The following is a 143,474-nucleotide window of genomic DNA, read 5'->3' on the forward strand; positions in this document are numbered from 1 at the left end:
ACAGACCATCTTTGAGCAAGGTCCACTATCTCATAAGAAGCAAGAAGACAAGACCTTTTTCACTAAAGAAAAAAATATCGAGAGGTAGGCTCATATTTCCATATTACTAATGATAATGATACCACATGGTATTAGAGCTATTTAGAAAGCATGTCCTCAGTTAAAACAGCTTGCTGGTTTTCTTCAACAAAGCTGTTTGTTAGATTCCTTCAGACTCTGCTCTAAAGGATTTAGCTGTGCCATGCCGCCTGCTGCCAAGCACTTCCACTCCCTGTCCTCTGTGGAACTGAGGGCACCAACTCTATACAGTAGCCTTTTTGTACATTGAAAGGCTTATTTTTGGAAGGCTATGCCCACGGAGCAATGCTGAGCACTGCTTGCCAAGTAAGGTGCCAGGATGCCGTGGCATAGAAGTTCCTATTTGTACCAGCTCCTGATTGTTTCATTACTCTGTAGAGTGGTCTGATCCTGATCAAAGTTTTATATGTTCTCAGCAGCAGTGTGCTTGCCTGCCTGTGCTTTCCAGTGCTCTTAGACTGTCCATTCAGATGTTAACATTGCGGGCTAAGCAACTTCTTCCTGAGCTTTCGCCAGGACTACGCTGAACCTGAACATATGACACATGACTGAGACCACCGTTGCTTCTGAGCAGTGGCCTTCTAGCTTATCAGAAAGTATCCAAAGCAACGGCTCTTTTTTTTCAGTCGTCTAAACCAATCTTGCTGCTGCAGCCCTTCTTTTGCACTAGTGTTGACATTTGTCTGAGCTGTTCCGTTATGCTAATCCAGCAGAAAATAAATTCAATAGAAAATAGTTTTCTGCCATGTAAGGAGTATCTCTGTTACCTTTCACATCTGTCACCACTGCTTTTGTTTAGCTTGTGTCTACAATCCCCTTCTCTATTCTTCTTCCTGTATGAAAATGTTATTTGCTTGCTGTAAGGTACAAGTTATATTGGTGGCTCTCCAGAAAGAATCACACAGAATTTCTTCACCTTGCTTAATGACTATAAATTGAAGTTGACTTTTTTTGTTTATGTCTGTGCATGCATACATGTTTGTTTTATTTTGATTACATATTTCTGGCTTTGTGTCCTTAAATCTCTTAGTACATTAAAATTGCATCAATTTGCACTGCCCATTGGAAATGTCACCTTTTTTTTTTTTTAACCTAAAATGTAGTTTGATACTATAAAGATATAAAAAATGCACAATTTTTATAAATTGAAAGTTCAACTATTCAAAATGAGGGCAAAAGCTATTGTATTTTGAGTTGGTGGAGTTTTTTTATACAAGCTCAGAACATAATTTAAGAACAACACCCATATTTTGCAAGTGTGGAGCAATAACATACAAATATCCCACTGAAACCTGAAGATTTAGAACTGTATTATTCAAGACTGTTATACTTCAGGGATTTTAGTACTTTCTGTCATGCATGCTGCTGAAATAAAGGCATGTTACACCTATGCAATTTCATCACCTTGTCATTTAGACTGGACCATAACATAACCTGAGATGATGCAGGCAAGGGAAATATGACATACCACTCATTTCACTACCTCACATGCTACGTGCTGAAAAATGTTGTTACTCCTGTTGAATAACCCTGTCATACTTGTTTCTATTAAGGCTTCGGAAGTTGCTGGTGATGTTGAAAATGCTGAAGAATTATGAAAATACTGTATGAGGTAAACTGTGAGAGTCTCTGTCCTCTCACAATCTGTTCCCACTGTTGCTTTTGCTCACATATGGTGTTGTAAGGCAATTAATATGAATTGAGTTTATTCATTTTGCTCATCTCAGAAGTATGAAGTTTCATGCATGTATGCCAAACTTATTGTCTCATCTACTGTAGTTCTGTTTACCCATGTTTGGAAGTTTCAGAGAGCTCATCAGAGGAAAATAGATATATTTTTTTTTCCATTGCACAAGGGAACAGGCACAATGTTAGACCAATATTATACCTGTCACAAAGAGAATATTATACCTGAGTCCCATTGTAGTATCTTTGTTAGTTTAAAGTCCCTCAGGGAGTGTCACAAATCCATATAATGTCCCTTTGTGCTAGATTTTTGTATTTCTATCTCTGATTTAGTAGACAGATGTGAAAAAGCATATGAAGCCAGATAACTCCCTAGTAACTACACAGCTGCAGATGTTGAAGACAGCAAGTTATTCTGGCTAAGGTCAGTATTAATTTATGCTCAAAACTTTCCTTCCAGACATGTCTTTTTTTGATAGTGTAATATATCTTACTGTTATTTTGGGCTGATCTCTCCCACATTGATCAAACTGCTTCCCCATCTGTGGCCTCTTCTATCATAAAGTTGTAAAGCATTCATATCCCAGTATTTGCTTTTCCTGGGCAAGAGGAATAGCATTAATTCACAGACAAAAGCAACAGTAAGTTAAGAGTCTCAAGACAGCAGAATTTCAAGGCTTTATGATATCTTACATCTATGAGAGTTTGCAAAAACAGTTTCTTCTCTATCTTTATCTTGTTATTTCTGCTCAGAAGGGCAATGCAATCCTTGGGTCTTTTCAGCAGAAAAAAAGTTCTAGTTTGCTTTTGTCACTGGCCAAATTCTGAATGTTCACGTCTTTTTTCCCCCTCCCTTTGATCTGTCTAAAACTCTTATCGAATTCCCACTCTAGTATGACTCCAGGTTTGGCAGAACCACAAATTGAACTCTGTATAATATAAACAGATAGTACAAAAGAAAATGCTGCTTTATAGTAAATTGGCATTAGCTAGTGGTCATTCACTGTAGGGTAACACAGTTTCCTAATGCTTTAAAATTTGAGGTGAGTTGGGTAACCATGCAGTATTAAAAGCTATTTTTATACTATAAACTGGCGTCATTTAGCTTGGACAACTGCCTTTCCCATAAAGGAGAACATTAGTTTTATTTTTTTTAAAGTGTATTTTAAAAGATTCTAGGTTAGCGAAGGTCATTCAGAAGTCTTAAAGCATCTTCTAGCATCCCTCTGAGTTTAGTAGGAGTGGAAGTTGAAAAAGAACAAGCAGCTGGCCTTCGACGGGAAGGCTTCAAACATAACATGGTACCTTGCAGGCATATGCCTTTTTGCTGTCAACCAGCCAACAAAGTTTCAGAGCTGCCCTAATGCGGCACTTTTAGTAGTTTGTACTAGTTTCAGCTCAGCACCATGCTAATGAAGCTGAAGGGCTTCAGGTCAGCTTGGAGCGTGAGTAGGAGCAAAGTGTCATCTGCACAAAATATGTTGTTTAGATATACTGACAAAAGATTGCCCCACATATACATGTTCTCCAATGCCAATTGACTCTATCACATTAGGACAGTATCCCAGCATGTGATCTTACTGACTCTGGGAGAAGAGCAAGGGGAATTCATATGAAAGGGAATTCATATGAAAAGGAATTCATTCAGGTTCAGAAAAGAAATGTCATCAACTATTGAAGCAGGCTAAGAATGGTACCAATACTACAGTTCTCCCTGGTATTATTTCATAGAAATGAATTATGCTTTGAGAAAAATACATTTCTTGAGTATTTACTTAGCCTTTATCTAAGTAAGAAGTGTTTGTTCAGGGCTAAACCCTAATTTCTCACTTTTAATGTGATACTGCCGGTTTAAAATCACAAAACAAGAGAAATTTAAAAGAATTTAGAAGTTCTTTCTTTTCTGTTATTACCCATCTTAATATTGTTGTATGTGTTTAAGCTGCTTCTGATGTCATATGAGCTGTGAGGTTAGATGTCTTCCTTTCTCCAGTAACTATTTTGAACTACACCTCAATAAGGCAGAGGTGGCTAAAGCAGGCAGACCTAAATCTAAAAGTATAAACCTGAGAGCACCGTACATAATTTGAAACTTGCTTCATCCAAGTGAGCTCCAAAAACCTGTATGATAGAGCCCTTTTGGCTCTGTTGTCAGGCAAGTCTTCTGCTGAGACTGGGAGGGGGTGAAAGAGAATTTGAAGCAGCATCCTATGTAAGATCTCTAACCAGCAGAGATGTTGCAGATCATGAGGATAGCAACAACAGTAGCATCTCTTCCTCCACTTTCCATTAAAAAATGATGCCTATTCAGAGAGGACTCCAGTTTGTGTGAGTTGAGGGTAGGCATCTTATTTACAGCCCTGTGTAAATGCTATGGGAGAGCAGAGGGTTTGAGGGCCTCAATATTTTCCAGCTGATTCTCCCAATACCATTCCCTGGTAAGAAAAAATCCCTTTTTTTTGTTTTGTTCCATTCAAGGGCACGCAAGAATAAGACAACAATGTGGTTGGCTTTGCTGCACTGCAAGGTCAACAGGCATTGCCAGCTCTGCTTAGTTTTTTCCAGCAAAAACTAGAAAGCTCTGCTGAAATGCAGTGGATATCAAGCATATCCTCATACTGAGACCATTTCCACACCAGAGCTGACCCAGAGCCTGCTGGTTTGAGAATATGGGCAGGTAAACATGGAAATGTTTGCATCTGTCTGTGTAACATATGTCCTAACTCTTCCCTCGCACGGTATAGAAATACCAGATTCCTCACTGAAGAATCTCAGTATTGGCCCATGATCATGACTTGTGTCACCACACACAGTACTGTGGTGGTCATGCCTGGTTTTGGAAAAAGCTATTTTATTTCTGCTACTTACCAATTTTGCCTGCAGATTTTCCCCATATGCACAAAGGTTCAGTGTTTGTATATAAGGCAGCACAAGAGGATTTTTTTCCTTGTAACCACTTGCACTGTAAATCAAAAGAAAAAGTCATAGGAAAAAGAAAAAAAACCCAACTTGCTTTTGCAAAATTCAGATCTGGGGGCAAAATACAAGTAGACCGTCATCTTTTATAATTCAGGGGGTTTGGTTATTTTGGTTTGGGTCATCATTACACAAAACCAAAATATTTACTTTTTTTTGAAATGAAAAATTTTACCACTGAGAAAGCTCTAAGTTGCCTTGAAAAAAGATAGCATAGCTTTAAAATTGAGATACTCAGCAATTCTAAGGGATCTGATCTCTGTAAAAGTCATTGGAACAATTCCCATTGATTCCCACTGAATTAGCCAGGTCTTAAGAAACACCATCTTTAGTTAGCTTCACTTTTAAATATTCCCTTGATAGAAAGCTGTCATGTGGTGTTGAGCAAATAGTAAGTAAAAGTTGCTGAAGTAAAACTGGGTTGAATGACAATTGTGCTCTTGGTCTCCTAGCCTTCTAGACCCGGGGCCTGGCCAAAGCACGCCATGGTTCGCTCTCAGCTAATGTGCCTATTTCTCTCCCGTAGTGGAAGACAAAGTGGCAGTCTGTCTCACTCTGATACGAGGCTGAAATGTACCTGGGATGCACATGCAGGAGTTTGGGAGTATTCTGAGTGCTCAAGTTAAGGTATAGTTACTGTGATCTCTGGATACAATAAACTAGCAAGTTAACCGAGCGGGTTTAGTATGGTTGTAGCCCTTTGCATTCTTTGGACTTTAAGCTAGTATTTTTGCTATTAGATATACTTTTAAGACACTCCTTAGGTCCTCCTCAGTTTTATTAGTGTGTTTCTACTGCTTATGCCAGTGCTTGTATTCTATTCTTAGAGGTGTTACTTTGTCAATATACACTGCCTCTTAAAATCACTCTTATTTATTGCCTACAGCAAACACGTAATACCTATCTCTAGTAATTTGCAGATGATCTCTCAGAAATGCTGCCAAAATTCCAGGAAGGCTTCAGGATGGTCCCCCCTTACTTGTTGCATATAGTGTTTAATAGAGAACCATTTCATAAATGCTTGCCACGTTTTTTTCAGCTGTGCACCTGCTTTGGAAAGAAATCTGAAGTGAAGCCTGATGTTGCCTTCACAAGATACAGCATGCTAACCCCAGGCACAGTATCTCACTAGGCAAGCAGAAATTCCAGTTACCGTGTTTTGTAGATGCCAGATCTTAAGCTTCAGCTCTCTAACGCTAAACTGCAATGTGCCAGGGATCTCATGCCAGAATTAAGGTTGCCTGTTCATAGTATAGACATGTCTTTCATGTTTGAAATTATGTCTAAGGAAGAACCGGAGATAAGACAGATACTGGCAAAGGGAGAGAGGAGAAGGGAATTTCTACATTTATTAGTCATGTTATTGAAGAAAGAGGAAAGATTTTATCGCATCTGTCTTGCTGAAAGCAAGGCTCTGGGTTCACAAGATCTGCTGGTAACAGTGCATAACTCAGTCTACTTTCATACATGTTAATTCCAGAAGGCTATCATCTCTTTCCTTACAAGAAAGAGGAAGAAAGTTGTGTCATTGGGGTGTTTGCTGCCTGTATGCTTCTGTATGCATGACCAATAGGTGAGAATTAAGCTGACATTTGTTCTAATCATTAATAAAATGTGAGAGGGGGGAAGAGAGCGCTAATCTAAATGAGGATGGGAGAAAAGCTATGTAACGCACACTCCGCTGGGCCAGCCCGATGAAAGGGCTCAAGTCCTGCTAGCTACCCACTGCTTGGTAAATGTGTACCTGGTGATTAAAACACTTATCACGAATGAAATAAAGACTAATGATGTGAAGAGAACTGCAGCATTCCTACTTATGGCAAGCCCTTTAATGGAAAAAAAAGTGAATTATTAATTAATGGGTTTTGTTGTTTCACTGGTAAAGAGGAGCATGGTGCCTTTAAAAGCCCTGGCCTCCTTTTCTAAATGTTGTTGCTGAGCGGGGCCCCACCCCTGCATAAGCAACACCTGCATACCTGCAGGGTACTTTCTTCTTGATAGCTTGTATACCTTGATAATATATGTTGGTGGAGTGGTCTAGATTCGTGATGTTTAGCCACTCACTTTATTAATGTAAGGACATTGATCTCACATTTGCTAGATCCCCAGTGATGTAATAACTTACAGTGCTTCTAATATCCTTTTTGTGGCATTTGTATTCTTGGTAGCCTGATGAGTTTTAAAAGGAAAAAAAAAGCACACACACCCCCCCATCCAAGAGACACACACAAATGGCAAATCCTAGCAAGGAGAATACAAAACGATTCCGGGTAGCTTGGCACCGTGAGAGCTGTATGCAACAGTCTTCTCAGCAAACTGATAGTGTTTCAGAGCGGTTTCTCAGTGTTGACTGACCGCTTATGACATATGTTAAGCTGAACTGGGGGTCTGTGCAATTGCTCTGGATACAGAAATGTGTAATGTGTCCAGGAATCCTCAAAGCACAGATCTTGCAGGGTTCAAAGAAGCCTGATGGATTTTAAGGAGGAGTGAGGCATTTGGGAGTGAGAATATTCAAGGCTTCCAGAAATCTTTCTTCACCAAGCTGTATATACGTGTATTGCTCTAAGAAGAAATAGTTAACTTGCAGAAAAAAATGCAGAGGGTGATGTTCCTTGCCTCTTGATATGCATGCTGTTGAAGTTACACAAGGGACCAGACTGCTGCTCTCAGGAGCAGTGGGTTTACAAACAGGCTTAAGGCTACTTTCAGCCATTTCTGTTTCTCACCCTTAGTGTCGAAGGGGTGTGAGCAGAGCATTACTGCTGCACTCTGATGGTTATCTGCTTCTGGTAAGATCCACCACAGTAGAGCAGGCATCCTCCAACAGGTATTTTGGGTCCTCTGGCACAGTCAACACACAGGCAGTGTATTGATAGATTAAGGTCACATTTTCCTTGTTCAGTGGAGGAATGGGGAACTCGAGGCCATTATGTTTTCAGGTTTTTACACATTTAAAATGTAAATAGAGTAAATAAGATACTCCTTTGAAAAAAATAATGAGATCCTCATTACATGGGAAGGAGGGAGAGAAAGAACAAAATGCTAGGAGTGAGACCAGGGAGGTAAATACACAGAAGAGAAAAATAATCATACAGCATAGGCACAATGTAAGCAGCAGAAAGAGGCAGAGGAGAAACAAATGTGGGGCTTACTGAGTTAGGACAGCAGGAGACAGGGAGATGGTTGGCAGAGAAAAAATAAAAGTGTGTGCATGCCCACCAGAAGGAGCTGCACAAATATAAGCTGGGGAGGAGCTGCTCTTCCCATGCTTTACAAGATCAAAGAGCAAGCGTAGTGTTTCGGTTTATGTATGTATAGCGTATAACACAATGCAATTCCAGTCCTGATTACTAAAAAGATAGTGTAGACAGAAGCAAAAATAATACAGGCCCCAGTAGGAAAGACAAGCAAGGGCTTGGCAAACCACTGGTCTGGCACTCTTTATTTTGTTCCCATTTATTCATCATAGAGCTAATTAGTGGCATATTGTGGCACTGAGGTCATTAAGACTTAGACCTCTTTGCATCTTCTCCAGCTAATTTAAAAACCAACTAGAGTGTTTTGGTACATTTCCTTTTTGTAGACAATGCCACTGTATTCAACCCCCTTTTGCCCTTTATTTTGGCATTTGTACATTGTCACTGCCATTAGTAGGGCTTCCTTTCAGTGCAGCGCAATGGCTGGAGATTTCCCAGTGTAGACACGCTGCTCTTCTTTTTTCTTGACTATAGTCCTTGCCCGGAGTAGGTGGGAGCAGTACGCAAATTCTGCCCCACACACTTCACATCAAAGGACCTCACTTGTGTGGAGATTGAGAACTGAGCTGCACTAGAGAAAACTTCAAGGATGACAGACAGCTCTGGAAAATCAAATCAGCTTTAAAGAGAAACACACAGCATTTAGCTGGCTCCGCACTGATAACAAGCATTTACAATCACTAGATCATGACAACTGCACCATGCAGGGATAATTGTCTGTTATAAATGGCACTGTAGTAAGAAGGAGACCAGTGATCTGTCTTTAACATGATTATACACCACAAATCAACGATAAGGCAGGCATTGCTTCTCTGATTCATTTTCATCAAAGATGAATGACCATACGGCAAAGAAAAACAAAAATCAAAACAAAGCAAGCAGATAATATGTGGATGCTTTTCGCCTAAAAAAATCCAATCTAGAAATTAATTCTTTTGTAGACTGATAGACTGATACAGCTGGGTAATACAATCACAGGGAGAAAGTGAGGTTTATAAATTAATTTTGTCCTTAGTGTTCACTCTGCAGCATCCTGCACCACACAGCATGCAGGAGGTGTTAGACTGTGAGGGAGGTAGGAGAGCAAAGTCCTGACCACTTGTAATTACCAGAATTGTCACAAGCACTTTCCTCGTGAGCCAGCGGTGTCATTTCTGTGTCCTGGCTAAATTTCAGTTTGATTAGTTACATTCTAATGACTTAATTTCCCAAGAAGCATAGTTGTCCTTGTCTTTTTAATTATTTGGAGATTAAAATTTGCATGTTTTTTTGGAGTGTGACAGTTACACATAAAATTCTACATATATGCTGTGTTTTGCAAGCAAAGAAGAAGATACAGGATTTGAACTAAGGAGCTTAAAATCAGCATAAGGATGAAACCACATTAGAACAGCATTTGGGGAAAGGAGTTGAGGTAAAGGTTGGTAAGTGGGAGTGTGAATGGATAGGAAATGTGAATGTAAAGGAAAAGGAATATATCTGTAAAGCAATAGATAATATAATTTGCTTTGTTTTGCTAGAAAGTTTTCATGGTGTTTGCAGTCTTAAAATAATTTTAATTTCTTGCTTTTGGTGCCCTAGTATTGAAAAGCTTTAAAATGGGATTTTGCAGAGAGAGGGCTAGAGGGTTGTACCAGGATCATAAAACCAAACAAGCTCCCTTTCTCCATTTATGTTGCCTCTGAAAATGCCATGTCCACAAGCAAAGACAAGAATGATTTATTTAATTAATCACAAGGCATGACTGTAATTTTGTTTCTCATCTGAAAAATGAGAAATATAGTGCAAGCAGTACAGTGCCCCTTCTACATGACAGACCAGGGACCTGGTTTTGGTACCTCAGACACCTGGCAATCTAGCCTAAAACTGGGACAGTGCCTTAGCAGTTTTGTCAGCTGAATCCTAAATCCAAATCCTAAACTGTTTCTTATAGTATCTGTGTTTTCCCTAGAGTGTATCACATCTGAACACTGACCAAGCTTGACCTATTTTGTTCAAGATTTGATGAGATCACAGTGCAAGCCTGTCTAACTGCAGGCCATAAATTGTTGTACTCCATCTGGTCTCTCTCTGACAAGCGTATGCTTTGCTTAACCAGGGTGATACAGTCTATCAGTGCTATCTTCTAGGTGCTGAAGGCCTGAGGCACACAAGCAGCTCCAAGCCGTAGGGTTCACATACTGCGCGACTGGACTTTGCAGAAGCTGGTCCAACTGTGCATTGGCTCCATGACCACTTTCAGATTGCAGGTGTTCAGCTAGAATAAGGCAGCATTGCTCTCTCTTGCTATTTGCAGTTTTCTGGGGGCCTTCTGTGGTGATGTCCATACTGATCATTTGATCCTTGTCTGTAAAGATGACACTTTTAAATGTCCAGATAAAATGCTTTACACTGAAAACTGCTTTATACCTAATTGTCTGAAGAGGCAAGTGGGGTCCTTAATTTTGCATTGTTGGTTTTTGGGGTTTTTTTCCTCCCTGCTTTTAAAGAGCCATTGACTGTGGTATCCAGAAAACTTCTCCTAAGTGTTGGTAAGCCATGTAGTCCTTTCCCTTCTCTCTGACATCTCCAACAACAGCAGAATCTCTGGATTTGTGTTAGCATGCTTTGGTCCTTTAAACTATATTATTAGTGGACTGAGATCATCACTTGTAATTCAGGTTGCCCAATACTTCCTACATTGAGACTATATTGATTTCATGTGTTTAGAACTTCATCAAACATTAATTGTCCTTGGTGTGTGCTTCAGGCAGAATATGTGTAGAAAATGTCAGCAAAATGGTTCAAGTATTTCTGAAAACAGGATAAAGAATAACTAATTGATTTGCCAGGGCTGAAAATACTAGAGAACTTTTTTTTTTTTTTTTTTTTTTGAGAGGCTTTAGTGCTCCTGTCCACTCAGAGAGAGAGATGAATTTTGGCAGGGAAAGGAAAGATGAATTTTGTGTCAAGAGATGAGCTATGAGCTGTAAGCCAGCTTCAGTTAAGTCTCAGTTTTGCAACTAATATTGCAAAAACAATTTTCATAATGGCTAGCTGCAGCATGAACCTGGGGAGAAAACAAAATCACTCTCCATTATTTGACCACTATTTGTTCTGTTCACTGAGTGAGCTATTTTTGGTCAAGCATGAAAATAGTGGAGTTTAAAATTGGTCTAAATGCTCTTGTCATGTGGGCAACATTTTTCAACACTTTGTGTGACTGCCAGGATGTTTGAAAACTACAAGGTAATTTCCTCCTGAAAGTGCAAATGAAAACCAATACAATACACGTACATTTATTGTCAGGGCTATCTGTTATGGAGAACTCACTAAGAATCCATTGCCTTGGGATGACTAATTAAATACTTATTTACTTACTCTACAGAGTTCAGTTTCTTCCACAAAGAAAAACTCTGGAATTGGAGAATACAGGAAAGAAAAAACCGTGGGAATGCAGGCATACCTGATGCCCAGGTGTTGTTTTCTGTAAGCCAGCTGAGCACAGTTCTGACTTTTGAAGAATCAGTTGATAATTTTTATTGGGATCCTTGCAGTTCTTTGGCCTCTGTTAGTTCATGAATAGCAGAAGGGCAAAAGTTTTTTTGCTTTTTACCATATAATGCAGTGCCCAACAGCTGCCTTTTCTAATACGCAGTGATCACACCAGCTCACTTCATTCCTGAGTCCTGTCACGCTTTCTCCTAGCCTTCTGTTATTCACCAGTGAGCTCTGCTCTTATGCTTAGTGTAGTTCTTCTAAAACCATGTTTGCAATTGTGCTCAAAATGAAAGTATTTTTCCTTGGTTACAAAAAAAGCTCAGTAAGTCTACCACAGTTTCATAACCACTTTAAACTGGCTGAAGCCAACAACACTATCAAGAAGTTAAGCTTTGCCCTTTCTCCCACCTCAGTCCTGCCCCTGCACAGGATCAGTGCAAGGATTTGGACAACCACGCAGTGAACCACATCAGGGAACCGATCCAAATTAAAAATGAGCTTGGCCCCTGAAACATTTGTTTTCCCCAGCCAGATCAGTTCCCTAGGCCAGTTCAGTTTGCAGCTGCATCGACAACTGTGCCAGCACAAAGAGGGTGGGTGACATGGGGTCAGGGATGAGCAGCCGTTGAGGAGGAGGAAGGGTGGGATTGCTTTACTGCTGACTTACGCAGCCGAGAGCGACACTGAACTCAGGCAATGTGACTTAGGCTTGCATCATTTTAGAAAAATTGAAAAGAGGTTTCTAAATTACTCAAGATAAGTACCATTTATACGAGGAATAAAAATAAGACATGGTGCCTTTTTTTTTTAAATGTTTTTAATCATTATGTAAAATGGGCTGAGTATTTTGTCACAAAATAACATCGAAACGTGGAAGTAAAGGGATGCATTCAGATGCAGTATGCGTGATTTCGTTAGTCTTCCAATGGTGTAATATACTTGTCTCCACTTCTGAGGAGAGGAGATAGAGGCCTTTATCCAGACAGTTACCATGGTTTGCCCAGCCTTCATCCATCGCCGCAATCCAGTTCTACCCCAAGGCCTCTTTAGCCCGTGGAGGCTAGTGCAACTGCACGACCGTGGCACTCCCTAGCCCTGCGTAGCAAGCTGTGACACATGGCCACTCACACGGCACCAGTCATTAGTGCGCTGGTTGTACAGCCAGTGCAACCGAGTGACCAAGTAGTAAGAGCATAGGGTTGCCAAACCACCTTTGATTTCTTTTCTCATAGAGTTATTAGCTTTAATTTTGTATCTGCCACCTGTCTGAATAATTTTTAATATATCATTCTCTGGTGGTTTTTGCAACAAGATGTAACTGGGACAAAGACTGTAAGAACTTGAAAACAGTAATTAAAATGGGAGATAAGATTAATCTTAGCGGTGTCTTCCAAGAAACCAGTAATAGAGCTAAGTTATTCCAGTTATGTAAATCTTTTTAAGCTGAGTGACTGAAGAGAAATTTAATTTTAAAAGGACCAATAATGTTTGGTTACATGAAGTCCATTATGTCTTACTGAGGTGATAGCCAGGAGAAAGTGAAACTAACATCAAAAGCGTCTACCGGGACGCAGGCAAGATCCAAAGGGAGAATTTCATTCTCTAGAACGTACAGTACTGGTGCAGTAAAGTGGTCAGGAATACCGTGCTTCATGGCAGCATGTGATCAGCTGTCAGAACAGAGTGCAACCTCCCTTCTTTACCAGCAATGTAATATTGCTGGAGCAAAGTCCTTACACCAGAGTCTATAGAGAAAACAACCAATAAAGGAGATAAGGGAGTGCCCTGCTTAGTACTTTGTTTCGGCCCAAACCTTTTGGATTCATAACTTTTAATAAGGATTTTGGCAGCTTTAGCTGGGTACATTAATCTCAGGAAAGTAATGAATTTTGGTCGGAATCCCATCATCTCAAGGGTGGAAAAGATGAACGACTACTCAATCTGATCAAAGACCTTTCTGGCATTTGCAGATAGATTTATGGCAGAAGCCTTATTTAATGTAACAGAGGGAAATACATGTAATAACCTTGTAAAATTATCAGTTCCACATTTACTTTATAGAAATCCCACTTAATCATGGTGGGCCAGTTCAAGAAGACCTTCTAAGAGTGAAATGGGTTCTTTGTTGTTTTGCATATGAGAGTGAGTCAGGAAACTAAGACAGGTCCCGAGTAGATATTCAACTCTAGAGACAAACTCATGAAGGGTTAATTCTAGAAAATGGCTGGATACACCAAAGCAGGCGCATAGAGAGCCCTCATGTCACAACTTCTGTCTTTTAGTGAACACACTCATGCATATTGCATCTAAATGCATCCCTTTACTTCCACATTCTGATGATATTTTGTGACAAAATACTCAGCCCATTTTTTATAATGATTAAAAATGTAAAAGAAAAAGGCACCATGTCTTAAAGGCCTCTCACAGCTTAGTTCCTCTTTGTGTGTAACCCGACAGCCCCTTTACCCCTACAGCCCACAGCAGAGTGCTTGGCAGCACAGGTGGGCAGTAAAGAGGGTGGACAGGAGGTCCGTGGGCCCTCTTCAGTGGGGACTGGGTGTCGAGTGAGCAGCTCTGCTGCTGCTGCTGCTGTCATTTTGCTGCCCCATTCAGTCTGCCTCTGGAGGCCACAGTGCAGTCAGCCCATGCCACTGTACCACTTCTGATTCTGGACTGAAGGATTCAACATTGCTCAAACCCAAGTGCCCTTCTCGACAGTTGACATCAGCTATGAACTCTGTGCTACTGTGGCTAGACAGGGCCTTGTATCCAGATGGGTTTTGAAAACGATACGCAGCTCTGCACAGTTATGATGACCTCCTAAAAATACTCCTTACCTTCTCCCACATGCTGTCTCCTGCCTGAGGCACCTTTCCCAAACAGATTCGTGAAGTTGCTAACCAGTCTGCATATCCTATTTTAATAATGCTGAGCTGGGAGGCTTGTTTAATACCTCACCTATTCAAAGAAGCAGCAGGCAAGCCATGAAGGATAGGGGATGATAAATTTTACCAGCTAGCCCAGGAAAGAAGGAAATAATGAAATCAAGTATCCTTAGAAAGCTATTATTCTCCTTGACAGAACTGCCTTTTCTTTCTGAAAATACTGTTGGTATTTTCCCACGCTAGGGCAACACTGTAATGGCTAAAAAGAAAATTACTCCAGTGATTTTAATGTAAATAATAAGTTCTGTGTTTGATACAATTTAATTATCCAAGAAAGTCTACTTTCTGGCAGAAACCTGGTGTACATAAAGGTGAAGCAAAGTTACTGAATTTGGAGCTAAACTGTCTCCAGAAGGCACTCCCTGTCCCTGGAACCTCTTGAATAAGCCAGATGAAACCCGGCTGAGGTTAACAAGACATATGAAATCATAATCTGCATATAAACTCTGATTTTAGAGGAAGATCGAAAGCTAATAGTAGTAGCAGCAGTAGTATTAGTAGTATTTCTTAAGTATTTGTTATATAGTAGTATAAAATATGCAGCATAATGAGTATCTTTTAGCACTCTGCCTTCTGATAAGCTGTTTCTGAGACACAGATTTTAAAGGTGATTAGGCAGGTGCTTGGTGAGATGTTAAGAAGTGTCTATGAGATTAAAGTTTCCTTTGAGAATCTTATTAGAAGTTTATCTGCCTAACTGCCCCAATGCCATTAAAATTCAGGTTCACAGGCCTTATGACTGATGCTGTCATTGGATTGTACACCTAATCTGATGAAAAGTCAGGCTGTTTACAGAAGGCATGGTTCTTCTCTTTCTTCATTGCCCCAGACTCCTGGGCCTGTTTCCCTTGTACCAGTCTGAATGATCATGTAGTTGCAGAGCAAAAAGAGACAAAAAAAAAAAGTTCTCTGTCACCTCTTGAAATAGAACAGTTATTTGGTCCAATGCAGAGGAGGAGCACTGTTGCAGGAGTAGCATCAAGCTAGATACCCAGGTGTACGTGCCCCTCTGCTCTCCTTTTTTCGTTTTCCTCCTATTATTCAGAAAAGCTAGGCAGATGCTAATGATGTTTAATTGGGGTATATTAAAAGTAGCCGATGGAGTGAGAAGTGGTGAACGTACAAGTAAGATGCTGCTGTGTACTACTCATACACAGAGTAGTGGGCTTGGACAGTTAGCTATGAGTTGAACATCCTAAAGTAGGTGGCAGACTTGAAGTTTTGACTTGGCTGTGTACCAGAACAGCCCGGCCAGGGAAGGCTCGTGGCAGATTTGATCATTGCACACTGTTTCTTCTCACCCTCTGTTCTTCTCACACAAGTGATCTGTATGAAGCCAGTTCTAACCAGCTGTCTCCAGAACAACTGTTCTGGTTATTAAACATCAGCAAAAGGCCATACTAGGCTGTTTTGTAGCCCTTTTTAGGTAAAGGAGCATATTAATGTGATCCTCCCCAAGCCTCAGTTTAAGTAGAAAATAATTTAATTCTCTCATGCCAAAGCGAACCAACCAGTCAACCCTAACAACAACAAAAGCAGTAAAAATGTGGTTCTAACAAGACACCTGACAAACTGCAGTGCTTCCCTAATTATCTTCTTGTCATATCTGTTTAGTGTGAATCATGCACTAAATAGATACTCAAGCAACGAGGATCCAGGGGATGGAGCTTGCCGCCCGTCCCAGTCCTGCCAAGTCAGCCTGCAGAGCAGAGCAGAGCAGAGCTCAGGCACATGTAAGGCCTTTTCCATGTATTTCTCTTTGTGAGACTGGATCACCAAAGCTGCCAAGCTTTTGGGGCAGATGCTACTGCTGCATCCACCACTCTTGACCCGGAACACTTGGCCCTGATTTAAGCACTACCACAGTACAAAAACCGGTAGCAGTCTCATGTTTCTTCTGTGCCTTGCTTGCAAATATCTTCATTACACTGACAAAATTTAAAGACGTTTTAGTTTGTCTTTGCCAGTTCTATCTGCAGCCCAGCACTACACTGTATCTCTGCGTGATTGCACGTAAAAAGAAAAGTTTACTTGCTAACTGTAATTGTGTACAGTACAACCACAAAATACAAGTTAAAGCTGATTCCCAAAGTTCACTCATCTTGAATCATTTAAGGTTCAAAACTTAAGCAGTAAAATACTAATTTTATTCCAGGCTTCCCCCATCAATATTATGGCATCATTCTGCGCAGGAGTTCCTCACTATGCTTCTGTTGTAGCACGCTACCTAACACCATAGTACAATTTGCCTGTTTTTGCAATTTTTGTAGTATTTACATGACAAAGAAATGGATGAAATTTAGATTATGAAGTTAGAAAGAAGTGCCGATAATCTCAAGGGACAAATGTGCTAACAAGCTAAGTGGGCTTTTTTCCCTAGTATTTTTATCCTGCTAAAGTTTGTAATTGCCTGTTGAAATGTTCCTGCAGATGTGAATTCTTGTATAAGACAGAGCATCTTAGTCATATCTTGAACTATATGACCAAACTTATTTTAGAGCCTGAAGTGCCTCTATCTCCTCTCCTCAGGTATTTTTTACTGCTGCTGTCATGCTCCTTCTGTGACCTTGGGCACGTCATTCCAGTTCTGTGTCTTCAGCCTCGTAATGCACCTGGGTGGGCAGGAGGGAAAGTCCAGGACTGCTGTTCACATGGCAAAACTCTCAGGGCCTCGACTTCTCTGGGCCTCAGTTTTGCTGGGGTTTAAAATGAGGTTAATACCATACCTAGAACTTCATATACACGTGAAAACTTACTGGCACGAGCATGGAGATGTAATTATGCCAGTATAGGTGTATCGTAATATTTTGCCATGTAGAAACATCTTGCACTTGTTACTTCATATCTCCTTCCAGGAATGATGACTGGGTAAAAGGCAAAGTATTTGTTAAAGAATCACTTTCAGTTCAATCTTACTTGCACGCTACGCTCATCTGAGTATTGTAAAGATTCCTGTAAACGTAGTAGGCAAGAGAGACTTAGCGTTCCTCGAGTGGGCTGCAAACTTTCAGCGAGGTCCACTTTCGAGCAGACACTTGCAGATTCAAATAGAGTTCAAATTCATTTCAAGAGGGCCGCAGGGGTGAGACTTCATCACTATATATCTGATTGCACAAGAAGCCTCATGCACTTCAATAGGTTTACTTGCATAAATTAGGAGTAACTGCAACAGTACGTATGGCCAGGATGAGGTCCACACGTACAGTACCTGGGGATAAAGAGTGGGCTGTTATTGGAAGGTATTATTATATTAGCAATTACTTTAATATTAAGAATAGACTAAGGGAGTGAATCACCTGTAAGCAAGAGTTGGGACGAAATCCAGTTCAGTCAGGGTGTTACAGAATTAACTTTAATGGCAAGTCTCGCAGCATTTGGAGCTTTCCTTAAAGCCCCAGCTGCCCGAGCACCTCGGCCGCGCTCCAGCGGGTAAGAAAAGCGCCTTTACACCTCCGCCAGCCCCGAGCGGACGTGGCGGAGGCTGGGCCCTTGTGGCTAAAACACCGGGACGAGGAGGGGGGGCGGGAACGAAGCTACTCAAGCGCTGCGCTCCCGCTCCCAGGGCCGCGGGGCGGCCGCTTGCCGGCGGCCGGGCGCAGCGCTCCTAGCGGGGCCCGGCGGGGGCGGTAATTTGGAGAGGATCCCTTGCCGGGCCGGTGCGTGAGTGCGCGCGTGTGTCGGTGAGCCGCGCGCTGGCAGCGGGGCGAGCGGCGGCTGGGCGGCTCCGACTGCCTGACGCCAGCCAGACCAGATCAATCCAGGCGCGGAGGCAGCGCGAGCGCGGGGCTGCCCGCCGGCGGCGCGGAGCCCCCGCCTGCCCCGGCCCCCCTCACCGCCCGGCAGCCGGTAACAACTTCGCGTCCCCTCGCCTTCTCGCCTTTCCCCGCCGGGCGGCCGTGCCTGCGCCGCCTTCCTCCCCTCCTTCTTCTTCCCCCCCCCCCTCCCCGCTCCTCCGGGTGGTCTCCGGCCCCGGGGCAGGGTGCGGGCCGGGCCGGGGGTAGCGGCTCCGCCGCGCTGCGAAGGGAGCGCGGCTCTGCTCTCCTCCTCTCTTCCCCGGCATGATGGCGTCCCTCCGGCAGCCCGGGGGAGACCCGGGGCCGCTTCCCCGCCGGCCGCTCCCGGCTCGAAGTTTGTGGGTAGGTGCCGCGTCGGGCCCGGCGGAGGGAGAGCCCTTCCCGGCAGGGAAGCCGCGTTCCTCCTCGGCGAACCCCGGGCCGGGGCTGCAGCCGCCGCCCGTCCCCATTGTGCGCCCCGCGGGGGGACGCGGCGGAGCCCCGGCCGGCCGGGGCAAGTGCCCTCCTTTGTTTTTGTGGGGGAAAAGCCTTTCGCCTTCTACCTCGGCCCGTCCGTATCCCTGCCCGTTTAATGTTGTTTCTTTTCCACCGTTCCTTTCTTTCTGCAGCCCCCCTCTCCTCTTTTTCTTTTTCTTTTTTTTTTTTTTCCTTAATGACAAATCTCTGCTTAGAGGTCAAGGAAAGTTCACTTAATTTTTTTTCTTCTCCCTATTAGAAGGTTTGGATGCATGGTATTTTCCCCTCAATGTAGTTGCTTCGTGTACTTGGGCTCTACAGCTAAATAATTTTATCCTGAATATAGATCTTTAAAGCTTATTAAAATTAACTGGTGTGGAAATATTCAGTCATGCATTCAAAAGGATCTGGGCCAAATCCTGACTGTTTTTTTTTTTTTATAAACTGAAGTCAGTGGGAGTTCTGACTGAGGAAGGGTTGCTGTGCTTGCTCTTTTGTTAATAGATCTATCTCAAGAAGATATGTGGTCTGGCCTTACAGTTTGCTTTTATGGTATCTGAATAATTAGTGCTTATCTCAAAAAAATAATCATTATTTTGGTGTATTTGAGGAAAAAAATGATGCTTACTGCATGTAAAACAGGTAACAGTTTTATCTGGGGAAGGAGAGGTATTGTTAAAACCAGGTGGGGAGGAGTAAAAGTAGATGCGTATTTCAGATATAAGCAAATGGAAAAGATCATTACGTGAAACATGTCAGTGTTTAATGGATGTCAGCATTTAAACATATGGCATCTTGAAACTAACATGCTTAGGAAAAAGCTGTATTTCAAACGCATCATAGCTGATAGTTCAAATCTCTTTTGCGCACAGAGAAAACGTTGTTTAATTTTTTTTTCCCCAAATAGTTATATGTGTTTTTAAGCAGACTCAAGACTAAAAAGTGAAGCTAACCCAGCCCACAGAGACTTCTTTTCTTTGCAGGCATGTGTCTGTAATTCTGCTAGTCTTCATGAGGCTGGCTGGCTGCACCTTGTCCTGTCAAACAATAGGAGCAAATCATGTGAGGAAAGCTGAGGTGTTAACATTGACTTAATGTTTTTTTTCTTTACTTGTCAGTAATTAGTCTGCTGAGTTATGGGAGATGAGTCTGTTAGTTGCAACTGATTAATACTTGTTTTATTTTTGCATTGAACCGAATGGCAGTGCTTTGAAGCTTTTTAGAGGTTCTCACTGGATTTTAGTGCATGTTTTGAGTGCTCACTTCTTTACTGTGACTGGAACAGCATCAGTATGAAAATGGAAGATATCTGGCTGGTTTTGAAGTTCTTGCTCTGGTCTTAGGGATGAAACCTTGCAATTTACTTCAGACTGTAGGTAGGCGCTTGAGAGAAATTTCCCTTGGTTTGGGTGATCCAGAAGACTTCTACAGCTACCAGAGAGGATCAGTTCAAGGCATGATCAGGTTACCCTAAGGGTAGGGGTTTGTCCTTGCTTTGGTTTTGACCCCGTCAACCATTGGGTATGTAATCAAATACATTTTTTCCTACTCTGTCCTGTTCAACTTGCCTTTTTGTGTACCCTTGAAGATGTGATGATCCAATACATTTGAGAAAAGTGACTGAATAAACAGATGGGGATCTTTCCGTGTCTGTGTAAATATTAACTATCAAATCAAATGTTTGAAAGCTGATGAGTTTAGTGTTTGCTTTTCCTCTGTAGTTTGAACACTAAAGAATTGAACATAAAGAAAAGCAATACAAAGGTTAATAAAAGTATTACTTGTATTTCTGAATACTGGCAAATTATTCAGATTAAATGATGAGTTTTGTTGCCTGTTATAAAGATTTAAATTTAAAAAATGATAGGGTTGTGACTTTTTTTAAATTGAAGCATGAATGTACTGCATATTATATATAGCTCTATGAAGCCCAAGTTGCATGTGTAAAATAAAAGCTCATTTGAGTAGTCTTACAAGCCTAATGGAGGCATCATCTCAGCTTTATAAATAATGTAAGTTGTGTATAATGTGGAGTCCCCAGAGACTGCAGAGAAAGCATCATTACCAGCCTTTTCAACCTGCTGGAGATCTTAAATTGATTTACAGCACTGAACTGGTGCAAAATGATACATCAGGATGACACGAGGTCAACCTGTAAAAGTCTATGATGTGAGCCCGTTAGTTCAGACATCATAATTAAACCATATTATGAGGGCAGCAAAGCAAGTGTCTGTGACATGTCCCATTGTGCTTCAGATATGGGTGGTTTAAGAATCAAATAGAGAGCACCGTGTTTATTATTTAAGTTATGCAAAGAGTAGTTGAAATTAAATCTTGTGGCCCTGTGAAGAATAAATGCTGAACCAATTTAGGCTGACTCTTAACCTCTTTCTTGCAGTCATTAGCAACTGAAATAGATGAAGGTATGTGCAGCTTGGAGGGGTGGGGGAAGTGGTTGTGAGTGAGTATCTCTGAATTTTATATATCCTTTCTCAAGCCTCAAAATCAGCTAGACTTTACCTGCAGACTGCACTATCAGATACCAAAGGGACAAATGTGCAAACAAGCTAATTGGGCTCTTTTTCCTAGTATTTTTATCCTGCTGAAGTTTGTAATTGCCTGTTGAAATGTTCCTGCAGATGTGAATTCTTGTATAAGACAGAGCATCTTAGTCATATCTTGATATATGACCAAACTTATTTTAGAGACTGTAATTTTGAATATGGGTTGGCATAGGCAACTGTGGCTTCAGATTCATGTTTCTGCTCTAAGTAGCTTAGAAAGTAGCATGCCACAGATAGTAAAACATTTATTATATACTAAACATCTTGGATCTTGGTGTTTCTGCTGATAAAATCACTATGAAGTGTTTCGGGTAAATCCCGCTAAAACTCCTTTTTCTTCTTTCTGCTAGTCAGTGTGCTGCTTGGCAATTTCAGGGTTTTGCATGTGTTAGTGGTTAAACCAACTCTTCATACCTGAATTGGTGTGAACTCTGCACTGCATCTCCAGAGCTTCTCCCAGCCAAGAAAGAAACAACTCTTAATTTTAGTCACAAATGTAACTAAAAAAATTATTTTTGAGGCATACAGAAGAAGCAGAGAAAATAAATGGTCACTAGTGGTGAGAGATCCGTTAGTCTCCAGGTTCACTTGCATCTCAACATGATGTACTTTAGCTAAGGTGCTTTCTGAGTGGCAGATAAAAGAATTAAAGCTCGCTTTTGGGTGCGATGTCTTATAAAATGTGGACATGGAGCTCTCTTCTGCTGTGTGAATGCAGATGAATAAATAAAACTACCTTATGGAGAGCCATAAAATCTGTGAAAATGAAAATCAGATTTCACAAATTGCTTTATGGTTAATGAAGTGATTCTACTAATGTTTTTATTTTGTTTTTAATTTCTGGTTTAGGTTTTGATGACAGACTTACCCAGTTTTTCTTTCAGAGTGGGGAAAAGGTCTGTTCTGCCCATAAAAAAACTTCCCGTGCTTCCCTGTAGTAGCTGCAGACTAGTATTCTTCCTCTGGCCTTTTCTTCTGTGTATAGCGGTGTCTCGAAAAAATTGAATGCATACCAGTCTTAATAAAGAAGATACGCAGTTCCTAGTTTACCTTTGAAGTTTACTGAACAGAAAATTTGAGTTTATATCATAAACACCAAATTAGCAATCGTGTCTTGAAGTGCTGGTGACTTAAAGGCTCATCTCCACAAGCATCTTGCACTTCTCTAGCTATTTTGCTCGAGCTACGATGGCGTAACTTTAGAACACCATAGGGGATTTTTATGTTAGAACAGTGTTTTTTGCTTGAGGTGGGAAAGAAGTTATTTTAAATTGATACTTTTTAATTGATAGAGTTGTATCCCTGCAGGCTGTTGTGTAACTATTTCCATTAGAATGTCGCTTTTCTTCAAGATTCAAACTAACCAGAGAAAATGTTAGATTGGGCCTTTTGTGAAGGGCTTTGCAGAGGGTGGATTCAGGGGTGAGGAGAAGGACACTTTTGGCTGCTAATGGCTGCCACAGAGATCCCTATCCTCCTCCTCAGACAAATGTTAATTTGCATTACAGAAGCTTTTCGGGTTTGTGTGTATTTGATAGGGGGGCGTCTTTGTTTTTTAACAGGATAGAGAAACCAAAGATTTCATAAAATAAACAAGCTAATTTCAAGGAATGTAAAGCAGTTTCCAGAATGAACCCAGATTGTAAGGGATCTCTCCCTGCTTTGATTTTATGCCTGCATGTGTTGGCTTTGGAAGTGTCTCATAGTCGACTAGGGACAAAGATCGAGCACGCTACTTCTAATTAGACTGTGTGAGGTCAAGTATTCAGCGCACGTAAGGCTGAACTCTGCTGAGTTGTGTAGATGACTCCATTTTTATTTCTTGTTACTTTGAGGAAGGAGGGAGGGTGTGTTTCGGGTACTGTGGCATTGGGGTTGCTGTGGTGGAAGTGTTGCACAGCTGTGTGACTGCAGTGTTGCCCCCTGATAGCAGCACTGTCTGTGACACAGCTGCTGGGTTGAGCCATCCTTAAATTACGAAGGGTTTTCTACAAGTACGAATTCCTTTACTCAGTCGTACTCTTCTTGCAGTGCTGTGGCTTAGGAGACTGTGTAAAAGCTGGGTTTAGGCCAAGAGTTGAAGCTTTTTCTTTTTCCCTCTAGACTTGCCAATGCAGGGAACCTGACCAGTACAGCTATTCTGGACACTTGCACACTTCAGGCATTCTAACCTAATTCTGTAATTGTTCTGGACTGTATGTCACTGTTATTTCAGTATGGGCTATCTACTTGAGAGAGCGATATTAGAATAGATGTCACCAGTCTTTCTCATTTTGTTCTTCCCTCACCCTTTCCCTAGTGTGCACAGGCAAAGTCTGGAGTACAAGGAGGAAAACAAATTATTTTTAAACATGTCTTTATATAAGTCATTATATTTAGGCACTGTTCAAAGCAGTATCATCCAAAGGCAACTATTATGTTGACTTGGCACATAAGCAAATCATTAATGTGGTTCACCAGTGATTTCTGAAGCATTATTTCATATTTCAGTGCTTATAAAGGGAACATTCTTCCCAACGTGGCAGCAGATGAGACTGTCTGAGTAAGTCAGTATAGACAGTCTGAATTATAGCACTTAATGGTATTCAGAAGTATTTAACTTGCAAGTTTTTGTCATTAAAATTGTTAAAATGCCAATCCACATTAAAGTGATCTATGGACTATCAATCTGATATTGGGTAACTTGGAAATAAGATACCCATTAAAAATTTTTTGCAATACTGAAGTGATTATATACAGAATCACGAGAGTTTTCACTGTCTCCTTGCTTCTGTTCCCAGCATGGGTGTAAGAATCACATCTGCCCTCCAGCTTTGACTGATGGACCTTCTTTTAGTACTTGGAACTATCGTTAGAGGGGAACCTGAAAATGTATCCTCTTAATACAGGTTTTATGCATGAGTAGAAGTTGGATTTCAGGATTTACAGCATTACAGAGTTTCTTCTACAGAGGTTGTAAGGCTGACGCATGTGTTTAAAAACTTGTCTAGGTAGATGAAAGCAAGAAAGCATGTGGCCATACAGCACTAACACTTGATGCTTATGTAGCAGGTCAAACAATTTTTTATGAATTTAGAGAATCCTTTATGTTCAGATTGCTTGGGTCATGCAGTGACCATAGTTGATGATACTTTTTTGCTTTTCTTCCTCACTTTGTTCAAGATTGGGAATCAGTATCTCATTCTTCTGTGTTTACATGAAAGACTGATTTACTGTTGATATTTTTCTTATAAATCATTTCAGACTTCTGATTTCAAGCATTTTAAGGCATTGACAATAATAGCAACATTCTGTCTGGCATAGTGTGATGAAACCAGGGCATAAGACTCTTGAAGATACCTTATTTTTAGGCTGGTATATATGTAGGGTTATGTACACTTGATAGGTATGCTGCATGTGCACATACGAATGCCGAAATTAACACTCAATGCTATTGAAAGTTAAATTGCTTGGATCAGATAAAGGTAAACTAAACCTAGATATAGCTGAGAAGAGCCAGTAAATGTATCAAGGTGTGTGTATGTAATAACTATTTATATATAAATACTTAAATGCTGCTTAAACACTTAAAAGCATAAAATAAGTTTTGGTTAAAGATGAAGTAATTAACTGGAGAATCATGTTGCAACAAATTGTGGCTTCCACTTAAATGTGTTTCTGAGGGTGATAGGAGGAGGAAACATCTGCTGTTTGGTCAGATGCTGTTAATGAGTTGCGTATTTGACTTTCTTCTACCAATATATTTCACCTTTGTATCTGTTAGGCTTCATATGAATATTGACGTGGGAGGAATTATTGCAATGTCCTTGCTGTCTTGCTTTTCTCTTACTAGTAAGGACTTTAATTTAACTGACGTGTTGAGGGTCAAAATATTTTATTTCCTGAGGCAGTGGAAAGAGGGTTCTCAAAATTTTTTCTCCAATACAAATTTGGAAGTGTGTGTGTGAGAGAGGGTGATAGGTGGTGTGGAACTGACATCTCCTGCTGTTTCACTTGATGGTTTAATTCTCTGTGGTGTACCTGTAAATTGTAAAGCTGAAGGACAGTAAATGTTGTTTGTTGTTTTTTAACTCATTGTCTTTAGTTTCTTTCTAGCCCTCCCAAGATGTTGCAAAACATAGTGTTCTGGTAGGACAGAAATGTTGGCGGAACACCTTTGCTTACTGTTGGCCAGCTGTCTTTTTTCCAAGGGTTTCTGAGCTGTGTAGTATGAAAGAAGAAAGTTACTTTCAAGTTAGGCCACTAGTACCTGCTTAGGAATGTAGATTCTGCTCACAGGTCCTGAAAAGTTACTAAAACTGGCTCGTCAATAAAACACAATTCTGTTTAATGAAAGGTCTTCCTCTTGATATCTAAATGCTCTGTTGGGAAATTTGATGTATTTTTACTACTGTTGTGGCTTCCTGACTGAAATCTGCTTTGGGGAAGGTGGTTTTGGTTTGGGTTTATTTTAACCTAGGGAGGACTTTCTCTCTTCAGGTTAGTACAAATACAAGTTGTCTGAGGATTTTTTTTTTCTGTTGACCTTACTCCATGTATATTAAGTCAGTCCGTCTTGTCTTTGCAGTTAGGCTGGGAAACAAACAGTACGTGAACATGACAAGGGTTGGTCATGGTTGCTTAAGATATCTGGTGCTATAGTGATGAGCATGGTATGGCAACCTCTGTAGATCAGAATCTTTCAGTAGCCCACGAGCAGTGAAAAAAGGTGTGTAAAGGTGGCTTCTCATCAGGGCTGTATGGGAAGCAAGGTGACAGTGATGAGGACAAACATCTTGCATTTTAACAGAATGGAGCCATACATGAAGCCAAACTTCAAGGGTACAAGCAGTGAAGGAAGGATGAGTGAGGCAACTCAGAAGACTTCTGGATGCTTTGAAAATATTCTAAAAGTTATGTAAAATTTGGAGGGGTTATTTGTCATAATGTTTTTCTCTGCCTTCTGCTCTTCCTGGTTTGTATTTGAAATTCTTAACAGTAGTACAGTGAGGTCACAGGCCATTTTAAATAGGACTTGGTGAAGTGGGCAAAATCAGGGAAACGATCTGATTGAGATTTTCATCATAATTCATAAGAGTCTAGTCTTCATAGAATTCTGGACAAATCTTCTATCCTCTGTTGAAATGTATGATTTTTTATTAATATGACAGGATCCCTTGAGTTTGACTTCTGGTAAAAATGCCGTATCACTTTAAAAAGTATTTCTCTTGTGACTTTGTCTATGCACAGCAAATAGAGCTTGGACCCTACAGCTGTCTACTAGCACTTGATGTGACTTTGGTTTTTTTGCTGAGGCAAGCAGAGTTCTATGCAGTTTTCCTGAACCAATTGTTTTTCTGATGTGGACCAATTTCTTGTTACCAAATGATTAGCAAGTGGTTGTTTTGAGAACTTCACAGAATCACAGGATGGTTGAGATTGGAAGGAACCTCTGGAGGTCACCTGGTCCGACCCCCTGCTCAAGGGCCACCTGGGTTGCCCAGGACTGTGTCCAGATGGCTTCTTTTTTTCCAGTTGTATGACAACAGCATTATTGTTTTGTCACAACAGCGATGCAAGTAGATTTGAAATTTACCTAGACCTTCTCACAGACCTCACAAGATGTACATGATGGCTTCAGGGATTGTTAAATGTATAATGTGATTACACTGGTTTAATTTCAAATGTGTAGTCCTTCAGGAGTCTCAAACACGTCTAAAGTGTGTGCTTCCCTGCACAGAGAGGGAAGAGGGAGATGAGAGAGACAGACACTCAACTCGTGGGGCTTTACTGAGGTCTCACCATGGATCTTCAGTGTTCAGGACCAGAGTTTCATCTCCCTTCACACAGTCTCTTGATCTTTCCTCGTCAGACACTTCTGCCTTTTTTATATCACTGAGATAGATAGATAAACATACATTGGTTATGTCTTTGTCCCTATTCTGCTAGTTACCTGGTGAATGCAGTGATGAACTATACTACTTTGAAAAATGTGAATTTTGACCTTACTGAATGTTTCAGAAAACCTGGCTCACATATTGGTTGCCATTTTGGCTGAGTTTCCTGTTTTGCATTTTTGCCGGCTGCTGGCTTTACAGTCTGGCTACTTAATAACAGGCCCTTTATTATCCATGCTAGCTCGTGTCAGTGTTAAGTGCTTCCACTTGGATGTAGTAGCCAAAGGAAGAGTCTTTGTCTTTATTAACTTAAAAGCCTAAGATAACATAATTATAGTTTCTGTGATATGTTGTATTAGATTTCATCTGGAAAATATTTTATAAATACTCTCTGCTTAAAACTCTGTAGTGTGTGGTATTTTTGGACAGATGGATATGAAATCAGTCTTTTCTGAAGTTTGCTGTCAAGTTACCTAGAGCAGAAGACAGTGGTAGCAGAGGCAGGTTGAAGGGCTTGCTAGAGCCTTCGGAACCAGCTAGAGCAGAGCTCATTGCTCTGGGGATGAGACAAGGTTTTGCAAATAGACTGAAGTACTCATGTCTGAGTGTGAGCTAATCTTTGTCCTGGATATCATTTAAAACTAGAGGGTGGCAGCTCCATAAGATAAACAGAGCTCTTAACAGTTTGGCTCCTCTCAACCTCTACCGCAGATTTCTTTGCGTATGCTGGCTGGGTGACTTTGGTCCTCATCCTGGTCTAAGCTGATCCAGCTGTTCTGCAGAACATTTGTTATTGTTGTTGTTTTTGCTAGGTTAGGAAGGTGAATTGGCTGCAGACTGTAAGCAGGGGAAAAATTATATCGGAGTACCAAAGCTGGGACAAGGGAGTAAAGGGAAACCTTTTCTCTTTGGGTGGGAGTGAGCTGTTAGAGCTGCCCATCTGCTTGTGGACCTGTGACCTTGCTGGCCCAAGGCAGCTGTTGGAGGTAGCCAGTTATAAACGAGTACGATAGTACTCCCAGATGAAGACTTCCTTAATATGCTTGCCAAGGAAAGGTCTAATTTACAGGGTTTTTTCCCAGATACTTGTGTTGGTGATTAGCATGGCGAGGTTAGACTGCCAACAGTTACGTCAGTCACAAAGCCCCAGTGTAGTTATATTGGCAGCAAAACGACAATGATTAACGATACAGCATATTTTATGGGGGGTGAGGGAGGATGGACGGGGAGGAACACTTAAACAAGCTTTTCTGGTCAAGTGCTGGTTTGCTGGTATAAACTGCAAGCTATATGAGAAATGTTTTTGTAGTTTAATGCAACCACATGAGCAGAGCACATCTAGTGCATGTTCTGTGTGAGATAGGACAAATGTTTTTCCTCATGGGGAACAGAATGTCCACCAAGTTTAACTTCTCAGTAGTAGAAACTTTCTTTTCCTCTTTAGAGGATTAAATAACTTGAAACAGCTAGCAGACCAGGTACTGTTAGCAGCATTATCAAGAAACTAGAGAAAAGCTAAATATTAAATCCATTAAAAACCCTTCTGTAAAAGCAGGCTGGTGTTACCAGAAACCACTGCCAGTGATGACAGTTAGGGCACCTGAAGATGATACATGCTGGAAGCCAATGCACTGCTGGTGGCTTTCCTGGGTTCCGTACCACTGTGTAAGTCACTGAAATTTTTGGCTTTCAATCCACTTTTCTCAAAAGAAATTTAGAAAGCACTTGTTTTAACGGTATATGGTAAATGTGTTTTTAAACCGCTTTTTCTTGTTACTGCTAGCTATTTAACATCTTCAAACATTGCGTTTTGTAATATTTCTTAACTTCAAGGAATTAGACTATCTATAAATTTGCAATACAAACTTTAGGTATTTTCCATATTGTCAGTGCTGGAGTGAGGTTCTAGCTGAATTCCCTTGTAGCCTTCTGCTATGCCAAAGTACTGTTCAGACCCTTGGGAACCCAACTATAATTTTTTTTTTTTTTTTCCCCTCTGCCTTGGCTGCAGGCTTCTTTGAAATGTTGTTCTCTGCAGAAAACATCACCTAACATAACTGGCATAAACACTCCAGGGCTCTTTACCATAGTTTACTGTATAACTGTTCCATTTGCCCTTGTCCCCGCTAGTTTATGAGCTATGGCTCTTGCTCATGGTCAGACCCTATGCATCTCCTGTGGTTTGTGAACTGGGAGTGCTGGTGGCAGGCTGCCTTGGCTGAAGCTTTGTATTTCTGAGTATAGGCAGGTTTCCATCACAGCTTTGCCCAGCTTCTTGCTTCCCCTGACTTGGGACAAGAGGGCTCTCAATCTTCAAGGCCAGCCGGCAGTCAGGGTCATCTGAGCCTAAAGGCTTGTTATCTTGAGAACTGAGGAGTACTGGTTTCAGCCCCAGAATTAAAGGCATCTAGATTGTCAGTTTAAAGACAAGAAGTTTGAAATTTTTGTGTGCTCTTTTTGTGCACCAGCTTTCAGCCTAAGTAGTAAGTTGTCTTGGAAAGCTGCAAGTCCTGGAAGTTCATCCTTGCAGTCTCATTTTGTGACGTATTTGAGGCTTGGAGTCCTTCTGTCCTCTGTACTAGGACAGCTATGACTCTTCAGTAGCAGGCAGCAGTGGAAAATTTGGGAAGCATTATGGCTGTTTTAGCCTGCTGCTGACCCTGCAGAGCCTGTGGTGTTTGGGAAATACTGTGTTTTGGTGTCTCAGCTGTAAGGTTGCAGTATTGCCACTTTGCAAAACCTGAATTTTGAAACTTTAAACTGGTCTTGAAAAATTATGGTGGAATGAATAATAAGGTGCCGTAGTTCCATATGCAGAATCATATAGGCTCCGTTAATAAAACAAGCTTGCAGATAAGGAAAGGGTACTGAGTAATTCTTTATGTGGCTTGATTCCTCTTCCAAAACCATAAAAAGCTTACAGATAACCAGGGGATCAGATAGATAAATTACAACTATTTTCTCGTGTTGTAAAACTTCCGTATTCCCGGTAAGCAATGTAGGAGGATATCTCCCACTTCCTTTCAAGCTACGCGGTTGCCAAGTGCTGTATGAACTATCAGTTCCTATCAGTGGGTTGAAGCCTTTGTACAAAAGCCTCCAAAGCCTTGATCTCATGAATATGAGATAACAGTTTGACATGAGATTCTGCAGATGTTCTGGCACAGGCCTGTGACTGCTGCTTTTGCCTCATCCCACAGTCTTTTGGATCTCTCTGAGTCCTCATGACCAAGGGTGCCCTCATTTTGTGCTTTTAGAAGGTGGAAGCTGTGTTTGCACCTTCTGGGTCTGGGCTCGCCATTCCCCGTCAGCAGTAGGAGGAGGCACTACCACCCGATCTCAGCCCCAGTGCCTTTGCCCTCTGGCCCCTTGCTGTAGTGGTCATCAGTTCTTGCTCAGGGCAAGCTGCCTCTGGCTCAGTGACTTGCTGCCCTCTTCCTCCATGGCGTGGAGGTGGTGTTTGGGGAATGGCATGTGCTCTCACAGAGCTGTTGTCTTGGTGCTGTCCTGCCAGCAAAGTTTTGTGTTGGTAGTCACCGCTCTGGCTTTCTTTGTCTAATACTTGCCTTTCAATTGGTAGCCTTCAAGAGTTTTGTTCTCCACTTAGCAGGAGAAGCTGAGGTTTGGCATGAGGAAGTAGCTTGCCCAAAGGAAATAGGAGCTGTGTCCGCTGAGCCCCAGCCCAGCGCTCTCTGTGACAGTACTCCTGCCAACTCGGTTTTACAGGCTTAGGTATGGCAGGGAAAAAATGGCACTGATGGCCAATTCAGTTGCAGTCAGTAGACTTCTTTGGATTAAAATGCTCCTGAGAAGGGAGCTTTTAGACTTCATTGGTGAACTGACTGTCATCTGGAAGGTTGCTGGCCTCCAACCACAGTAGCATGTGATACCTGTTTTGTTCCAAGTGTGCCTGCCAGTTCAGGGAAAAGCTAGTGCTCCTAACGCCTGATCTTCACTTGAACCGAGAATTGTTCCTTTGCTGATGTAGAGTAACTGTCTGGATAAAAACATCTGTAAAATTAAGAGACCATGTAAATGCTTTTGTAGTTGTATGTCAATAGCTTTATTCTTCCACAAGTATAGTTTTTAATATTGGTGAAATTGTACCCTGTTCTAGGATTACATTGGGGTGTAGTTGAAGGCAGTTCAAGTTTTTAGAGTAGGCAAGTTCAGACTTGTACCCCATGTGCCGGTAAAGGCCTTGATCAACCTAGGTCTGCGTTTGCTGGTGTATTTTAAACATGAACCCAAAGTTTCCTTGACCTGGTCTCAGGAGGATTCCTATAAATTTGTATTTGCCTGTAAGTTGTAATCTTCAAAGTAGTCTCATGTTCTTGTGCGTAAGCAGAAGCAGCATCTCTAAACACTGTGATCTTGGCTCCTTCCATTTGTAAGGGGTCTGGTGAGTTCAGGTGGCTTAACAAATACCAGGATACTGCTGGGGAGTATCTGCTGCAATGTGGTAGCTCAGCTGCTGCTCACTGCCCTGGGGACCAGGAGCAGACTGGGTTTTGTGTCATCTGAAGTCCAGTCACAGTTTTCAGAAGACCACTGAATTAATACCATAATTAAACAACGTTTCACTGGATAGTGGAAATCTGGCAAATCTTCGTGTTTTGTTTCTGGGCTGTATAAACTTGGCTTGGAAAGCTGTATCATCTCTAAACACTTTCTCTGTCTAGAATGGTAGTTGTGACTTGCAGGACACTTCACGAAATTTAGTGTAGATCTTTCACTCTGCCTCTTGACATTTTAAAGACATGATGAAGATACAGTGTATTAAAGGTCATTTAAAGGCAAAAAATACCTCCTTAGTTTTTGCAAATAAAACAAAAAAGAGGAATTTAGAGGAATCCTTTTTAAAAAGTGAAGCATGCTTCTCATGAAATGCATTGAAATGTCTTCAGTATTGGCAAACTGAAGAGGCTATTTTTATTTCAGGTGTATAAATGGTGGGTGGGGGACTAATCTGTGAAGAGATTTAATTATTTTAACAACGTTCCTTTTGTGGTCTAATTTTCATCTGTTTATTCTGCTTTGCTGAGGCTTGACCTAATAATGCTTTTATTAGTGAATAAGTAATTTTTCTTTCTCAGTTTTTGTTGTCTCTTGCTTTGGTGAAACATTCTGCTCCAAAGCTGGGGATATTGAGATGTAATTTAACATCTTTACTTAATCTCTGATAAATGAGGTCTGGGTCATAGTGTTCAGAAGTGGTTTAATGCAGCTGATGTAAATGTATTGGTGCGTGTTCTTGATAAAATGCATCACTTGCAGGAGCCATCAGCTGAGCATAACTGGAGTGCATTTGGTGGGGTTCCCTCCTTAAAAATACCCCCTTGTAGCACTACTCTGGCTGGGGCTGACAAACCCCTTGCTAAATCCATGCAGTCTGTGCTAGGCTTCTTCTGTGAAGACAGAACACATCTTGCATTTGATGAGCTTTACTCAAAAAATGTGATGCCTGAGTGGTGATGGGCATTTTTCTTTTTGTTTTCAAAGGTTTCCCTTTATGCTGCAAATGTATGTTTTAACTACTTTTTTTAAAAAAATCCCTGAAAGTGACATGTCAGTAAATTTTCCCCATCTCACCTGTGAAGGAAGTTCCTCCTGCCCTGTGCTGATGAATCGGAGGGAAATGCTTTTTTCAGCTGATAAAAAGAAATAAAATTCCATGCCCTTCCCAGAGGAGGAATTCAACAATTGGACAAGTGGTGTGGGACCATGTGTTGGTTTGTAAAAGGATATAGTTTGTAAAGATGTTTCCTTTGATGCCTGTGATGAATATGGATGTGTTTCCGTTGGAGAGGGTTTTGATTAAATTATGCAATTAGAGCTGACCAGACAGATCTAAATATAGGAAGAGGTTTCAGTTATCCTGCCTTTGTGTGTATTAACACACCCACACAGATGTGTGTTTGTTATTGTTGTAAACAACACCTGTTTTCTAAAGACAGTTCAAAAAGTCAGGAAAAGGAATGGCCTTTATGGAAAAAGGGAGTTATACAGGAGTTTTATGATGAAAGGGAAAAAAACCCCCCTGTTTTCCCCAGCCTTTTGACCTTTTAGTAAAGGACTTCCAACTTGCTTTAATAGCTAGACTAGTTATGGCATTTTTGTGGATGTCCCGTATGCACAAAGCTATAGCCAGTGCTCCAAACTGGTCTATAGGTTGTTCTGCATTTTTCAGGACTTGGCCTGTGTCATCTAATGATGCTGACTGAGCTCCTTGCCCACTCCTGTACTCCTGAGCGCTCCTGATGCCTGGTGGGAAAACATGAGGTTTAAATACCCCACAGCACAAGTGAAGTGGATAAGCCTACCCCAAAGATCCACAATGAAATACCCACTGTGTTGGCTGGTAATTCATTCTGTCTCTTGCTGACTGTTTGTTTGGATATTTTTTTCTTTTGAATGTTGTGTCTTAATTTGAGGATTTCTTTAAGAGGCCTTCAGCTTTGAGAGAGTGAAAAATGAAGAGTCTTCTCCTTCACAGCATTTAGAAAAAAACCCTCATGAACACCATCCTGGCAGGTTTTGTGGTTCACAGCACCATATTCATCTTACAGGTTATTTTAGTGAACTTCATAGTTTTGTAATCCCATCTGTGCCAGAGTTTTGACTGAATCATCAAATTACAGTTCCCTCCTCACTTAAAATATTAAGTTGCGGTTTTAGAGATAATCTTTGATAATGCATCCGATTCAGTCCAACTGTTTGCCGATTTGTCCACACTTGGGTGTATGTTTTGATGTGTCCTACTTGTACTAGCCCTGGTGTACCAGGCTTCTCCAGCTTCCTGACCAAGTAACTTGGCAAACTTGCTGTTAGGGGTTTTTTTGTATTTTTGGCCAGTCAAATCAGTGTAGTGAGGAGACCAGGAGGTATTAAAGGAAGACCTGGCAGTTTGCAACTTCGTGGAGTCTGACGTGTGTCTGAACGCAGGAATGAGTAAAATTCAGCAGTGCAAACAAGAAATTTGCCATTGATTCTCAACTCTGGTTAAAACTGCACAATTTGAGGATTTAGTGAACATTTAAGAGGTGGTACGTGTTGGTGTTTCTTGTAAACAGGGAGGAGCTGTGCTTTAATGAAGGTGTAGATAAGCCTCTTGCAAGATGTGGTGTTCATATTTGTTTTCAGGCATACAGTTTTTAATATGTCAAAACAGTTGCAAAGGCATTGGGAAGAGTGTTCTTAATCAGAAAAAGGGCAAATTTAATTGTTGATGCATTTCTGATAAAATTGGGGAAGCACCTTTGTTGTGTTCTTTAGCTTTTCTCACAAGTATGTATTTTCTTACAAAGACTTTTATGCCATTTTGGTTGGATTGTAACACAGGATCCAGTTTCTAACATACATGGAAACAGAGTATTTTCTCTGGAGAAGCAACAGTGAAGTTACCCTAAGTCTTTCAAATCTAGTAACTTCAATTTGAGAAGGCAAAGTACAAATCCAGAAAACCTGTAAGAATTTGCTATTGTTTTATTCTTGCAATCACGATAATTGAGACTTCCAGGGCAAGGATCAGTGCTTTTTCTGCCAGAAGCTGGGTGGGTAGGTAAGTGGAGGAAAAGCTTCAGTTCAGTAGAAACTGGCTGGACACTGTGTACTTGGTTTGAACTGTGGTGAGCATTGGGAAGGAGCTGGCAGATATTGATAGTATCAGGTTATTTCTTCATGCTGTGGAGTAACTGAGCAGTGGGGGGTTTGTTCTTTGGGTCACTGTTGCCTTCCTCCCCTCCACTGGTAAAGCATACTTTGGCCCTATTATCTCGAGTAAGTGGTGAATCTGCTCTTCGCTGTTCACGTCATACTCGGGAACTCATGGATTCGATTTGGCTTATATGATAAGGTAGAAGTTGTGCAAGTCCTTCTTCTAAAGGCAAATTACTGCCCTGTTGAGAACAGGTAGATATTTCTTACAGGAAACTGTACAGGCTGCTGTTACGGTTAGCTGGGGTGCAGTCAGCATCTGTTCTTTATGTGACAGTCTTGCTCTCCTGCTGTCTGCTGAACTGAAGGGCGTATGCAGGTATCTAAAAGGATTTTCTCTGTGGGTTGAGCAATGATATATGGGAGGCTTCCTGGGAAGGGCAGTCCCTCAGCCAAATAGCGTGAGCTGTGGTCCTAGAGGAGGTTTCTTGGGCCAGGTGCTTTGATCTGGCTCGGGATCCAAGACAGAGGCTACTTGGCAGAACAGGCTGGAAGTATCCTGTTTGCCCTTGCTGGGCATAAGGAAGGGAGTCTAATGCACTGTCAGGAAAAAGGCTACCTATTCCTGTTAAGTATGATGAAGTATTTTCAGCACCAGTGTGCTCTCTCCTTCCTCAAACACTTGATACATACATGCGTGTTTCACATATTGATACCTATATCAATATGATATGTAGCAGAAATTAACACAATTGCATTTTTAAGGTTGGTTTTGTTGTTGTTTTTAATTCTTTCTACCATGCCAAGAAGACATTTATGAGTTGGTTGGGTTTTTTTCTTGGTTCTTCTCCTTTTCAGAAATATAAAGGAAGCCAAGTCAAGTTCTATATAAACTCTCTAATGAGTCTTACAGCACTTCGAAATGAAACTTGCTTTCTATTTGCACTTTCACTGTAATGCCACTGAGGCTTCTACCAGGTTTCCATGCATTTTTTCCAAGATCTGATCTTCTACCGTAAGAAGGTACAAAGCAAGAACTCTTTGATTAAGAACAGAGTAATTCAGTAGAAGACCCTGGACTTTCTGTTTTTCAAGTCACATCGCTTGAAGAAAGAAATCGAAACTTTGCTGCTTGCTCCAAGAATAGGGAGCCAGAGGAAGTTAGTGCGCAATCTGTTGTAACACATTCTAGCATTACAGCTGCTTAGACTGCATGCTTTTTAGTAATACATGGAAATAGCTCTCGCAGGACTAAAGTGACAGCTCCCTGGCTTCTATGCCAAAATCTGATCTTTTTTCCTTTTTTTTTTTTTTAAAAGGTCTAAATATTGTACTGAGTACATGAGTTGCTGAAAAGATGTGTCTTTCAGAGAATGTAAATTACTAAATATTTTTAAGAAGCAAATTAAAATCTCTGTGCTTGTTATTTCTTTATATTGTCAATAAGTAATGGACACTGGGAGGAGGTACGTTAAATAAGATAAATGGGATTTTAAAAAGGCGGTCAGAGACTAGACAGTTTTCTCCATTTAACAATTACGTAGATTCGCTTCACTGTGGTTCCTGCCCCTTTTTATGTCTAACTGTGCTAAGCATATATTAAAAATACTTAATAGGATCCTTTTTGCCTTCATCACTGAGCCTGTAATATAAATAATGAAATTAGTAGAAGAGTTAGAGCCGCTTCTTGTTTGCCTGAAACTTGGGTTAGGAGTTGTTTCACTTCCCCTCCTGGGAGAGGATCATCTAATTGTCCTAACCCTTTCACCGCCCACCAAAAACAGTCATTTATGCAAAGTAGAACAGTTTCCTATGGGATCTCCTGTGGGAATTTGAAAACAGTCTCACTGAATATTTTAATGTCTGCTTAGTGTTGCTGACAGGGCTAGAAAAATGGAACTTCACTCTTAGGCATTTTGCCTAAATATGTTTGTTTAAATAGAAGATTGCCTAAACAGCTATATATATATAATGCTCACTTTTTTTTTTATAGGCTTCTCACAAGCTGCATGCAGGTTTCTATGTTAGTCCAAATATTACACAAAAGACAGCAGCAGTGACGGAAGACAAATAAAGCAGCATTGGGATTTAAAAGAAGTTTGTTGATTCTAACTCACCCATTAGCAGACAGAACGCATAATAAAAAGCACATGGATTTTGATGTGTAAAGAGTGGCTGAAAAGTGGGTAACAACTCAATTTCCTTTAAACTGATTCTAGGCTGCCTTTTGGAGAGCGTCCTGTTGTTTGGCCTTGGTTTCTGTTTCACCCATACCTTGTGAATAAACACACCCTTCAAGGGCTGGGGGTCACTCAGCTATTGGAAATACTAACTCCTACTTTCCCAGAAGGGCACGTGTATTTGGGGAAGACAGACATGGACCATGTCATTTGCTGACTCGTGGTTTAATCTTTATTTTGCACTTCCAGCTGATAAGACCACTTTGTGCAAAAGTAATACAGGAAATGATGCACTGCAAAAACCAAGAGTGGCAGAAAGGGAAACGGAATGTACTGGCAAGGGCTCAGCACTGCGGACGCGCTCTCTGCTTCTTGGAAACAAAAAACTCCACCTACGCTGCTTTTTTTTTTTTTTTTTTTTTTTCTGTTAGCTTAATACTGATATTGGAGCTTAGCATGAATAGTATACAGCAGCCTGTGGGTTTCCTCCCCTTTTACTTTATCTTGTCGCTTGTTCAGGGCTTGGAGTGTGCTTAGACTTTGTTCAGGCAGGAGTCCAGTACCAGCTAGGTCCTGCTGAGCTGCATTACTTCCAGACGTATCTGCAAGTACTGTACATAATGCTACTCCTCCTGCTCTGAGTGTGTTTCTTGCTGCAGTTGTTGTTACAGACATGCCAGCTGTTAAGATAATACCTTTGATTGTGATGGTGAAATACATTTTGGAGTGTATGATTGTGGGAGTGGGACGTGTGTGGTGCAGGATTTGATCAAAAAACTTCAGAAAATCTGTTCCTATGGTCTGACTACTTGGGGCTGCATCTGAATGTCGTCTTAGTCTTTGCAGAGCTTTTGTACTAGCTCATGTTAAGGTTGTCTTTTCAGGCACTTGTATAAACATACAATCTTACAGAGGGGACTCTTTTTTTTCTTTTTTTACAGCAAGTAGGTTGGCCACTTATTTTTAAAGTAGCTTGGTGGAAATGGGAAATGCATGTCTGCATTCATTATCAATGTTGAAAGAAGTTTGGATTTGAGATTTAGACTTTGTACCTTCTATTTTATTAAAACTTCAACTCAAGTCTTTTTTTTTTTTTTTTAATTCAAATGTATGTGAAGTAGAAAGATTGACTTGATTACTTTGTGATGTGCCAATGAACTTGTAACTTTTGTGTGTGGAACTTGTATCTTTTGTTTGAAAGATACAGAAAAAAGACATTTAGAATGTTGGTTGAGTTACTATATATAGAGTTGAGAATAACTCTGTTACTTACAAGCACATTTGAAGCACATGTACTGGAATTCTGGTAATAGGGTTCTTAAATTGGGACAGCATTTTAATAGAGCACTTTATCCGTACACACACTGTATACCTGGGGTACAGTCAGTGACAGCAATGGAGTTTCAGTTCATTTAACAATACAGCACATGCCCAGGTAACAAAATAAATTCTTGAATTTGCCCCAGGCGTATGCAAATCTTCCATTGCATTGACATTATTATTTCAAATACAATTCTTAACATAAAAGGAATGGGACAAAGTGCAGGTAGAGATGGTCTGTGTCTTAGTCCATAAACTACATTTATGTAAATAATGATTATGCATTCAGCCTAATAAAATTGAACCTTTGCAATTAGATAATTGGTTTAGTGACAAATTAATTTGAATCAACTGGATGGTTTTCAGCTTATTACTTCAAGTATAGTGTTACACTATGAAATCATTATGGTGCATGATAGTATGGAGGGTAAGTGTGCGGATCTTAGAATTGTAAAAGCTCTGCCAATCTTTTCCTAGTATAACTAAAATTCTGTCTGACAAGGGTGTGCTGACACTTTCTATTCTGTGTCTGTATAGGTTGCTGGTTGGTTGGGGGATTTTTTTTGTCTTTCTGATGGCAACAAAAACATTCATATCCTTTTCCCCTTCCCCTGCAACCTGTTGGTATCCAGTCCAGGATGCGTTTCCTGTCTGTCTTCATGCTCTGTTTGAAAATCAGTGGTGTAGTGCTCTTTGTCTGATTCCCCCCCCCCCCCCGCCTCCTTGCCAGTGCAGGGTCTCTCCTAATTCCCCTGGCAGAGCCTTTTGCCTCCTCCCAGCCTGGGCAAGTACAAAACTCACTGCCCACAGCAGGAGCTTCTTCATGCATGGAGCTCCTCCCCCTCTTCACCCACTGCTTCATCCCCCTTCCATATCTTTCAACTCAAGGACCACTGTGCCATCTAAAATCCTCTTATCAGGACTTGCTTCTCCTTCTCAGTCCTTCATGTGTCCCTGAGTACCTCAGGCAGGCATTGCAACGGGAAGGATCAGGATGTAATCGGTGAAGTAAGTTCATGGTATCTTTCCCTCACAGCCTGCTTATGAGCTGTGAAGGTTTTTGATGGGGTGGGGAGATGGAGTTTTCTTTCTCATGTGAGATGAGTGAGGGCAAAGATCTTTCTAGTTTCTTTTCTTCATTTTGGTTTGTTCCTCAAAGTAAGGTGGAGGTGAAGCTGAACTGTTTTGTTTCAGATCATGATGTGCACAAGGCTAGCACGGTGATTTTTGAGCTGCATCACTGGCAGTTTGGAGAGAGCTGGCTGGCACAATGCTGTTGGGGCATATTGCTTCCAGTTGCTCTCTAAAATAAATAAATAAAAAAGTGCTAACGATCTTGCACTGGTTCCTTGGGATGTTTTGTTGCTTAAGGTTGCAACGGCTGATAGGCAGAGGGGAGCGCCCTGCATACTTAATGGTGAAAGATGAAATCTGAGGGACTGTTTTAGGCTAGATTTAATGTGAACTACATTTCTAATATAGGACCCTTGCCCTTTTGTAGAGTATGCATGGGAATACAGCCATGTCTTTTTATGTTTTGGCATCTATCGAGATTCTCATGGTACTAACTGAAGCCACACTTGGGCACCGAGCAGAAGTATTGTTTGCAGCTGGCAAATGCAGTTGCTGTCCCCCTTGCTGCGTGGCACAAAAATCACTGAGGTCACACAGCAAATTGGATGAGGGAACTGAGCTGATGGGGAATTGTTGCACCACCTATCTCTGCCCCCTGCCCTCTCCTCCCACTAACCCTCCCTCCCCAACCTCTTTTGGTTTTGTTTATGCTGCGTCATTATTTTCCATTGTGATCACCTCATTTTTTCAGGGCTGTTTTGGGGAGAGGGATATACAGGGTTCAGTAGCAGGCCCTGCTGCTTAAAAGTCCTCATCAGATATGCCTTGAGTCCAGTTCTGGAGGCTGTCTAGGCTTTGTTGTTGTATTTCTGGTGCTGGCTCATTTTTTGGTCACACCATTCTTGCAGGGTGGGTGGGGGGTGTTTTTAACTGCTGTATGTTAATTTTTATTTTTTTTTCTCTCCCTCTGATAATCTCCCGCAGGTTCTCAGCTGGAAGGGTTTAGAATACTGAGAAGGTTGCGTCCATCAAGGGGGGGATGTCAGCGTTGCCTTCCTGGGACTGGAGGACTGAAAAGGAGAAAGGACCAGGATTGTTTGAGACAGGCTGCTTTTAACTGCCAACGCAATCTGCTGCATCCTGGTGGTGGTGGAAGAATAGGACAGGTTGTCCTGCTTAGTCCTGTGGTATCACCACAGTGGAGTCACCATGAATGTGACAAGTTTATTCTCCTTCACCAGCCCAGCAGTGAAGAGGCTGTTGGGATGGAAGCAGGGGGACGAAGAAGAAAAATGGGCAGAGAAGGCTGTTGATGCATTAGTGAAAAAACTGAAGAAGAAAAAAGGTGCTATGGAGGAGCTGGAAAAAGCATTAAGCTGTCCTGGTCAGCCCAGCAACTGTGTCACAATTCCTCGTTCCTTGGACGGCAGGCTTCAGGTTTCACACCGGAAAGGGCTACCACATGTAATTTACTGTAGAGTGTGGCGCTGGCCAGACCTGCAGAGCCATCACGAACTGAAACCACTGGAATGCTGTGAGTTTCCCTTTGGTTCAAAACAGAAGGAGGTTTGCATCAACCCCTACCACTACAAGCGAGTAGAGAGTCCTGGTAGGTTCTTCCTTGTTTGTACCTTTACATCTTATCTGAACAATGCAAAGTATGGCAATTAATCATGTGACTCATCAGCTTGAATAAGCAAAAGTGGCTGTTTGCACATGTCAGATTCTTCCTCTGCAATTTATCTGGATGTAAGCAGTTCTCCCTTTCACATGGCAAATGCTTCACTTGTGTAAATGTTTTATCACTATACAGGGGCATAGTCTTAGTACATGCCTCAAGCTGTTGGGCCTGGTATCACCTGGTTTTGTTGGAGACCACTATTCCTCAATTAATTTGTTTTTTACTCAATTATGCAGATCGTGAATCTGTATGAAACATTGCAAGCTAATGTAAAGGATTATTGCAGTCTGTGCATGAAAACCGTTCTGACATACTGTGGTGGTGGTATACTTATTATTTCATGTCTATCACTTTTATTTCTTCATCCCCAGAAGATAATATTGTCTTTAGAATCTCCCACATTTTTGGCCTTTTGAAAAGACTGTGATTTTAGACAGCAGAATATAATCCCCTCAACTTAAAGCTTTGATAGCAATGTTTGGTTGTACGTGAAGTTTAACTATCAGCTGTTCTGTGAGCACAGTTTGCTCACCTGTTACCCACTTACCCACTTCTTTTTTAATGTGCAACCCATTCTCTCTGTCTCCTCTTCAAAGGCCAAACCTCTTTTTGATAAATCTGTGCTTAATTTTACTTATGCAAGTTTATTACCAGGACATGCTTTCAGGGACTAGATTGAAATGTGCTTGGACACATCTACACTAGTCTCCAGCTACTTGTGAGGTTGTACAGGGACATCTGCAGAAATGCATTGCAGGCGTGGGTGGACTTTTCTGGTTTAAATTGGGGAAGTCCATCTGTGTTACGCATTTCATAAACTGTGAAGCTGTCTCTGCAGAGTGGCATGTACAGCTTAAGAATGACAGTGGAAATAAGATTGTTGCAAGATTGTTTTTCTGTGGATGGAAATTGCATTTGTCTTGGATCTGCAACACATAGCGCATATCTAGACGTTAAATATTTCCCTTTGGTGTGTTAGTATTAACTTGGAAATCATGTGAACAGCAGAGGTAATACCCATGTATGTATTTAAGCAGCAGAAGCTTGAACAAAGGAACTCTGCACTGCAAAAACAGTTCTTAAAAAAAAAAGAAAATCTAAAAGAAATGTTAAAATTCTTAACAATTCCGTGTTAAGCAGAAATGTGATAGTAAAATAGTTATGTCCTTGTACTGCTAGCTGTCTGCATATGTCTGTGCTAGTTGCTTGCATTCAGTATTCCAAAATACTGAAAATTAAGATTCCTGAAAGACGACTGTTTCCATCGGATTGAGCAACAGTTGGCCTCCTACTGTAGTGTTAAATGACATGTTCTAACTCATTTTGCTTTAATCTTGGAAACAATTACTGGGTTTGAGAACATTCTCATTTGGACCATTTATACCATATCTAAAAATAGGTATTTGTAAACGTCCTGTCACTTCAATGAGATATGCAAGCTAAAAATAGAATAAAGCTTTCAAAAGGTGTCTAACTAAAATACACATTTTTAGCTGAGTGCTGCGAAGTCATTTGAGTGGTTGAAAAGCTGGGGTCTGGGTGTTAAGTCATCTTATGAATTTTGTATCTGGGAAATGGAGCAACAAGTTATTAACTGTAAGTCTGAATTCTGCATTGCTCTTTACTTGGTTTTAGATGAGACAAAAATCTCTACATTCATGTAGCTACAGAATTTTTGCTGGGGAAGAAAAACCAACAAAGCAGTAACTTAATCAAGTTGGAGATGGCAGAGATAAAATGCTTCCCTTTTTGTTCAGAGAGTACCCTTCTTCACAGAAAACCTAGATATTCTTGGTCAATTTTCTAATAGGCAACTGGGCGGTTTTCTTGTAAACATTAGGGCTGTAGTCAGTTTGACAGAGTATTTGGTCTTTCACAAGCTCAATGTGCTGTTCTAACCACTTAAAATATTCTGGAGGTAGCTGTTGAGCAGGATCTAGTGTTCACTTCTGAGGTGCTCTGTTACATCAGGGTCTGGAGGTACAGTGTTCTATGCACTGAAGTTATGTCTTGAACTTTTAACAGGCAAAGTGCGAGAGTGGGGTTGAAGCCCACTGTGGTTTTACTGAGGTCTCTGGCTGGCTATGTAAAGGAGGAGGGGTTTATATTTAGCCAGCCACAGATCTGCCATTGTTTTGAGGGATATTACATGGGCATGAGTGCAAAATCGTGGCTTTTGGAAACAGGTGGTAGCTGAACTCCTGTTTGGCTTGGAGAGCTGTGCTTCAGGACTTACTTCTTTTTTTCCTATCCCTTCCTTGTTCTTGCTGTCCTCCAAGCATTGTCTTTATCTTCATTTCCTGACAGTCACTCCCAAATTCTGCTAACCATTTTTTCCCATTTTTGCCAGGACATTAAAACACCATTATTGCTGCATAAGTGCTTACACTTTGAGATTAATGGGCAGTGGGAATTCATGCATGAGTCACTGTTTCCAGCAGTCTATGGACTCAAGCAGATATCAAGGTTTGTGTTTCCAAGGCTATCATCGCAGCCAGGAGGCTTAGAAATATACTTTCTCTTGACAAAACAAAATCGGAAGCTCAGATTGTGTACAATGTGCATTTTGTTTGCAAGGTACATCATGAAATTTTGTCTCCGCTTGACAGCACAGTCTGTATTTAACTGCTTTGTGCAGATCCAGTTACTGGACAGCTGAAGCATGGGGTACATGTATGGAGTGACATCTATATGTTCACTCTTCAGCTGGTTGTCGTGTGATTAGTTTCAGTGTTGTATAGGTTTTGAGGTAAGGACTAGCGGTAAATCCTCAAATATGTAAAACCAGGAAATGCGCTAAGTTGGGAAGATAGTGCTATGGATGCTTCTCAGGTTTCATGGTGCCAGGGGGATGTGTGGATTTTCTACCTTGATACCTTATTCTATCCTTGCTGTTTAGCCTGAGAAGATAAGCTTGGAAAACATGAGAACTGGCATGCTGTGGTGTGTCTGCCAGCTACAAAGCTACACCTGAATCCAAACGAGGTTTTTTCTGTTAGCCAGGCTAGATAGGAACCGATTGTAAACAGTCAATTGGAGGCGGAAAACTATCAGCAGTCTCAAATCAGGATCCTCCCAGGTGTCCCTGAGCACAGGCTGTGCAGCCTGCCCTGTGCAAGGAGGGGAACGTGGCATCTGGCTGGCACGTGGGTGTGACGTGGTGGTGGTACCATATTCGTACCTAACCTGACCTAGAGGCTCTGTGCAGGCACGGGTGCCCATCTGATCCTGCAGTGAGTCAATCGAGAAAACTGAACAGACAGGAAACTACTTTTTTGGCACGGTTAGCTTGGCAAGCTCGGTGCCCTCAGCTCGCTCGCTGTGGAGTCAGATGGGGGCAAGGCAGCATGGGGGCACGGGGTGAAGGCGAGGAAGGGTGGCCTTCAGCAAGCTGCTCCCCAGGCGATAGAGACGCGATCTGTGGCAGGGTGCATAAACAACTCATGCTCGTTGTGTTGTGCCAGCACAGCTGTTTGTGTGGCCTTGTGCTGAACCAGATCACAGTCACTTTTTCCCTCCCCTGCTGTGTTATCTTCCAGGCTGATCAGAGCAGCGCCAGGGCTCACGGGGTGGCTGCAGGAACATCTGTACCAACACAGCCCTGTCGTCAACGTGTGGGAAGGAGTGGAGGTGGTGGGGAAATGAGAGGAGAGAGTAGAGGCTGTTTCGTTGCTGGGGATGGGAATAGAACCTTGTACTCAACTGCCAGGAAGAAATATCACCTCAAGCTGTGTTACAGTAGCTCACTGCTGCTGTTTCTTATGTCTGTTGTGTGCAGAATTATTTCTGGTGCAGGGTAGTTAATGGCTGTCAAATTTCTCCCTTGGCAAGCCAAAGCAAAGCTTTTAATTAAGGAGGGCAGGGTCTGAATCTGATGCCTTTTAAAAACTGGCACACTTAGCTGAACTGGTGTGTTCACTTGGCTGAATCTGCTTTTTCTCCTCAGTTTTAGAGATCTGGAAATCAGGCTCATACCTGGTTTAGGACTATCCTTAAGTATGATCAAGACTTGAGAAATAATTAGGTGTAGACCATATGTAGAGACTGTGAGGACAAAGTGAACATGATGTGGCATTTTCAGAGACAGATGAGGAACAAATGACCTCTCAGGTTTTGCTGGAGAATGTGTGAAATCACATTTGAAAGTCCCTCCTGAGATAATTCCTTCCCTTCTTTTATTCCTTTAGTTTCTGTGGAGATACAGCCTCTGTCACTTGCCTCTGTCCTCAGTAATGTCAATGGAATTAGGTGAAAGATGTCATCTGGATTTGAGGGGGAAAAAAATTCTTTTTTTAAGCCTGGATCCCATTTGGTCTAACAGCAAAACAAAAGGAATGGGATAGGGAGCAGGGAGGATGAAGAGGTGCTTAAATTGATACTGCTATTAAAAAAAAAATAAATCACACCTCTAATGTGGCTTTAGGGGAGGAGGTTCTGTTATTTTGCCTTAGTTAAAGGGAAGGAAGGTAGGTGAAGAAACTGAATACTTCATTTACTTCAAGTACTACTGAACACTAGCTCTCAGTTCCATCTGATGCAGAATTGTCTTAGTTTGATTCTACTAAATGTCCTTGCTCATCAGCCTGCTAGGTTAAAGAGGATTTGAGTTTATAATATGTTTCAAAGGAGACAAAAGGGGAATTAACTTCTCTTTTATGCTTCATGTGTAGAAGTGGTTATGTAAACGGCTACCCCCTGCTCCGCAATCAAATGTTGTGTCCTGAGAGTGAGTGTCCAGAATTTGCTGATACACTCAGGGCTCAGGCTTGGGAGAAACATACTCTTCATTGATCTGAGTGAGCTTAAACCTGCCTTGGAAAAACAGTTGTTAACTTTTCGATATTCATTTCTGGAGGTGCTTACTGATGCTCTGTTGTGCTCAAAGCATGCGGTACCAGGGGGTACTAAAACCAGTCAGTCAAGAAGCAGCCAGCCTGTCCTCTGAAATATTCTAGTTGCATGGATCAACCCATTTAGCACAGCCACTTGGAGGCAGAAAATAACTACACTGGTTCAGGTTTTTGCATTTATTAATAAAGTGCTGATAAAAAAGGCTGGATGATTTTCCTCTGTTAAACTTCTCTTCCTTGGAGAGCTGGCTGCAGCCTGTTCTACATCAAGGGCTTTATGAAGCTGATGGTGCCCATGTTGCACCCAAATCGGGATGAGCAGCAGTTGCTTTTTTTTGTGATGTGGACAAATACACTGTCAGAACAGTTGAATTTTCAATTCCGCGTAAAGATCATGATGTTCCTTTCCATTATAACAATGAATTCAAAGTACATGTCTGCTTCAGCAAGCTTGTGTTTGGCAAGAAACATTTTACATAAATGTACAGCTGCTTTTTGCCACAAGAACAGGCCAGGTCCCCAGGCTCTGAGGAGAGCAGTAGGTGTGTCATGCTGTTTTTGCTCCCGGCGTGGACTCTTGCCTATGACTTTAACCTGATTGTTTTCATATTTGTCTTTGATCTCTGCTGTTTGCTCTAAGTAAGTCTCCATGAGGCTGCACAGCTACTGCAGGCACCAGGGGTGCAGAAAGAAACTTGAAATGGTGGAAGTCCTGGATAAAGCAAGTTTAGACTCACATGATCCTGGAAGTAAATGCTCCTTGAATGCTCCCCTGTACAGTGCTGCAGCTCTGGTCCTCAGTGAAAGAAAAATAAGGCATGTTTAAAGGAGGTTTTTAATGCCATTTGAAATCACACAGATAGTTGGTTGTGTGTATTGATCTCGTCATGCTTGTGAGGGTGCTCTCTAGGTACTTTACAGAAAAATGAAACGGGTGAATTAGTCATCCATGTCTTGTCCCCCTGTACTTGACCGGCCTAGGATCACCGCATATAAAATTAATATTCCTAAACTGTTTCTGGACAGGATAAATTGAGAAGAGGATCTTTAAAAACCCGTCACAATGTACTACCCCTGCACTTCAAACCTGACGTAGCCTTTTGCGGTGGGTTGCTGGTCAGATTGCTAATGCCGCTTCTGGCAAGCGGCAGGGTTCAAACACAGCTCCTGGGACCACCAAATTGGCAGGTGCCACAAGTCTGTCCAGATCAAATTTGAAGCCAGGAGAGAAAAGTTGGGAGTAAATGGTGAGTCCTTTTGAGACCATGAGTTTGCCTGGCTGGACTTTTTGGGGTCCCAGGGCTTGCTTGGTGGCTTCCACCCACCAGCACCTGGCAGAATGGGGATTGGCACGAGAGCCTCCACACCATTTCCAGCCAGATGGAAGAACTTTGGTGGCCTGGGCTGGAGGGATCCCAGCAGAGCAGCTGCCGGCATGACTCCCCCAGCACCCGTGGAGGATAACTCTGGCAGCCAGGCATCAGAAGCAGGGGGAGAGGGGCTGGGGGGAGAAGGTGAAAGGGAAGCTGCTCCAGGGAATGTAAGGGGGGAAAAAACCAGTGCATCCTCCTTTCGGAATTAATGTGTAGAACCAAGTTAGAAAAATTCTTGTTCCCAGGTGATTTCTGTAGCAGGATTTCTGCACCTCTGCAGGCTGGGGGTGAGGGAGCAGAGAGTGTCGTAGCTGAGAAGTTTTGCCATATCGCAGTTTAACGCTGCTGTTGGGTGTAACTTTAAAAATAGCATGCTGCAACAGGTGCGCACAATTATAGGATGGTTCCCCAAAATAGCAAGTAACTGTCAGTTTGCTTGGCAAGTAGTATAAAACTTTCTTTATTTCAGTTTTGCAGAATTTGGTTCTAAAATTCCCCACCAGAACCGACCTGGGGGAGAGGAATTGAAATAGGGAGGCACACAGGAGGGGAATGGTCTACAGCAGGGTTTTCCTTGTCTAACCTCAACACGTGTTTGAAGAATGAGGTGCAATAAAGGGATATAAGTTGTCAAGAAGGATATGTTGGTGTCCTTTTTTTTTTCTTTTCTTTAAAATTAATGAGGTTCAGATGTTTCTTCTGACTTAAAAGACCAGACTTCCAAGTTTTAACCTACTCAGCAGGATGGTGACTGTGGCTTTCGTACAGGTAATTTGAACTCTGGTCTGTGTAAATGTCTGAGTTAATATACACTATCGCACTGTAACTTCCTCCTGTATCAGGACTGCTTCTCTCCCCAAATCTGCTTACAAGAACTCCTTCGCTAATGTGCATACAATTAGTACTAAATTCTGAAATTGGCCTTGACAAATATCAGTTTAATCAAAATGTTAGCTTATCAGAGCATCCACAAATAAAATCTAATGTTAGATGAATATTGTAATGCAGGAAATGTACTAATATTACTTGCCAAATGCATTTAGACCAGATGTCCGGTGTAAAAAGCCAGTAAAGCAAGTCTTCAGTTGTAACTATGTAAAATGACAAATCAAGCTGTGGGGTCTACTGAAACTGCAAAATAAAATTAAGAGTTGAGAAAAGACGGCTCTCAGCTTTTTCCCGGAATGGAAAGTCTGGCATGTTTGTCCATCTGTCACCCAAAGCAGGCTGCTGAATAGCTATTATTGAGCCTTTTCACTTGCAATTACTAGAACATAGTTTTGGAGCAAAATTCTAAAGGGCTGGCATTTGTGCTTTTGAGAAAACACTAAAGCAGAGCCATGCTACCACAGCCGTTAGCACAGCCTTGCTTAAGTGAGGTGGTATTGGAACAACATAAAGAAGCTAGATCCTCAGAGATTGCTTTTGCCACAACACTATTATTTTTTTTTTTTTTCCAAGAGTAAACTATCCTAAGTGTAGACATGTAAGTGTCTTTGTATGTGAGAACTTGTCCTCTGGTCAAAGAATATTTAATTTTGCCAGGTCTTGTTTTAGGCAACACGGGAAAAGCTAATGACGTTGAAAGTTCTCTTTCTACTTGGTGTTTTATTGTGTACAAGCAAGATCTTGGCAAGACCTTGCAGTCAGCATGCTTCAGTGACTCTCTAATGCTACAGACAGCAAGCAAAACTAAGCTGGTAAGCACGTTCAGCTGAGCATACGCTGGTACCTGCTCTGTTCCCGCTGTGGGACTGAACTGCGCACCAGGATGCCACAGCCTCAAAGCCAGGAAATTAAGCTAGGAGTCTTTAGGAGGGTTGAAATTTGTTAGTTTAACACTGCTGGTGTGTTTTGGGGTTTTTTGTTCGTTTTTTTGTTTGGTTTTTTTTTTCTTTTCCTAAGTCTTCGTTTTTCTTACAACTTAATCTTTGCAGGATTTTCCAGCTAAAGCGTGGAGTATAAGCCGCAAGTTCCTCCCCCCGACCTGTGTTTTCATACCCATTTCCAGATAGCACAAACTGGTGTGTGAGGATTTCCCTCCTTCCCAACCCGCAGTTCTGTTTTTCTAGTAAAACATAAGTGGTTTTGCATAAATTCATATGAAAATACAGCTATATGATGCTTGGAAATTAAAGTGCACTGTCTAATGATAGTGCCCTCAGGTCTTTGTTAGGGCTGAGGGCCCTGTTGTGGTATAAGCTCGTACAAACCTTTCTACAGAACATATGTTGACCAAGTTGTCACGATTTTTAAGAGCAGAAAGTCCATCAGTAATTGCTCATCTTTTTTCTTTTTTTTTAAATTTTTTTTTTAATTTTATAAAGCTCAGAGAAGAAGTAGAATCTACTTTGGCAAAGAAAGATAATCCAAGTCTGCTTTCTTATATGTACCCCTTGTATTTCATTACTTGGTCTTTCAATTTTCAGACATGGAAAGAGAGATACCTACCCAAATCTTGATGTAACATGCAAAGGGGGGAAAAAAATGAGCCCTTGAGGGAAACTAGCTGTCATCTGGGCTTGTGTAAGATAACTGAAACCCATCTGGATAGAAAATATGCTACTTTGAAAGTACAGCAAGTCCTTTGGCTTGGATTAGGGTTGTTTGTTTTGGTTTGGGTTTTTATATAGAAAAACTTAAAAAAAAACCCCAACAATGTTATTCATAAATTAGACTTTCTAGGTTTGCTAAAATCATTGTCTCTGGAATGTGAAAATAGAACAAAAAAGAAACCCAAGAAAATCTTTAGGACAGCACACCTGTTAGCTTTCTGGAGATCAGGATGACATGCTGGAGATACGAAGAGTAGAGATCAGTAGCTTTCTTCAAAGGCCACCATTACATTTTCATAATAGCATTTCTTTCTTGGTGTGGTTAGGTGGAACATTTATCTGAACAGCCAGGTTGTCTTTGGTCTGTCTTCAATATTTTTGGCAATCGTGGCTCTTAAATGAAATAGCCCTGTGGGTGAAATTGCCCTGTAGCTGTAATTTCTTTAATACAGCTCCACTTGTTTGGTGCAGGCATACTCTGGGTACTATTTGCATGGTAAAAACAGGCTACCCAATTCCCAGGCTGTCTTGACAGATAGAGGATCTCTTCTTAGCTACAGCTCCACAAACATACCCAGCCTGGCTTTAGGTGGTTTTTCTTCCTCTTCAACCAATACTAGTAGCGTTACTGCTAGTAGTCATGTACTAACTCTCAGCTCCAGGTCCATATCGACACCAAATCTTGAAGCAAAATTTAGCCCATAAAACCTTTTAATCTGGTGTTTCAGAAAGTACAGAAATCCAGCTGTTGGATGACTTGTGTTTCTACTCTATTAACTGGTTTTAACCATTTTAATGAGGTTGAATTTGCAAATCTGTTGCACTAGCTTTTTAAGACAACAGTGTATTTAATGGTATGTTTCCTTTAAATATATGCATCCCTACTGAATAGAAATAATGATAACGTTTTTAAACATGTTATCTTGTTTTATGTAATTGTGTTCCCTTCTGCTGAAGAATGTAAAGAGGAAGGGAGAAAATTCTGTCTGCAAACTGTTAGAGCAGCATCCTGCGGAGATCCGCACAGCAAAGATGTGCGCTGCTTCATTATTTTATAGCAACAGGTGTGCTGGCTTAGCACAGAATAACTCTCATGCTTTCTCCCCTTCAATTATACCTCTTCCTGGAGCTGGCAGCTGCAACAGAGATCAGCCTCCTCCCCTGCTGTACTGAGCCTCAGTAATTTGTTATTCCATATGGTTGAGGTCTGCAACCTGACCAGAAGCTCAGCGCCTGACGCAGGGGTGAGGGGAGCTAGAAGGATATGCATCCCTCTTTATGTTTTGAACTGCTGGCATCCTTCCATACTTGCAGAGGGCCCTGCTCATGTCTTCAGTCCTGAGTGAACAGCATTCAGATTAACTCCTCCGTGACTCCGGTGGGAGCAGCTAGCCCGCAAAAAAGCCCGTGAGCTGCAGAGAGATCAGGTTATGGCAGTGAGCGACTGTCTTGGAGTTGGACTCATTGGAGCACTGTAGTTTCTGTCCCACCTGACGTGGCCTTTCAGGGCTTTTCCTCCTCATTTAAGGTTGTATGTATGCGGGGAAGATAGGAATTAGGGGCAGCACTCAAAGTAAATTCTGCAATGACATTTTTGAGGCTATTTGTGCTGTATCAATATAAGTTGTATTCTTTTTCCCCCTTCCCCCTTTTCCATGTGTATTTTGAAGAAGTTGGCATTTAATCATTTGAAGTTGAAGTAGCTGGACAAAAAGTGTAGGTTTGCATGAGGGAGAGCTGGGAAGAGGAGACTTGTTCTTATTTGGAGTCCTTCTAAACTTCACCAGTGGACCTGCCCAACAGGAGAAAACATGTGTATATACCTTGGGAAAATCTGGCACTACTTTATTCTAATTAAAGAAAACATACAGAAAATATCCTGTTCTCCTGCTATTTTAAAATGATATAAATTGTGTGGCTTCCTGTGATGTCATGTGTGTCATTGTTTAATGTGAGGTAGGGGATGGGAAAGGTAGGTGATGTACTTTCTCCACAAATTAACTTCAGAAAAGTTAATGGTTTGACCTTCATCCATAGGAATGGAAGAGATAGGAAAGCTGTGTTTTAATGCTCGGAAAAGTAAGGAAGAATCATAAAGACAGGAAAGGGAAAATTCTTTTTAACACATGATCTCATTGTTACTTTTTTCACTGGTAATTTATTAGCCCAGCAAACATTGACTATGACAATTAAATAGTGCTTGACCTCATTGCAAAAAGATGGCTAGGTTAACAGAACAAGGTTAATTCTGGGAGATCCTAATATTCAGAGAGATTGGGTTTGACATTTGCCATGTTGTGAATTGAGGGGATTTGTGATGTAACTTTTTTTTTAAATTTTATGGCTTTTTCCAGTGACATGTGAGAATGATCACATTAGAGGCAAGGGACAGTCTGCACAGCAGAGGGGGATGCAGCTTCTTCTCAGGTGTCTTGCAATTGAGAACTTCCATAGAATGGCAGATGGTTGTGTTTTGTTTTGAAAATGCCATAATTAGGAACTTGACATATTCCTTGTAAAGTGGAGTTAGTTAAAATTTTCACATCTAAACAAATCTACTTAGGGGTGACATCTGCCTCAAATATTTGAGATCTGTTGGGATCTCAGTGAAGCTGCTCTAAAGTGAGACATCAGATTAAATCTTTAAAACCTGCTTCTGACTCTAATGGGTAGCCTTAATTTCAGTAGTGCGGGGAGTTTTTTCAGTGTATGCTCAAGGAAGATTTCTGGGATCAAACTTTTCATGCATTAATCCCACGAGGGGGCAAAAATCTGGTGGCTTAATTTCTCTAATGGACCTAAACCTTAGGCCTGGTCTGTGCATCGAGTGGTGTTCTGGTACTCTGGGACTGCACATCGCTCACATAACTATCTGAATGCTTCTGTATAAGCAAGGTGCTGGAAGAGTAAAGATGCCACAGTGTCTTGGAAGAAGCTGTTTGTTCTGGCAAGAAGATGGGGGTGGGTTTTTTTGCAATTAGTTTGTAATTCAGCCTTTTGATGAAGCAGCTGTCTTCGAAACACCTTTCTTAATCTGAGGTATAGCTATGTCTGCGTAGGCTTGTTGTGTATATGTGCTTCTGTTCTTCTTCTGTGTGCCCACCAGGTGTTGGGAACAGGGTGGGAGTCTTGGGGAGAGGGGATGGTAGCCTGACTTGCTTTTGCTGGTTTTTGTGGGTTTTTTCAGCGCTCTTGAAGGCGTGCTATCCGGGGTGGAGGTGGGGTGTCTTCCAGTCCTGCTCATCCATGGAGCTGGGAAATGAAGGTGCTGAAGGGAGGGCAGATGTGAAAAGGAATAACTTTTTTATTTCACTCCCGCTTCCTTGTGCACGGATCTCCTCCCTGCCCTTGCTCCTCCTCTTCCCCCCATCACCCAAAAATCTCAATCTATAACAAGACTAGCTTTTAATCCTTTGATTAGCTTGGACTTTGCTCTGAGGTGTTCAAAGATAGAAGCTGAGGCACTGAAAAAAAAGAGCTGATTCTTTTATCTTAGTGTATCTGGTATCATGTTCATATTCTCAATCAAAAAGAGACCTTTGTTTCCCTCTGGTGAGGAGGCCTTGGGAGTGTGGTGAGACAAGTAGTTTCTGATGTGTGTTTCTCTGACCCCTTAGTAGCATATAGTTGGAGCTCAATTGCTGCTCAGTTGGTTTTTTTGAACTACATAATTTTATTTAAATTGCACATTTTGTAAACTGACTTGAAGAGTTAATAACTGTTTTAATACTAACTTGTAAGAACATAGTCCAGGTTAAAAATAAAATTACAGCTGTGGGACTAGGCTGAGTTCAAGGCATATTAGTATTAGTATTGTCCTGAAAAAAAAATAATCTGTCCTTATTAGCAAGATTTTGGGTTACAGGCCATTACGTGATTAGCAGGATCACAAGTGCAGCAAAATGAACTGCATGTCAGCATTGTAATGCACCTACTTCCCAGCTTTTCTTTGTGTGAATAAAACTAAGATGCAGAATTGCGGTTTGTTCTTGGCTCTTCTTTCCCGGCCGTCTGCGAAAACAAGCTCCCATCTGGCAAACCAGGTAGCTAGCACGATCGCTATGAATTCAAGCTACGCAGTAAGTGGATATAAGGAAAAAAGTTCTTGCTTAGACATGCATTCCTAGATTTGCCTACCTTGTTTTTAAGACAGATGTGAATTTGCCCTAGGGGAGGAAGAATGTTGGGTGTTTTTTTTTTTTCTCTGTATAGTCCTTCAGAACTGAGTCTCTAATGTTGTGGCTTTTCCATGTTTCTCCATTTCCAGTCCTTCCTCCAGTCCTGGTTCCAAGGCACAGCGAGTACAACCCTCAGCACAGCCTCTTGGCCCAATTCCGCAACCTGGGACAAAACGAGCCCCACATGCCGCACAATGCTACTTTCCCGGACTCTTTTCAGCAACCCAATAGTCACCCGTTTCCCCACTCGCCCAACAGCAGCTATCCAAACTCGCCTGGAAGCAGCAGTAGCACCTACCCACATTCTCCAGCCAGCTCAGACCCGGGAAGTCCTTTCCAGATGCCAGGTATGGTCAACTTCTGTTCCTCTTCAGAAGGGAAAAGGTGTTGGGACATCACTGGTATCCTGATTTTTTTGCTTAATAATACCAAATTATCAGCCAACACTTGTGTTCAATAGCAAGCTGAGAGAGGTAAGGTAATAAAGACTATGTAATTGCTTTGTCTAGTAATAGTATTGAGGGTTTTAATATAGAATAGAATCATAGAATTATTTATGTTGGGAAAGACCTTTAAGATCATCAAGTCTTACAGTAAACCTAGCACTGCCAAGTCCACCACTAAACCATGTCCCTGAGTGCCACATCTACATGTCTTTAAATACCTCCGGGGATGGTGACTCAGCTGCTTCCCTGGACAGCCTGTTCCAATGCCTGATAAACCTTCCAGTGAAGAAATTTTTCCTAATATCCAGTCTAAACCTCCCCAGCACAACTTGAGGCCATTTCCTCTTGTCCTATTGCTTGTTACTTGGGAGAAGAGACCAACACCCACCTCACTACAACCTCCTTTCAGGTGGTTGTAGAGAGCAATAAGGTCTCCCCTCAGCCTTCTCTTCTCCAGGCCAAACAACCCTAGTTCCCTCAGCTGCTCCTCATTAAGCCTTGTGCTCTAGACCCTTCACCAGCTTTGTTGCCCTTCTTTGGGCATGCTCCAGCACCTCAATGTCTGTCTTGTAGTGAGGGGCCAAAAACTGAACACAGTACTCGAGGGGTGGTCTCACTAGTACTGAGTACAGGGGGACAATCGCTTCCCTCGTCCTGCTGGCCACACTACTTCTGATACAAGCCTGGATGCTGTTGGCCTTCTTGGCCACCTGGACACACTGCTGGCTCATATTCAGCTGGCTGTCAACCAACACCCCCAGGTCCTTTTCCTCCAGGCAGCTTTCCATCCACTCTGCAAGCCGGGGTTGCATGGGGTTGTTGTGACCCAAGTGCAGGACCCGGCACTGAGCCTTGTTGAACCTCATACAGTTGGCCTCGGCCCATGGATCCAGCCTGTCCAGACCCCTCTGTAGAGCCTTCCTACCCTCAAGCAGATCAACACTCCTGCCCAACTTGGTGTCATCTGCAGTCTTGCTGAGGGTGTACTCAATCTCCTCATCCAGATCACTGATAAAGGTATTAGACAACTGACCCCAATACTGAGCCCTGTGGAACACCACTTGTGACTGGCCAACAACTGGATTTAACTCCATTCCCCACAACTCTTTGGGCCTGGCCATCCAGCCAGTATTTTACCCAGTGAAGAGTACACCCATCCAAGCCATGAGCAGCCAGTTTCTCCAGGAGAATGCTGTGGGAAAGGTATCAAAGCGTTACTAAAGTCCAGGTAGACAACATCCACAGCCTTTCACTCATCCACTAAGCGGGTCACCTTGTCATAGAAGGAGATCAGGTTCGTCAAGCAGGACCCGCCTTTCATGAACCCATGCTGACTGGGCATGATCACCTTGTTGTCTTGTATATGCCGCGCGATGGCACTGAAGATGCTCTGCTCCATAACCTTGCCCAGCACCGAGGTCAGACTGACAGGTCTATAGTTCCCCAGATCCTCCTTCCAGCCATTCTTGTAGATGACTGTCACATTTGTTAACCTCCAGTCAACTGAGACCTCCCCAGTTAGCCGGGACTGCTGATAAATGATGGGAAGTGGCTTGGTGAGCACTTCGCCAGCTCCTTCAGTATTGTTGGGTGGATCCCATCCAGCCCCATACACTTGTGTGTGTCTAAGTGGTGTAGCAGGTCACTAACCATTTCCCCTTGGATTATGGGGACTTCACTCTGCTCCCCATCCCTGTCTTCCAGCTCATGGGGCTGCGTACCCAGAGAACAACTGGTCTTACTACTAAAGACTGAGGCAAAGAAGGCATTAAGTACCTCAGCCTTTTGCTCATCCTTTGTCACTGTGTTTCCCCCAGATCCAATAAAGGATGGAGATTCTCCGAAGTGTTCCTTTTGTAGCTAATATATTTATAGGAACACTTTTTATTGTCTTTTATGGCAGTAGCCTGATTAAGTTCTAGTTGGGCTTTGCCCCTTCTAATATTGTTCCTCTTGCAAAGACAGTTAAAACATTATAGTAAAACTCTTCTGGGGTGAGGGGAGGGATTCATAGTGTTTTGGGAACCAGTTCAACAGTTTAGGCTACAAAGCATAGCGTTTAATGCACAAGAAGTGTAATGCTACAGATCATCCTTACTTAGAAAAGATATCATCATAAATTCAGCACAAGGCTTTAGTTCTGCAGAAGAAGGATGTTTCTCGAGGGGATCATGCTACTGCTACTTGATGATAAAATTTCTTCACGTAATGATGTAATTTCAAGAAACAAATATACGTCAACTGAAAAACAGTTCCTTATGATCCTGAAAAGAAATCTTCAGGATGTTTTACTTCCTAAAGTCAAAGAAGTAACAGCCTTTCTTTGTTGATATGTCTGTAGAAAATTCCGTGAAACTGTCTTTTTTTGGTCTTTACATGCAGATGGATGAAAATACTGCAGAAGCAGTCTGGGACAGATTTCTTGATCTAAGTGCTAGTAGAAGGACTCCATGCAAATGCTTACTGATGTTCTGTTTGCATGTTTTCTTTGGGGGCTGAGGGAGGGCATGGGTAAACAAAGCGGCAGACTTCTGAAAATCTGTTTTCTATTATGTGAAATTAACATCCATAGATTTCTGCTGCTGATAGTTGTTTCTCTTTAAAATTTTTCTCTTGTGAGTGAAGACTACTGAATTTGCAGAGGCAGGAGGGAAGGAAAGAGAGTTTGTATTGGCTTTTCTAAAAAAATGTGAGAAGTTGCTACAAAACCAGCTGGTTTTCCTTCCTTTTTTTTTTTTTTTTTTTAGTATGATTGGTGTGGTTGGGGTTCTTCCAGCAGAGATAAAGGCTTCTCTAACAAGATCTTCCTGAACACTGGCTTGTGGAAGTTCACTTGATCTTTGAGGGGTCTGTTCTGTCCACCTGCTTGTAAAGACAAGTCAGCAGCTGCAGTGAAGCAATTGAATTAGAGGAGAGGTCAAGATACTGATGTTCTCGATGCTTAACTCTGGATAGTTGTCCATCTTGCACTAACGGGGAAAGAGACTGACTTTTGGAAAATACAAAAAAAAGGAGCAAAGCAGTTACCCAGAGATCTTGAAGACTTTCTACATACTGGCTAATTTGCTGTCTGTGGCCTTACGATCTTGTTTCCCTATCAGTGCATCATATCATGTTTGCACGTACACGAACATTTAAGGCTTAGTAAAACATGAGACTTAAACTCCAATGCAGACTGTTAAGTTTTTAATGCAGCCCTGTTATCATCTCTGTCTTCTCTGCTGCTCTTTTGTCCAACTGAGGGTATCCAAGTAAGGGAATTAGCAGTGTACCTGCCAGCATTAAATATAAAGCTCTCAACAGAATATATTCTAAAGAATAAGCAGTTAATAGATTTTATTAACTTGTCTTTTCTTTAAAAAACAAACAACCCCACCAAAAACCCCCAAAACCCACCCCACAAAAAACCCAAAACTTACAAAGCAGTGGTATGATTTTTCTGCCTTTTGTTGATGCTAATTTGGTTTTCAGGGTTTCGGAGGCCCCTGTGATTATTTGCCATGATAGTTTGCAATCCGTGCTCTCAGTAATGGAAGCAAATGTGGGATGAGCAGCAGCCGTGTTCACCAGAGATAGCACAGTGGTAATCTAATCTCAGCTTTTGCAGTGAAAGCTTGCAGGGGTCAGGCAAGGGTTTCTCTCTTTTTCATGTACCTCTGTGCAATTAACTTGGAGGAGTGTGTCCTCTGGTGTATTGGGAAATGGTGACATTGGCAACTTCTTGCAGCTTCTCAGAAGCTATTTGGGAAGCTGTTCCAGAAGTGAAATAGGCAGCTGGAGGGCAATGCTAGTACCTGACTGGGATGCTGCAACCTGGGCCAAAAGCAGTGTGTTAGTGAGTACGGTCATTGTGCACTTCTTTGTGCCTTAATGTCTATGTGACACTTTCAACCTGCAAAACACATAGCTGAGCTTTCTTTTGTGGCTTGATGGCAGAGGGAAGTGACTTGGTTTTATTGCAGTTGTGCTTAATATGCCTAGTAATTCTTTGCCTTCCTGATTGAAGGTCCATGATTACTTTCTCAGATTTCTGGTGGGTGGAAGTTTATAGCTGAGTCAGGCTGAAAGCATTTCCAGGCTAAAACTGTTTGTGTGGATATGTATATATACTTTAAGGAGAGGAAAGGACTCATGTTTGAAACTGCCTCTTCTATATTTAGCTGATACTCCTCCTCCTGCTTACCTGCCTCCAGAAGATCCGATGACACATGATACCTCTCAGCCGATGGATACCAACATGATGGCACCCGCAATTCCCCCTGACATACACAGAGGAGGTAAAAACACTTCCTTCTTGTCTTCTGCTTCGCTTCTTAAGAGTAAAGAACTTTCAGAACTTACTATTTTAATAATTGAGTTTTAATTTTGGATGGGTGTTGTTTATGGAAATTTTTAGCCTTAGAAGAGAAAAAAACCAGCCATGTAATTTTTCTCTGTTGTTGTAAGAGATGAAATAGTAAATCTGGAGATAAAAAATTGTAAATCTAAATATTTATTTAGAACAAGAAGTTATCACATAACTCTTTAAAAATGTTAAAATGCATGGGGTTTATTACTGTCTTACTCCCAACCAACTCAACGACCAAAGTAATTTTATGTTTTGTGTCTGGAACTTCCACTAGTCACCAAACAGAAAGAATTCCTATGATGCTGCACACTTCTGTGTGCGATGCTGACATTACATCTGTGCAAGGAAAGGAATCTCCTTCTCTCTTATGATTACATTGCTTTATTGGACAAATGCAGTTAATGCTATATAAAGCCTACTGAATTGTGGATGACAGTAGATATGGTCAAGTAAAGACTTGATCAGAGAGTGTATGCTAATACTATCAGTTATGTAAACACCCAGAGACAATTTACATGGGCAATTAAAATACCTGTATTTTCCCTCTGAGACAGCACATCTCATAAAATTGTCTTTTCTTATTATGTTTTTTTCCTGAATTCTAAACTTCAATACGTAAAGAGTATGCTCTGCTTTTAATAATTTACCTTTCCCCTGGTCATAAGTGTGCTTGGGGGTTTTTTTATATTTTGTGTTGTTCTATCCTCCCCATTTTTGTTCCATCTTTGAGTCATGCAGTGATAGCACTTGGTTCAGAATTCAGAGCTGTCTGCCTGAGGTGTGGCATTGCTACAGACTTTAAAATCTGTATTTAAAAAAAAAAAAACAACTATTGCTTTATGTACTGTGACACAGACATCTTTTTACACACTGCTTTTTAAAGCCTTTGCAGCCAGCCGTGACTGCTGAGTAAAGGATTTAGTGCATTCATCACATTGTGAGAAATAGCCCCTTTAGAGAACACATAAGCTTACACAGTTGTGGCCCATGCCAAGAAAGAGCAGCAAGCTGGATGCTGTGCCAGAATGGTTATCACAAGCATATGAACAATTTAACTGTTGTTTGATATTTTTTTTTTGTACTTGTCTTGTTACTAAGCTTAATGTCTGGTTTCAGGAAGTATATTTGCCCTCTTAGAACAATTTGCATAGCTTTTGTGCTAACCTATTTACTCTCTGCGTGGAATGAGTTTTGAATGTCATAAACCCCATCTGTAGCATTTCCACTTTTTGCTGATCCAATACACTCTGTGTGTATGTATAGTCCTTGCTGGCCCAAAGTACATTTATCAATGCTTATGCCTAACTGCAGACTTTTGCATGTTTGTCCCTCCCAGAAGATACACAAGTACTGTAGAATTCCTCTATCACACGAGAGCTGATAAAGAGACAAGGCTTTACATTTTTCTTCTTGCTTTTTAACGTTCAACCATTTCAAAATAAAAATTGTGTCTATTAGTATTTTTCTCTTCTAGTAGTTCAGTACAATGGATTTTCATCCCTGTCCCTTCTTCTAAAAAAACCAAACAAAAAAACCCCACCTTACTTCTGTGTGCCTTCACATGTTTATTATTCATATATGTATGCCCTATTTTTGCAACCTGCAGCAGGTTATTTATTTTTTTAAAGACGAGTTTTTACTGTGAACTTACAACAGCATTTTTGTTGCAAACTTTAGAAGCATGTTCTTCATGGTGATTTGTTAGTCTTAAGAGATTTGGTTTAACAAGCTGCATCCTGTCAATGAAGTTGGGTAATTTCCATTGTTGGCCCATGCTGGGAATAGAGGGACTAAACGCACCTGCTCTGCATGACTTAAAGCAAATGTAAGGAAGTTAGTATGAAATCTGTGTGAGAGAGATATGATTCATTCTGTAAGAATGGCCAGCTGGCAAGATTTCTTCCTGACTTTGAGAACTGGGGCAAAGCTGCAGCTTTGATAATTGCTGGCATCTTCATGGGAATTAAAAGTGTAGTAACCTCTTACTAATAATTAATGACTGATTTTTATTATTTTTATTGTGGTGGGGTGTTTTTACAGTGACATGAAAGGATAGAAAATGCTAGGGTATCAGGAAAGATCAGCTCCTTTTTACAAATGTTTTAAGGAAGTTATTGGTCAGCAGTAGACACTATTGTTCAGAAGTGATATAGGATGTGTTATCTTGCTTTTGATTATTTGCCACCTTTTGTATCTGCTATGTGGTCCTGGTTTGGGGGGGACTTTCTGGTTTTTGTTTTGCCCATGTCCGAAAACTCACAGCGGTATGATCTGTGAACAAAGGAAAATATGAACACTGGTCTTAGTTGGCTGATTTCAGTCAAGACTTGAGACCGGGAGAAGGAAACCTCTGGCCAGAGAAACAAGTTTTCCCGTAATACCAGTCTGATTTTCATTTTAGCACTTTGACCTGTAGTTGGAGCTGTAATTGGCAAAGCTGGTATCTTAGCAGTAAGTCCAGCTGTGCTAGGCTTACCAGTGCAATAGTCTCCTTCGTTTAAAAGAAACCACATAAAGCAACCACATCCCTTTGCTAGCCTCCTTTTGTTTGGAGGCAGTTTAATAATTTGTAGCTGTATTTGGCACTTGAAAGAATGTGCATTGGGTGGAGGCATATCTGGAGAAGCCTGTGCTGTTGTTGGACACCCACTGGGAAACTCTTTTTGGTAAAGACCTTCAGTATCATCTGGAGAAATTGTTCCCCGTGCAGAGTCACAAGCGTTACCTCAAGAGTTCCATGTGTTTCTAGAGCTTGATGGGTAGAAGTTGTGAACCAGGAATTTCGGCATTCTGCACAATTCCTAGCTTCCATTAGGAACTGCTGAGGAGGAGCTTCTTTTTACCAGAGTCTGGAAAACCATGCTCTGACAAATCCTTGCTGTTACTCAACAAGTAATTCTTTTGGTGATCAACAGTTGCAGATTTTGCATTTGGTAACATTTGATGAATAAAAGTTTCTCATTAAATAATATTTTCCTCATTTCATCTGCTCTTCAGCCCAGCGTAATTGTTAGGATCGTTGCATTATGCCTTTGTTCAGCCTCCGATCCCAAGCAGTTTGTATTGATATTGAAGATGTGCTTCATGCATGTTCTGCACACAAATGTCAATCTCTCTTAGTTTTTGAAGTCTCCTAGCCTTCCCCCCAAGAAGCCCAGGAGAAAAACTTGTGCATAACCCTTAAGGCTGCAAGATTCTTCTGCTGACTGTATATTTAAGCTACCTTGCTATACTTCTTGTCACCCAAAGTTACAAATGGTGTCTTGTGCAATTGTGTGATGCTGTTTCTCTCTGTCACTGTATAACTTCGTAGTAAGCACAGAGGTAACTTGTAATTTGGTAGCTGAGTAAAATGAAGTCGAAGTTCATTTACTAAATTGGAAAGAAAGCTGAGCTGTATAATTGCAGTGTTTCTCTGCTCTCTGGGCTCACACCATAGCGTGTTGTAGAAAATGCGGCAGGGATATTGGGGCACTGCTTGGTATGTGCCCTGGAGCTTCCCGCACTTTTCTGCGGGTATCATATGCCAACTTTTGTCTCCTGTGAGTCTTGTACAAATAAAGTTGAGGTGAAATAATTCTGTTGTATGTCTGTGCCTATGAAAAGTTCAAAAATATCTGAAAATAGAAGAGCCTTCATTTAGCTGCAGTTGCTTATCCAGCTCATCCTTCAGTGATCTTCAGCCAAAATCTGCAGGTTTATGAACCTTTACCTCTCAAACCTGTATTCCAGCACCGTTAGATTGTAATGTTTCCATTGTTGCTTTACAGATGTTCAGGCGGTTGCTTATGAAGAGCCGAAGCACTGGTGTTCCATTGTCTACTATGAGCTGAATAATCGTGTTGGGGAGGCATTCCATGCTTCTTCCACCAGTGTCCTGGTGGATGGCTTCACTGATCCTTCAAACAACAAGAACAGATTTTGCCTGGGGCTGCTCTCAAACGTTAACCGCAACTCCACCATTGAGAACACTAGGCGGCATATTGGCAAAGGTGAGTTTTGGATCTTTGCATCCATTTTTTGTTGTTTGGGTGGGGGTTTTTTGGCGGGGGGATAATTGCCCCTAGACATGACAACCTGGGACACTTACCTCAAGAGCAGACTGGTCTCCCCAAGTATATGGGATACGTGCTTGTGTTGGAAAATATTTAATTTTCTGGCCAGGTCTTATAAGCAAAGTATTGTTCTTACCTGGTGTGTAATTATAGGAAGCTTTTACCCTTAATCAATTTTTAATTGTCCAAATGCTATCATAATCTTAATTAGAATGAGAGCTTAAGATCATTTGTCTAATGAAATGTCTTGATTTATCTTGATTATTGGTGTATATGGAAATTGAAATTATAGTTCTTGGCACCAAATTTTTCGCTAGCCTTAGTTCCAACATAAATTAGCTATCCTAACGTGTATTTAGAGAGACAACCTGCAAAAAACCAGTTTTTCCAAATTCATTTTTCACACGCTGATGATTCTTTCAGTGGGAATTCTGTGCTTCTCTTCTATGGCTGTGACAGTGTTCTGCAAAAGACAAAATCTACTGGTTTTTGTCTGACTTTGTACAGTCCTCTTTTCTGAGTACTTGCCTATAATGCAAATGACAGGCAAAACTGACGTTGTCTCCTGCAGTAGGGTGTTCCTGCCAAATTTGCATTATTAGTAAACTCTAAATTTTCGGAGACAGTTGAGGGTTCAGCATGTCCAGGCAGCAGGGTATATGTTGTAAGTGCCAATTAATGAAATATCTCCCTCCTCCTTAGAGGAGGAAAGAATTGAAACTGAAGAGGACTGTCAGGTCTTCAGGTTTGAGCCCTCGGTCTGGAGAGCTTTTCTCTACATGAGGACTTGCGTGGCCCTCAGCAGTACACCGCACCTGTGCTGTGCCACTCAAGTCCTAATACTTCTTCCTTCTCTTCTTCCCCATCCACCTTACCAAGTATCAGGATATTTATTTAACACCTCATTCATTTTCCTGTTAAAAGTAACCCAGCTGCAAGCAGAGTTCTGCTGAAGCGTTTAACTGCATATGTACTGAAGCAGAGTGTGGAAGAGACAAGGATGCTGTTGAATAAGTAAACGTGTACAACTAATGGTGATGTAGAACTGTTAGTCTTTGAGGTAGGAGGCATAAATCCCAAACTTGAAGGCATAGCTGTAAATGTTTTTGCAGATCAAGTGGGAGTATATATAGACCCGTGGAGGTACATGCATAGTCAGCAGCAAAATCTTACATGACAGAGCACAGTCAAGACTTTCTGACTTGACTTCAGTTTAGCTTTTAGTGTTCACTTCTCTGACTTGTGACATTGTGGGAGGTGAACGGTTTAAGCAGCACATTAATCCATTTTTAAACACAAAAGGCAAATTTCTTGCTTTCTCAAAGCCTTTGGGATTGAGCCCTGTTGACAGCAGATCTCCACAAAGGTTCCCTGTATGTCGCTCTTCTAGGGTTTGCTGCCATTGGTGGCAGGTGAGGGAGCAGACAATTGAAGGGGCAAGAACTAAAATTGCTATGTACCCTCATTTGACAGATACATCTGAGGGATGTAGAATCATAGAATCATTTAGCTTGAAAAACACCTTTAAGATCACTGGTCCAACTGTGAACCTAGCACTGCCAAGTCCACAGCTAAGCCATGTTCCTAAGCACCACATCTACATGTCTTTTAAATACATCTGGGAATGGTGACTCAACCACTTCCCTGGGCAGCCTGTTCCAATGCTCAACAGCCCTTTTGGTGGAGAAATTTTTCCTAATACCCAATGTAAACCTCTCGTGATGCAACTTGGGGCTATATAAGGGTGACTTTCTTTTTCCAGCTTTCTGGAATTAAAGTGAGCTGAAAAAAACCCTCTTGCTACCCAAAATAGCATTCAGAACTTTTTCAGAGAATCCAGCTTGGGGCTGCTTTAGTATCTACAAATTATGCAGTAGGTTTCTGCTTTCTGCTTTTCGTTCCCAATTATTGTTTTACATACATATAATTAGAAAAATGTTCAAGTGGCCAAGCCATCCAATGTACTGCATCAAAACTAGTGCAGTGCTTGCTAGTTTGTTGGTTTTGAATATACATGTTAAAATGCAGGAATTACCGATTTCCGTTATTTATACATACAGATTCTCCTTTCAAATCACCTACGGATGAAACAGAAAAGTAAAAATCAAGTTTGAAGACAGCTGATGGTCTGATGTGAAATTAATGTTTATCTCTTTAAGCAGAAACATATGTCTGTGGAGACAGAGCATGACAAGTAGATACACAGTGTGAATTCGTCTAACCTCCTTGTGTCAACCTTCTCCTCCTAGGTGTGCACCTCTATTATGTTGGTGGGGAAGTGTATGCTGAATGTCTTAGTGACAGTAGTATTTTTGTGCAAAGTCGGAACTGCAACTACCATCATGGGTTCCATCCCACCACAGTCTGCAAAATCCCCAGTGGCTGCAGTTTGAAGATTTTCAATAATCAAGAGTTTGCTCAGCTCTTGGCTCAGTCAGTGAACCATGGCTTTGAGACAGTGTATGAGCTTACTAAGATGTGCACTCTCCGTATGAGTTTTGTAAAGGTATGTAAAAATCTGCTTGAGATTAATTTGTAAGCAAAATAAACTATTTTTAATTAATGTGATGATTGTGAATGGTCCAGTGCCTCCCTCTATCGACCTGTTAATAGCTGTTGAATTTTAAGTGTGGAATAATGTTCGTTAAGTTTAAGACAAATCTTAATGAAATGAAGTAGTCTCTGTGGACAAAAATCCATCTGATGCGCATACTTTAAAAGCCTGAGGTGACTTGCAGAAGGTGTTTCTTCACATAAGTCTGTAGTCACTTGTGAAACGTTTCTATCGTGTCTGTTAACTATTCTAATTTCATTGAATTGTCTCTTGTAGATTTTTAGTGTTTCAGTTGAATTTTTGTATTTAATCTGTATATATAGCAGTACTTGCATAATTAGTCTGTAATTATGGTGCTTGTCTTTTTAATTTTGTGGGATATGGCAAGATACAGAACAAGTGAGTTTTGAAAATAATTGAGTCTTTAATTGGCCTCAAAGTGGAAAACCCACCAATTAATTGTGTAGCATCAGCTTTTGCTCCTTTTTTTGCCCATTGTTACAGTCCATGCTATCTCCTGCTCTGTACGAAGCCCAGCTGAACTTCATACTTCTATTTCTGGGTGGTATTTTTGGAGACTTGAGCTGGGACTGAAGTGTAAGTCATTATAGCAGTTGTGGGAGTGTAGATAGCATAATCCTCTAAATCTGTCTTGACCAGCAGCTCCCAAATTAGAATAATATACATATCTTTCTATTCTAGGGGGGCATGCAAGGTCAAGATTTGTGATTTGACTGTGAGTGATACTGATAGAAATATCAGTATATTGATACTGATAGAAAAGGGCTGGTCACTTATATGAAAGCAATCGAATGAAAATGGTAACACGCTGAAGTGCGCTCATTGATAGGAGGATGGAAACTTTCAGATGTGTTAGGGCAGGGGTTCCTAAAATGGAATTGGTTGTTTATAGCTCTGCATCATATAGAATTGTATGGCAGTGTTGCCTGAACAGTTGCAGTCCTGCGTTGCACTGCAGAGTGTTTAGAGCTGCTGCCACCTGTGTTGGGAGTTGGGTAATCCCTTTTTTTGGGATCAACACACAGCATGGCAAACTGTACCTGAGGCTGTCTTCAGTCTTGTCTCCAGACCTGCCTCAAAAATGGTTCACTTACAAAATTATTTTGGATGCTGTTCAAATATCTGCTTATATCTGTGATAATGACTGTAATTGAATTGGGTATGAGCTGAAACAAAACCTATCTTGTCTTAACTTGAGAAATAGCCTGCTGGGGAATGACCATGCCCTCTTTCTCCAAAGAGGAATGTTTCTGACTTATTGCTTGGTTTATCGTGTACATCCTGCGAATGATGCTTTGGTTCTTGTCAGACAGATGCCTCACCCCCAATTCCATAATGTCAGTCTATGACCTCATTTTTTTAATTTGTTGATCTGTTTGGCAGCATTTCCCCACCCCACCCCCACATTTGTTCTATTTTTGGTCTTGGCAGAGATGATTTGATTATCCCCCCCCTCTTCAGAGGCTTTATTGGAACACCATGCAGCTGGCAGTGAGGTATGGGGAAATTTTTCATCTGCCATAGGTTATGCCTTTAAGAATTTAAGGACTTCCATACCAAGAGATCAAGAGATCTCAAAACGACACTTCCTCTCAATTTAATTCTTTCTTTTTAACTTCAGATTTGTTTGTTGAAATGTGATAGTAGTTGGTGCATCAAGGGTGTTACGCTACTCTGCTGATAATAACTGTTGAAAGCTAGAGTATTTTGGTAAGAAAGAAGACAATTGAAGTATACTTCTCACGTATTTGATATTATAAAATAAGGTGATTTTTTTTTTTTTTCTTTCGCACTTATGATTCTGCTTCCAGGGTTGGGGAGCTGAATATCATCGCCAAGATGTAACGAGCACTCCATGCTGGATAGAGATACATCTTCATGGTCCCCTTCAGTGGCTGGATAAAGTACTTACTCAGATGGGCTCTCCTCATAACCCTATTTCTTCAGTGTCTTAAAAGGTCCTAAGCTCCTGCATTTTGGAAACAATTGAGCCTTGCATGTACTTGAAGGACGTATGAGTCAGACACACACTTCTCCCCACCCCCTCGAACTGGCAACAGCTGAATAAGAGCCTTGAAAATACTTGACTTCTGTGACCAACTGTTGGATTCAGAAGAAGAAAAGAGGAAAAAAAAAAAAAACACCCCAAACACCAACAAAACCCCAACCCCTTTGACATACTGTTGGTATCAAGAATTTTAGTTTACATTGTAATGTACTGTTGCAAAGTTGATTTGCAGGGCTTAGTGCAACGGGGACGACCAAGCCAAAACCACAATCTGTTGGACCGAGTTCCCGAAGGATCTTCCTGTAGCTGGCACTCTGAGATTCTCTTTCTTCCTTATGTTCAGCGCATGCTGTTTTCCCCTGTGTCCTCTGGGGCTAAGAGGCGATGTCAGCGAAGTCTGCTTTTTGCAGGCTCTCTGCAGTACATTTTAAAACCATTTGTCTAAGTTGATGGTTGCTGTTCTCTTTAAAAGAAAAAAAAAAGTCATAAAGTTTAATCTCAATAACTATGTAATTATCTTTGAAATTGTGTCCTGACCATACTGCTGTAAGAATGTTAGGTATGTTTTTTGCTAAATGTATGTACGGTGTATTTGAAAGTTTAGAAATTAATTAGATTTAGACCATAAAGGAATTAGGAGTATTTGAATGGGGGGGGAGGTGGGAGTGGGAAGGGAAAATGACAACTGAACTGTAGAATATATTGTAAACATAGCTTGTTAGTTTAAACTGAGGTCTGAGTTTTGCTGTGCATTTCATTTTTGTAGTGGCTTCATCTTGTTAATTCTGACTATTTTTGCCTCTTCGTTTTCCCCCAAAATGATTGCACACCTGGTTAATTCTTTTACCTGTGAAGAGGACAAAACGATTAATTCCTGCAGTTTTAAGGCTGCACCTCTATGTATTTCAAGACAAAATTGTACAGAGTGCTCTTTAACTATTGAGCAGTTTTATACAGTTTATGTAACAGAAGTAGGCTTTTAATTTTGTAAGAGAATCTTGTTTTGCCAAACCTAGTAACCATTAATTGTTTGGAGGACTTCGAAATCCCTGTGTGGGTCTATTTCAAACTTAAAGAAAATATATATTTTTAATTTTTACTTTTTTTTTTACTGCTTTGTTCATTTTCTTCTCTTTGACCTTTTATATTCATGTAAGCTGTAATACTTTTAGTACCTTTATTCCAAAACTAGTGGGTCCTCTTTACTGGAAGTTTTGAATAAAACCTGTTGTTACTGCTTACATTTGATTAAAACCTTGTCTTGTCCACTTCTTAGTAGATTCTTAACAAACCAGATAAAGATATGGTCTTGGAGGAGGAACAGCTAGAAATGAAGATACGCTCAGCTTAGACATTTATTATTAGTACAGGTTAGTAACCTTAATAAACTCAGTATATGAGATAAATGAGTACTCTAGAGAGAAAGACTTCTTAACCAGGCAAGATTAGGGTGGATGCAGTTAACACTGAAGTATCCTAGCCACTTAGTTAAATTTCTGTGAGATTTTAACATACAATATCTGTATGAAAAGGGATTTTCCTGAGGTTGCACCATCAGCGGGTTCTCGCTGCTCCGTGCCATGGTTGTGACAAAGAGCCTCCGTGCTCCTTTCTCCACACCTCTGCCTTTGCTCTGGGGAGAGGTGAGGGAAGGACTGTCCCTTTGCAGCTGCCAAGTGTCCATCAGGTGCTGGGATGATGGAGTTTGAGACTGGGGGTTGACTGGAGATCCTGTGCCTGGCTATAATAGACCATGCAGCGCTAACAGGAGCATGACGGAAAGCTGAGCAACAGAGATGAATGTGTGTTCAGCCAGATGTATGCATGTGTATGTCACTGCAATGAGTAATAGCCCTTTTTGGAGAGTGAGTCAATCCTATGTCTTTTTTTTTTTTAAGTTAATTCCATTGCTTGGTTCAGTGCACATTTTTAAAACTCACCCTTCTTTCCCTGCTAAGGGGAAAAAAAAATCCATAATGTCCAAGTTCCCTATTTAGGAGAACTTGGTGAGTGACTTTTTTTTTTATTTTGTATTTCTTTATTTTTTTTTAAATTCAGTTTAACATTTATTTTTCATAAAGCAGCAGTCATAGCACAAATGCAAGTCTTAAGTAAAATTTAAAGACGACCAAAAAGAATGCTGTTTGCTGTTCAGTGACTATCTCTGTTTTTTCCATCTTCAGCCCCTGCTACATTAATTCCCAGCTGTTCCCAACCAGTTTCCTTCCTTCTGTTGGAATACAGCACTGGGGTAGTGACTTTTTTTTTTTAATCAGTGCTTTAACCATCCATCATGCAAGTCTTAAGAGTGTTTCTGTTAGGATATTTTCGTATTTGGATGATCCTGTGCAAGTTTTGGTAAACTTTGAAATAGCTTTGGAGTAAGAAAAGACAGTTTTATGTTGTGACTAGTTTTGAATGTTAGCGTCTTGTATGTTTTGGGCTGTAATGCCCCTCTGTTTTTCCTAAACAGGGATTAAAATCAGAAAATACTAGCTCTGCAGCATCTCAGAAACTTTCAGTGGTAATACTTCTGCAATGTCCTAATTTTTTTAAGTTCCTTCTGTTGTGAATTTTTCTATGCTGTTGATACTGTTGAAGTGCAGTGTCCATAATATTTTCTTTATCTGTTATCCAGCTTTTTGTTTGTGGTGAGGAGACATTAGTGTAAGGAAAAAGTGTACCTTCATGTGATGGCACAGAGTATCCCAGCTGCACTTTATTAAATAAGCTGAGTGGATTGGAGTAGCACCTGAGACTAACAGCCAGAAAAATAGGAGGTAGGACAGCAGTTTCCTTGGAGGAGGCAACTGCTAGCTTGAGGCTTTTGTGAAGATTTTTGGAGTATCTTGGAGAAGTTTTCTTACTGATTTGCCCCACTTCAGATAGTTGGAGTCAGAAAGCTGGAAGAGGCAAAGGACAAGACAGAAGAAAAAGAGTTTCTTGCTGACCTCTCACAAAATGGAGAATGATGAGAGGCAGAAACTTGGAGAGAGCCTACGGTGTCAACTCTGTAACCAGGTGAGTCCCTGCTGCCTATTTGGTTTTATTTCCCCATAGTTTCCTGGGTCTAGTCTCCTGAACAACAGAATTAAACACAGAAGGCACTGCTTCAAGGTGAAGAGCGAAGATGGTCCCTGTTAGGAGAAACTGAAAAGGTATGGATAACTGTTTTAGAAAAAGAATTGAGGAAGAGCAGTGAACAGTAGATGTGGAGACAAATACTTCCATGGAGCTGAGTGTGTTTGAAATCTGTGCTTTGGCTTTGAAGTGCTGGAAAGAAAATAATTCTCCCCAGGTAGAGATGACTTTTTAGCTGTTTAAAAGTCTCTGGTGAACCTTTAAAAGACTTGATGAAAGCTAAGAGAAGTAGTCGTGGTTCCTTGTGTGGTTTTAGGAAGGGAAGAAGAGAAATAATTCATGTTTTAACATATCCTGTATCAGAATCATAGACCTGATCTTCTAATGCTCACTAGCGTGGTATTGCTATCTAGTTTGATAAAGCCATTCCCTTACTAAATCACTTCTCTGCTACTGTAGCTATGTTTTCACAACTGCAGTTGTCTTTTCTAGCCTGAAACAATATAGTTCTGTGACTATTGTCGTTTGAAGACAATAAATGAATGCAGAGATGTCTGAAATTTATACAGCCCTTTCTTGGTGTGCCTGTCTCCTTGCTTTTTTCCTTTGTCTTGCCACACTTAAAACGTTTGATCGACATCTTGGAAGTTGGCTGTGTTTTGATGATCTCTATTACTTGCTGCTGGTTCATTCTGTTCAGCACACTGTAGCCTCTTATTCTGCTCTTGAGATTCATGATTCATAACCATGAACTGGCAGCCACCTTCTTCTGGATGAGTGCCTAAATATACAACATAACTCTACCATCACCAGTCATGGTAGAGCAATATATTTTTTACATGCATCATCTCACAGTTCATTTTCTTCAAATACATTTGTAATTCTGAGCAGGAGAGAAGTGAAAATGGCTCTTATTTTACACCATCCCCTTCTGTCCTTGACTTAACGGAGAGAGCCACCCTTGTCCTGTTATCCTTTTAGGGGATGCTCTCTCTTCTCTGTTCCCTGAGCCCCTCTCCCTGACTCCTATATTCTTGATGACTTTCCTTATTTTGGTGATCTCTTTGCAAATAGCTTTTTGTCTGATTCTTTTCTCATACATGCTGGACACTGTATGTTTCAGTCAGACAAAAAACACTCTACAGTATGCTTGCCAAAGGCAGGTAAAGAATTATGGGTTACTGTAGGTACTGGAAGCCACTTAAAAGGATGTGCATGCTTCACAGGCACAGCTTTTTCAACCCCTGCTGCCTCAAATCTTTTTTGTAAGAGGAAGGTGAAGTGAGACAGGTTCATGCTATTGAATTTCACTTTTACTTGGCATTGTTGTTTTAAAGGTTTTTACAGTTACTAAGATTCCCTTCAGTCCTCTCTATGGTAGTATGGTAGTACGTCACTTCCTTTGCATCTGACTGAAATGACAGAAATTGTCAGCCAGGATGCTCAGGCTTTGTATTTGGTGGTTGTGTTCCCTGACTGCTGCCTTCAGCTTTACAAGCAAGCCTAGCACTTGTCATCTCTTTCCCAACAGGCTCCAGAATAAATAACTTGTGTGGGTTGTAGAAGGAAGCTCCTGTACTCTCTGCTCGCCTTGAAGACTTGTTCAGAGGGGAAACACCTGCGGTACAAATGCAGCTGTGTAGCTGGGACCTGGCTCTCGTTCACAGGGGCTGCCGCCATGTGCGGGCTGGCTGAAGTGGTCCTTGTTCCCAGGGGCTGCCATTCTCATGAGGTGCTGTGCCTGTTCCTGCGCCACCACAGGTCACGTGTCTGTGTGGTGTGGCAAACTGCCACTGGTTTGTGTACCTTCACGTGCTGTGAACTGCTGAGGCGGAGGGCTCCGATTTCCCACTTTTGTTCAGTTTAGTTGAGGTGGCTAACGAGGTGGCTCTTATTTTACTCATCCGAGCTGTGGGAGATGATGTTCTCTTTAGCTGCAACGGCTACATCTGACAGGAGGGTACATGGTGAACTGGTTTTCATGAAGCAGGAGATACAGCCTCCTGATCAAGCCTGTTGCAAACACAGAAGTAACTCCAGTAAGATTTATAATGTAGGCATTGCCTGGGCTTGATGTGGGTACAAAGATGAGCAGATCTATTGCAGTGAATGGACGAGTATAGTTTTTATTTGAGACTGACAAATGCTTTACAGTTAAAAATGGCATGTGGATACTCAGTGTATGTTAACTTGTCATGTGTGGCTGATGTCATCAAAAGTAATGTGACACAAACCCCCAAATTTTACAAACAATCCAAAAGTCTGGAATTTGATTCAATCATCTTTCAGGAATGTAAGAATTTTTATTCTAATAGATGCAGATTCCTAGTTTTCTCTTAGGAATTTGTTTGTAATTTCATCTTGCTGCTAAGGTAGGACTTGAAAAATCTGTATGATGTCTTCATGATCCTGCCAGCTCATCTGAGACTTTAAATGTGTAAAACTCAGAGGAGGCTGCTGTAGGTAAATTTTGAAGTAGTGAGCACCTTCACATGCTTCAGATTGTAGACAGGACTTAAGACCTCATAGCAGTGATAAAAACCTGCCACTTATACCTCATTTTACATTTACTACAATACAGAGTTGTATCACAGAGGGGACTCGGCACATGCCAAACAGGCTTTCCTTGCTTAGGGAGTTTGGTTTAAGTGGACAGGTCACTTGCTTAGACATGGTGGGAACAGCACAGTTCGTGTTTGTAAAGAGTGTTCTAGTTTTCCTATTGCAGCTTCTTTCTTTCCCTAGTATCCCTGTAACATGTAAAAACATTCTTTTATATGAAGAAAAATAGTGTGCCTAACTTCCCCTTCCCTTCCCCTTCCTTATATGATGACTCTCAACTTTTTGGTTTTCTGTTCCTTTAGATCACCAAGTCAAACTTAGTACAATCAGGATAATGAGCCTCAATGTGTGTAGCGTTGCAGTAGGACTTACTATTTTCCCAGAGCACTTGGTTCTTGGCAGGAGAGCAGGGTCTGTCTCATCTCTGAGCCCTTTGCTTCTGCCTTCTGTTGATACTTGTGGGATTGGTAATCCTGAGCATTTTCAGTTATATTCAGATATATTCCAGGAGACTGGAACTGGAAGATGGCTGCTGTCCCATCAGATATTTCTTCAAGCTTGTGGACCAGTCTCCTCAAGTCAAAATCACCATAGCCTGTGGTGCTGGCAACAGCACTATTTAAAAACTGGATCCAAGCATGGCTTCGTTTTGAACATGACTCGGACACTGCTTTGGCTACAAACAAACTTTACAAACCTCTCAAACACAGCTTGTTCCCTGTGTCTGCTGGATTTGGTCCATGCTGTTTTCTGAAGCAGTACAGAAAGAAGCTACCTTGATCTGCACACTCTGAGGACTTACAGTTCCAGGAGTTGGATTTTTATCTTGTGCCAGGAGAGTAGCTTTGTAAATACTCTTTCATGGGGTAGCTTTTAACTCGAGTGTGGGGTTTCTTTGTACCCCTGCTAGTAACAATTGATTTGGCGCTAGTTTGTAATAGATTCTGGGCATTGTGGCTAGTCTGTTTTCTGTCCCACTGTATTGCTTTGGGGCTTTCAGAAATCACATAATTGTTATAAGCATTCCTGTGATTTCTACAAGTCACAGGAACAAATTTGAACAGATACAGCAGTAGGGCTTAGTTTGAATTTGATGAGCTTACATTGATAGAAAGCAGCTATTTGCATTCTCATAATCAAAATATTAAAACATTAAACTTTCTAGAAATTGATCATCTTCAAAATGGTTCCTAGAAAAGTGCTAGGATGCCTTAATGTTGGTATGGGCACATGTGGCAATTTAAGCAATTACTTTGAGGTAGGAACCTCAAGTTTGAGGAGCCTGATTCAGCAGAGCATACTTTCAGTAAAGGGCCACCTGTTCTGGCTCATGGGGTCTATTAGCACCATACAAGCCCCGGATTAATCTGTATTGTGAGTAATCAACAAAAGCAAAGCAAAAAAAAAATGTGCATACAGTAGCAAGGGAGGGTTCATTGAACTTGGTGAATTTTTAATATTTTTTTTTTTTTTTTTTTTTTTTTTTACAGGTTGGGCTGTTAGGGTTAGGGCTACACAACAGCAGTTTCCTGATCTTCTTTCAGAGGCAGATTTAGTGTAGTGGCCTCTGATACTCCCCTCCAACAGCTCCACACCTCCCCCCTTCAATTGGACATGGGTATGGTGTTGCTTTTATGATAAGCAAAACTGATGAGGGAGATGAAGAGAACTGAATGCTGTTAGACTAATTTCTCTCCCTTCACCCTAAGAAACAGACTCAAGCTAGCACTGCATCAGCAACTACCTTGTCAGGGAGGAGCATCAGTGATGACACTGGTGTAGCCAGGGAGCTGAGCCGGTGAAGAGCAGGTACAGGAAGAGTGGCTGGCTGAGGAACTACCAAGGGAGTGTGTTCGCAGCCAGGTTTTCTTACCATCACTTGAGAAAGTACAGGGAGTGCTCCTTTCTGTTCCAGCAGCTGTGGGCGAGCGGCTAGGGTATGGCTCTGCCGTTGCATGGAACAATCCCTGGAACTTCACAGCTGAACGCATGTGGAGGCTGTCTTGCATGCGAGCATCACGTAGGACTAGAGCGAGGGGGAAAGGATTGCCCGATTGTTGTGTGAGTGATCTCATAGTGTGTGGTGTTTATTTTCAGTGTTGTTTCAGAGTTGTCTGGGTGCTCTTGCACAGTTTTTCCTTCAGTAGTAATGTGGATGAAAGCATATGCAGAGTATGTGGCCTTCCCTTTGTTTTTCTCCATGCTCTGGTCACCCTTTGTGTTTTGTAACACGTTACTGTGTCTCCTCGCATTGGAAATCTCAGTGGCCTCACACGGGTGGTGTATACAGGAAGCCCAGTCAAAATTCATTATTTCTACAACTGTATATGGCATGCCTGAAAAAAGTGACGTGCCTGTCACATAAACAGGAAATGGCCCTTGTAGGGGACTGAGTGTAGCTGAAAGCCTAATCCAAATAACACTGCTAGGCATCTCCATGTGGTAACCTTTCAGTGCCACGCAAGTTTGAAAAACGTGGTTGTAACTGGCTTCCACATGCTAGATGAATGCCTAGATACCAGATGTTGCCTTACACATCCAAGTCTTTTCCTATAATCGATCCAAGACACAAATATTTTACGTACAGCAGTTGTGGGTGAAAGCCTGCATGCGTGAAGATTAGTATTTACACAGGAATTGGGCTGGACCTGCAGCACTAGAAGCAAGGTTGAGGTTTCTCTGATCATCTGAAGATTCTGATGACAGTAAGCGGTAAAAACCAGAGAGGTAGCATACGTTATTAAAGACATAGTTGTCAGAGATGGAATACAATGTGCTTTTAAGTGCTGGCTAGTATGTCAGTAGAATTTCCTCAGAAAGAATGCCATGTAACATAACAATAGATGGATGATATCCTCTTTAGGCATATATAATAATTAGGCACTCTTAATTTCCATATTTTCACGTGTGTAATCTATGGATTATATTCTGTGCCTGGTTTTGGTTTTTCAAATGCAGAACAGAACACTCCTTGTGAAGTTTCTACCTCTCATTGCTTGTAGCCTGCTCCCTCTTTCCAAAACGTTTCTTCCTTTAGAACTCTTGCAGAGGTTTTTGAGAGCATAGTAAAAGAGCTGGTTAATGAAAGTAAGTAGAGTACAAGTTAATGTGGTACCATGAGAAGGTGTTTAGCGTTTACCTGGAAAAACAAACAGTTGTGTTGTTTGGGGTTTTTTTTTTTAAGTATCCTGTTTATTGTTTGTGGATTGTTGGGAGTGTAGCTTCCAGACTGCAAGTCTGACATGGTTAACCTGGCATTGCTGGGTCACTACCAACGTACAAATTCTGCAATTGGAATTAAATTTTAAATTCCCTTTCTTCAGAGAAGTCAAATTCTATAAGAATGTATTCTTAAGGCACAGGGGAGAATAGAAAATAGTTATTTACTTTTGCTCAATATGGGTTTGTTGTGCATGGCAGTTGCACCCTTTAACCACTTTTCAAAGGAGCGCAGGTCTGAGGAGAACAGCCAAACAAATCGGTCTGTAATGTTTGTAGAAGCTGACACTGCGTGTTGCTATTCTCTAGTAGTACCTGTTGTGAGCTGTGTATGTGTTTTCTCTGACTATCAAAATAGTAGAATACCTGAACTTACTGTACCCAAAAAATGGAGCTCGGTCCCATTTTATGGTACCCAGTAGCTACTAACTGGCACAGCAGTTGCACAGAGCCCAAGTTTTCATCTGGTCCTGGAGTTCTTTCACTCTATAGGTGCATATACTCTTTAGATATACTGTAGCACCTCTCAAAGTGGTAATGGACTAAGTGTTAAGAAACTAAAGTTGAGAGACTGTGGTGTCTGACAAAATGAAACATGCATAGTGTGTAGAATCAAACCGGGGCTAGACTGGAGGTAATATTCATGTGGTACAAGTGATTTGGAAATACACATTGTTAATGACAGGACCAAGTTTGGGGTGCACTTTATTTTGTCTCGTGAAATGTGCTTAAGCAATGATCTCTTGTGGGTTTTGGGGGGATTGAGTTTGGGTTTTGTTGTTTCGGTTTTGGGTTTTTTTCCCCTGGAAAGCTGGATGAAAAGAGGTGAGAAATTACAGTCCTGTTATTTGAGGAGGGGGAGTACAGGGATCTGCCTCACTTCCTTCCCTGCCAGCTTCCCCAAAATGAGTTCTGCCTCTATAGGTCTTATGGGAGGAAAGGGAAAAGTCTGGAGAGACTTGGTCCATGTGGTTTCCCTCTGGCTAAAGCTGACCCAGCAACAGGGGAAGATCTCACAGTGGAACAGATGCTGTGTTCTTCAGAGGAAGTATGAGTTTCGTCCTCTAGACAGATCAGTCTAAAAGCCTGAGGGCTATGAGGGGAGGGAAAATACTTGATAAAACCAAAAGAACGCTCTGGGTGCATAAGAGAATTTCTCTCAGATCTTTAGGAATGACACATCTGAAGCGTATTGAGCTTCGTACATATTATGTATATGCAGAAGTGCAGTAAATCCCAGTCAGGTGATGGGCTGGCTGCATTATGTGCTTTCAGGTGGTATATGGTATGGACAGAAGGACGTTGTATAGGGACTAAGTAGAATTCAAATGGAAGGTATTTTGCAGTCTTCCTATGTACCCTGTTCCAGTTCTTAATCACCTTTGTAGTTAGAAAGTGTCTTCTACAATTTGGTTTAAATTTGCATTTCTACAAATAAAACTGATTACTACTTAGTCTGCTTTTCATGGTAATGCAGCAAATCATTCACTGTTGTCTTCATAACACCTTGTGCCTTGAAGAAAGGTATGTTCCCACTCCTTCCCGTGCTTTTCCAGTTCTCTTGTCAAAAACCTCATTTTTAAAAAATTCTTTGCTTTTCTTCACTTCTAGATGTACTTGGTGAAGTTTTCATCTGGGTTCCACTTTGCTTACATCTCTTCTAGTAAGATGCCTGAAACTGAGCACTTGTCCTGCTTTCGGCTGGGGTAGAGTTAATTTTCTTCCTAGTAGCTGGCATACTGCTGTGTTCTGGATTTAGGATGAGAATAATGTTGATAACACACTGCTCTTTTAGTTGTTGCTAAGCAGTGTTTACAATTAAGGACATTTCAGCTTCCCAGACCCTACCAGCGAGGAGGCATGAGCCTTCTGCAGGAGGCGCCCAAGAAGCTGGGAGGGCACAGCCAGGAGAGCTGACCAAACTGGCCGAAGGGATATTCCATACCATATGACGTCATGCTCAGTATATAACTGGCAGAAGTTGGTCAGGGAGTGCCGTAGCTTGGGAACTAGCTGGGCATCAGTCAGCAAGTGGTGAGCAATTGTGCTGTGCATCACTTGTTTTGTATATTCTTTTGTTGTTGTTGTTTTTCCTCTTCCTTTTCTGTCCTATTAATGTTTTTTATCTCAACCCATGAGTGTTGCTTTTTTCTGATTCTCTCCCCCATCCCACTGGAGGTGGCGGGAAGTGAGTGAACGGCTGTGTGGTTGTTTTAGCTGTCTGCTGGGTTAAACCACAACAGCGCTGTAGCCTACTTGAGACCTCACCAATATTTCAAAGCTATTGAGTGGAGAGCTGAGTAAAGTGAAATGATGACTTCATTTCTTTCTTGTAACACTTCTCTTAATACATCTCAGAAATGCATTTTGCAACAGCATTCCCAGTCTGTGGTTTCCAGGCCTTTTTAGTAGGATGAGTGCCTAGCCAACTGGTATTGTTTTATAGTTATGTATGTATTTATTTTGTACAAAATGTTGTCTCTTGCACTTGCCTTTAGTGATTGTCACCCCACTAGAAATACAGTGGGGTTCCATCATATTTTCCTGGGAATCCTGATGCATTCATTGTCTCATGATGCTTTCATAAGGCTCTTGCGAGAATGAGCAATGAGAGGGGGGGAAAAAAGTTGGCCTAATTCCAGGACTCCTATAAGCATAGGTGAGCCAAAATCTTAAATTTTGTATCCCCTGGAAACTGATCATGAGGAATGTCCAGATTAGTCTTCAGAAAAGATTAATTAAGCTAATCGGCAAAGATAGTTCCCTTGGATGAAACTTTTTTTTGTTCTTGCTTTTCTTTCTTGACTCTATTTCTCTGATACCTTTTTAAACTAAAACCCTTAAAAGAAAAGTGTCCTTTGGTTGGGGTTTTTTGGGGGGAGGTAAGTATTTACTGTTCTTTCTTAACTGTTGAAATATTTATCCAACAAGCATCTGAGAGTCACTGTTTAAAAAAAAAAAAAAAAAAAAGAAGGGGACACACACACCCTTCAGTTGCATTAAAGTGAAGAAAGGAGGCAAAAGATTTTTTTTTGACTTTTCCTCTTATTTCAATGGAAAAATGCATGTGCTGTCACTTTTTTTTTTCAGGTCAGACTTTAAAATGTGGTTTTTGTTATTTAGAATGTATGAGTTAGGAAAGTATGTGGTTAGATAACTAGCATTAGGTCTGTACTCGTAGTCTTCTTCCAGAAAGGCTGACCATAAACTTTTCAGATGTAATCTTCAATGAAATACATGCTGCCCTGTTGTATGAGCTTCTGAGGCACTGCAGTCAGCATGAGGTAATCTAGGAGCCTTTGCATGCATGGTGGGAGAATCAAGTGAGGAAACTGCCCATCAGAGCTCAGTATGCTCACTGTATTGCCATCGTTATTTATGAAAAGTTTTGTTCTAAAATATAATGGTAAACAAATATGATTTAAAATTAACTGAAAAGGTCAGAGGAATGGATTTGTGACACATAAACAAGGTTTGGGGTTTTTTTTAAATTATTATTATTATTTTCACCTCCAGATACAGTTCTGCTCTGTTCGCTAAAGAATATCAGAGTTGTTCTTGTTTAGTTGGAAGTCTTTGAAGATTCTGGTCAGTGGCCTCTGTCTCTGCTCTTAACTGAAGAGATTGGGGTTTTTGTATTTTATGGATAAGGAGATTTTTCTACCACTTGTCTTGGTGTTTAATACTATGTTAACAAAACCAAACCAGATTTAACTGTTTAAACACGCAGTTATCTTTGTGGTCTGCCCTGTTAATTTTACGTAGACTACTGGAATGTCCCTGTTCTGTAGAACAGGGGCTTTGACTAGTGAACATTTGCAGGTTTCTCTAGCTTCTCTGATCTGGAGATAAAACATACGCCTCACAGATTTCCAGGAAAAAAAAAACGGACAATTTCTGATGTTAAAAGTAAGTATAAATTTGGGGATGGGGAGAAAGGAGAAAAGCTTTGTGATTGGGGTTTTTTGGGGGTTGTGCTGGGTTGGTTTTTTGTTTGTTTAATTAATTAATTGTTGCAAAGACCAAAAAAGCAAGAAATGAAGAAGGCCAGCTTTCCTTCTACTTCCATTGACTCCTAAAGCCCTTGAGGTACTGAAATGGATAACTTTGTAGCTGAAAAAATAGCTTGCTATTTAATAGGGACAAATGTGATGTCTGACACTACAAGAATAAACAACTGTGTGACTATAGGGACTAGATAGGAAAGAGCATCCTTAGTGGTTCTAGTTGACCTATTTCACTTGTACTCACGGTTTTGCAACAAACCTGGAGGTCTTGAAACATGCATAGAAAGATACTCTGAGGAGGAAGAGTTGAATCCCTTCTCTCTACTTCACGGGGAATAGGACAAGAAATAAGCTTAAATTGCAGAGAATCAAATTTCGTGCAATATTTGGGGCAGGGGGGAGAAATTCCTATCAGTAAAGAGAGTAAAACACTGTAACAAGTTACCTGGATAGGTTTTGGAGAATTGGTCATAGGAGATTTTCAATGACAGGTTAGAAAAATGCATATTGGGAATAGCACAGGTGTCCTTGATGCTTTCTTGGATCCCTTCCTGCTCTGTGCTGTCACTGAGTGTTTAGGGCTTGGTCTGAACATTTAAGAACTGAATTCTGTCAGTGATGCTGATGTTGAGGATCCCTTTGTCACTTGAGCATATTTTCATGCCTATTGAGACATACTGATTTAATATAAAACAGGCAAGAATACTTTTCGCCTCTTCTTGTTCCATATGCCTGTGTCGTTAAAGTGAAGATGAGTTACAGCTAAAGATGTAGTGATTTAGATAGCTATCCTAGTGACAAACCTCACTTCCTGCTGGAGATCGTGTTCAGCTAATAGCATTTAACCTTCACTGGGAACAGCTGGAGTATGAATGCTTCATAAGAGACCAGTTGGAAAAGAGCTTTTCCTGAAGCTTATCAATATTCCTAACAGGAACTGACCCAGAGTCTTCGGTCCTGGAGCATCAAGACTGAAGAAGTGGTGACAGCTATAATAGCAAGGCACTAATGACTTTGGAGAAATGTTACTTTTGTAATTGGAAATGATACAAACAGTGTCATTAAAACAGATTGTTGATGCCATTCTTATTCTTGTCATAGGCTTAGTTATAAAAATGGATTCACTCTAAGGAGATGACATCAGAATATTTGTTTTCCACAATTAGATGGGCAGATCATGAGGCTTTAACTCATGAAATGCTGTTTTTTCCAGAACACCAGCTAAAGTAAATGAGGATTTGAATGACTGCTTACTTTTCCTTCAGTTGAACAGTAGCACAGAGGAGGTGAAATGTCATTGACATGTGGTTCTGAAATGTGACTTAAGAGCTGAGAGCTCTGACTTGAGCTCTGATCATCTTTGTTTTGGGGTTGGCTTTTTTTTTTTGTTAAAGATGTTGTTCTTTAACAAAAAAAATCTTTGACCCAGTGTTTGGGTCAAACACTGGGTCAAAATATGAGAAGCTTTTTTTTTTTTTTCACAAAGACAAAATCAAGATCCCTTCCCTTCGAGAAACTTCTGAGTGCCCATGTAACTTGGGGTCTCCACTCATTCTGTCTTTTAGAGTAAGTATATACAAAAAGTTAGCAGCAGAAAGTGATGGTGATGGGGAAGAGGCCTTCTTGAATGCAACACTATTAATTTTTGCTTATCTCATCTGTTTAGGACATTTTTTAAGATCTAACAGGCATCTAAGGCCTTCTGTCAGACCTCTGCTATTGGTGACTGATATTCTCAATGAAGTACTCTGCATCTGTTTATCGTGTTCTAGTACATGAGAAGGAAATAGCACTAGGAATATATTCTCGAACAAGTGGCAAACAAGAACAAGGAATTGTGTGTGTATATATATGTAACACAACCCTATATTTGGGGGTTCCTCTGTTCATTTTTTAATGTTTCATCCATTGACAATTTGAGTAGTCTGCCTCTAGCTGAGCAGAGAGTTGAGAGTTGGAGCACTCCTGGAAATTGGTATAGCTGCCAGCAGAAATGAGCAGAAAGTCTGAACCTAGGCCAGATTAAGGACACATAGATAGATACAAAACTAGAAAAATTGGAAAGAATTAGATATCGCTTTTGACATCTGACTGCTGGTGTTTGTTTCCACAGCACCACGAGAAAGGCCATCTAACATGGCTGATAGATTAGCTTCAATCAAATAAACAGCCATTTGTTTAATGCTGAGAAGCTGAAATAGAATAGTTGATAAGAAAGAAAAACCTCACTCATTCAGTCTGTCTCCTCCTCTACTAAAATTGCAAAACATCAAATAAATGTGGTTGAATCTGGTTTGAAAAGGATGAAGGATGCTGATGACCATGAGCCATCTGAGGTAATACTGCAGATTTCTCTTCTTCATTCTCCGCAATTAAAACAAAGTCCTGTAACATTGATTTATGCAACAAGGCAACTCTTCAAACCTTTCATATGAAGTTTTCAGTTTGTTCCCCACACTGATACTCTGAATAGATGTCTTAACACAGGAACAGAACTATGGGTTAAAATTTATACTTCATGTTTTGTGTTTAGGTGGGAAATAAGATGACATTCCTGCATAAGCCCTATGTTACATGGAGATCCCTGACTTACTGCAGTGACCATAAAGAGCGCAACAGCAAAATTCTGCTGGGAAGTCAGAAACTCACTGTAAAGGACTCCTAAACAGAGTTACAGACACTTGCTCCTAGTCTTCTGCAAGTAACTTTCCAAATCAAAACTGAGATGGAATTCATGCTGGCAGGGGTGTGACTTTCATATTTTACATTCTGAAGCCTACTGAATGCACTCTGAATAAATGTTCAATGTGTTTAAGTTCCTCAGGTTGTTGAAAGTCTGCCATGGCTCAACAGGGTAGATTTACGATTGTGATGATGAAGTAATACTGAATTCCGCTGTGTTCAGAATACATCCAAACTGCGTGACAAAAATACATAGCGCTAGCTTCCCCTTCTGGCCAAAAGTAGTAAGTGATCCTGAAGGCAAGTGTCACACGAATTATTTCTCAATTTTATTTCTATGTGGTAAAGATAAACACTAGTTTTCAGAGAACAAATTAATGCTTAACTGCCACCGAGGGTGAGGAGGAAGTGCTGGAGGAACATCTTTGTTTCTTGCAACATAATATAATGATGCATTGAGATGAGGTTGCTGTTGGAACAGAGAATTCTTTTCTAAACATGGGCCTAATTTGGTAAGCAATTAGATAGAAATACCAACTTCTGAACAGAAAGAGTCCCAATATCCCTTCTAAACCCCTATCAGCTGGTGCTAGAAACAAATAATTTTTTGCTTTTCATAATCTGTATGCTAATTTTCCCGATGCAGCTGCATCAGTTATGATTGTAACTGGTTTTTGTTTTGTTTGGATTTTGGGTTTGGTTTTTTGGGGGGTTAGATTTTGGGGTTGCTGGGGTTTTTTTTAATCTTATTTAAGATTCTTCTTTCATTTTAATTCCATGGCACAGTATTTTGTAGCATTAGCATAAGCTTTGTAAATGTAGGGGTGTACTAGCATAAAGGTGTTTATTTTGTGGTATAAAGCAACAATACACTATATGATCCAACATGCTTTTTAACAAGCTGTTTCTAAGTTAGTTTGCTAGCCTTTTACAATGTTGTATCACTATGTTTCTGGATGGATCGATCATATCGCATGGAATCTTAGCAGAATTTTTCCTCTGTCATTTTCACTCCAATCTGCTACAGCTGCCTGGAAAAGTAGGACATTTAAATCACTAAACAACTTTGCGTTATACGAAGACAAAAGTCTTGGTTTTGTGGACGTGTTGGAGAGTAAGCATGCAAACACAACATGCATGCATGTACATACTTACCAGAGAAACAGAAACTTTCTGCGTGATAAATGATAGCCTCACGTTTAAGATGCTTAGGTGGACTGCAGGAAACTGGCTTCCCTGTTCATACTACGGGTTTGGTCCAAATTGGAAACTCTTGGGTTTTCCTGTATCTCAGTCTTGAATCCTGATTATCAGATTTATCATGGGCTTGGTCTTCCTCTTCAACTTGGCCTTAAGTGTCATCTTGGAACCGAAAATGTGTCCTGATATGTTTTGCTGCAATGTTATGTTCCTATGGACAATTCCGCCTGCTATCTCACTTCCACCAATTGTGGTTTTCACCTGCTTGTGAAGCACTCAGCATAGCGTTGTTGAGACAAAGACCTCTGAGCACCAATGCTGTTGGAGATGCAGGGAAAAATGCTTCAATGCGTGAAAGATTATGCCTTTACTCTTAATATTTGAGTTGTCTACAGTCATAAACTGAGTTACACGTTCATCATTCATTCCTTGCCCCCATGTATGCTTCACCTTGTGAAATAAGGTATTCGCTTTTTCGTGTGTAAGATTGTGCTAATTTCATACCAACCTAATCAATCTTTAGCACACTGGGGTGGGGGGAAGGAGGATTGTATTTAATCACTTGAAAGTGTCAGTCCTCTGCTCCTAGCTTTGTCAACTCCTACAGAACTTAGAAATTGCAGGCAGTCAAGCTTTTCCTTAAGCAAAAAGTAGCTGGGAATGAGGTCAAGTGAAGTGTCAGATTATATTATGTTTACTAATATACTTGCTATGGTTTCATTGCTGTACTGAAAATAATCAGGAGGAGGCAATTAATGATTTCCTTTTCAGCTGTGCAGTAATGAACTACATGAGAAATATTTTGATATCATGAGTCATTGGTGGCCATGGAGAAAAACATACTCTTTAAGCCAAGCTTTTAAATACTTTCTTAATTGAAAGAAAAAAAATTAGTATTTCACTGGCAAGTGACTTGCCCTCTCAGGCTTGTAATTTTAACAATGAATCAGTCTTGGAGAACATTATTTAACTTGGTTTTACAACCAGCAGTCTATATAAATAATGTTTGGAGGTTTTTTGCCCATATAGTAATCTTATTTTTATTTTCGAAGTAATGTGAACATTTACAGAAAATATAGTTGCTTTTATAAGAATTTTTTTTTAATCTGTCCCCTTTGTATGTCCTTTTATATCAGGCAGTTCATCATGAACAATTAAAAAAAAAAGTGCGTAAGCAATAGAAAACTTTCCTGTAATGGTTGATGTCATTTCTCATTAATCGCAGAACGATAGGGTTTGGAAGGGACCTCTGGAGATCATCTAGTCCAACCCCTCCTGCTAAAGCAGGATCACCTACAGCAGGTTGCACAGGATCACGTCCAGGTGGGTTTTGAATATCTCCAGAGAAGGAGACTCCACGACCTCTCTGGGCAGCCTGTCCCAGTGCTCGGTCACCCTCACAGTAAAGAAGTTTTTCCTCATGTTCAGATGGAACTTCCTGTGCTCCAGTTTGTGCCCATTGCCCCTTCTCCTGCCACTGGGCACCACTGTAAAAAGTCTGGCCCCATCCTCTTGACACCCACCTTTAGATACTTATAAGTATTGATGAGATCCCCTCTCAATCTTCTCTTCTCCAGGCTAAATTATGCAATCAGCTCAGTTCATACCAACAAGCACTGCTATAAGGTTTTGTGAAGAAACTTCAGCTCCCTTGTTTATAAAAATTTTAAACAAATATAAACAATAGTTTTTTGCTCTTCTTTCTTCGGATACTCACTCTTTTGTAGGTCTTGGCTAAAGCTCAAACAGCATATTTCTTTTTTTCCAGGTTCTCAGGCAGCTCTGACAACCTTACTGCTCCTCACCAGCACCAGTACAGTGCATCTGCTCAGCTGCTGGAGTCCTCCCCTCTTTGTAGGCTGCTGAACCTGGACGGCTGTGGTAAGGCTTTTGTCTCCAGACCTGGCTGGGGAGCTGACTTGGTGCTCTGTCCTGGCCTTTGTGGTACAACATAGGCAGCAAACACGTGTTTGTATAGTTGTTAATGAGCCTTTGGGGAGATTTGCTGCTTTTGTGCTCTATCCCTGCCCAAGTCAGGAGGGCAAAACCTGAGGCCTGGGCTCATGTTGCCTTTAAACGGGCAATCTTTCAGCATTTGAATGATTCCTATTCATGTTCCTGAATATGCTTCCTATTGTTTTTATTTCAGGTGTCAAATTATGTTTTAAGATGAGGCAGAAGGCATATTTGTCTAAAGCCCTGAGACTGTTCTTATCAAAAGGCTAGTGCTCCTTACTGAAAAGAAGGCTGTAATCTGCAGTTACCTTCCCTTGTGTTGTGCTGCAAAAGAGGAGATTGGTTCAGTCTTCTCTGCTTATGTGAGAACTGAAATGAATTGAGGGGTGTTCTCTAAAATAAAGGATAAGTAGTCATTCAGTTGCCACTTTATTCTCAGTTGTACTGTGGCAGGGACTGTAGTTACTGTGTAACTTGGCTAAACCTGATATGCAGGAAAGATTTAACCCTCGCCACAAATGGACGCCTGTTTGTTGCTGCAGTCAGCTATTGTAGGTTGCAACGGAGGAGACCCCTCATTTCTCCTGTGCGTCGGGAGGCAATGGGTCTGGTTCGTAGCCACAAAAGGGGAAGAGCTGCGATGCTGGTTCACGGGGGCTGGGGGACAGGAAGGTAGTGTTCGCAGGATGGACCCTGATAGAGTTTGGATGCTGAACTTCAATCTGTGTTATGTCAGCCAAATTTTCTAATGCAGTTTAAGGACTATCTTGGGGGTTTTTCTGGGGCTGCTTGTAATAGCAATAAAACCACTAGTCTAGCTGCAATCATACTAGCCAAGAACATAAATTTGCAAGTGAGCAGGATGGACTATAACATGCAGAATGGAGAAATGTTGGAGGAAGAGGGAGAGGGAAGACAACCAGGTGCTACACTGCCATTGCAATGTGAGTAGTCAGCATAGGAATTGTCACTGAATTTGTATTCCTGAATGAGAAGTTCATTTTGCAATAAGGCATAGTGGAGAAAGGCATTTGGGAACATGGCAGAGCTTTCTTAAACACCCTTCTCAGCCTCATGGGGGGAGGAAGAACTGATGAAATAAAATCTCATGTCTAAGAGATCTTATAATTTCATCTTGTAAGTGATGTGAATTTCATAATTCTGTAACCATAACCAGTAGTGACTGTAGGCATGCCAGACCTTTTAACACAGAGAGGGAGTGACCAATAGAGATTTCCTAACAGAAGTGCATCTTTATACATTCAGAGAAAAGCTGGTGAGTTCAAGCTGACACTGTTTATTTCATTAATTGTTTGTCCTGTTGTAATTTCATTTATCTCGTAGAGCTTGTTAGTTTTGTATTTGCCTTTGCAGCCCATTGCTTATAGCTATGTCTATGAACATATTAAATATTGTTGTGATAATAAGGCGCACAAAGATTACTTTGGGACTTTTTAAAGAGGAGATGAACAGAGCAGGGAAATCAGAGTGCTGCCAGAGAAAGGAAGAATGAACAAATCCAACTAAAACTGCAAGAGGAAGCCAGTTAGAATGTAAATTTGCATGGTGGAATTTGGCAGAGATGCTAATGGTAATACTGTTTCTCCTGTGAGAAGTTACAGAAGGCTCTTTTTCTATTATTTTATAATGATTGGGATACAGTTGCACATTTTGTCTGAAGATTTGTGCTTCCCTGCACCCTGACCCCATGGCACAATACTTTATAACACTTTACAGGATGTTTGATTTAGTATTGGCTCAGAAGGAAGACTGCCATTTCATGAGTAACCAGCAGTACCGTTTTCTTTAACATCTGGGGCAGATTTGCAGCAAGGAGGTTAAACCAGACCATTTTCCTTAGACCTTGGACAAGTTTGCAGACTGTGATGGAGTAACTATGGGATGCACGTTTTTATTCTTCTGACACTCCTGGGGAAAAGAAGCAGAGAGCACACGAAAAGGAAGATGACTTAAATTTCAAATTAAAAAAACCCAAAAAACCCCAAACAAAACCCACAAACAACCCTCCCCCCCCCAAAAAAAAAATAATTAAATAACATTTTAAAAAAAGAAAGAGGCTGATATGTGGAAAGTTACTGAAGTACCCTCCTGCATACCTCAGCTAGGATGTTAAGTGAATTTGTAATGACTGGGTAGGGGAACACATGAGCCAAGAGGACTCCATATGCTGGAGATCAGAAAGCATAATAACAGTGAGTCTGACTAAAATTCATTGGGCTGTGTGTAATAAATACTAAAAAAAGGCCAAACATACATTAAAAGGCCATAGGGGAAATGTAAGAGCACTGTATAATATGACAGAATGTAGATTAAGGAGACTATAGGTATAGTTCAGCTTCTAAGGAAATATTTTGCCTATTTTGGATGAAGTTAGAGCAACATAAAATCAGAGATGGTAGAAAAGTGCACTGTTCTAGGAGACCTGCGTACTCTCTATTCCAGAATATTGAAAGAAGGGGTATATATAATTGCTAATGCAATAGGAAGTCTTCCTTTCATATCTGACATTCGGGGACTCTCTGACTGGAGCAAAGCAAACTTGTTGAATAACAGAGTTGAGGGAAAAGGGGGGAAAAAAGAGGCAACTCGAACAATTTGGACTTCCGCACCTCACCAGTGTGCAAGGTCTTGAAAACGCTAAAAAGCATACATACTTACTCGTGATCATATCAGAGTGGCAGTGCAACTGATGAACTGTATAAAATAGCAGAAGTTTTGTTCTTAGCTGCTGAATGCACAATTTAATCTCATTGCTATTATTCCAGTCCACAAGATTATCATAGACAGAGAACTGAACAATCCACCCCTCTCCTCTTCAGCGTTGACAAAACGTACAATTTTGTGTACCCATTCATCTAATTCTTGCAGCAAGGTCAATGACAAAAGCGTTCAAGATGAAAGCACACAAAGTGGAATCAAATGTGGGATCAATGATCTGCGATGAAACTGTAGCAGAATGGCTTTTTTGTTGTTGCCGCTGTTATTAAAATAATAGCAGGGATGTGCTACCTGGGTTTAAGCACAGCACTTGAAACAGCCTTAGAAAACTTGTTTAAGGAAGAGATGATAGCGATACGTGCTAACTCTGATCAATAAAGGGCTGGGTAAACAGAAAGACTACACAAGACTATTTTGAAATGGGAATTCTTGTCTCTGCTGTGGTTTCATCACATGCTGATAGGGACACAAAATTGTATGTTTTCTCAACTCTGAAGAGTGGATTGTTCAGTTCTCTGTGTATGATAATCTTGTGGACTGGAATAATAGGAATGAGATTAAATTGTGCATTCAGCAGTTAAGAACAAAACCTTTGTTATTTTATACAGTCCATCAGTTGCACTGCTGATCTGATAAGACTGTGAACAAGTCTAACGCACTCTAGAAAAGTGCTAGTACCATTGTAAGGCACCAGTAACAGCTCAGGCAGTGTATTGTGTGTGTCTGTTTATTGGAAATAAATGCAAGTACTTTAACAAGAAGAGGTGCAGAAAAGGAGAGGGTAAGATCACTACAGAAATAATAACAATTTTTAAAAAACCCAAACCAACCACACAATAAACCAACATTCCAAAAGTGGAATTTTTAAAAATCAAGTTTGTTTAACTTGGCAAAATGAAGACTGAAAAGAAGTATGATTTCATAAACACATCTGGTGCTTTAAGCATTTCTTCTCCCTTCCTGGTATCTGAAAGGGAATCAGGGAATAGTGCCTAAATTTAAAGTGGGCATTTTTAAGATTTCAGACAATGAGAGAAATGATGATTTGCAACATCCATCCTTCCAAGGACAGGGCAAAGAAACTGTTACTAATTCAACATAGAAGTTTGCATACACGCAGAAATGAGTCTTGAGAATATCCCCAAAGCGAGGACTTGAAAAGAGATTTGGTTACCACTGTTGTGCTGTGTACCTATATTGTAGTTCATCAATCTTTTAACATTTCCTTCAGAGAAAGTTTATTTTTGTACTGGCTGCGTTCATGAGTTGTTTTCTGACATCACCAGAATGTTAGATGAGGGTTTAGAGTCACTTTTTTGAGACTAGGACGAGGTGGAAGGAGCTGTTTGCTGAGGAGGGGGGGGAGATGGCTGCCGAAGGGCAAGCAGGGTGGCGGCGGCTCCGATCGCGTCCTCCCGGACGCGATCGGAGCCGCCGCCACCCTGCTTGCCCATTTTCTTGCAGGCCACTGGCGGCCATTGCCCCCCTCTCCGCTGCCAGAGCATGGGCGGGCCTTAACGGCGCATGCGCGGCGTTGCATCGTCGCAGGCGTCACTTCCCTGCGACGGGGTTTTTTTCTCCCCCCTTTCTCTCTCTTTCTGTCTCTGTCTCTTCAACGGTCGCCCCGAGGCTGAGGAGATCGAACGGCCGCGGGGCTGTGAGCCTCGGTGACGGACTTATTTCTTCTGGAAATAAGGTGCAAAAATCTCATCCTGAATAATAGTTTAAAAAACCCTGCAGCCGTGAAAGTAGACCATACAGCAATTTCAGTAAGCGTAAGGGTTGGTTTAGTTAGTTTGTTCCTGGATTTTTAGGGTGCTGTGTGTGCTCTTACAGACTGTCTTATTTAAAAGCGCTTTATATTTATTTGCTTATTTATAAAAATAATAATTTTATTTATTAAGTATGATAATGAAGAGATGCTATTCTATTGAAGATTCTATAGCTTCTTTTTTGTTCTGTTTTTTTCCATGGGAAGAGGGAACTATTTTTTCTTTTTTGTGTAAAACAGGTATGGATAAAATAAAAGCTGCTCATTGCCTGTGTACACAATCCTTACAAGTGCTTTAAAAGAAGTAAAAATGTTTTTCTTTCTCTTTAAGGTGTCTGTAAACAGAAGTGAAGTGATACCTCTGGTGCTTTTAATTCCAAACAAGATGAAGATCCCCTCTTTGCTGTTGAGATTCCCTTGTTCTTATTTCTTTAGAAGAACATACTTCATGAACTTTCACTTCGCTTCCAGAGCTGATTTGCAGTGCATGGAATCTCTTGCGCCAGTGCACTACTATCGTACAAAATGGATGTGTTCATCAAACGGTTTGAGGATAGAGCTGTGTCAACAAGTGGCCCGTGACCAGCAAATAGAGGGACTTTCTGACAGAGAACAAAGACTCGTAGACAGACTGTACAATGGACTAATCCAGGGTCATAGAGCCTGTTTAGCAGAAGCCATTACACTTGTAGAATCAACTCAGAGTAGGAAGAAGAAAATAGCCCAGGTGCTCCTTCAGAAGGTATTATCCTACCACAGGGAACAAGAAAAATTAAATCAAGGAAAACCACTTGCCTTTAGAGTGGGTTAGTCCTTTTATGTCTGTCCAGTAGTTGCTTTGACAGAATTACAGTCCTCACCTTCCGTTATCGCTATTGTTTTTTAAGCAGCATGGTCTGTAGTCTTGGACAATTGGTTTCTTGTGGTTTGTAACCAATCTAGATCACTTCTTTTGTTCAGTAGAGTTATGGCTTGAACTGGAAAATACTTTCAAAACCTCTAGAAGTAAGTATTGCTTCTTGAGGTTGGCACAGTTATTTGGAGTTTTTTTTTTTAAATAACTGTTATAAGCTGAAATGTTAGGTAATTTGCAGATTGATACAGCTATTATCTACAGTAAATAGGGAAGGGTATAGTTTAGCAGACCTGTTCTTTTCCCAAAGAAAATGTTTTCTTGAATACTTCCTGAATCCCTTAATCCAGAAAAGGAAAAATATGTACCTTCCTGTTTTATGGTCTTACTTTAAAGCAGTCTAGTTTTTGACTGAGTAGACTTGGACCTGATTGTCTTGGAAACTATGTAATATTTTATTCTTGCGAAGAGAAAGACTACTAAAATATGTAATGTCTGGCTGTCATCACTCGTGTGTACAAAGGTAGTAAGAACAAGAACTTGGGCGTGAAAGCGAGAAGTATTTGGTGGAGGTTAACAAGCTAATCTTAGTTTGCATGCTTTGACACATAAGTAAATCGTCCAATATTTTTGAAATAACAGTTCTTCAAGCTAAGGGCTTTTGCTTTTAGAGTGTGTCTTTTATGAATAGTAAATCTGAAAAATACAGATTTAGAATATGACATTTTTAAAGTTCCGAAGTATAAGTCAGCATAGATAATTTTATTTGGAGGAGGGGAAATAGGGCCTGATAAACCCAATATTACGTTGGTGTGGGTAGGGTGAGGGGTGGTGAAGTGAATGCTGCTGTGTTGGATTATCTAAGGTAATGTATTTCAAGTCAATTACAACTGCTTAGCTGGGTATGCGGGTTGTAGCATGGCTTTCATTTGCCTTTGTTGTGTTGTGCTAAAGTCTGAATTGTTATCAACTTAGATGTTGACAGTGTTCATGTGATACATTATTTGTTTGCTTAACAAAATGTGGTTTTCTTCCTAATGTGATTATTTAGGGTTGTCTGGTCCTCCTGGTGCTGGGAAATCGACTTTTATAGAATGCTTTGGGAAGATGCTTACAGAAAGAAAATACAAAGTGTCTGTTTTGGCTGTAGACCCTTCCTCCAGCACAAGTGGTGGTGAGTGTGAATTAAAGTTTGAGTCAATTTTCTAACACCTTGTCAACTATAGGAGTATTTCTTTGGGCAAATGGAGGAAAATTTGGGAGTCTATAAAAGTAAAGTATTGAAAATAAGTATATTAACTTTTCATTTTTTTCCCCCCATGTGATATGAAATTGGGAAGTATATATTGGTGTCCTAATTTTGTCAGGATTTTCTCTCTCTAGTTCTATTTGTTTATTTATTCCCCTGAGAATGAAGGAGTAGAAGGGTGTTGGTTTCTGCTTAAGTTTCAACAATGGTAATGCTGATCCCTGGGCAGGAAGCACGTGTTAACTTAAAGCTATTTAGAGGATGCTGCAGTCTGAACATGCAGATCAGGTTGGATTTTAGAACATTCATTAGTTGTTCTCAATAGGAATTTCTGGATTTCTGTTGACTATACTGGTTTCAAGGTTTCTTGATGCAGTATCATTGACAATTTGACTTGTAGCATGATACTTTATTTTTTTCTAAATTTGAAATTCTTCAGAATTGTGTGGCTGCAGTCTGTCACTCTCAAATAAAAAATTGTAGGGAAATTATAGCTGACTGGGCTTGATTAATAATGGTATCTCTGACATAAATAATAGAACCTTGATGTTGATCTTTTTCTAATGGGTAGCTGCCAGGGAACATCATTCCTTTTTCTAGCTTCTACACTGTTTGAGAAGATGTTGCAATGTGTAACTATTTAAAAAGGAAAAAACCTATCAGCATTGCAACGATCTGGAGCTAAGAAAGACTATATTCTTGAATGCATACGTTCAAGATGCATGAATAGAATAGCAAAATATGACAGCAAGACTCCAGCAGTTAAAATAATTGAACTTCTCTCATCTTTGGGAATGTGCATCACATGTGTAGATCTCACTGAATCCGATTTAAAGTTTGTATGAGTAGAAGGAAGGCAGGGATTCATGTCAGCTTTCTTAAAACAAGAACAATCCACCATCAACAAATACCAGAATCACAAAGCAGAAATTTGTCCCTTTGGACAGAAACAGCAAAGATTTAATTGTGTGGCCTGCTGTATATAGGTCTCAGAAAGCCATTTAGGTATTGCAGAATTCATTCTGACCTAGAACAAATTCTTCATATTTGGTAGCAGTAAGGTCTGCTTATTAGGCCTTTCCAGCTTCTGATAGGCAGTAACTTACTAGTCCTCAGCAAAGTTTGAGCAACTGTTATTGGGATATTCTTACTTGACTGACTTTGCCCAAGGGATTTGTCTTTTCTCACTCATTTATTGGGGGGAGAGGGGGAAGTTTGGCTGTTTTGCACTTTTGAAATAATGTTACATTAAACATTTCAGGTTCTCTGTTGGGCGATAAAACACGGATGACTGAGTTGTCAAGAGACATGAATGCATATATTAGACCATCTCCAACCAGAGGGACACTGGGAGGTGTAACCAGGACCACAAATGAAGCCATTCTCCTGTGTGAAGGAGGTGGCTATGATGTTGTTCTTGTGGAAACAGTAGGTATGTGCTTAGGGTTTTCTTTCAATCATCATGGTGTAATATCTAAATAAGGTGTATTACTGATTGCATACTTTCATCCTTGATTTTGCTTATGCTTTCATACATGGCTACTGGTTGAAAATTAATGCCCATTCTGTCAATTTTTCTAGTCCTGTACGTTTTGTAAAAACACTGGTTTGTAAAAACTGTTGAATTTCACGCTGTCTTTATTTGTTAGTGGGATTTGTTCATGGTGCAATATTGAGATCTGTCATAATTAGTGTCATTAATGGGACTGAAAGATTGGAATAAATTGTGAACTCTGGATTTAATTTTTTAGGTGTGGGACAGTCAGAATTTGCTGTGGCTGATATGGTTGATATGTTTATTTTACTGCTACCACCTGCGGGTGGAGATGAATTACAGGTATTTTTCAGTTTCTTTAATAAGCGTTACCTAGGACTAGAAAGAGAAACTTAAATCCAAGACATATTACCTGTGCAGCAAGTCCATATCAATGGTGTTTTGTAAATTACACTGCTGCTATTGAAGTCTTTTCAATGTCTTAGCAATTTATTGCACAGTTAGGATCTGATATTCTCTTCCTCCCCCCCTCCCCCCGCTTGATTTTGGAAGTATTAGGATGTATCATTTTAATACTTTCTAACTTACTTTGGCATGTTTACTAGGTATATATTATTTTGGGGAGTGGCTTTGTATTACAGGAAAATGGAAATCAATATAAATAGGTTTGCAAACTTGGTCACGTTTAGGTTAAACTTAAGTCTCTACAGATGAAATAGGTTATCCTGTCAACGCTGATATCCATATTTAGTTTTCTTGTGTCAGAGTAGAGTAATAACTAATAACAGAGGTCATTGGTACTACTCTTGCGTGACTAGCATGTACATGTGCATGCACATACAAAAAAGTCAGTAAGAGCCCCCAGAAACTAACAAAGCATTTTGACCTGGTTTTTCTAATAAATCAGTGTGTCACAGTCCTTCTGGGTATTCATGATTTCTCTCCATGTTCTGTTTAGGGTATCAAACGGGGTATAATTGAGATGGCAGATCTAGTTGCTATAAATAAAGCTGATGGTGATTTAGTTGTGCCTGCACGGAGAATACAAGCTGAATATGTTAGTGCTATGAAGCTGCTACGCAAACGTTCAAAAGTTTGGAGACCAAAGGTTTGTGTACTTCACTATGATTTGGGGTGGGGGGGAGTGTTGGGTGGTTTTTTGTGTTCTTTGGGGTTTGTTGGTGTGTGTTTGGGGTCTTTTATAAAAATTTCAGTTCTGTTTAGTTTTACACTGTGCTAGAGAGTTATTGCTGTTTCTGCTGTTTCTGTTTCACCTCTGATCTCAAGATGTGCTGCATGAAACACTGTGCAAAGCCAGTCCTGCTCCCCATGATTTCTGTCCTGAACTACAGTCTCAGCACTAGCAGACCTATTACTAACATCAGTAGTGGTACAAACTTCTCTTGCTTTTTGTAAACTATATGTATCTTAAAATGTCCTATAAGCTATTTCTCCCTCTTCTGTAACTCAAGCCTGTGCTTATCTTCGTTCTTTCACTTGTTCATGTGTTTCCTTTATTGCTTTACTTTTTTTTTTTTTAAATTTCTCACATAGTAAAAGTTATTTGGCAAGCACCTCATCTACTTGTACATGCAATGTCTAGATTATTTGAATTCTCATTCTGTGGGCCTTTAGTTTTAATAGAGTATTCCATCTACTGAAAGATTATAGTAAGTTATTAAGGAAAAGATTCAGTACCAATTTTTAATATGTGTATACAAAATAAGCACACACACACTCTCCCTTTATTTATGTACACGTATATATAAAGGAGTTTTGCTCTACCCTGGAATTAAAATTGACCCATTGAATTAAGTTTAAATCAGCTGGGCTGCTTGAGGCTTAGCCGTCATTTTGTAATTTTTGTTTCTAGATCTGATGAGAGGTCACATCTGATAAACATGATCCAAAAGAACTGGTTGAGACCAGTGAATTAAGCAAGTTATCAGAAATCTGTCTCTCTTTCAGTGATGGCAGTGTCTGACAATTTGAAGAAAGAAAATAATGATGTGTAGAGGCTATATCCTGTCCATTAGATTGGGGACTTTAAAAAAAAAACCAACAACCAAACGAACTGTTTGTTCTAAAAGACGATGTTGGATTGCAGAAATATTTTTGGCAAAATGAATTCCTTGTCTGGAAAGCAAATGCAAAAAATAGTCACGATACCTCCTTTCAGGAATTTAAGTGCAAAAGAATAGCTACCAGAGTATATCTACCAGAATATGTAATTAACTCTACATTTAAGTAAAACTGTACCTTTTAGCTAAAAGACTCGTTAAAAATGATTCTCACTCATACAAGCAGTTGGACAAGGCCTATTTATCCCAAGTACTATGGATCTCAGGGTCCACTTATAATTTGTAGAATACAAATTTTGAGATTTAAAAAAAACCAACCAAGCAGCACAAAACTGCTTAGAGCTTCATGAAGTGAGCGTATTGAAGTAAGCTTGTGATATGCATTTCTTAATTTTCATGCCATCTACCTGATGCAGTAATTGAACCCTCAAGCCCAGTAGTTACTTGTCTTTAAAAATTCTTCTGAATCCAACAGGTAATGCGCATCTCTGCCAAAACTGGAGAAGGTATCTCAGATATGTGGGATAAAATGACAGAATTTCGTGACCTCATGCTCACAAGTGGTGAGTTGATTGCCAAACGACGGAAACAGCAGAAAGTGTGGATGTGGAATCTCATCCAAGAAAATATGTTGGAACATTTCCGGAGTCACTTGGCAGTCAAGGATAAGATTCCACTTCTAGAAGAAAAAGTTCTTAGTGGTGTCTTGTCTCCTGGGCTGGCAGCCGACCTGCTACTGAAAGCATTCAAAGATGGTCTCTAAGCGTTGGATTCTACCCTGTTCTTGTTAAGTGCTTTATGTAAACGTGAATATTAAATACAATTTTTCTACGTGTGGATCCAAATGTTCTACTACAGCAGCAATTAATAGAATACCTATCCAGTACTCTGCAAAAAAAATTCTGTAGGATTCTGTATATGTGAAGATTATGACAATTCCAGACATTCACTCAGAGATTGCTACAGACTATATTGGAAAAAAGTACATTTCTGTGTATTCTATTTGTACATGTGAGAGATCTGTTGGTCAGGAATGTATGCCTGTGGCAAAATGGGGGTGGTTTTTGGGAGGGTGGGACAGAAAGATTTCTGGTGGTGCAGAGTTTTATTCCAGTTATGGGACCGTCTTAGAGCAGTTGACACTGCAGCTTTCCATTCTAATATAGTATCAGCTGTTGCCAGTATGGATTGCTTTTTCTTTCCTCACCTTGAGTGACAGCAAGAACATTGGACCCCCTGGCAGCACCTGACCACCGTCTCAGTTTAAATAAATTGTATGCGTATAAATAGAATACAGTGGTGTTCGGTCCCTGTTTAGAAGCTATGGTTAGTTATTATACACCAGGAGAATGGAATTTTAACTGTCCTAGTTTCTAAATAGATGTTGTAATACAAAAGCACAATTTAGTTACTTTTTTTAAATGCAGACATCAAATAGAACAAATGTCATCCGTGATGTTTTAATAGCAAATGTCTTTATACTAGAATAATTGATCTCTAGTAGCAGTGGTTTGAGGTTTTCTGATCTAAGTTTTTTGGGTTCAAACAAAATGCCCATTTGGGATTTTTTTTTCCCCTCTCTTGTAGAAGACATGACTGTTTACAACCAAAAGTATTTTCTTTTTTTTAAAATTTCCCTTGAGAACAAATCTGGAGGAAGCATTTTTGTAAATCATGATCCAGAAAGCAGAGCTCATTTGGTACCTACTAAATATGAAGGGTAACATGGAAAAAATGCTGATGTTTGGAGACCTGAGAGAAAACCAGTAAAATAGCATGAGATTTTTGAGAGTCTATTGTTGCTTACATGAATTGACTTTAAAAAAAAAATAACAATATTGGAAGTGATATTTTTATAGTCTTGATTTTTTTGGACATATACATAAAAGGTGTGTCTTTAATTTTTATTTTAGCTCAGTTTCACCCATTTGGCTTCCTAAGAACTATGTCTTTCACAGAGCATTTGAGTTCTGGCAACCCAAGTCTGAATTTTTGAGACAATTTCAGGGTAGCAGTGATCTTTCTTTTTCCTTGTTTGGTTTTTTTTTCCCCTTTCTCTTCCTTCCCCTCATCCCAATCGTCATAGCGTGTTCCCAACTAAGTTAACTTTTTCCTGCTAGACCTCTGTGCTTCAGAATTTTGATTCCTGCGTAGGTATAATTTGGCAGCTATCAGAAAAGATGAATAATTGTTGAAAAATGCTGAGGATTTTGTATCCTTTGGTTTGTTAAAGTAGCACAAATTAAACAAAGTAGAAGAAACTTCATCCTCGGTGCTAGCATTTCAGCATTTCAGTTATCTTTCCCATTGTATGATGGTGTCTGTGTAACTGTCCATATATTTTTACTCTAAAAATACGAAGCATGATCCAAAAGTCAAAGGCCAACTGCAAGACAAATAAAAATACTTTGTAATTAAAAGCAATGATCCCCATGTATATTTGCAGTGAAATATTAATGAAGAGTGTTGTGATGTTTTGTGGGACATACAGCCAGAGGCATTTCTTTGTTAATTTTGCACCTGTATAGCTGGTTTCCACCACATAAATTGTCTGCTCTGACCCCCTTATTCCTATATCTTAAACTTTGCATCCCAGATGAGTAATTTGGGATTGCTGCAACCAGTTACGTAGGTGTAGCTGAAGGAATGTTAGGGGGTGGCAGAAGCACAGCAACTTTGTTAGGGCAATGCTGAGTTGTTGGGAAAAAAATGTAGCATTTAAGAGTTTCTTTTCTATTTAAAAAGTCTCTAGCAAATATGACAGAAAGTGCCCCAAACCAAAAGCAATGTCTTCTATCCTTTCAGCTTTAAAAATTAACTGTATTTTGATGGTAACTAGTGGAAGAAATGGCAGGTCAGGTGGAAAATGAATTAATGAGAGCAGCAGCATTTTAACTGGTGAGTTCTCAACTTTTTGATAGTCCATTTGTTTCAGGTGACAGTTTTTAAGGGGACCTCATTTGTGCTTATCTGTTAGATCAAACCCTTATTATTGTCATTACTTTTGTGAGGGACTGCTGTTTTCCTTGTGCGTTGTACGTGAGCTGTAAAGCAAGTAAATAGAACTCGCAGTTAATGTTGTTTAAATGATGGCTGCTTGAGCACAATATGTGTTACCACTTCTTCAGGGTGTTTTCTGGATGCAGATCTGTCCATCCGCTCAAGCCGTGGGCCATCATTATTTTCTTGTTTTGTTGCTTCTTTTAAAGTATTGTTAATTTACTAATGAACTCGTAGCAGAAAACAGTACAATGGCTCAAGCAAGTTCTACTTTTCATCTAGCTATATTTTCTTCTTAAAGTAGAGCGTTGAATGAAAATTAGATTTGCCGCCTTTTTGTGTTCATTTGTGCCTCATGCTTCAGTTAGAGAAATACCCTTATACTGAAAAGGGTCTTCAGAAATGGCACAATAGGTAAGGGCCCCTGCTTTGTTTTCAGTGATTCCCCTACCAAATTGAAAAGCTGCACTGCACAAACTATGACCTGGGCCTCACACATGAGAACCAAATTCTGTGTTTTAAATAGCTTGTAAGATTTTGCTATGACATGTTTTGGAGTCAACTGCTATTCAATTAATTGTGCAGTTTGTTTATCTCCTTGTGGGCTGGTGAAATGCATTGTCTTCAGAAAGGCTGCATAGCTTTAGCTGGTAGGCTTACAATTTAGTAAACAATTCAGTATTTCCCAAGATAGGAAAGAGCATTTCTAGCTCATCGGTTCTGGCTCTGTGGGATTAATTGGGGTAAAATGTAAAATGCATTAAAACATTGTCATTCAAGTAAAGAGGCTTCTGAAAAAAGATAGTAAACAAATCTGTTGAGTAGGATGTTGACATATTCTTAGTTGCTAGAGTTGTTAAGTTGCTCTCATGTTAACATTTAAAACCACAGCTACTGCAGAACAGTATGAGAAAATAGCAAGCTTAATTTTGTAGCTAGAGGTATGATAAACTGTTAGACAAATTAATACGGGAAGTAAGGAACAAACTTTTCAGATACATAAACTCTTGTGTCCTACAAGGTCTTGCAGTTGTATGTAAGAGTGAAACTTTTCCCCAGGTCCCTGTGTAATAGATGTTGCTGGTGTTTCACAGCTGGAAAAATGAGTGTGGTGAGATCAAGTGATTTACCCAGGACTCTCAAACAGGTCAGTAGAGTATAAGGGTTACATTCAGTAGTCTTTACTCTGAGCCCCATATATATTTACGGCCATGTTACTTAAGGTTGAAAAAATGCTCTTAGCAAGTTCATGCTCTCAGTGTGACTTACTCCTTTCATATCTAATCTCTCTGTTTTCGGTGACAGGACCCAGTGATCCCTTCTTGACTACTGTTCTGTTTTAATGTCCTGCTTTTAGTAGTAGAAAACTTTTCCTTGATATCTAATCTGCCCTCACCTTTTGTAAAGCGTTACTTCCTGTTATGCATGCTGTTGGTCTTTATGTTCTCCTCACATACATTATTTCTTTATTGGTGAAATCTGCAGCATGTTGGCTGTCTCTTCGTGGGTCTTGAGATTTTTGGGGATGAGGATCGAGCTAAAGAATATTAACCTTTTTTTTTTTTCCTTAACTTATGCAGTTCCCATCCTAAAGTTTTCTTTCTTAATGTGGCAAGGCTCAATTATCGACTTGCTCTGTAGTGGTGTAAAGGTATTTATTTCACCTTTACTTTTCCTTGCTCAGAGTGCTTTATTGCTTGCCCTTGGATGCACAGTCAAGAAAGTAACATTATCTGTGGGTTAAAACGAGAAACATTTTTACAGAGCTTAGTCCTTCCATAACTCTTCCTGCTGATTATTCTACAAACAGTTATCATTTGAAAAATGATCCAACAGAAGTTGATAAAACATGTATTTATGTTTTAGCATGACTAGCAACAGGGTTCCTCTTCCAAAACCTAGCTCAGATACTCCATGGTCATATTCCTCACAATTTATTTAAATATAACCCACCCACCCAATATTAGAACATTAACACGATTTGTAGATTGAGAATAAAAATTTCAAACCAAAAAACTCATAAGCAATTACAGTATATATTTGGAATGAAAGTCTGATAGGCATACTCTATTCCCTCCTGCTGTACCAAGGTATGGTTCAGCTGGTGAAACAAAAATGGAAAAGAGGAGCTGACATTCATGGTACTCTATGGAGAGGGTACATTATGGAACAGCAAGAAGAATGTCAATTTTTCTCTTTTTTTTTTTTTCTCTCATGGGAGCATAAGAATTATCTTAGACAATTTGCTGGCAAGGTGCAGAAACTGATGTGATCCACAGTGTTTTGCTGTGTGAGGTTTACAAAAATGATAAATTCAATTCCCTTTTCTATCTTTTGGATTTGTGTGGTGTGGGGGACCAGGCTAATGCAGACACTTGTCCTTTGGAACTAGGCAGTTTTGTTTGTATTTGTGCTCTAAGTGGGGAAAAGCTAGAAGTCCTTGTAGTTTGAGCAAATGATTGATCACTTGTACCAAAGAAGTGAAAAGCTTTTACTTTGCAGAATGCATAATGAGATTCCTGTATTTTTCCTTAAAATGCTATGGCAAAGTGAGTTCCTGCTGTATGTTAGTTACTGTGTCTTCATTTTTTCTTAAGGTTAGATCTTTTTGACTGGTAGAGGGCTTTAGTTTAGTTATGCACCTTTTTAAATTACTCAAATAGTCATAAAGTTAATCAGGGATTTACAATATTTTTGCTTTGTTTCTCCTATTGAAAGTGACTATTATAACCTAAAGCTTATAACCTATTATAACCTAATGGCTGTTATAACTTAAGATGACTGAGCTGACCTGCAGTATGGCAGACTGCAATGGCTGGGGATGCATAGTGTAGGTATAATGAGAAGATACTCTTGTTGACTGTGTGGCTCGTAGCGTTACAAAGTCACACTGCTAAAGGTTTCTCTCAGCCCTGAATCTATGACACAAAGATCCTGTTTGTAGTTTTCTAATTACAACCAGTGGAAGACAAGAGTAATGTTCGTTTTTATGACTTGTTGCTTAGCAGCATTGATCAACAAAAGTACAACCTTTTCTTTTCCTGTAACCTTGGTGAACCCAGGCTTGGACAGAGCTCACTAGCAGAAGACAAAGATTTCTGAAGTCGTGTGAAACTGTTGTTCCATGTCTGTTAGCAGCACCTGTGGCAAACTCTCTCTTCTTGACCCCTTTGTTACCTTTGCCCTTTAGTCTTCTTTCTCTCTCTCATCAAGTCTTAGAAGAAAACAGGCACCATCCTAGGGGAAGGTGTGGGGGATGGGAAGTTTAGAGAGAAGCCAACTGTACCAAGATGTATCCTGCTGCTTATGGAGAAAAGGAGCTGAGCTGTGATGTCAGACCCTCCTTTTATGGCAGGAGAAACAGACTTCAGTCATCACAGTAAGGATTATTCTTATTTAGAGAGGTTTTCCCAGTGTTTTGGAGTAGGCAAAATAATGCATAGAGGAAAGGGAAATTAGGGCGCTAAGAATTTCCTGGCTTACATCTTCTGGAGGAATTTCACAAACTGAACTAGAAGGGATATTCAATATCTTTGAAAATGATTAGGGATCTGCACTGAGTGTAGATATAAAGACAATTCCCCCTCCCCCCCTTTTTTTTTTAATCTGATCAAATCTGGCAAAGCCTGTAAAATAAGTGCAAAGAGTAATTTGCTTGTTTCACCTTACTTCTAAACTGTAAATTGTTAGTCTAACTGAACAAAGGATCTTTAGTGACATCACAGCTGCAACAACGTGCCTTACGATGTCAGAAGCTTAGACTAGGAGCTTTTACTGTTACTCAGATGCTTGTCTTTTATTTCTAGATCTAAATAAAAACCAGCTAAGTATTTGTATACTTTTTCTGCCAAAAATGTTACGATCCTGAGACATCTGTAAGCTTGTGGACGTTATGTGGAAAATAATGCCTTTTCAGTCTGCTGGTTTTCTCCTTTTACTCCTCTCACCTCCACTACTGATTTCTCCCCTCTATCACACTGGAGGATCGTTGATAGCTGTTAACAGCAGTACGGGTCACATATTAAAAAGGTCAGCATGTGTTTCACAAGCCTGTTACGCTCTGATGTCCCTTCTCTTATGAAGTTCAAAGAGAAACTCTGCTGTTCACCTGTCCCAGTCTCATAAAATTCATGAAGAGGACTAATATTGCTGTAATCGCATGACTGAGATTGGATGCTCATTCTAGAAAAGGCAGCCACATGAGAAACTGGTTTCTGTCCTATGTGTCATGTCAAAAACATGGCAAGTGTATGGTATCCGGCAGAGCTCAATCAGGTAAAATAAACAGCAAACTGGAATGTGAATTACATTGCAAATATTGCTATAATTATTTTTTTTTTTAATTCTACAAATCTTAACAAAGTGATCTACCTGGAAATCCTAACTGCTGAGACTAAGAGCAATGACTTTCCGTGCCCTTGCTTGCTGAACAGAGCAATTTGTGTTCACCAAAAGAGGATTTTTTTATTTTATTTTTTTGAGCTGTGAATACAATTTGTCTGTCTGCAGTGAACAGCTGCTAATATTTGATATCTGCAGGATTCAAAACAAGTAGCTGAAGTCACATTCTTAGCCTCTGATTTACAGGAGAAGGAGCGAACTTAGGTCAAAATCAATAAGCTTTTAAAAAGAGTTTTGGTAAAAGCAAAAAACTTGTTTGGTAGTGTGTGATGCAGAATACTCGACTGGTTCTTTCTGTGTGCAGCGGCAATAGAACCTGAGTAGATTTGAAAATTAATGTTTCAAACTTCAGATAATTAAAATATTGTTATCCTTCACCTTTCCTTTTAGCTATCCATTAGAATGTGGCACTCTTACGAGTGAAAAAGTGTCTTTCCTGTGAGAATCTTTAGTGCTGTCATTTCCACATCTGCAACAACGGGGCAGACTGTGCCCACTGTACAGCACTAGCACAACTAAAAGCCACTGAATGTTTTATTTCTGTACCCAGATTAATCAGTTATTCTGAATTATGACATGTTGAATAGGGAAGTCCCAGTTTCATGTCTTGCAGGATGCATGTGGCTTTCAGTTTAGCTGCAGACACTGCTCCACACACCTGTTCCCACCGCACACAATTCCTTGCTGTGCACTCGCTCATATTAGAAATGCTATTGTTTCTCCACACCTTGACATCGGGAAAGGACAGCATTTGAGCATGTGTCTAAGTGTGAGTGAACAGGTGTCCTAGAATACAGGCCACCTGAGTTTTGTTTCATTAGGTGTGTCAATTTTCCATTTTTGGGGTAGTAAATTTCATAAGAAATGAGACAGGAAATTTCAGAGGGAAACAGGAATAATTAAAATAATCTTGTTTGGTCCACTGCCAGCTCTTTCATCTTAGAAAACATTGCTCTGGAGACATGCACGGATCCTGTAAAAAATGAATCTAGTCTGGATAGCTCTCTAACATTTTGAACATGTATCCCTTAATGTAAAGTGCAAGGACATTTCTGTGGGACTGTTTGAATGGGTTTGGTTTCTTTTTTTTTTTTTTTTTTTTTATTTATTGAATGCTGCTTGAGATTAAGGCTAGATTAAGTGGATCATCAGGTTGTGTGCATTTCCTCATGTAGTTTGCATCACAAAATCACCCCCCCAAAAAAAGATTTTTACAAGCAAGACTTGTATAACTTAGGAAGAAAAATAATTTTGCATTGAAAAACTGAAATAGAGATTTCAATATTGCACAAACTGGATAGAATTAAGGCTACTCTTGGTTTTAGTTTCTAAATCTAAAAGCCATAACATTTTCTCTCTTCCTGTGCTTAATCTAGAGTGTTTGTAGTAAACCACCTTGTTTGCATACCAAGAAATTGCAACAGAGAGAAACAAAATTGCTACAAATAACAGAGGTAATTCTTTTTAGTCTGAAAATTATTCCTCAGCCAACAACTCAGTAATTTCATTTCCTGGACGATTCGTGATGAAACACTGACAGCGATTCACAGAAAACCCAGTTGCCTATAAAGTTTTCTTACGAGGGCAGGGGATGTGACCGAGAACGTGAAGGCTTGCTGGGAGCAGCAGCCCTTGCGTTGCAGTTGCCGTACTTACAGAGAGCCCTTAGATGGTGCTGTATAGCAGCGCTCAGCCCTTGGGTGCTCTGTTCGGCATCCCAGGTGGTAGGGAGCTCCTCCACGGGTCAAAATACAGGAGGGATGCGTTTGCCCCGGCTGACGGTATGCTGTAATAAACTGGTAAAAGGCTTCACTAGGAACTGCCTGATTTCGTCACCCTCTGATCTTGGGCTGATGATGAAATGTAAACTTTTTTTCATGAAGTTGTTGGGTAAAAGAAAATTAATTCTAAAATGTTGCAGGAGTAAGTTGTAGAGGTAAAAGTGACCATCAAGGCCTGTGTGTTTGCATCAGGGTGTTCCACACAAGTCAAAGCTATCTGCCTAGGAGAGGAAATGCCCCCCTTTGTTTCCCAAGCGTTATCCACAACCCTTGCTAAGTAATGCCTATTCCTGTCCTTTGTTTTCTGTACATCCATGGATCCATAGCCCAGGTCTAAAATTTGGCATAGTTCAATTGGAGAACATGAATGAGATGTCTCTGGCACTGTTTAATTAAGATTAGTAAATGCAATCTGTCAGTAGAGACCTATTAAATATTAAATTAAAACATGGATTTCAATAACTGCTATAATTTAATTCTTATAAAAACTTGAATTATGTCATGCTTAAACATCTGTGTCAATATATTGCTGTCTACCTCTGTATAAAACAAAGTGCTTTTAAATAATAGCTAAAGAGTTTTGGAGGATATTTGAGGACCATCGTGATGGAAGAACAGTGTTCACCCTGGGAACTTCATCACATAAATATGGGTGTGGTGGTGTGGCTTGCAGGTTAAATCTTTCATGCTGTGAAACTCACTTTATTTCTGAAGAATTGGGGATGCAGATTTAGGAATTTGAGTTGTGCTGTCAATTGCAAAGGAATTGAAATGGAATTTTCTCCAGCGGGATGGGTCTCAAGCCATGAAGTAAGTTTTATTTGGAAGCTGTTGGTGAAATTATGAAAGTTATTAGACAATTATAAAATACTGTATCAGTATCTAGCCTTTTCTTTTGTAGTGAGGCAAGAGAGAAGTGAGAAAATAAATTATCTCTGCCCTTGGAAAAGAGTTAAGTGATTGGTTTTTCGAAGTTGGGAGTATAGCCTTCCTATAGTTTCATTGTGTGCTTATGCACGTTCCTGTAATTTGTACAGGATCAGATTGTTTCCCACCTTTTACCACAATTTGAGGGGGTTAAGCCTGGGGAATATTCCGCCAAAGCAAATTAAATAATTCATGTTTCAGAATGACTTCATTTAGTCGTGACTTTTATTTATTTAGAGAGAGAGAGAAAGAGCTGATGTTGTTACAGTCTCTGCTCTATTTTTTTAATCTCTGTAACTTCCTGTAACCCAAACTATTTTTTTTTTCTTTTGAAATGTACCAGACTGCACAAACTGAGTATCCACTGTGCGTTCTGCTCATTCCCAGTAATTATCATCCTATGGTCTCTGCATGCTGTTATTTTAGGTGTATCCTTTGCCATTATGTGAGTTGTTAACCTTACCCTAAATTCTGCTGGTGTGTAGGTGGGAACAAGTATCGAGCTTTTTCTTTTCTTGTGTGTTGAGAACGTCTGTAGCTGAAATCGCTGACAAGTTAAATGTTACTAGGTGGTGACTTGTAGCCTAAAGCTAGTGGCTATAAGTTCTCACCTGTGAAAAGGGAAATCTTTGTAGCTCTGTGCAATATGTTCTTCCGGCTGCAGCTGAATTTCTGCTGTGCTAAAATCCTTAAGCAGCTGCAGCAATGTGTCACACTGATCTGGCATTTTGCATCCTCAAAGCTCTCCTCAAATATTTGAACTGAGTAAAACACTACTCTGAGCTGAGAGGTAGGCGAGTGTCACTACAACTTTACAGAAAAGAAACAGGTTAAAGCAACTTTCCCTCATCACACAGCAAGTCGATGGCAGAGCTGGAATTACAGCTTGGGAGGTTCCTGGCTTGTGCTACACTACGCTGTGGAGAAAGGTCATTTCCCAAAATAGTACAGAAGGCTCCCATTTGTTATTGATAATAGGGCAACAAAGGGCTCTGGATGTATTAATAGGTCACTGCATAATGTCCTTAATAATACATAAATACCAACCTTGTAAAATTGGCTCCATTGCATTTTTCCGGAGCAGTATCACTTCCACAGTTAGTTTTGTCTGCTATACTCTTGATCGGTATTTTTGCTTCTGCTCTTCTAACACAACTTTATTTAAAATAAATAGGGACATTTACAAAGTAGGCATAAATAGCCTCCCCATTAACAGTCATATTAAACTCCATATTCAGCTCACCTTTCTGATCAGTACAGCTCCTCTGCTTCCAGGGAGGAAGGCAAACCCTATCCCCACCCAGTGGGACAGGGGAGAAGATACTGAATACTTGTGAAGGGGTTTTCATTAACATTTGGTCACAGCCATTCCTCAAATGTCCCAGGGACTGGGGTATCTGGTAGGTATTGCTGGATCTTGTAGATTTTTTTTATCTACCTTTTATAAAATGCTGTTGATCCCCTTTGAACTTACTGCTTCAGCAGTGTACTTACAGAAGCTTAATGTTTCTTCTTTTTTCCTCTAAATGAATAATTTGAACTGCTAGGTTACCTAGAAAATTCAAAATAATTGCTGAGTAGTAAGTGTGAAGCTTGAATTTATATTTTTACTGGGGACCTAGATCTATGCATCTGCAATTGAAAGAAGAACAAAATGGTATTTTCTCTTAGCCAGGTCTGAAAAATTGCAGTGAATAGTGGTGGGAAGAACAACTTTCACAAAACAGTTACCGAATCAATTTCCTCAGCCCTGTTTTGGTTTGAGTTTGAGTGAACTGTTTCCAAACAGGCAAACACCAGGGGGGAAAAAAAAAAAAAAAAAGAAAACAAAATGTGTAAGGGAAGTTTAAGAAACCAGAGCATGTATAGCATACAGAAAGGGCAAGGGTGCTGGTCTGTCTTCTTTTTATCTGCAGATATATGTATTTGAATTAACAAAGCAATAGGAGCTTTATGTGCTGCATTTGCTTTTTAATGCTTGTTGGTTGAAGTAATTGGGTCTATTGTTGTGGGCATTGGGAATGCCAGCTTGGCTCTTACAGTCACTGACTTGTGAACATGACCTTGTGGAGGTCAAAACACTGGAGAGCTTGCTCTGTTTAATTCTCAGAGGTACCAGTCATAATAGTTATTGCTTTGAAAAAATAATGTAGATGTTCCCTGCCTCTATCTAGTTTGTTGTTTGTACTGAATTTTGGTGTGGGTTTTTTTTGGGGGGTGGGGGTGTTGGTTTTCACAACTGGACCAACTGAAGTTGGTTAAATCAGAAATTGAACTGTAGATGCTAGTCAGTGGGTTTGAGTGGTGGTTTGGTACTTGATCAGGCATCCTGCTTTCATTCTTCCTGGTGATCAAGTCAGCCAGCCATAGTCAAACAGTCCCACATAGGAAAAACAGTGTACTGTCAGCAAGGGAGGAAAAAAAATAATCTCGTGATCAATGCCAAATGATTCGGGGTAAATGCTGATCACTACATAATTTAGGTGTTGAGTACATCTGCCTTCCCTACTAGGGAACTCCAGAGAGACCCATGTAAAACATCCCACACAAAAGAGACAAATGATCTCTTTAGAGAGTCTCTCAGTTCATGCTCCTGGTCCCGCCGTTTGGGCAGCGTGAAGCTCGAGTCCTTGTGGCAGAAAAGGAGGTTTCAAGGTCTGTGTGGTTTGTGTTTTCTGGCATCAGATGGCTTAGTGGTTCCTCTTGGTATAAATCCATTCCAAGAGCTAGGTGAGTTGCTGTCAGTCCTCAACTTTGCTCCTGCAAACCTGTCAAAACATACAGTATTTTAACACCAAGTATGACATGAATCAACCTATAGATTTTGTGATCCATCACCAGGTCTGACTTACAGCAAAGCAGTCATGGCATTGGTGATTAGATTGCCTCCTGTAAGGATTACGTTCCTGGATGGTTCGGGTGGGGTTGTACTTCCTCAGAACTTCTTTATCTCTCCTAGGAACCCACCAAGACATAGCTACCATGTTGCCCCTATCAAACATTCAATTTGACCTGATTTGAATATATATATATATATATATTTAATCCTAATGAATAGTCTTGCACCACACTGCTCCTTAAAAATGCTCACGTTACCAACTGAAATCTGCATCTGCTATGGGATATTTGGGATCTGTGGGTAGGCTTACTCTGTCTAGGTAGTAGTGATGTTTTTCTGGAATTAGGAGAGTTTAGATGTCCTTAAAACTGGACTTCTATTTACAACAGATTTGAGTATTTTTATGTCTTGCTAGAGAGCCTTATTTTTTCCCTGCTGCTCTATGGCTTGGTCAGGGCAAGCAGCATGCTGTATATCTGCCCATACATGTTTGTAATTGATGCCGTGCACTGTGTTGTAGTCAGATTTACAGCTAAGGTAAAAGGAACAACCACTTGTTACCATCTGTTTTTTACCCTCCTCAATAAGTCAAACTGCTTCATGCTCCTTCAGAAGCGTATTGGACTACTCAGAACCAGGGAAAATGTGCTAAAGAAAATGGTGAGCAGAGTCCTAAATCAATTGCCGCAGGTCTCACTTCTTTCTGGGTTCTGCACTTCTGACTTTTTTTTGACCAGGGGTTTTTCACTGCTTTATGATGGGCAAGAACTACTGAGGATATAAAAGGTTTTGCAGCTGGAGGAGAGAAGATGCAGGGCTGGCAAGATCAGACCTCCCAGATGTTGTGTAAATAACTTTAAGGGCATAACTTTTTTCAGGAGACCTGTTTGTGGTTAAGTAGTTCAAGGCATTGCTCTTAGTCAGGAAACCTGGGTTCTGTAGCCCAACAGATTAAAATCCATTCGGATCCTTCCTCCCTCCCTTGATATCTTTTGTTTACGTGGTGTGGCCTTGCTAAAACTATCCATCCCTCAAGTTTTCCATCTGGTCCTATTTTAAGGTTCTCATGAAGGCGTACTTCTGCGATCTTTCTGGCAGTGAATTGCACTGTGTGTTGTTCCCCTTTTCCTTATTTCTGTCCGTAGATGGAAAGCTGCTGGAGCCAGTGTGAAATTCACGCTACTTTTAATTACTAAGAGCAAAATCCCACTTTTGCAAAGCTCTTCTCTTTAATTTCCTTCTACAGGGTATCTTTGCATCACTGCCTTCTGACTCATTTGGCAAAGGCTGACAGACCTCTCTCTAGCCTGAGAGGGCAGGCTGCAATCATAGAATCATAGAATGGTTTGGGTTGGAAGGGACCTTAAAGATCATCTAGTTCCACCCCCCTGCTACAGGCCCGGACACCCTCCACTGGACCACGTTGCCCAAAGCCTCATCTACCTGGCCTTAAACACTTCCAGGGATGGGGCATCCACAACCTCTCTGGGCAACCTGTTCCAGTGCCTCACCACTCTAACAGTAAAGAATTCCTTTCTAACATCTAATCTAAATCGACCCTCCTTCAGCTTAAACCCATTACCCCTTGTCCTGTCACTACACTCCCTGATAAACAGTCCCTCACCATCTTTCCTGTAGGCCCCCTTCAGGTACTGGTAAGCTGCAATTAGATCTCCCTGGAGCCTTCTTTTCTCCAGGCTGAACAATCCCAACTCTCTCAGCCTGTCCTCACAGGAGAGGTGCTCCATCCCTCCGATCAGCTTCGTGGCCCTCCTCTGGACTCTCTCCAACAGCTCGATGTCTCTCTTGTACTGGGGCCCCCAGAGCTGGATGCAGTACTCCAGGTGGGGTCTTCCAAGAGTGGAGTAGAGGGGCAGGATCACCTCCCTCAACCTGCTGGTCACACTTCTTTTGATGCAGCCCAGGCCACAGTTGGCTTTCTGGGCTGCAAGCGCACACTGCCGGCTCATGTTGAGCTTCTCATCAACTGACATCCCCAAGTCCTCCTCCTCGAGGCTGCTTTCAATCCATTCCTCGCCCAGCCTATAGTCGTGCTTGGGATTGCGCCGACCCACGTGCAGGACCTTGCACTTGGCCTTGTTGAACTTCATGCAGTTCACACGGGCCCACCTCTCCAGCCTGTGAAGGTCCCTCTGGATGGCATCCCTTCCCTCCAGCATGTTGACTGCACCACACAGCTTGGTGTCATCAGTAAACTTGCTGAGGGTGCACTCGATCCCACTGTCCATGTCGCCGACAAAGATGTTGAACAGTGCTGGTCCCAGTACTGACCCCTGAGGAACGCCACTCATCACTGTTCTCCACTTGGACATTGAGCCGTTGACCACAACTCTTTGAGTGCGACCATCCAGCCAATTCCTTATCCACCGAGTGGTCCATCCATCAAATCCATGTCTCTCCAATCCACAAGGATCTTGTGCAGGACAGTGTCAAATGCCTTGCACAAGTCCAGGTAGATGATGTCAGTTGCCCTTCCCTTGCCCACTGATGCTGTAACCCCATCACAGAAGGCCACCACGTTTGTCAGGCATGATTTGCTGCCTCCTGGCAGCGAGGGGCATCTGACCGGTGCAGCCGCCTTCACCAGTGTTAGATGTGGTAAGGGAAAATGCATTTTTCAGTTGGAGTTAGAAAAGGATTCACACTATACTCCCTCACCCAAAGTCCTGACCGTTTCTCTTCAAAAGATGCATCTGAGTTGCCAGTGTCACAGTATGAAGTGTTTATTTATAGATGTATATAAATAAAAATCGGTCTTCCTCTACAAATTGTCAAACTGTATTTCCCAAAAGCTGAAGAATCTGCAGTCCATTAATTGTGGAGTTAATGAGTGAGCCTGAGTCTCTAGAAAGAGCACCTTTCATTCAGAAAGACTTGTTTGTTTTAATTTGGCTGCTGACGTGGGTTGTCTGCAGTTTGTTCCTGCAAAAAAAAAAAAAAAAGAAAATACTGCTTTTAAAGTGTTAAAAAAAAAAGTCACTGCACTGTGGTATTTAGTGTGTTTGCATTATTTCATATTTTGAATAAAAGAAGTCCTGTATAGTTGAGGGGACATATAATATAGTGGCAGCACAAAGAAAGACGTGCAGTCAGCGGATGAGGATGGATAATTACTTAAATAAGGTGTTCATCTTCTGACATTATTTGTGCAAGGAAGAGGGTAGATCATTGGAAGCAGGTGCCCTGAGCAGCAGCTGTGGCTGGCTGCTGTTCACCTTTCCAGGACGTGGGTTTGAATTATGCTGTACTGTTTGATCATAAACAGGAAAAAAGAACTGTATTGTGAACTGGCAGTATCTCAAGGTTAACTTCCATGCCTTATAAATTAAGAAAAAACAGTTGTTTTGCTTCAGGGCCAGCCTGCAAACCATGGTGGATGCATTCCCCATTTCCTAGTTGGGCTGCATTAATCTATTTTCTGACACCTCTCATGTCCAAAATAACCTGCAGGCTGTGTCAGGGCACAGCCACATTGAGCTTGCCAGCAAGAAAGTGTTGGTTTCGGGTCCTCCTACAGCTCTCTCAGTAGAGCCTCAAACCATGCCTCTCGGTTCCTGGAGAGTTTTATTGCCAATCTCAGGTGTTGCCACCTGAGTCTCAGGTCCTCCCTTTAATGACCTGAAGACTGGATGGGGTCTGGTGCATGCTTGATTGTCCATTAGTAAGAGAAACTGGAACACCACGAGATATATCAGTATGGGCAAATGGATGGTGTGTGGACAGGCTGCTCTCCTCTCTTGGGCTGTGTCTGCCCAGTGTCCCAGATTGCCTGCTGGAGTTGAAATGGGTGAGACTTTGTTCCCTGCAATTACAGAGCACTTTTAGCAGCTGTCTCTGGTCTGAGCCCATGGGTGGGAGGTTTCTCTGTGGTCTCCCACCTTCCAAAGAAATCTTTCAAAGAAGACCTTTGAATAAGTGGGAGAGGATCTTTCCTTGAAGATAGCTTTGTTGGCTGTCCTATTTCTTGCCAGGAAGGAAAGGGGAAACAAGGCTACCATCAGAATTCAAGTTGAATGCTTCCTTGGGATGGTGTAAGATTTCAGATTTCAGTTGACTGACAATATTGATTGCATTATTGGGTGTTGCAGGTGCTTTTGCCTTTTGTATTAACAGGAAAGAAGTCTTCATAAAGTCCCCTTGCATTACTGAGCCTTTGATGAGACGATCTGAAGGACTTAGCAGTCTTACTGTAGAAGCAGAATAATTGATTTGAGTTTGTTATGACACTGCAACTTGCTACAACAAGCAGCCCACCCTCTGCAAGAACAGAGCAAGAGGAGACAAGGTATGTGCACTACTGTTGAGGTGGAAGTTCTCTGGCTTTCAGTGTTTGCATAGTAAAGTCAATGTCAACATACGTACAGACAGCAGATCTCAGAGGAGTTAGAGGTGTAAATAGCATTTCTTTTTGAAGTTTCTAGAAAGAGCTGCAGAACTAAGGGATTTATTTGAGTTTTTTGGCCTGTCATGAATTGGCAGATGACTTGGGAGGAGGTAGTCCCTGGTTGTTTGGCAGTGCTGAGAGTGAGCTTTGAACCATGCAAGCTTTTGGCAGCTAGGGAACATTCACACTAGAGACGTCAGAGTCCTGGCCTCTCTCTGTCTGGCTGCCAGTCATGGTTTTTGGTGATCTATTTCATTTTTATTTGGTCATTAAAAGTTAGGTGTCTTAGTTCCTCTGTTAGTCTGGCCCAGGAAGCTAAAAAAGTCCCATGGGAAGCAAATTTTCTGAACTGTACAAAAAAACCCCTACCCCACCCATTTTGTTTTGGCGCCCTAAACGTGGGGGATTATTGAAGTCTTTACCACCAAATAAGAGCCTGGATCTTGACAAACTATTGATGAGGTGACAAAAAAAACTAATGACAGGACTCATGTGACTTGTGCTGCCAATAGCAAATATAAAAGTTGAGGAACTGTCTGTCTATTACAGTGACAGAATCAAAAATCCTGATGGAAAACATCCAGTTTTTAAAGAATGCTCAGGAAAACCTCTCTGTGTAAAGGATTTTCGCAACCAGATCCAAAGGCAAGTTGCTCAGAATACAGCCAGTAGTGCTCATCATCAGGAACCACAAATTCTGCTCCACAGGACATTCCTGTATCTTTTAAAACTTGTCTGACAGCAAAACATTCCAGTGGAAGAAATCTCTGAGCAATCCCAATTTCTGAATTTTTAAAAAATTCTTCTTTCTTCTGAAGTGTTAGTCAGTAGCATTTACCCTGAGAGCAGGATACTGGCTGGAATTGAGGAATGAACAGGCCCATCTAGCAGGGTCAACCCTTTTACCACATATGGAAGCGAACTGTGAGCAGAATGAGCTTTTCATGTAAGTGGAGAGGGCCAGAGGAGGGTAACAGCGATGATCACAAGTATGAAGTGGCCTTTGCTTGTGGCAGGAGCAAAACTGAGTGGGGCTGTCCAGCTGAAGGGCCTGCAGCAGGCAGCTGTAACAGAGCTTGGGAAAGGCTAATCAGAAACTGGTTTTGCAGTGCAAGTAGCTGCGGGGATTTAGCGTATCACTGCAGCAAATAAGGTACTTTTTTTTTACATAGTGGGTTTACACGGAACTTGTGGAACAGCACAGTGCTGGAGATATGAATAGGTTTAAAGAAAAGACCAGGTTCGGTGACAACAGGTCTTAGGTCTCAGGCAGTCATGTTAGGAATACGTCAGATGTGATTTACTGTGGCAGCACCAAAGGGACCTTAGTTAATTAAATAGAGCTTAGAAGGAAACATGCAGATTCTTTTTTTACTGTTAAATTCCTTGATACATGAGTTGAGCTGGCCCAGGATACTGAGAATGCCGTGGGGGTGGGTGGGGCGGGGGGTGTCATCTTTCCAGGTACACATGCTGCCGTGACCGCAACATGCCCGTGAAGCAGCTGGAGCTTGGCACCATGCGAACGTTGGGCCATTGGGTGATGTCTGGGGCCATTGAGTGTGCTGAGACCACCCGCCCAGAGCCGAGTGCTGCCAAACTGTATGCACCAAGGGGCTCGCTGTCGTAAAGCAGAGCTACTCCAACCAAGTTAAAGAAGGGACTTGCGAGACCTTTAGACGATAGGTACGCCCACATAGATGGATGTAATAACCTTTTGCAGTGCACATGGCATTGTTTTCCTGTTAAAACTGGATGTGAATTACATTTTATTATGCAATTATTAGCTTTACTACACTAACCACAGGAAAGTAACAATGTGTTTATTGCAAAATATGTTTATCCATAAAATGTGATATCCCGCTTTTGGGAAGTGAGTGCAGCCTTAATTATATGTTCCTAATTTGAGTGGCTGGAGGACTGTTCTTCCTGGCTCTGTCTATCTTATCTTAGAGAAATCTGTCGCTCTGAATAAGAATGAAACTTGACTGGCAAAAACGCAGTCTTATCACAGTGTCACCATATAACTGGATCTTATTTATTTTTAATTGAAACGTCAACTTACTTAAAAGATTCAGTGCATATTTTTAAATCACATTAGCATTACATTTAGATCTTTTCATTAAATTCTAGGTATGCAGTTCCATTAAAAGTAGGTAGCTAGGTAGAAAAACATGAAGTCTTAATGCTTGCTTACTAAATATTCAGAGTGTAAATGGGCATCACTGATAACACCTGCGAATAGTGCTAGTCTGGTACATTTTAAAGTGTCAATGGCATGAGTGACAGCCACCAATGTATGCATATTATTTCAGAATCGTATGGATGGAGGGAGCACTCCTGCAACTATTTATCTTTACTTATATTTTCATGCCATTTAAACTCTTTTTCTCAGTCTCAGGAAATTTATTTTTTTTTTAATTGCTAAAACAACTGCTGCTTCTAACTGTAATGGAATACAGTTGTATGCTGTGTACTGGAAAGTCTGGGTATCAGGAAAGCGTTAATCCCTGCAATACAAGAAATACATGTATAGTTTATCATTATTTATTTTGCTGGTTCTAGCAAGAAATTCTACATTAATCTACCCACACAGTTTTAGAGAAGTTAGTCCTACAAGGAAGCCAAATGACTTTTTGCTTTCTCCTCAAGCAATGGTTGCTGTCAGTACCCAGACAAACTCTGTGTGCATGATGCTACACAGCATGAGATGTGCAATGGCACGGAGGTGCCTGAGGCTGGCCGTGGCTGGCATTTTGGCAAGTTAGTCAGCGTTGGACATTGCACTGGTAGTGCCACTGTCATGGTGTTCGGGCAGAGAGAAGTAGCAAGCCTTTTCTGAGCAGGGGATAGACCAGGCTTATGTGGCTGTTTGTGGAAAAATGCTTAAGGAGGCAATGAGCGCAAGCTCGGGAAAACATCCTCATATTCATTCATACAGTTATGTGTAAATAGGTTCTAAAGTCCTACTCATTTATGTGCAAGCAAAGTTACAGCTTTGACCCTCCCAACTGCCTTCCTGTTAAATCTGTTAAAAGCAAATTCTTCAGTCTAGCATGTGAATGAACATTCCAGTCTTAAATAACAGAGACAGAATCAAGAAAGTATTTGGTATTTTTGACCAGCCAGAAAGCGAGGGCCTATTTTTGGTTCTGGTTGCATTAGGCTGTGATGCGAACATTGGCACGAAGGTCTAGGGGCTCAGCAATAGAGAGCATTTTTTCTATTCTTTATTTAAACAGCCACCTTCCCAGAAAAGTAACAATCCAAAGTTTGCAGCTCCACTGAAATGGGGGGCCGGGGGGGGGGGGGGGGGGGGGGCAGAGCTGAGAAGTGCTGGGGGGAAAAAAAAGGTATGTGATAGAAAATAGAGGTTTGAAAAGTAAAGTTGAGCACAACTACGTGCAAACAACAGAGGATACTACAGGAACTCAAAGTCTTTGTTCATTAACTATAGCCTAAATTGGAAAACCTGTTATTTTTGCATTCTTGGTATTTGTGTGTTGGGGGTTTTTTTTGGTGGGTTTTTGTTTGTTTGTTTGTTTATTTTTTTTCCCCCGAGTTGTGCCACGAGTTGCATTTTAATCGGGGGAGGGGGGATTAAAAATGAAACAAAGCAAAACCCCCTCATAGCATGGAAACACGCCACCACCACCCTCTCATCCCCCACCCCACCCCCATCTTAAAGTAGGGAAGTAGGCCACAGAGGCTTCACAAGGATGCAGAGAAGTGCCACTTTTTGGGTTGGGGTTTTTTTTTTGGGGGGTGTGTGTGTGTGGGTTTTTTTTGTTTGTTTTGTTTTTTTTTAACCATAATGAAACATTTCCAGTTGGTGTGTCCCCACCCCCCACTACTGCTCGGTTCCAGCCCTAAATTATCTTTTTCTTTTCTGATAGTGGGTACTTAAGAGAGTCATACATGTAAATATAGCCGGGTTGGTCGTGGACAGCTGTTGTGCACATGTGGAAACACAGCAGCTGCATTTCTGATGTATTGCCTGGTATCTAGCAACTGGATGGTGTCCTAGTATACATAGCGTTATGTTCCCAAGAGCTACGCAAGAAGCTCACAAGCCAAGTAAAATTCTGGTCTTTGGTTCAGATGTAACCTGTTAACTCAGCCTAGATTTACCAGGACACGTGCGATGTCTGAGCTGTCCCGACTGGCTCTATGCCAGCAGTACCGTACTCCAGCCGGTACGCGCTCCTGGGGAAGCAGGCAGCAGGCTGTTCCTTGCACCCTCCCACCAGGATTTTTAGGCCAAGATTTTTTTTAAAAGCAGTTAGTAGAATATTTGGTCAAGATGAATTGCCCTGGAGCTCCTGCTGGGCGCTCAGAACTCAGCTGCCCCATGTCCAAGGTTAGCTGTCACTTCTGGCCTTTTTAGATGCTTCATTGGTAGTTTCTAAAACTTTGATACAAAAGATGATGCCTCTTCCCTTGCAGACAACTTGAGTACTTCTGCAACAACATACCACTTACTGCAGCTCTGCGGACACTGTAGTGGTTGGCAGACCTCCGGGTAGGAGTGATTGCGCCAGTGTTTTATTAGCTCTCAGAAAATATATAGCAGGGAAGAGGGTGTGCAGGCTCCTGCACGGTCTGCCTGAGCTCTGACCTCACGGGCAAGAGGCTAGATTGCTTTTACAGCCAGTACTTAACCTTGCTGCTGAGACTTGTCAACAAGGAGGCCAATTAGCAGCAGATACGATGGTGGATGATATAATGCAGATGTCTGTTAGGAGCACAACTGATATATTTTTAACACAACATGTATTTTAAAACGTGGTTCTGCATAAATTATGCCAGCTCTCTGCAAAAGAATCCCTCTGTATAGTCAAGTGTTACAGAAAATTATAGGGTGGGTTGTTTTTTGTTCCCCCCCCCCCCCCCCAAAGTCTCTCTCTCTTAAGCTTTGTTCTGCCTGGGCTTATGATGACTATGGCAGATGTAGGATTGTAAGAAATAATTCTGCTTGAAAAAATGTCCACTTTTAAGTTAATTATCTTTTTTTTTTAATGTATGTGGCATACTAAAAATATATGGAGAATGAAAACAGGGCAGTTCTTGCTGTCCTGAGAGGGTCAATACACAAACTAAGATGTTTCTTATCGCCACACAAATATATTGGTGCGTGTATCAGAAAAGACAGATTAGGTCAAACTGAGTTAATTGATTAAAATTGTGCAGGTCAACAAGCATGTTACAGCCATCTGCTGCAAAGACAGTGGCTCTTTATCACATACCAGCGTGTGACACACCCCTGTTTGGGTGCACATGGGGTTCTTCTGTCAGATGTATGGGTTTTGTAAAGCTAGAGAGGCTGATTGCAAGAGGAGGGTTGGTGTTTTGGTTGAGATTGGCCAAGCCTGAGCTTTTAAACAAAAGTTTACAGTAAGACTCAAGGGCTGGAGCTACTACAAGACTTGCACTTAACCACCAGCTGGCTACTTACGCAGGCAGGATAGTTCAGGTCTCTGCTCAGCCCGCTCCTAGAGACACTGTCAAATAGTGCAGAGTACACTGCTTCCAGAGACAGCTGTGTCCCCTCTCCTCTGCCAGCCCAGGTGCTCTTTGATTCACTCCCTGCACCTTCTCTGCTTCTTTTAACTGAACATTTGAACCTACATCTTAAACCATTGTCTCAATTAAGTGAACGGTTATAAAAATTTACAACAGAACTGTAACAATTTACACAAACTGTTTTAAAACATCTGTTTTAAAACCATCAGGATATTATCAGGACTTAGTACATCAATCTCTGCAATATCTTTCAAAATTATACCAGAGAATTTGCATGATTGTCTTTTAATTACTAGGATAACTATTTATGCATAGTGCAAAAAACCCCACACAGAGTATCACATTATATTTTCTATTACAGATGTAGTGCAAGAGGAAAGACCACCTCTTCTGGAACGTGACTTACCGTCCCAGCATCAGAGCTGGAGATGCCATCCCTTCACCTAACTAGGCCCCAGCAAAAGGAGGAGCCATGGATTCAACACATGAGCTGTTAACAGCACCACGTACTCTAATGAGGTACCGATAGAGGCCCTGAAAAATCAGTATCCACACCCCAGCAGAAATAACTGTAAGAATTTTTAGGTTGATAAGACCTTAACACTGCCCTGAGGGCAAAGGGCAATTCCCACATGTATTTAATGTTAACGTTAATTTATCTGAAATACCCAGATTTTTTTTTCTTGGTTAGTGTTTAAATACTCTAACTTCCTTTTAGGATGTTCAGTATCTTTTCTTGTTCAGTGGAGCCCATGCTGTATTTGCTTCTTGGAAATCTGTCTGCTCTTAGGGTTTCCTCTTTAGCCTCCTCTGTGCATTTTAATTATTTCATTAATCTTTGGTGAAAAAAAATAGGTTTTTCTAAAATGCTGACAAAATGCGTACATGATATTTTTACAATTAAAAAAAAATATTTCCACTACAATCTTTTAATGCACAATGTTCGTTTATCCACTGCGTAGCTCCTCTTTAAGGAAGGAGTTCTCCTGATTCCATTGGGGCTACCCCCAAGCAAGGCCAGGTTCACCAAACTACTGCTTAAGGACCTGATTTTCAAACTGCAGGGCTGAGGGTAGGGCTGGAGAGCTCCCTCATCCGCACGACTGAGCAGACTCCTCAGAAGAGGCACTACCCCTTGCAGAACTGACCGGGCAGGTCGCTACGAGTACAGAGCCCACAGAGAGAAGTCCTGTAGTCATCCTAGGAATACTCACTCTATTTCTTCATCGGTAGTAGTAACCAGAGCTTTCCTTTTCAATTTCAACCTTTGATAGCATCTTACCTTTTTCCTTTGTATCTTCTTGTCTTGGAGGGGAATCTTTTCCCCCTCCCTCCGAATCAAACCTAAATCTATTTAAGGTGAAAAAAAGAGAGGAAGCAAAACCAAAAAGAAACAAGAATATAGCCAACCTTTTTAATTAGAGTATATTGTACTTCCAAACTGGATACACTAGAAATTGGCAATGCAACATAAGATGCAAAGGAATATACCAGTTACTGTCAAAATGACCCTGTACAGCCTTATAATGCAAAAAGCTTTATACAATACAAATTTTTATTAATGTACACAAACCTTGACAGAATGATATTTGAACATAATACAACAAGTAAAAAAAAAAAAAAAAAGAAAGAAAAAAGTGCCGAGAACTTTAACTGAATTACTGAATGGAAAAACACGCTAGCTTTCGTTAAAGAATGCATAGTGAAAACTAGTATGAAATTACCTTTATGGTGGGGGGAATTTATCAGAACTGTTGGTCATTAGTCGGTAGGGGGAAACCTCTGGAGAACATTCCTTTCTTTAGCCTTGAACTGCAAACCAATTACTTTAATATGCATGAGCTCTGATAAATATTGTATTTTTTTTCTTAAAAAAATAAAAACCTCCTAACACACTTTTCCTTACAGAGAAAACTTCTATAACTTGCCAGAAAGAATTAATTTATCCTTTCCAAAGTGCTAAACAAATTTCCCAGGTACATTAAACATTGCTATGTCAGGTACTGGTACAGTGGAACATTGTTGAACACGTGGCATTTGCATGCTGACAGCTCATTCTTGGAAGTTCCAGCCCTATTTAAACTGCCATTTGGTTTACATAAGGTGTCCCACTAATATTCCTACTTCTTCCTCCTAGACAGCTGTACTTTACCTGTCGGTTTGAAAAATAAGCTTTTTGATTTTGGAAGTGTTTGCTCTTCTATGGTGGAGTAAGAGATATACGCATGGAGTGTATTTAAAAGAACTAGTATAGTTTCTAGATGCAGGCTGCATATTTCATGCTGTTGAGATACTAAATTTTTTATGCTTTGAGTATTTACTTATACAGCATTTTCTATATTTTGTCTGTATGCCGGGGGGGGCGGGGCAGGGGAGCTGGGGGGAGGTTACCAGGAGTTGTGATGGAGTAAAGCATGGCAAACAGGGCCCTGAGTTACGTAGGTTGTTTACAAAGGTTTATACAGACTTTGGAACAGATGGCTTTTCTTTACTCAGACACAACTGCCACATGCTTGTCAGAACCAAAACTGTCTGCTGGAATGTAAACAAAATGATGGGACTTCTCTGTCCTTTAATTCCTAATTCCCAATGATAACCTGCTAGTCTTTTGGAAATTTCCCCCTTGTAGATAGCTTCCAGTATGTTAACAGGAGTGCACAGATCAGGATGTCCTCCCCAAACAGGAAGAGTTTGGTCATGACAGTGGAGAATGTTTGGCCATCTCAGTGCAAAACAAACATAGGAATCTTGCAAATAGGTTAAACGATGCAAGTTTTGCATCCAAAAAGTATTTCTACACAAGCTTCATTGAAGAACTAATGAAGATTGAGTTACGTTTCTAGTTGTGCATATGGCTAAGAGCCCTTGTGGACCAGAAATGCCTTCCTGAACTGAGCGTTGCTTTCATGCTGTCATGAACAAGGGGTTGGCTCCAGCTGGTGTGCCGGATCCCCCTCCCACAACAACCTGCAGAAATTGTTCCTTCGAGACAGCACGAGGGTGGGTGGGTAGATAGCGCGTTCAATGTGACTCAGGGCACCTCCTACAGTGGCTTGGCTAGGGGACAGAGAGGGGATGCTGACAAAAGCTAGGTCAGACATTTCTGATACCTGGTGAAAGACAGTGAGATCCGAATCCAAAAGACACCACGGAAAACAGTAATCCAGTAAGAAAGCATTCCTGTAAGTCACATAATAATTTGGAAATGTTTCATATTTTATACTTCCAATTTTAACGCAGAGTAATTTTAATCCTGATCTTTCTTCCTGGATATTAAGTTGTCTAAGAAACACAAATCAATTAACAGTCAGTTAGCTTCTCTTAAATTAAGATCACTCTTGGCATTTTGAGATTAACAAAGGTTATACAACCAATCTGCATTTGCTTCTTCCTGCAATAAAGTGCTACATATAACATGTCATTTTAATGACCACAAGTAGGAGCGTTAAATAAGTATAACGTTAGCTTCCTAGCAGTGTACGCTCTATCCGCCATTAACAAAAAGGAATAAAGTATTACTAATAACATGGAGGGTATCGATAGGAGTGTAGAATTTGCAAGTACAATTGAAATACTGCGGGTACAAAAGAGAACTGTATGGTTCAAACAGCATCTTTTTATAGCTTTATATTTCAAAGAAGTCACTGGTACCTTTTCAAATAAACAGTCATCTTACCTTCAGCCCACAGATTTTTTATTTTTTTTTTGCAAGTGAGAAACAAACTAGTGCAAGACTAAAGCACTGTGCAAAACTGCCTTTTTTTTTTTAGTCTGAGTATTTATACCCAGAATTTATCCATACCCTTTTTTTAATCCCCTTGTTGGATTTTTTTTTTTCCACCATAGAATTCTAGTTATACAAGTTGTTCCTGCAAACTAAAAGGTAACCACTGCATAATACAGTATATATATCTATCTATAATATTTATATGCCCTTTTAAAACAAAAGATGTATGCTATGGCCCAGATGTAGGTGTTTGTTACATCTGTGTAACAGTTAAGAATTGGGCCTGCTGTGTGGGTGTGTAGGCTGCACACACTGCGTATATGTGTGTGTGTACATACACACGCTTTTCATTGTCACACTCTCATCCTGCAGTGCTGAGAACAACTTTTTCCTTGTCAGTTCTACCCCAAATCCTCAACCCTTGACAACTGAGTACAAGGCATCAAACAACTAAAGGAAGCTGCAAACAGCACTGAAATAATACACCAATCCACCCTGAACCAAGCGTTACTCCTTCCACACCTCTACAGTTCAGGGGGAGATGGAGGGAAGGGAGGGAGCAAGTGCGTGAAAAGGGGGAAAGAATAATAATTAAATAAGCCAATACAAGGGATGTGCAAAAGCAATGTTGTGGCACGCTACAGGCAGGCTCTCTTTCACACACCCGCACGCAAACAAAGCCCAAAAATGAAATGCACCAATATGTAATCTTACAAGTGCTGATTGCCATTAAGGACACTCTTTTCTCAGCTTAACAAGACAAAATAGTTTCTTAGATAAGAGTACTGGGAACATGCCTCTGAAGGTAGAAGTATGCAGTAGGTCACCTCTTGAAGATTTAATAAAGCAGCTTTCATGTCAATGCAATAAGTATACACACAGAGCCATTTTCTAAACCTTACTAATGATATAGTACAAGTGTTCGTTACCTCTTCGGTCTACGTTTTGCAGCAATGTATACCTGCTGGGTTTGTTGGGGTATTTTTGGTACAGAATGTAACTGCCCTCAGACAGTTTCTGCCCTTTCTGTTAGTCCAAGGTAGGCAAGGAAGGAGTGTTTAGGTGAAGAGGCACCTCCCGGTGCAGTCTGAGGTCTGGGTGGATGGAATGTGAGATCGTAGTGGTTTTTGGGGAAAAACATTGTTAAAGGAATAAGGTGGGCAAACTCTGAGTTCCAGTATTTATCGAAGCACAGGGAAGTGCCGTTGATGGCCAAAGCTTTCACTGCCAAGTTTGGCTCTGCCCCGCTGCCGTGTGCAGCTGACATAGCCACTGTTTGCAGAGCCTGGGAGGCAGACATAACTGAGAGGGGTGACAGGAGGTTTCTGGAGCTGTTCACAGATAGGAGTGGACTGGCTTCCTTGGAGGTTGAATACTGGCCTTTCTTCTCCTCTTCGGAGCAGTCCCCATTCTGGTGCTTCTTCACGTGGCGGCTGAAGACAAAAGGGTGGGTAGTCTTGAACAGGCACTCGTCGCAGCTGAAAGTCTGGCGTGGAGCATGCTTCAGTTTCTTGTGCAAGTTGAGATTGTCTTTGCGTTTGCAGCTGTAGCTGCACTGGTCACAGTGAAAAGGGCGCTCCCCAGTGTGGACACGCACGTGTTCAATCAGCTTGTTGGCGGTCTTGGACAGGTAGCCACACTGGTCGCACTTGTAATGGTTGCCAAGGCGGTGTTCTCGGATGTGCATCTCCAGCTCCAGCTGATTTGCTTTCACTGTTTGGCAGATCCGACACTTGTACTCCATCTTGTAGTGAGTCTTCAGGTGGCACTCCATCGCTGCGGGGCGGTTAGTGGAGTAGATGCAGAACGGGCACCTGGCAACACAGCAAGGAAAGGCAGGGACAGAGAAAAGAGAAGTCACTCAGCTTGAAGACCCGCACTCCTGGTTTAACCCTGTCATTCAGCCCCTCTCTGACCTACTGAAGAGGAGAAAAAAGGCACTTAGTTCTCCCTGTAAAGTCTCTTTTCAATACTTGGTTTACCTTGACACGTCTCTACTTAGAGGTTTGCCCGTGTAACGGCAGCAGGGCTCACGCATTGCTAGGAAAACACTGATGCACTCTGAAGGAGCATCCCTTTAATCTTCTGGCTTACCTTGATGGGGAAGATTCTGCAAAGCAGGCCGGGTAGTGCAGGGTGGGTGACTGATTCACAGGTACCTTGTGTAACGACATTCCTAGTGTTTGCACGAAGTCACTTTGGCCATTTTTTCCATTAAGAAGTGGTTTAAAGTGAGTGTTTACAGATGAGTATGAAAGCAGCTGTTTAAGTAAAGATGGAATAAACTTGTAATACCACATGTACAGCAAAAGCTTAGGAAATTCCTTTTATGTGACCTTGAACAATAAGCTTGCTGGGTATCCTGCTAGGAGCAGCTGAAAGCCACGCTGTTAGGAAGATTGGTAGGGATTCCCATTTCTGGGAGATGAGCTAGCCATGCTCCAAGGGGGCGTGTGTTTGGCAGTGTTTGCCTACAGCCGCCTCTGCCACGGCAGGAACCGTTCCTGTGTGGGAACAGGATGTGGGCTCCGCTTACTCACAGCAGCAAGCGGCCAGGCAAAGGGCCTCACCCCTGGTTCCTGGACCAGGAAAGGCCAAGAAGGCTGGAAGAAGCAATCTTGAAAGCAAGCCTGAGCTGAGCAAGTCTGGACACCAACAAACCCAAAATACACCCGCTTGTGCTTTATGTAGCTGAGAGGAAGCTGGTGAGGACAGTTTCCTGCCAGGGATCTCCACTGTATTAAACAAAGCACGCTCCCTTCCACATCTTACTGGTGAGCTAAAAGAGCAGGTCTAGATAAAAAGATACAACTCAGGCACCTGGCACAATGTTTTGGACATCTCCACCTGCCCCTGATCTGCATTCACTGTTTAGCAGCTCTGCCAATTGTGTTCTAGCATTTCAGATCATTTCTAAGCAGAGATCCTCTCTCTCCCTGTGTTTTCCCTTGCTGCAACTGGTTGCATATACAGGTTTAAAATTAATCTACCTGCTAATCAAGAGACTTTTGAGCACAGAGGGTAATAGAGGAGGGTAAACTGATACTAAAACATCTGGATGCCTTTCCTCATGCGCGCCAAGTACTCTGATCCAGAGAGGGAACCTGGCATTGAGGCTGCTAACGCGAGTAGCTCTATTGCGACAGAGGACTCAGCTGTCTGTGCACACGTACCTCTCCTGGGCTGGGTGCTCTCTGGATCAGAATCTCAGATTTTGACCTGGAGCTGGAGGAATCATGTTTTTTTCTCTTTCCACATAGCAAACGAGACAGAAAAATACAGTTTACTTAGATCTCTTCAGGCTCTTCTGGATGCCTTTTAAAAAATCTAAATCAGAGCTTTTTCTTAGGTGCAGCTTTCAAGGTACCTAATTATTACTTGAGTTGGGCAGGAATAACTTATGTAGACTGAGAAGCCCATTCTGTCAGGAAGGTCTGAGTCATAGGTCATGGTTTTTCCTTGTTAAATAGAACAGATTCTGTGCAGCTTAAACCCAAAGTGCATTAGACAACTGGTCTGTACGGCCAAGACAGACATCCTGTCGTTCTGGCACACAACTTGTTTCTCAATCTGGTCGTCTTCCCAGATTCAGTCATCACATCTCAAGTGACCACAGATCCCAGTTCATGGAACTACCGAGCTGGAGACCAGATGCTGCCTGGCAAACAGAACCAGTTTTCAAAAACTGCAGTGCAAACTGACAGAGCTACTCGTGGTAACGTTAAATGTGGTGTGCTCGTCACGTGAGAGTTACAGTGCACTGAAAGCATCAGTTTGCTTAGCAAGAGCAATGGAAGCAGGGAGTCCTGCGCTGAACCCTAGCGGGGATCAAAGTGGTTCCAGCCTCTTTTCCTGCAGCAGCTGGAACAGAAACCAGGGACGTGCATCTTGCATAACGTCACGTTGCCCACCCACAGAGAGCAAGCATATGGCCCCAGCAGTCACTCCTTTCTTCAGGGGTCCAACTTTGACATAAGGGCACGCTCATTCTCTAAAAACACTGCTCTGCACCAACAGACGTTAAAGGACACCACCTTAACCAAAGCCAAAGGGCTTTTTTCTTAAAATAGTATATTACTTGTTACGTGTTAATTAATACAATAGCGATCATTCTGGGGCATGCAAACCAAAGCAGAAAGTATCAAAGTTATTAATTCTTGGAGAGGGCTGACTTTGCATTAGAGTCTACAAAGGTTATAACCTTTAAGGTTATAACTTCATACCTAGTTGCAGAGACTGTACAGGGTTTAGTTTCTTTGAGTGAGGTGCAGAACAGAGCCTGTGCTGTGTGCTCTCCTTGACTTGGAAAAAACCCCTCTTTGCCAATACCTCTGTGTAGCGCTGCCTCATTCTCTGTAGGACGCATCACATACTGCCTCCTATTTGACTTGAAAAGGACACAGACCACAATTTGTTACAGCTCTAAGACCGGTGGATGCTAGACCTGCTGCTAGGTTATTGATCTGCTTTAATGATGCAAGCTTGCACTAAAGGACTGGGCTTGAGCCATCTAAATAAAAGGAAGCCCCAAATCTGGATTATCAGACATTTAACTAAGCCTTTCTAATTTACTTCCTTTTGTCCTAGCCCCACAGTGTTAGAGGTGCTTAACACAGTAAAAGTTTGTGTACTTGCTTTCCTTACTTGAGCCCACCGGTGGGGACAGTGTGGCATTTCTTGTGCTCCAGTAATTGTTCAGGTGTCTTCATGAACTTGTGGCACACATCACACTCGAACATCCGTGTGATCAGGTGGATTTGCAGATGGCGCTCAAACATATTTTTTGTTTTGCAGACGAAGTTACAGAAAACACATTCAAAGCCTGAAAAATAGGAAAATGTATTCCTTACATTGTGGCCAGGTTGACTGCATAGAAGGTGACAGTTTGTATTTGTTCAACAGTGTTTTACCTTTCTCTGACTTCTCGTCAGTGTTCACTGAGGTCTGACTACCAGGCACTACCGAAATGACCAGCAGGTTGTTTGACCCCTTGGTTTTTGGGGTTATATCTGCATCTTCTTTGCTGTTGGCAGAGTCGCTCAGTGCTGACAGCGAAGATGAAGATGGACTATTAGATTCACTGGGTGTCTTCCTCTCTTCAGCTGAAAAACAGGAATAAAGAGCAATAACTAGTACATGTTAGATTAGATTGGATCTCAATTATCCTGTTTTAAATTTCAGGAAAAATATTTATGTTTAAAGTTAATTCAAATATGCTTATAAACAAGTCTGAAATTAATTGATCTGTTAAGAAATAGTTGCACTTCCTTCCTTTATTTTAACATTTACAACAGTAATCTCTCAGTTTATCCTAGAATTGAGTCTGTCTGTAATGGTAGTGGGAAGGAAGTATGCAACTCTACCTCATTACCAGCCTGAAAAAATCCCAAGAAAACACTTTGATTAGCTCAGAGTTCAAAACCAATGAAGAACTTGTAACTTAGACAGGAAACAGACCTTCTGTAGGTTTGGGGTGCAAAAACAAAAAGTGCCTAGTGGTCCAAGCTAAACTTCCCCCACCTTTCCATTTCTGTGGGTTCATGGGTAAATTTGGGAGTAAGGGCAAAGGAGAGTAATCTCACTCATTTTACTGAGAAGCATCCTCAGTAATGGTTGTAAGGGATAACAGCGTGGTCTCAAGAGTTATCTGTTTTTATTAGAACCTCTTATTGAAGATAATTAATTAAAAAAAAATATTTAACTGGATCTAAAGCAGAAGCCCATCAGAGTTTCCTTACATGTGCAATAAACATATGAAGTTCAAATCCCAAACCCTATCACAGACTAGAAATGAACAAGAAGTGAGAGTTCTCAGATGAGAACTGCTGTGAGCCAACGAGGCAAGGGTGGGCAAATTATTACCTCCCACCTATGTCTTGGTTTAATCAGAGCTGTGTTACAAAGAGCCTTTACTAAAACTTCATATTCTCTGATCAAGGCCTCTGCAAACACCAGTACCTATGTGCCAAGCTTCAAACTGATGAGCGGCACCTTTAAGTCTAAGATAAAAATGTAGGAATGCACTAATGAAATCTGATGACCTGAGCTGTCAATAGGGAGGATGACTGGGACATCATATAGAAAGCTTCACTGACCTTGGGGACCAGAGTAATAGAAATGGAATGAAATTTAATAGTACACAGTACAAGGTTATGACCTGAAGGGCCAGTAACAAGAATTTTTGCTACAAATGAGGAGTGCTTAAGTTGGACACAGTCAAGGAAAACAAAAGAAGAATTTGAGCAGAATATGGGATGAATATGAGCAATCAGTACGGGGGAGCCTTCAAGGAAGGTAAATATGATCACAGAACATTATTGTGTGAGCTATTCCCAGTCGCTGCTGCTGTTTTATGCTGCCACCACTACCTATTTCATATCACCATGTACAGCTGTGATTACTTATGTCGAGAGCAGGGGTTCTAAGAAGAACATATGCAGTGAGGGATTGGTACAGTGAGAAATTGTGTTCCATATAAGAAAAGGCTCCATGTACATTTAGAGGGGAGAGGGTTGTTCTCCATAAATATACTAAGGGAATAAATTCTGTGGAAGGAGGGAAGAAAGGTGGAGGGAGCAAGAGGTGGACTGCCGTTTCAGATAAAGGACAGTTCTGGCACAAGAACAACATACGTGTATTCTGATTATCAGTAAGACACAGGCTGGAAATTTTAAAAAGGTCCCTAATCTTTAATGAAGGAAAATCTGGGGCTGCCTGTCTGCAGAAGTAGTTGGTTTAGAACAATTATACTTGTGTGAAGACATATGCCAACATCCTTACAAACAGGCCTTTTATGACTTGGTAACATCACAGGATAAGGGACAGTAGTCAAGTGACCCAGAAAATCAATTCTATTTTTTACTCTCTGTATTTGCCATACGTGTAAGCATTTGGCTGAATTACCAGCTGAACAGCTCAGTTTGACAGGGTGAAGGAAGAACAAGGTGGGGTTTGTCTTTCTTTAAAAGACAAGCAGCAGCTCCAGTCTTTTAGCCATGATAGGAAGATACAGTAGAGTAGAGCTCAGTTTTGAGCTCCGATGCAAGCTTTTCATGTGGCGTTTCTCATTGGTCTTGACTTCCTACATACGAAGCGGAGTTAGATGCAAACACCTTGGACAGCAGGAAGTAGTGCTGAGAGCTGTGCTGACATAAAATCCCTTGAGAGCTTTCCAGTAGTTTGTATTTCTGTAGTTACGTTTAACTGATGTATCTGTGAGCACAAACAACTGCATTCTTCTCTCCCTTCTCCATCTCTCCCTGTTTTCCCCAATTTTTTCCTGGTAGGGCAGGAAAAGCAATTTAGCAATGGAAAAATTGTGCTGGATGCAGTTCAGGTTCAGTATTGTCAACTCAACTGTTAGTAGTTTGTGGCAGCAAAATGCTTCTGCCTGGTGTTGTTAGAGAAATTAATTAAAAGGATTCCAATTTTCTTCTCCTTCAATTATGCCAGACTTCATTAGTTGGACTAAGCATATGGAGCTTGTTTGAACGCTGCTATTGCTCTTATCTTTGGCTATTAAGTGAACAGGACCAGGGAGAAAACACATGACTTCTTCTGTTATTTAATATAAAGTTACAGTTATGGTATTGCTGAATCACGGTGTCAACTAAACATCAGCGTGAAATTCCAAACTGATAAGATTGTGGAGGCAAACACGCTGAAGAGCGAAGCTCAACATACCGCATATTTCAGACTTACAGCCAGGTATGCACAATTAGCACTCAAAGTCACCTTATCGTCACTGAAGTGAAACCGGGGTTCTGATGAAATAGTAAACCAGTCAGAAAAGCAAATGAAGTATGCTGACTTCAACAGGGGAGGGGATTTGAGGGATAAGGGGAATAGGAAGAAGGAGGGCTAAGTAGTCCTTCATTTATTTTGCTAAGCTTGAAAATTGATCTGCGCTACTAGATTATTTGCCTGGCTGGAGTCCAATTCACTTCAACTTTGAGAGATCAGGCCTTAATTAGCAAGCATTTCAGTGAAAGTAGAGTGCTAATGGGAAGTGCGAAGGTTGCACCTAGAAAGCAAGGAAGGGAGAGATCACTGCAGTTGGGAGACAGGGATCATCACCTGTGTGCTTGCTGTTGACGTGAGCCTTCATGTCTGCCTCTTCCATGGTGACAAAATCGCACGCTGTGCAGCAAATGGAGAACATCCACTGCTCTTTATCCACATGGAGGGACATATGACTGACAAACTGGACATTCATCTCCGTCTCAAACCCACACACATGACAGCTGCAGGCAGAAGGGAATTCAAGAGTAAGAAACATTAAAAAAACCAAACCACAAGCAGAAGCAGATTGCCTTTCCCTGAATTTGCAAGAAAAAAACTCACTGCACAGATTTCTTCTCTTCCTCGCTGTTGAATGGTCTCTGCAAAATTCTTTTGTCTGCTGAACTGTCTTTGAACTGATGGCCATGCCAATGTGATTAAGGGCAGGCACAATGCAACAATCCTGTACATGCTATAATGACGCTAAATAATCATAAAGTTAATTAAAAACTACAGATTCCAGATGCTGCGCATCACCTAGCTGATTCCTTTGGGCAATAAGAGGCACTGCAGCTTTGCCAAGATGTTTAGTACGGCTGATACACTGACAAATGGTGAGCTTGCTGCACACTCCAGGAGTTATTTTCAAGCCCTGGAATGGTTCCCATGCCAAACTGGGATCTTGTGCAAAACTGCCTGGCAGTTTCAGTGTAAGCAAGTAAAAATGGGTTCAAACATTTCTTATGCTTGACTGGAAAACAGCAGTCATCAGCTATGCAAATAATTAGCAGGGATACAGATTTCATAGCCAGTGCATAAACAGAGTGATATTGAGAGGCAATGGAAAGCACCCTTTAATTTAACTTTCTTTGCAGAGTCCTCCCTCTTGCTTTGATTAGGCCATTAACATTTGAAACAAGCAAAAAACATTTTAAAAGGTGTATACTCCAGGGCACTATTTTGCTTTCCCAAGGGGATGGACTAGATAATCTAATCCAGCAGGTCTCATTTATTTCTTACTTCCATGATTTTGTAATTAAATCTGCTCTTGGCACTTTGACTAAAAGTAAGAGTGATTTGGCCGCTGGAGCACATATCACAGTTTGCAGAGCGCACAACAGTAGATACAACAAGGAGAATGTCCAAATATCCATTTTATCTGGGCAATTCCTTTTAAGTTTTCAGGCAAATTCTCCTAAAGGTTTTCTTTCTTTCATCACGTTGGTCTCTGAGTGTGACCTCTAGCAAATGGAGGAAATGTGTATAACGATATCACAATTCTTATTACGCTTTACTATTTGATTTCATAGATTTGGCTGAAAACAATGGAGTTGTCAGAGGCAACTGGAAGCATAGCGCTTTAGATTTGCTGTTATTCTGTGTATGTGACGGTATGTTTCCAAACACAAAACTTAAACGAACACTGCATAAAAAGTTAAAGAGGCTTCTAAGAGCCTGTCTGCCTCACAAAACCGTTTGAAAAACACCAAGCCCACACCAAAACCCAGAGTCTTTCCCAGTGGCTAGCCAAGTCAAACAGCACGAGGCAGCCAGCTGGGTTTTGCTGCTTAGCCTAAGTCAGATACAAGACAAATAGCTTCACCGCAGTTCCACCCTGCAACACCAGAAGGGTGGTCCTGTAACACGTCCTTAGCGGGTAGATAAGAGATTCAGATTCCAGCATCTGGTACACAGCCCTTGTCCGGGTGCTCACCTGTAGTAATAAGGGTGCTTCTTTCCGTCGCTGCCTTCGGAAGTGACAGCGCTGACAATGTCCTCGGTGTCTGTACTCACCAGCTTCACAGAATGGACGGTCAGGTGCTGGTTCAGATTAGCACGGCACTTAGCAGCATAGGGGCACAAGTGGCATTTGTATTTTCTCTCTTCTGAAGAAGAAACAGAAAACCTTAAATGTATAGTGCATTTTGAAGCAAGCTATTTTTAAAGCTGCCAGCAACCAAGTATGCATTCCTTTGGGTTTCTCTGAGCAGCTTTCAGAATGAGGTAGTTTGGAAGCTCGACATTTTGGAAACTTATAGGAGTTCACAGCAATTGCTCAGAAAAAAACTACATTGGAGGTAGTTTAGGGCTAGTTTTTTTTAACTTCCTCTACCATTTGTAGTCAGATAATATAAAACTTTATAAAGTGGAAAACTGGGGCAACTGCTGCTCTGAGAACTGCAGCAGAGCCAGTACAGAAACAGGTCAACAATCTACAACTACTTCCTTTACCTAGCATCTTTTATTTGATTTTTGGGTCCAGTTATTCTTGAGTTTGCCCATGTGATCACTTGCAGAGAGTTGATGGTTGATGATTTTGTATTAAAATCTGAGAGTGGGGAGGAAAGGGAACGCTGTATCATTAGGCCACTTCTGAACACAAACTAACAAAAAAAAAAAAATTCAACCCCACTCAAGGAACAATTGAAGAAATTAAACAAATCCATCACGAGTTTCTAATGCTTCACAACTTAAAACAATTAAAAATAATTTTATTTTAAATTAAACATTTCTAAATCCTGGCACCGCATTTTTTGTACATGCCAGGCTTCATTTTGCAAAGAGTTGATTAAAATAACCAAACATCACATCAGCTTTTACAACCTTTCTCTTTGAGGAGCTGCTGCTCTAAATTTGAAATATAATGCTACAAGTGTCAGGGGAAAGGAATTCAATAGAGCAGCTTAGGACTAAGAAAACCCCACAAAGCCACAGAACAGAGCATTTAAACCTTTTCAGCACAGCTTTACTAGATGGTACAACATATGCTGGCATTATACCAACAGTATTTTTCAGCACTGCATCAGAAATTCTTGCTTTCGAGTCTTATTTTGCACAGGGCACCTCAGCAGGCTGTCAAGGTGCATCTTCCATATAAAAACTCTGTTAGTCTCAGTTGATTTGAACCTGATTCACTTTAAGAAAGTTGGTATGGGGTAGAACAGCCCCTGTTCCTCTCACAAGAACTGGATGTTTAGAGCAAAGATGAATGACAGATATTAAATCTTTTCAGTTGCGCCAGATCTAAAACACCGAGGCCAAATCTTTTGTTGTTCAGTGACATTTAAAAAGCTCATCCGGTGCCTGTAAGAAAGGCTCTGCCTTCTCTTCAGAACTCCATTAACAGGCTTGGTTATCTACAGGCTGGTCTACTGGAACCTGAACAAACTTGAATTTACACATTTTGTAAGGATAAATTACAAGTAGGCTGTAGAGAAATAAAATGTTCGTTAACTCCCTGAACACCACTCTGACATTCTGTCCTGTTTCTGTGCTTGGCTTTAAGTGCAAGGAGCTGAGGATGGCTCACAGACTCTTCGGCTTACCTTCTCCCCCGTCCACTTAAACACACCATGCAAACACACAGATCTCCTCAGTGCTGTTAACAACCAACCACAAAGCATTGGCTTACCCGTGTGCAGTGAGAGATGCCGGGACAGAGTCTGCTGTCGACCAAACACTTTTCCACACACGTCACAGGGAAAGAGCTGGTCATTAAATTTCCAAGATGGCAATCCATTTCCTACCTCCAGCCCCAGCTTTTCTGTTTCTATGCCAAAAAACACATAAACAGAATATCATACTTTCAGAACTCTAAAGACTGGCAGATTTCATTCAGCAGAGTCCTGTAAGTGTCATATAAAATGCAACACCTCGGCTGCATGCTGCGTGATCTCGCACATGAGTTCATGTAAAAAGGAAACTCCTAACGATGGAAAGGAAATTAATCTTTCATACAGCATCTTTCATATGTACTCTAAAGCAGAACACTTAGTCAAAGTGTTCTGGGCATAGACATAGCCAAAGAGTTAAACCAGATTATGTAAAGAGAGAGAGTCAAGAGTGAGCAGGGCAAAGAATTAACCTCCAGTTCTGTTTTTGTAGAGAGACCACTCCTTTGGCTTTTTCAATCACCCACCTTTGCCTGGTGCATGAAGATGGCCTGGTCTGAGACGGTGGTCTGTTTTACGCTGGATTATTAGTCATGGCTGAAGGAAGATTTCCAAACCTTTTCTACTGACACAGGAATTTTCGCTACATGAGCAGTCTTACACTGAAGGAGGACAGAAGACTGCTCAGACAAAGGTTAAACCAAGAGGACACAGCACACCAGTGAGTGGGTGGCATCCCAGGTAAGCTCTACCCAGCACCTGCTGTCCTCGGGCATCAAAATCCCCAGCAGCTTAGAGGGCCATCCGTTGAAAAACTGAGACCCAGAGCGAGCTGTTATCTTTAAAGTGGTTTTAATTGTTTCAGGAACAGAGAGAGTCTGCCGTACAAAAAAAGAAACTCCACACAGCATAAAACACAGAGACATGACGGCACTCTGTAAGGAAGTAGAGAGAAAAGGACTAGGAATGAGGAGGAGAAAAGAAGGTACACAGTGCTTCAAGAAGTTAAAAGCATGGCCAGGTTTGATCTGGACAGAGGGGAGCAGAGAGTCAGTGGAGACTGGGGATAGCAGTGATACTACTTAGTTCAGTAAGAGAAATAGTATCAGCAAGCCTTGTGTAAAGAAATACTCTCTGCAAGGATCCTGCTGCCTGAGGAGAAGGGACCGCTGTTGCGAGAGGTGCACAAAACTGCGAGGGTACTCAACAGGTTTCCAAATACAACAGCCAGTGGCGAGGGGGCTTGGTTTAAGACTTACTTCTGGTAAAAGCCATTCTATTTCCACTGGAATGAAAGACGCAACACGCAGAGCACCTCTCTCTAAACCGACACTGCCTGTGGGATTGCTGCCCAGAACTAGCTTCACCAGTGCATGTGTGCATGCCGTGATGGAGGAAAACCATTTGGCTGGGATTTTTGAGTAAACAGGAAGAGAGGAACTGAGGACAGGAGTACAAAAACATCTTATTGAGTGCAAGTTACTATCATGGAGGTTGGCACAAACCAGAAAAATCTTCATCCGATGAAGCACTGAGGAATAAACACCCTCCTTGTACAGGCAACCCCTCACTGACAGAGTCACCTACCACTGCAGATTTGACTGCCATGTCTGAAAGAGTCTCTCCTTCAGAGAGAGGTGTCCAGAGGCTCCACTGTGGTTTAGGCAAAGAGCTGTCAAATACTGCAGTTAATTTAAGCAATAATAAAAACAATGCCTCATTGGGGGCAGATTCCACATAGCAATCTCAGCAAGTTTACGGATGGTCATACTTGCCAACCCCTCTTCAGCTGCTGTTACTTTCTCCTGCGACCCTGTAATATGTACAATATTCGGCACACCAGAGGAATTATGAGGCACCTCTGAGAGCTACCACGCAACAACACATTTTTCTTAAAAGAATTTCTAGTTAGAGAACAAGTTCTGCCTATTCAAAATAGTAATTTTGTGAAATTAAAAAGAAAGACACCCCCCCATCCCCTAAGGGTTGTAAGGGACCCATAACCTCCAAGAACTTCAATAAAGAAAGAATCTTTTTGTTACTATCCTTGAGTTCAAAACAATGGAAAAATCTGACTCTCTACTAATGCTACAGATATTTTAGCAGAGCTTTTTGAGTACATAATCAAAGCAGTGCTTGAAAAGAGGAATATGGTAATAATTATAAAAGAAGGTCACAAGGGTGTAGGTTGCTTCAATATAGTCACAACAAAAATGAATTAATTGGGACACATACCAAACAAGCAGGCTCAATTAAGTAAATAAGTCTCTTCACAATTCACTTCAGCACTAGTCATCAGCCCTCTTTTATCTCTTAAGAAGAAGAAATACAATATCCTCTTCCTCATGATGGATTTATAGCTATCAGTTCTGGAAAGCTCATGGGAAGATGAAAAAATATCAGCTTTCGGACTATCTCGAGCTGGCGAAAGCTAGTCCCTTGCAAAGCAGCTGCATATTTTTCATTGGTGCAAAAAAGCATACTGTAGGTACTTGTATTTACTTTAAAGATTTATTCCTGGAATCCTTACTACAGTGCTTTCTTCTTATTCTTTCGACTGAATCTTCTCTCTGTAGCAAAGGGCTTTTTCTATTCAGCAAGCTTCTTAGTTTGTTCACAACAAACCAGAGTTGGTCTCTGGTGCCACCGGAGCCTCAGCACTTTGAGGGAGATTTCTCAGCTCCAAGGGAAACCACTTACTTCCACCCACCTTCCCCTCTGGGCAGCTTTGTCTGCAGCCTGGAAACTGGAGCTCTGCATCCATACAGTGGTCCAGAAACCTTCCCAGAACATACCCAGCAAATGACCTCACCAGTGACCTGAAGAATCAGGTGAATCACCATCCACACTGAATCCTTGGGCTCTGTCTCTAATTAACGCCGGGGAATGATGTTTTCTGCAAAGTGAGTACAAGTCCAGTGACTCTCAGACCATCAAACTGGTTTGTGAACAGCGTTCTCTGCGTATGCCAAAGCAGTCTACCAAGACAGTCAGCATCTTTATCCTTTAAGAATACCTTCTACAGTGGCCAGGAAGAGGATGGGCTGAGACCAACTAATGTTAAACAATAAACCACTGTTGAGAGAGATGTCCCACAGAAATCCATCTTTGACCATGACATCCCTATACTAAAATGAAGGGGGGGAGGTGGGGGAAAGGACTTGATATAAGATTTCTGCTTTAAAGGAATACATTACAGGAAATTCCACTGTTTATATGTTGGAAAAACATACATGACAAAATATACTGAAATTATTAAGTAATAGACTGCATTTCTATATGGGTTCTGGAGTTTAAAACAAAATATGTGTAGTAAAATGGAAGGCCTCCAAGTTCTCCAGTACATCATTAAAAAGTAATAGAAAGATTAAGACTCAGTATATTACAGGCTAGTAATAAAATTATTTTTAAATCGTTTTGCGTAGAAGTCTTAAGAGCTAAAAATTTTATGTAAAGGTAAAACTTTTAAATTTAGTGAAATACATCTTTATGGACACCTTTCCTGCCCTTCTGTGTCACCTGGTATCATAGAATCATAGAATCGTTTTGGTTGGAAAAGACCTTTAAGATCATCGAGGCCAACCGTTAACCTAACACTGCCAAGTCCACTACTAAACCATATCCCTAAGCACCAGATCTACGTGTCTTTTAAATACCTCCAGGGGTGGTGACTCAACCACTTCCCTGCGCAGCCTGTTCCAGTGCTTCACAACCCTTTCAGTGAAGAAATTTTTCCTAAAAATCATTTCCTTAAATGATTTCCTAAAAATCCCTACTAACCCCAAGTCAACTTCATAATGAGTAGCTGTGTAAAGCTGATCATCCTAGATGGGGTTAGCAACAGCCAGGACTGTCACCATCTGAATTTTCCCCGAGGTGAGGATAAGGTGGACATCAACTGCAGAAATACTGGTCTGTCTCTCCTCTTGCCCCTCCAAATAGATTCACTTCTGGCAAACAAAGCCCAGCAGCTTGAGGGAGTTACTATTCACCCCTTTCCTAAGCTGTTGGGCATAATTCTAAACATGTCTGTATTTTCAGTTTTCACATTTAGTGATTAATTTTTTTTTCCTCTTATCCTCAAACTGGTAATACCAACATGGAGAGTGCATTAACCACCCCTTCTGAAAAGCCTTTAGCCTGACTTCTGTCAAGAAATGCTGAGAGAGGACACCATATCTGGTTGAAGCTGTAACTGAAGAAGATAACAAAGTCTGCCCTGAATACGTAAGTAACTGTCTAGAGCCACCAAATCAGCCTCGCAGCTGGCTGATTCCCAGGGACTGGCTTTGGACTCTGATATGTGGTACTTTAATTAGTTATTTTCTTTTACTTTGCTTACGTATTTTTCAATTACTGCTTCAAAGTGTTTTATACTATAGTTTTAATCTGTTGTTCAATGCCATGGCTACTTTTATAAATTTATACTAACAACTGAAAGAATGAAACTGCTCTTTAACTGAAAAAAGACAAAGCTAAGAAAAAAACCACAAAGTATGCTGAAGCGTCATCCAAAGAAGATAAATTCGTATTTATAACCTTTGCTGGTTTACTGTCTGCTCTCACATCCTATAACTCACTTAAACACCTGCATCTCTGTTTCATCTCCATACCTCCATAGACCTCGGAAGCAACAAAATCCACTAGGGCAGATCCTTACGGTCACATGGAATCCTACAGATAGGATTCCTATAGATTGTCCTTTGCAGTAAGTACTCCTTAAAGAGGTGGAAGTGAGAGGTGCTGATGAGTCTTAACAAGGAAGGTGAACAGTTGTTATCTCTCCATTCTTGTGGAAGTGTACGTCATATTTATACTTCAGTTATTCAGACAGTTTGACACCACACAGATGGTCAAGAAGAAATAAGGTAAGTAATTCTGAAAATAAAGTGAACAGAAATCCCGTGAAGGGAGAAAATAAAGAGCGGTGGTTAGGCTATTTTCAGTCAATCCTGCTTGTAAGCCAAATGTGATGAAAAAAACAAGTTAGATGTCTAGAGGATCTGGTGACAGAATAACCATCCAGGGTGAGACTGAGAGCTAAGAGGGGGAGAGATGGCCCAACTCAGAACAGGCACCTCACTTTGCTCTGAAAGACTCAGGACATTAAACAGTCATCAGACAACTTTAGATTACCACAGCTTGAAGTGGATTGCTGCTAGCCTGTCCTTTGCCATCTTTCAAGTACCCCACGTTTACCCAAGAGGTAAATATAGCGTGTATAGCTCTATATGAGTGTCACAAAAGCTTTTTCCATTTGCAAGGTTCTTTCGATTTTGTCTAAAAGACAAAACGTTCAAGAAATTATTTATTCAGAATCAAGGTATTCAGGTCAACCAATAATGCAAACACTGCTTTAAAAACATTTACTTAGTCAAAGAAATTTTCTTTCCTCCTGTCTCCATTCATCTATGTTATTATAATGTCTTCCTACTTTCTGCAGTGCCCCCATCATCAAAGATACATTTTATTACTTTGGAACCTTCCACTTATATGGTCATCTATCACCTCTGGCAAGCACATTGCATTTAAAAATTGAGAATTCCTTTTGTGAAATACGTAATTAAGGCTCTGCTGCAAGCTTGTTTGCCGGAAGCCTTTGAAAGGCTTGCAAGCTCAGAAATATGTTGGCTATATGAAATTGCAGTGCTCCAAATACTATATATCTCACTTCCCAACTTACTTTCACAAAGGTTTTATTTGTAGCACCAGAATTCTTATTTCTAGTAAGTCAGTTAAAATAAACGGTAGATACTGTAGTTCCCTAGTAAGATATGTCTTGCGACTTATCTAAGGTACCTGTCATCCTGAGTGGTCCTGCAGTCTTCATTTGTCACCGCCAGCATCACAGCAACCTGCCTGGTCTTATTTTAGGATGTATCTTTTACTGTGAGCAGACTCATCCACTATTAGCCAGAGATAAGCAACTGCTTTTTTGGCATTAAAAATTTTCTATATTCCCCACAAAAATAAAGAAAGAAAGTTTTTTTTAAAAAAAAATAACCCTGAAGCTTCAGCTGAATTTCCAAGCTGGTTTGCCTGACTCCTTTGTGGTGGTTTTTTTAATGCCTTTTTGTAGCTATTAAAAGCTGTCAAGTGCTGTCCCCTCTAATGCCAGCTCAGCAGCATCTGTTCAGAGAAACCCAAGTCCCCTTGTATGTGTTGTGGGCTGACCAGAGCTGAGTTTGCACCAGCCTGGGAGCCACCCAGCACTGGCAGCAGAGCCCTGCGCCCAAGCTAGCGTGTTCAAAGCTGCGTAACAAAGGAAGGGTCTATGTAGCCATGCTCTCAGTCACAGCATGCGTCGGGTGTGAGAAGTTATTCAGAGGGATTTAATAATACTCTGATAAAAAAAATGCAAAATTGTTTTTCAATTAAAAGAACCGTAATTCCACTTGTGATGGGGACGTGTACTTTTTGTTTTGTAAGTTCTGAAAAAATGGCGCATAATCAGACAGTCTGAATGACAAAACAACTGCACAGAGGAAGCAGAGAAAGTCTCCTTGCTAAGTAAAAAACTTTACCAGCTAATGTTCTTATTTTTTTCTCAAATGCTTTTGCAAATATCTAACATTACTACAGAGTATGCTAAAAAGCAGTAATGTTATGATAATTTAAAATCCTTGATATGGAAGAAAATAGAACCCATATGATTTTATGTATCAGTAGCATGGTGCTTAAATTGGTCTTTCTAAAAACATCAACCATGAAAGCTGGAAATATTTCAATAAAGAGCTTGCACAATCCACAAAAAGAAACATTAATATTGTGCACGGAAGTATTCCAAATGCACAATCATAAGCAACAACTGAAAAGGTCACTGAGAAGTGATAAAGATGTCAGAGTTTGTGAAAAGAATAAAAACAAATAAAAGATGAACATTAAAGATGCCTCCAGAGAGGAAGATGGGAAAACAGTGAAGCCCACTTCACTGCTAGGACTGAACCCGTTGCTCAAAAGCGGACAGTCTGAAGCAGGGTGAGAAAAACAAAATCCAAGTCAGGGCAAACACCAGGTAGGGACACACTGACTTAGAAACACAAGGGCTCCCCACCTTCCACCTTTGCATCAAAACTAACACTTATTTTAACATCACTTACACAACAGAAGGCTTTTGAGTAAACAGTGAGGTTTATGAAAACATTCATCTGCATTATAAAGCTTTGAGATTTGCTTTTATTGTCTGTATTAAGCTCAAAACCTAAGAAACAACCGAGAAGAGAGAAAATCCTCAGTTCAAAACTTAAATCAGTCTACGTAAATTCTTTGCAAGGTGGCTGGAGTTGAGATTTTTAAGCAACGCTAAAGCTGCAATTATGTTGCAGTCATTCCTTGAAAATTATTTTTACAACACGTACACGATGATATCAAGTTGAGGACAACACTGAACACCCTCTATTCCCCCCAACTTATATTATCCAATGTACTGCTTTAGCATAAAACATAAACAAGATTGTCTTGGTGGTAACTTCATTCCTTACACAATAAGAAAAAATAGGACAATGTAAAATTTGTGACATATGCAAAGTAAGGCCCTACGCTGTGAATTTACTAGCCAAAAAGTAGTCATGGAAGAGTCCCTGTAGCTCACTGAACAGGCTCCAGGAGTTCCTCAATCATTCACAGGCATCACCGTGAAGGAGTTCACTTTGCTTTCATGACTGTAGATGAAGTAATGCAATGTGGCCTAGATGGAAACTGGTTTATTTTTTTCACTGAGGGAGTTGAGACATTGCAAGAAAGGGATAGGAAGTACCAAGAAAACTGCTCCCCTAAAAGTGTTTTTAAAAGCTTACTTGAACACTGTTGGCCAAGAGAACAATCAGTCCTTTCTGTAGCAAAGAGCTCCATCATTGTAACTCTATTTTTGCTTGTTTAGAAATAATAGCTATTGCAAATAAACGTTAAATTCTGCATCTATTGTCAGAGAAAAAAATGTTAGCTTTGCACAAAATATTTTATTTCAATATAATCTAGAATATCGTCCTGAAAATATCTTCATGATAACTGTAAGACGTGCGATAAAGAATTTACACAAGCTCTAATTCACTCCCAAGCAGGTGGCCCTCAGATTTAGCTCAACCATTTACACTGCTTGTAACGTTTGAGTGCTACAACATTGACTTCATATGAACTTACGAAAGTATAGTTTGTTCCTATTGTTATTTTTGAACCACAATTAATTAATTTCCATAATGCAAAGAGGTTTCTACCCTTATGCAAAATAAAGCCCCAAATGCAGACTAAGTCCCTCTTCCAGAGCCGACTGAATTAACACAAATGAGTCAAAACCAGATGAAAGTAACTGCCAACACGTGGCCAGATCCAACTTTCCACGTTTCAGCAAGCTGCCAGGGAAAGTCACCACTCTTCACAGTACCTGGTTGCTGCTGTAAAAGAACACGTTCTTACTGCTTTTATTGCAGATTCCCCAAGTGATAAGCAGTGAATCTGCCATTTTCTTGAAGCCCTTAACTCAGTCTTTTAAGAGATTTGCCTCTCTCCTTTGCTCGCTCTCTCTTATGACAAGCACATGCATCTACCTGCGAACCATCCTCTCCTTCCTTCTGGGCTACTCTCCCACCTGCCTTCTGCTCAGGTTGCATTTGCAGGGCACTACTCAGCACCACGACTGCCCCAAACTCAACTAAAACACCCAGCAACCAGTAAAGCAAATTCGTACCCTGATTGAAATCATGCCATAGAAGAAAAAAAACTTCTCAGCTTTGCTTAGATTGTTTTTAAACAATGGTCTTTTTTATTTTTATTTTTTTAATATCTAGCTGTCCAAATAGCCTGATGAATTTTGCATTTAATTTACTCTTAGGCAGACAAATATTACAGAGGACAGCCTTGTACAAGATAAGATAGGTGAGAACTGGAGAGTCCCAAGGTAACTCAAAGAAATGTCAGGAATGATGTGTTCCAATTCCTTTTGCAGAGCGAGAAAAGTAATTTTAAAACCTTTCTATTTCATGCTGAGCTTCTATTTGGAAAAGTTTCATATTCAGGAAACAGCCTGACTCAATGCTGATGTTCACTTTTGCAAAAGATTCGGGTATTAAGAAAGACAAAAGAGGATATGAAACTATAGATGGCTTTGAATACAGAGTCTAAAACGCAGCATGCTAAGTATTTCTAAACCAAAAGCCTCATCTATCAAGTCTCT

General features: G+C 40.9%; 3 protein-coding genes and 2 long non-coding RNA genes across 12 annotated transcripts in view; 4 read left to right on the top strand and 1 right to left on the bottom strand.

The window, feature by feature from the left end:
- Positions 1 to 17,937: 17,937 nt before the first annotated feature.
- On the top strand, positions 17,938 to 68,668 carry SMAD1 (SMAD family member 1). Of its 6 annotated transcripts, none has more exons than XM_075751247.1 (8): positions 18,113 to 18,271; positions 40,330 to 40,954; positions 54,072 to 54,329; positions 58,589 to 58,705; positions 62,547 to 62,768; positions 65,081 to 65,337; positions 67,028 to 67,116; positions 67,218 to 67,529. In XM_075751247.1, exons 2-7 carry the CDS (start codon positions 40,555 to 40,557, stop codon positions 67,085 to 67,087), a joined length of 1,314 nt encoding a protein of 437 aa, XP_075607362.1. In that variant the 5' UTR covers positions 18,113 to 18,271; positions 40,330 to 40,554; the 3' UTR covers positions 67,088 to 67,116; positions 67,218 to 67,529. The 6 variants fall into 6 exon arrangements, with proteins under 6 accessions (XP_075607360.1, XP_075607357.1, XP_075607359.1 ...); XM_075751243.1 differs by lacking the exons at positions 18,113 to 18,271; positions 67,028 to 67,116 and adding exons at positions 36,090 to 36,146; positions 36,765 to 36,953 and having other exon boundaries at positions 67,218 to 68,668; XM_075751248.1 differs by lacking the exon at positions 18,113 to 18,271 and adding an exon at positions 36,765 to 36,953.
- Positions 68,669 to 90,462: 21,794 nt separating this feature from the next.
- Positions 90,463 to 97,132, top strand: MMAA (metabolism of cobalamin associated A). Its single transcript, XM_075751251.1, has 7 exons — positions 90,463 to 90,566; positions 90,975 to 91,437; positions 92,536 to 92,658; positions 93,995 to 94,165; positions 94,485 to 94,570; positions 95,187 to 95,336; positions 96,785 to 97,132. The coding sequence occupies exons 2-7, from the start codon at positions 91,017 to 91,019 to the stop codon at positions 97,070 to 97,072; spliced, it is 1,239 nt and encodes a 412-aa protein (XP_075607366.1). The 5' UTR covers positions 90,463 to 90,566; positions 90,975 to 91,016; the 3' UTR covers positions 97,073 to 97,132.
- Positions 97,133 to 106,045: 8,913 nt separating this feature from the next.
- On the top strand, positions 106,046 to 119,811 carry LOC142601678 (uncharacterized). Its single transcript, XR_012835230.1, has 3 exons — positions 106,046 to 106,301; positions 113,392 to 113,563; positions 119,547 to 119,811. It is a non-coding gene; the product is annotated as an uncharacterized LOC142601678 (long non-coding RNA).
- A 774-nt stretch (positions 119,812 to 120,585) lies between these two features.
- Positions 120,586 to 143,474, bottom strand: part of ZNF827 (zinc finger protein 827) — a 134,778-nt gene continuing 111,889 nt past the window's right edge. For 2 of the 3 annotated variants that reach the window (XM_075751249.1, XM_075751250.1), the window contains 6 exons: positions 134,326 to 134,463; positions 132,628 to 132,799; positions 130,989 to 131,155; positions 127,823 to 128,014; positions 127,557 to 127,734; positions 120,586 to 124,726 (listed from right to left, as the gene is read on the bottom strand). In XM_075751249.1, the coding sequence (XP_075607364.1) occupies positions 123,919 to 124,726; positions 127,557 to 127,734; positions 127,823 to 128,014; positions 130,989 to 131,155; positions 132,628 to 132,799; positions 134,326 to 134,463 (1,655 nt within the window). In that variant the 3' untranslated portion in view covers positions 120,586 to 123,918. Of the gene's footprint in view, positions 124,727 to 125,006; positions 125,174 to 127,556; positions 127,735 to 127,822; positions 128,015 to 130,988; positions 131,156 to 132,627; positions 132,800 to 134,325; positions 134,464 to 143,474 lie in introns of all 3 variants that reach the window. The other variant, XR_012835228.1, reaches the window with a different exon arrangement.
- LOC142601677 (uncharacterized) overlaps positions 136,558 to 143,474 on the top strand; it is a 16,090-nt gene continuing 9,173 nt past the window's right edge. Inside the window, exons 1-2 of the long non-coding RNA XR_012835229.1 lie at positions 136,558 to 137,136; positions 138,411 to 138,532. This is a non-coding gene — a long non-coding RNA (uncharacterized LOC142601677). The remainder of the gene's footprint in view (positions 137,137 to 138,410; positions 138,533 to 143,474) is intronic.

Source organism: Balearica regulorum, chromosome 4, assembly GCF_011004875.1.
Source record: "Balearica regulorum gibbericeps isolate bBalReg1 chromosome 4, bBalReg1.pri, whole genome shotgun sequence".
Lineage (NCBI taxonomy): Eukaryota > Metazoa > Chordata > Aves > Gruiformes > Gruidae > Balearica > Balearica regulorum.

What these genes read in the sequence shown, in the direction of transcription:
- SMAD1 (XM_075751245.1), top strand. Translation starts at nt 40,555, where the DNA reads ATGAATGTGACAAGTTTATTCTCCTTCACCAGCCCAGCAGTGAAGAGG. An exon ending in AAGTCCTTTCCAGATGCCAG is followed by an intron (nt 54,330 to 58,588) that starts GTATGGTCAACT and finishes TTCTATATTTAG; the next exon opens with CTGATACTCCTCCTCCTGCT. An exon ending in TCCGTATGAGTTTTGTAAAG is followed by an intron (nt 65,338 to 67,217) that starts GTATGTAAAAAT and finishes TTCTGCTTCCAG; the next exon opens with GGTTGGGGAGCTGAATATCA.
- MMAA (XM_075751251.1), top strand. Translation starts at nt 91,017, where the DNA reads ATGAAGATCCCCTCTTTGCTGTTGAGATTCCCTTGTTCTTATTTCTTT. An exon ending in TTCCTCCAGCACAAGTGGTG is followed by an intron (nt 92,659 to 93,994) that starts GTGAGTGTGAAT and finishes TAAACATTTCAG; the next exon opens with GTTCTCTGTTGGGCGATAAA. An exon ending in TGTTCTTGTGGAAACAGTAG is followed by an intron (nt 94,166 to 94,484) that starts GTATGTGCTTAG and finishes TTAATTTTTTAG; the next exon opens with GTGTGGGACAGTCAGAATTT.